Raw genomic sequence first — 118,885 nt, 5'->3', positions numbered from 1 at the left:
TATAGTTATGAAATATTGGCTATATTCCCTGGGTTCTGCAATATAACTTTGTAGCTTATTTCATACATAATCATTTGTACCTTTTACTCCCCACCACTGTATTCCCTCTCTCCTTCCCTCTCCCCACTGTAACAGTTTGTTCTTTGTATCCGTGAGTTTGTTTGTTTCATGTTACATTCACCAGTTTGTTGTAGTTTTTAGATTCCACATATAAATGTTGCATTTTTTAAATTCCATATACAAATATCATACAGTATTTGTATTTCTCTGTCCAATTTATTTTACTTAGCATAATGCTCTCCAAGTCCATTCATGTGGTTGCAGATGGCAAAATTCTATTCTTTTTTATGGCTGAGTAGTTTCCCATTCTGTATATCTACAAACACACACACACCACATCTTCTTAACCCATTCACCTGTTAACGTACACTTAGATTGCTTCCATATCTTGGCAATTATAAGTGATTTTTTTATATATATGTATGTATGTATATCGGAGAAGGCAATGGCAATCCACTCCAGTACTCTTGCCTGGAAAATTCCATGGACAAAGGAGCCTGGTGGGCTGCAGTCCATGGGGTTGCTAGGAGTCAGGCACATATATATATATACGTATTAATTCACTTGTCAGAATCTGTCCTAATTAAACAATCCAAAAGACATTTGCACAAAAATCTTCATTTAACTATTTCCTAACCTAGCAAAACTTTCAAAGTATTCAGCATGTCTAGAAATATAGGAATTACTAAATAATTAATGGTACACTGCTTGATGGAATACTATATAGCTATTAAAATGATGCTTATCCATTCTGTGTAGCAAAATTTTAAATGCCAGTGATATGATAATCAAGCTTTTTATAGTAGTACATATAATTTCACATCAACCACATCTGGCTTTTCTAGGTGACAAGGAACCAAGTAAGACTCTTTGATTGGCAAGGAATTTATTGTAAGGACACACAGGGAAATAGGGAGACAGGAAACAATAACATCTGCAGCAAAGCCAAGCAGTGCACAGAACAGGGGCCTGAAGGTTACTCAGACGGCCGCCTCCCCACGCTGTGGGTTCTCAGTAGTGGGTGGCTGGGCTCCCCTCGTGTACCCTGCCATGCGGTGCCTCGGCCCTGAAGCCACTGCTAGCCTTGACACCCACAGCTTCCCCGCTTCTGTCACCTAATGCCTTCTGCTGATCAATTTCTGCTTGGCCCTGGTTTTCTGTTTGTCTCACATTTGAACTTCCCAAGAAAGGAGATCTAGATGCTTTAGTTCCCTACTGTTCCATTCTTCAGAGCTCTCACACCAGACCACCTCTGTAATTCCAGTGGTCAGCATATAAGCTGTGCTTCCAAAAAGTGCCTAAATCTGATCCCATCAATTCGGTCCAAAATGTGGTCACACAGTATGAATGTGGCAGGTACTTCAAACATATCAGCCACCTATCCAATTCAATCTATATTTTTGAACCATGTTTAAAATAATAAATAAAAGCATATACATATGAAAGGGCTTCCCAAGTGGTGTTAGGGGTAAGGAACTCATCTGCTAATGCAGGAGATGTAAGAGACACTGGTTCGATCCCTGGGTTGGGAAGATCCCCTGAAGGAGGGCATGGCAACCCACTCCAGTATTCTTGCCTGGAGAATCTCATGGACAGAAGAGCCTGGTGGGCTACAGTCCATAGGGTCAAAAAGAGTTGGATATGACTGGAGCGACTTATGAAAACAGATAGGAAAGAGATAAATCCATCATAGTTGGGTTAGGGTGGAAGGATTATAGGTGATTACTTTTCTCCATTTTGCACTTTTCATTTAATGATACTGTAATTGACTTTGAGTTTTCAAATATTTTTTCAAAGTACTCTTCAAACTATAGGAGTCATGCAGCCAAGCTACTAAGTTCAGTCTCTCCCCAAAACTTGCCTTGGAATATAGAGCAAAGTCACAATCATTAAAGTCTGTGGGTGCTCTTGCTCAGCAGGTAGAGTATTACTTCTGTCTTATCTTGCCAGGTGAAGGCCATAATTGTTGTAGGTTGTGAAAGCACCTTGAAGGCAAAAGTACCTGTTATTATTCTGAAAACTTCTTTTAAATTGCTATAATAGCATATGTCACATGAGCAGAACATAAAACCTTATGACTAGCTTGGGCATAGAAAGACGTTCTTTATCCACAAGCCAAGTATTTGAAAATACCACCCACTCAATTGGCAGACACCTTCAGGGCTGGAGAGGAACTACCACCATAGTTTTGTGAAACTGAGCCACCCATGGCTTAACTTTGATCTCCTCTGTGTACATCGTTCTTTCAGCTCCTCTGCCACAAACATACAGTTACTAAGTATTATTGCTTGATAATAACTCTAATTACTATAAGGACTGCCCGAGGTGAAAAAGGAGAAATCGAATTATCAGATGGACTGGTGTCAGAGTTAGACAGTCTGTTTATCCTTTCGTCCCCAGCCTTAACTTGGGGGCGCACAGGCTGCGGGAGGGGACCCCCAAAGCGGGAGGCTGCACCCGTGCAGGGCTCTGGACACGTCCAGCATTGGGGAAACCGAGATGTCGAATCCTCCCGTCCTCCTAGAGAGGACCCGGAAGCGCGGCGCAGTCCCGGAAGGCGAGGTGCTGACACACTTCCGGCCTTTGTGACTCATTGTGTCTGTGTCGAGGCGTCAGGAGGGCCCGGAGCTGAGCGCGGCGCCCTTCGGCCGGCCTGAGGCCCAGAGTCAACTCCCTTTGCTCGCCCAGCGCCCCCAGCCGCTCCCGGGGCTCACGGTGAGATTTGGGGCCGGCCTCTGAGGGAGCGGGCGGGGCCGCAGGGGTGTGTGCGTGGGGGTGGGCTCTGCAGCTGCGAACCCGGGGTCCTCTCCTGGCGGCCGGGGCGCCGCGAGCAGCGAGTCCCTGCCCCTGTCCCCTCCTCAGGCCGGGCAGTAGGCAGCGCCGTCCCCCGGGGCAGCCGACCCCGCCCCATCGGGGGCCCAGGCAGGGAGGGGACCTCTGTCCTTGGCAGGGGGACCTGGGAGACCCGGGGGAACGGCTGTCTGCGGGCCCCTTCCGGGCCCTCAACTGTAATGTCGTCGTCTTCGCTTGACGTTTTTGAAAACCGGGTCGCGAGCGAACCGATCCCTGTTGGGTTTTTTTTCTTCTCTGCCTTAGTCGCCATTTGCTTTGATTCCAGTGAGAGGTTTTTTAAATTTTCGGGGTCCTTGAACTACCTCCAGGTGAAAAATGCGGAAGGCTGAGAAACGGACACGTTTCAAGATGCCGAGTACGTGTTTCCAGATCACCTGCTTCTCCCCACCCTGTTCCTCGAGCGGTGATTAAAGAGCGTCTGAAGCCTAGTCTGAGTGGATGAAGTGATTCTGGTCTAATAGAGATGATACGTACGTCCCACTCTCAGCTTTAGGGCATATTTCGAAGGCTTTTGAAAACGAGCTGTCCGGAAGATTAGGTGCGTTTTTTATTTTTGGGTAGTACTTTGGCCACCTCATGCGAAGAGTTGACTCATTGGAAAAGACTTTGATGCTGGGAGGGATTGGGGGCAGGAGAAGAAGGGGACGACCGAGGATGAGATGGCTGGATGGCATCACGGACTCGATGGACGCGAGTCTGAGTGAACTCCGGGAGTTGGTGATGGACAGGGAGGCCTGGCGTGCTGCGATTCATGGGGTCGCAAAGAGTCGGACACGACTGAGCGACTGAACTGAAGTGAACTGAGTAGTTACTCTGCCTGACTTGGAAGGGTGAAGAGTGAAAGGAATTTGTGGAAATTGCACGGGACCATTAGGAGACTGATTAACTGAGTGACCTTGGATAAGACAGGACACTTCTGCCAACTCTCAGTGCTGTCATCCATCAGATTAGGTTTTCTCCAAAGGCCCCTCCAACTTTGAGATTATTTGCTTTAGTCAGTGTAATTGAAAAATTCAGCTACAGTTAAGCCTGACACTGCCCCCTGCCCTCCCCTTCCTACAGTGCCTCCAGTATACAATAAGATACTTTCACTATAGAGAGTGGCTGTTACATGGCCTGGGACCAAAGAAAGCATTTATTGTACAGGCCATTGCTAGGCGGATTGGAGGTGGTCAATAAATACTTGTTGAATTGAATTGTGGAGGATTCATTGTAACCAGTCAACAAAGCCCTGTTACTGTATTTGCCAGCCACATGTGGAGAAATAGCTTTATTACTTAGGGAACCATGATAATTTGCCCCAGAATGTTTCTCCAAGTTTGTATTGTCTCTGAATTAATATGCACAATTCTTGTTCATTATTTCAGGCTGTTTTCACCAATCTTAAAATACAAACAGGGAGGCTCACTAATTAATACCTTAGGCTTTTGCTGATTCTCTGCTTGATTTAAGCATTTAAATTTTTGCTAACTTTATACTGTATCTAAATACAGATGAGTGTTATGTTAAATCTTTCCTTTTTATTGTGAGTATCAGTATTCTTTTGGAATTCTCAGGATACCTAGTTATCTTTTAAAGGTATCTTTTTCATGTTTTTAAACATTTCATAGCTCTTCTCAAAAATGAGGGGGGGGGGGCCAGTTTGTTTAAAATGTCAAAACTATACCCTGGAAGAGATACTGGCCTGTTTAGAAAATAGCCTCTGAAATAAACTGAGCTTGTAACTCCAGGCCTTTTTTGTAAGAAAATCTTTTGTATTTACCTTCGGTGAGACCCAGTTACTGGGGGTAATCTTATCTATATCAGATAGTGTGCCAGAATGGTTTGCAACTCAAAGGGACCCCAGAGGTAGTTTTCTGCTCCTCTGATCCTACCCTACCCCCCGTTTGACAGATAAAGATACTGGGTGTCAGAGAGGTTAAATAACTCACCCAGGGACACGTAACTTACTCATCGCAGGAGACTAGGGTTCAGGTGTTCCAGCTTGTGCTGCTTTCACTATAACAGGGTTAATCCCATTGCTTAAGTGTTTGGTGTGATTGGTGGAACCTGAACTGAGTCTCACAGAACTCATTTCAAATCCTGACTTAACCATTTAATTGCTCTGTGACCTTGGGTGTTACTTAACATCTGTCAACCTTAGTTTCATTGTTATACATTGTGACCACAATTGTACCTACCTCCTAAAAGTGTTGTGTGAAATGCCTGGTCCATAGACCAGTTAACATTGGTTCTTACTATTATGTCTGCTAGAGGTTTCTTGAACAGATGAGGGGCAAGTGGCATTTCAGCTTAGCTCTAAAGGATAAGGAGGATTTGAAAAGGCAGAGAAGACTGGGAGGGAAATCCCAGACATTATGATGTGAGAAAAGGACGACAGTCAAAATATAAGACAGTTAAGAAATACTGAGTAGAGTCATTTTGCTGGATGGAAAAGGTTCATGCAGGGAAGGGGAAGAACCTGATGGGAAATGAAGCTTGATGGGGAAGCTGGGACCAGGTGCTGGGGGCTATTGGATTGCACGGCTCTATGGAGTTTTAGGAAGAAGAATCTGAGAGCAAGGTGGGAGATGAATTGTGAAGGGGAGGCAGAAAATGAAGGCAGGGCACCAAAGAGAAGCAGCCATTCTTCACAGAACTAGATAGAAAAATAAGTATGAGCAAAGAATTGCATGTCCCTGGGCTTGGAGATGAGTGTACTTACATAAGGGGAGAGGAATCAGAGACGAAAGCTGATGCCTAGTTGCCACTGAAGGCAGTAAGATGACAAGGGGAGCTGGAATAGTTTAAGTTGTTCTTATTTCTTCTCTTCAATTAAACAGAATTAAGGTCTGCCCAATTCTTTAGAAGAAAAGGGAACAAAAGTCCTTGTCCTCGAGGGGCCTTATGTTTAGTTGGGAAGCGGTGATAGAAACTCAGGTAATGGTAAGACAAGGAGAGTAGACATGCCTGACGAAGTCCCAGGAGTATTCAGAGGAGGAAGATATCTTTAATCTGGAATGTCAGGAAACGGTGTACATCTTGAAGGTGAGTGAAAATTTGACCAGTTGAGGTGGATAAAGGTGGGAGATTTGTCCTAGCAAAGGAGTAAAGATGCAAAGTCACACCCCAAGTTAATGGGTATTATGTTAATGGGAACGTTAATGGGCCGAATAGGCTGAAATAGAGGGGATCACTACTACTACGAGAAAAGTAATGGAAGTGGAGAGTCCAGTGGAGTGTGTTGTTTGAATGCTAAGTCAGTAGATTCAAGGATTCCCTGAGAGTAACTGGGGAAGGAGGGAGTGACCAGCAGCAGACTTTGGCAATACTAAGTTGACCTTGGTATGTTGTTCATGTTGGAACAGGGAGAAATGGAAGCAAGACAGACTGGGTGGGGCTGAGGCCCTAGTGTCTGCACGAGATGTGGAGCCTGGATATTGGGATGGTGGGAGGCATGGCTGGAAAAGATACTCTTTTTTTTCCACTTTCCCGAATGAAATGAAGGAGACCCAGCCTTACAGGAGTTATTTAGCCTCCCAGCTGAGAGAAAGCCAGCCAAAAGAGTGGTCTCTTGGAGTCCCTGCCTGCTGCCTCTTCCTGTTCAGGTCCTGGCTCTTCCGATACTCCAGCTCCACGGGGCCGTTTTCCTGGAAGCTGCCTTGTCAGCTGTCAGGTACCCCTCGGGGCTGCCCCAGCACGTGGAACCTGCTTAGAACTGTTGGAACATCTGTTCTGTACTGTAATGATTTGTGTAAAAACTGGCACCCCACTTCTCATCTTTTTATTCCCCTCAGTCTAGGGTGACACCATGTGTATTTGTGTTGTTTTAGCCACTAAGTCGTGTCTGACTCTTTTGCGACCTTGTGGACTGTAGCCCTCCAGGCTCCTCTGTCCATAGGATTTCCCAGGCAAGAATTTTGGAGTGGGTTGCCATTTCTTTTCCGAGGGATCTTCCTGACCCAGGGATCAAACCTGAATCTCCTGCATTGGCAGGCGGATTCTCTACCACAATGCCACCTGGGAAGCCCTTGCGTATGATTAATCTTCAGAAATGCTTAAGAAATTGAATACTTGTAATGAAGGATTTTTCTAGGTAAAGTTGCTCTGAAGTTGAAAAACAAAATATATTTCCCCAGCAAGGGGGTGGAGTGCAAAACAAGTCTGAAGGAATGGATCAGTTCAGTTCAGTCGCTCAGTTGTGTCCGACTTTTGTGACCCCATGGACTGCAGCATGCCAGGCTTCCCTGTCCATCACCAACTCCCGGAGCTTGCCCAGACTCGTGTCCATTGAGTCGGTGATGCCATCCAACCATCTCATCCTCTGTTGTCCCCTTCTCCTCCTGCCTTCAATCTTTCCCAGCATCAGGGTCTTTTCAAATGAGTCAGTTCTTCGCATCAGGTGGCCAGAGTATTGGAGTTTCAGCTTCAGCATCAGTCCTTCCAGTGAATTTTCAGAACTGATTTCCTTTAGATGGACTGGTTGGATCTCCTTGCTGTCCAAGGGACTCTCAAGAATCTTCTCCAACGCCACAGTTCAAAAGCATCAATTCTTCGGCACTCAGCTTTCTTCACAGTCCAACTCTCACATCCATACATGACTACTGGAAAAACTGTATCTTTAACTAGATGGATCTTTGTCAGTAAAGTAATGTCTCTGCTTTTTAATATACTGTCTAAGTTGGTGCTGGCTTTCCTTCCAAGGACTTCCCTTGTCGCTCAGCTGGTAAAGAATCCGCCTGCAATGCAGGAGACCTGGGTTGGATCCCTGGGTTGGGAAGATCCCCTGGAGAAGGGAAAGGCTACCCACACCAGTATTCTAGCCTAGAGAATCCCATGGACTGTACAGTCCATGGGGTCGCAAAGAGTCAGACATGACTGAGCGACTTACACTTCACTTCCTTCCAGGGAGCAAGTGTCTTTTAATTTCATGGCTGCAGTCACCATCTGCAGTGATTTTGGAGCCCAAGAAAATAAAGTTTCTCACGGCTTCCATTGTTTCCAAGTGATGAGACTGGATGCCATGATCTTAGTTTTCTGAATGTTGAGTTTTAAACCAGCTTTTTCACTCTCTTTCACTTTCATCGAGAGGCTCTTTAGTTCCTCTTCACTTTCTGCCATAAGGGTGATGTCATCTGCATATCTGAGGTTGTTGATATTTCTCCCGGCAATCTTGATTCCAGCTTGTGCTTCATCCAGCCCAATGTTTCTCATGATGTACTCTGCATAGAAGTTAAATAAGCAGGGTGACAGTATAAAGCCTTGATGTACTCCTTTCCCAGTTTGGAACCAGTTTGTTGTTCATGTCCAGTTCTAACCGTTGCTTCTTGGCCTGCGTTCAGATTTCTCAGAAGGCAGGTAAGATGGTCTGGTATTCCCATCTCTTTAAAAATTTTCCACAGTTTGTTGTGATCCACACAGTCAAAGGCTTTAGCACAGTCAGTGAAGCAGAAGTAGCTGTTCTTTTGGAATTCTCGTGCTTTTTAGAAGATGGTTTACAACAGGACTTTTACCAGTTTAAAGTATTGGAGAAATGACTTAATTCCCACATTCTTTTAATATTTATGCAGCAGGGCTTTTTGAATGTAATGTTCTTTATTGTAATTATAAGCTGCTATTTTAATAACGATTTCTGTATTTTATTAGGGACCAAAGAAAGAAAAATGAATCCTGTTATAAACCTCAGATTAAAATCATAATCTTTGTTTAGTACAGTCTTCTCCAAACTTTTCCAGTCACACGATCCTGTCAGTAAAAACTGTTTACAAAAGCTACATACATAAATTATTATACCAGCGTTTTATATAATTTAAAAAAATACAGTAAGTTGTGCTTTTCTCAAATAATCTTCTGCTTTAAATGTATGTGATCCGTTTTCCACCAAAATTACTAATAATTTTTTAGTGAAAGTCATGTAATTAAAAATGTTTTGTTAGTTTAAAACTATTGGCTTATCTCATTTTGATACAGTCGGATGCTGTCTCTAAAACTTGAAGTTGGTGCTTTATTTTGATGGCTGTAAGAGGTGAAAACGATGCCTCACAAAGGTTTGTCAATTCAGATGAAAGAAATACATTTTTGCGTCTGCTTAGTAACTCGTGATTGCTCCTGTCCACCAACCCTCTTCAGTTTTTGTTCTTGAAATTCAGCTTCTACATCTCCATTTTTCCATGCTCTTATATCGCTTGTTCTTACAAACTAATCAAAAGATGTTTTATAATTTTAACAAACAGGCTCAAGACCCACTAAAAATCCTCATTTGGAAGTTCTTAAACAAATTAGGGAGTATTTCCAAGTTTTTAAAATGTGTAGACAATAAGGAGTTTCAAGGATGCTGAGTATCAGTTTTAGTGGTTAAAATTATGTAACAACCCACTAATAATTCCTTCCTCATACTTTCTTTTTTTTTACTTTTTCATTTGTCGGTTGGCTTCTTGTTAGATTTAGATCCACATTGGTTCTCACCTTCTGGCCTGGCTGAGTTAGAAATTGCTCTGGATAGAAGCTTCAGCCGCTCCATTTTCTTGTTTGTATGTGTTTGCCTTCGTAGGGTCTCCCCTTCTCGTAGTTTCTCTGCAAGAATCTCTAAAGCTGCTTGTTCTTTTCTAAGATGTAGTTGATATATAGCATAAGGTTAGTTTCAAGATACATAATGATTCAGTGTTTCTGTATATTGCCAAGTGATCCCAATAAGTCCGGATAACATCTGTCACCATAGTTACATTTTTTTCATTTGAAGAACATTTTTAAGAACTTCTTTCAACAGCTTTCAAATATGCAGCACAGTGTTAACTAGAGTCACCACGCTGTGACTCCATCCCCAGGACTGACTTATTTTATAACAGGAAGTTTGGGTCATTTGACCCGTTTTGCCCCTGCACCGCCCCCCATACTGTCCCTTGTGAGCATGTTCAGCATTTAGACTGAGTGAGCTTGTTAGTATCCATTTGTACATTAAATGTAGTCTATTTTCTCTCTCTTTTAAAATATAAATAGACGTTCTGATATTTTCCTTATTCAAAGTGGATCATTTTGTACTGACCTAGGCACCCATAAAAGACATAGAAATATCTGAATGGTGGGTTACAAGTCCAGGCCTTCAGATCTGGCTTGAGTGTTGGCTCCACTAGGTAGGTTGCTCCTGAGCACACGGCGGAAGTCACCCACGCCACAGTCACGTCATCTGTAAGAGGGTGCTCCGCATTGTCCTGGGAGCTTGTACGTGTGCCGCTGCAAGCCACTGCCTGGCACCCCTCTCTCAGCTCTCACCAGGCTGAGTGTGTAAACACATGACGTCATAACCTGCCTTCCCCCTGGAAGGAAAGTGCTTGGACTCCAGCAGACACCCTGAGGGTAGAATTCGCCATTTGGGGGTTTGCTTGCAAAACCTTAATATCTACAAAGTGACAGTGAAAACAGTTGGTACTGGGGGCTTTTTTTTCCTTTACTATTCAGAGGCGTTTTTAATGCTTGGTTGTGTAGCCTTGTATGAAGTATTAACGGCAAAGTATCACTTTCCATAAAGGTACCAGTAATTTTTTTTTAACTCTTCAGAAATAGTACAGAAACAGATACCAGACATCTCACAGGACAGAAAGGAGAGCACAAGAGCACAAACCCTGTTCGGATTAAGTCAGGTCCCTGAGCCTGAATGATGACTGCTGAGTCGAGGGAAGCCACAGGTCTGTCCCCGCAGGCTGCCCAGGAGAAGGACGGTATCGTGATAGTGAAGGTGGAAGAGGAGGATGAGGAGGAGCACATGTGGGGGCAGGACGCCAGCCTGCAGGAGTCTCCCCCGCCCGACCCGGAGGTCTTCCGCCAGCGCTTCAGGCACTTCTGTTACCAGAACACTTTCGGGCCTCGAGAGGCCCTGAGTCGACTGAAGGAACTTTGCCACCAGTGGCTGCGGCCGGAGATCCACACCAAGGAGCAGATCCTGGAGCTGCTGGTGCTCGAGCAGTTCCTCTCCATCCTGCCCCGGGAGCTCCAGGCCTGGCTGCAGGAGTACCGTCCCGACAGCGGGGAGGAGGCCGTGACCCTGCTGGAGGATCTGGAGCTGGATTTGTCAGGACAGCAGGTGAGGCGAGGTGACGCCTGTGATGTGTGAGCAGCACGTGGACTTTGAGACTGGAGCAAAGAGAGAGTTACTGATTTAAAGCTTGTATTTATAGTCTTTGTGGTACTTTGATCCCACTCCCCTTGGCTGTTAAAAAAGTATTCTGGCCCTGGCCCTCTCCCAGCCACTGGCATACTTACTGTCTTTTTGTTTGTCTAAATTCCTGTTTAAAAAGTAATTTACCCACAAGCCCAACCTGTTTGTCCTCAGGTCCCAGGTCAAGTTCATGGGCCTGAGATGCTCGCAAGGGGGATGGTACCTCTGGATCCAGTGCAGGAGTCCTCGAGCTTTGACCTTCCTCATGAGCCCACCCAGTCCCATTTCAAACATTCATCTCGGAAACCCCGTCTGTTACAACCTCGAGGTAAGAAGCCAGGTTTCACGGGGGTGTGAAGCGGGGACACACCAGTCAGATGTGTCTGTGTTGTTGATGCCTGTAGTAGAGAAGCGTGTTTGTTTCTGTTGCCATTACTACTACAATTCAGAGGAAACATAACCTACAGACCAATTTCATGAGTTAAATAATGTTACTGAGGAGTTAAGTGGAATGTGCATAATAAACTTGAGTGGACATTAGATTATTTATTGAATTGTTAGCATTCTGGATATCTAGCAGACTTTTTTTTGACAGGAAAGTCCTCAGAAGAGATGATATATATCCAGCACTCTGGTATGTCATAAATTATCTGTAAAAGTATCATTTTAAAATTGATTTTATTTGGGACTCCCTGGTGGTCCAGGGGTTGAGACTCCGTGTTTCGACCGCAGTGCTTCCACTGTACTGCTCAGTGCGTGCTGAGGGGAGCTGGACCCTCTATGCCGCACAGCACAGCCCAAGAATAAATACACTCATTTTCTTTAAAATGTATGAATACTGTATAACATCACTCTTTTTCTAGGTTATTTTCAGAAATTCCAAAGAATGGGAAAAGGATGGAAAAAATGTTTTGGTTGAGGAACATGAGGCAAAAAAAATCATTTCAGAGTCATATAAATAAAAATTAGTTTTTTTCCCTTGAGGGAAATATTAATGTATTTTATCCACTTTTAAAACCAAAGTAGGTACATAGACTATCAGTAAATAATAATATCATGCTAAAAGAATGATTGTTCAAGAGCTGATAAACGCATAATCCTTACCCAGCGTGTCTGTTTGTGGTGACGTGCAGGGTGGGCGTATAATGCTGAGGGAGCATTCTCATCGGCCTGCTCTGGAGGACAGCCAGCTCATAAGCTGGAGAACCCCCGCGAACCAGCCAGTACGCTGTGATGTTTAGTCCATCACTGTCCACCCCAGCCTATTATTTCCTCCTAGGGGTTGAAATCAGGAAATGGAAAAGGATATTCATGGTTTTAAATGCCAGATTAGGGCTTCAGATCACCAGAGTAACAGCTTTAGAAATCCTGGAATGTGTAGTTGTTACATAGTAAATATGCGTTTATTCTTAGTTTCCTCTCTGTGCTGATCATCTTCGATGGGTGTTTCCTCACTCTTGTAAGGTTGGAGTGCTAGGTACTTGATCTTTTTGCACACTTTGCTGTAGCTTTTAGTAATTTTGTTTCAGAATGGTTTTTCTAATATCTTTGCCATACAGTAACATCATCTGTTTAACAGTAACATTTCCAAATCTAACATTACTTGGCAAGGGAAGGTTTTGATTTTGCAGTCTCCTAAGAATTTTCCAGTTTTTCTTATACATTACAGTTAGTGTGATCCTATATTGAATATGTCTTTTATTAGAAGAGTATCATCAACCCATGCCTTTATACACTTGGAAATATCTCATCAGCATTCAGACCCTGTGTACGTTTTATCCAAACACTGGTCAGGTGAGGGAGAAAAGTAGAGGGACAAAAGTCGGCAGGAACTTGAAACTAAGAAGAGCCCATTCCTTCTCTGTTTCGAGACGTTACTGCTAAAGATTTTTCAGACTTAATTTTTCACAACTGGATGGGAATCTGAAGTCCTAGTACACGTTCCTTAGACTGGAGAAGGTTCAATTATGAGCCAGACCTGACTCAAGAGCTGAGTGTCGCCCGCTTCTGTGGCTGGGAACAAGAGCCTGGCTCTGGTTCTGGTTCTGGCTCTGCCCTCTCAGCAGGGGACGTTAGGCAAGTCACTTACCCTCTTGGGGCCTCTATTTCACTTTCTGTGACTCCTTGTTCCTCCTGCTCAAGAATAGAGGTCTTGGGAAGACACAGCTTATGCTGGCCTTCTTACAGTCCCTGTAATTATCCGTTCTGTAGTTCCTCGTTGAACATCAGGCACAGTAGTGCAGGAAAGAGGGTGCCCTGGGCCCTTCTTCGAGGGGGACCCAGAGCAGAGCTGGCTTCACTCACAGCTCCTTTCTCCTCCTTCAGCTCTCCCTGCCACCCACGTTCCTGCCCCTCATCCCGAGGGGGCTCCCAGAGACCAGGCGATGGCATCTGCATTGTTCTCGGCAGATTCCCAGGTGAGCTGTGGGCCCCTCTGCCCTCCTGAGTCCCTGCCATCTGCCTCTTGCTGGGGCTCTTCTGGCAGTCTTCTCCCAAGACATTGGCTGTTGAAGCCTGGGCCCACAGAATAGCCCCACTCCCCAAGGGTCCACTGGAGCCTGGCGCGGCTGCCTTTTCTTCCCAGCATCCTGTAGGTTTACAGTCACCTCCGTCCCTGACTGCAGGTTCGGGCAGTGGGACTGTCCCTTTGGGGGGACTGAGTGTGGGGATCTCGTGTTATTTCAGGCAATGGTGAAGATCGAGGACATGGCCGTGTCCCTCATCCTGGAGGAATGGGGATGTCAGAACCTGGCTCGGAGGAATCTCAATAGGGACGCCAGGCAGGAGAATTATGGGAACGTGATTTCCCAGGGTAAGACGGGTGCAGGATTACTTGTGATAAGAGTGTACTGCTTCTTTTTCCAGTAGCTGTGGGATCTCTGATGTGTTAGACTACCGAGCTCCTTTGTTCAGACCAGATGGAGAAGGAGAACACTGTTTAGTTCATCGCAAAGCCTGGCGCTGGGACTTCCTGACGCCACGTGGATTCCTTAGGTCTAGGTAGTTTTACCTCTAGGGAGTCTTTTGAAAACAGAAGTAACTCTTGTGTTCTGATTCCCTACCTCTTCAACTACTCAGTCACCAGTGAGGATTCTGCTTCATTTCCTGTGGTTAAAATTGAGGTGCTTTTGTTGGGGTTGGGGAGTGTCTATATTTTTTAGTGTAGAGGGCCAGGTGAACACTGACCGTCAGTTTCATCCTAACCTGGGACCTGTTCCTGAACCCACCAGGCATCCTTCCACGGGTTTTTGGTCTTGCATCCTATGAGCGCTGCTCCACCAAAACTCTGTATGTGTAATTCCATGACCTTATGCCTGTCCCTCCCTCAGGGTCAGGTTTCCTAGGTTCCAAACCTAATGGTGATCTTCTGTGAAGAGCTCTGGCTCCTGAGTGTGTAGTAAGAACAATGAAGTTCTCAGAGGCATCAACCAGATAAGACAAGGTGACGCAGCTGACAATCTCATTTGTCTCTGTTAGGTCTCAACCCCTGGGAGACTTCACTGTAGGAAACTGTCAAATCAGTCCTGTCACAGGGAAAGCCCACTTCCTGAGACTTCTGCCTGGGGAGAGCAAGGGGAGTGTGAATGAAGGGAAACTAGGAAGAGAGGATGTTACTAGAGAAACTTCAAGTTTTGTTTTGAACCATAGGGTTAGCTGGGGTTTATTTCTTAATACTTGCTCTTTGGACAAGGTGAAAATTAAGCCAAAATACTGATCTGTGTTTGTGAGCTGGGTAGTACCCACCTGTTGCTAACTTAAAACATAAGGAACCATCCAGATCATCAAGGACCCAGGCTTGGAATTCAAAAGAATAGACCAGTTTCATTTTCCTTATGATCGGGTCAGTATTTATGGCAGTTTCGTCACTAAAGTCAGGGGCTAGATATTCAGCTCCTTCGGTGGTTGTGTTGAGGTAGTGCACACCCACTTGGAAAGGTTTCTTAATGCCAAATAAATGAAGAAGATTTAGATTAGTTTGGTTTTTTTCCCCACTCAAATATAAACATATAAAATAGTGTTTCTGTGCTGAACAGTTTTTAGTCTCTGCTTAAAAACAGAGTGCCACACAGAATATAGCAGTCCGCAATAAAAATATATTCCAGTTTTTGTAGGTTGCCAAAATCAGAGATCAGCTCTGTATTTGTAAAATCTTGTTTTCTTATATTACATCCTTTGTGAGCCATCTCCAGACATGTTTTCACTTTCTTTGTTCTTAGGGATTCTCAATCATCTGTCAGTGAAAGTTTCAGTTACATTTACTGATGCCCCAACCAGCTTCTCTCCCTCAGCCCTGTTACCTGAGCACATCACCTTTCTTCTCCCTGGTAGAGAAAAACTGTTTCATGTGTCCGAAGTCCACATCACCTGCCAGATTCTTTTTAGTTTCATAAATACCAAGTTAAAACTGAAACTTTTTTTTTAATGGTATTGATTCTTTCAAATTAATTACTGGGTGACCAATTACAGAACGATGCTTTGTGGCCTCTTATGTTCCTTAATGCCTCACCCTTTCCCTTCCTTTCTCGCCTGGCCTGTTCCTTCTGCTTGTTCCCAGCTTCTGCACACTCCCTGCATTGTCCTTCCCACTCTTTGCCTGCCCTCACATTTCCCGCTTCTCCTTGTTGTCCCTATGTTTTTTTCCATTTTTCTACTATTCTGTCTACAATTGGTACTGTGAGGTCATTTTACAGGTATGTAGAGGCTTCCTGGAAAAATGTCACTTGAGTAACCTATATATTCAAGAGAAGAAGGTGCTATTTGTATTTTCTGTCTATTGTGTCAGGTTGTGAAAACAGGAGTGAGAATGAGGAGTCCACCTCAAAGGCTGAAAGTGCAGAAGACTCAGCATCACATGGGGAGACTGCAGGAAAATTCCAGAAAGATGTCGGAGAAAAGCGTGAACAGCAGAGCAGAGTGGTAGAAAGGCAGCAGAGAAACCCTGAGGAGAAAGCTGGAAAAGAAAAGAGAGACTCAGGGCCAGCTACAGTCAAGGAGAAAAAACCCAGCACAGGAGAGCGAGGCCCGAGGGAAAAGGGGAAGGGTCTGGGGAGAAGCTTCAGCCTGAGCTCCAACTTCACCACCACCGAGGAGGTTCCCACAGGAACCAAGTCCCACAGATGTGACGAATGTGGAAAATGCTTCACACGGAGTTCAAGCCTTATTCGCCATAAAATAATCCACACTGGAGAGAAGCCCTATGAATGTAGTGAGTGTGGGAAAGCCTTCAGTCTTAACTCAAACCTCGTCCTGCATCAGCGCATCCACACAGGAGAGAAGCCTCATGAATGTAACGAGTGTGGCAAAGCCTTCAGTCACAGTTCAAATCTCATTCTGCATCAGCGAATCCACTCTGGGGAGAAACCCTATGAATGTAACGAGTGTGGGAAGGCCTTCAGCCAGAGCTCAGACCTCACTAAGCATCAGAGAATCCACACAGGGGAAAAACCCTACGAATGTAGTGAGTGTGGAAAAGCTTTCAACCGAAACTCATACCTTATTTTGCACCGGAGAATTCACACCCGAGAAAAGCCCTATAAGTGCACAAAGTGTGGCAAGGCCTTCACCCGGAGCTCAACCCTCACCCTGCATCACAGAATTCACACCAGGGAGCGAGCCTCTGAGTACAGCCCGGCCTCCCTTGACGCGTTCGGAGCATTCCTGAAAAGCTGTGTGTAAAGCGTTTGTCAAGCCATTTCCCCCTTTCATTTCTAGAATGATTTCAGATATTTGTGCCCATGGAGGGGAAAAAAAAAGCCTAAACAGGTTATAAAGAAAATCACACTCAAGGATCCTTACAGCTACATCAGCAATGTTCTGTCTTTGTCTAGTCTGTGGGCCGGTAGTTCTTCCAAAGCCCCTGTAGGGAAATACTCAACTCGGGATGTAATTCACATGCTACTTCCACACAGGACAGAAGCACACACACAGGAAAACATAGAGGCTTTCAGTAATGAGGGTACCTCTAAGGCACTCTTGGACTCTCCACAACCACACCATATAATTGAAAGACTGAGATCGTGTCTGTGAAAATAACACTGATGTCCAAAACCTGCTTGGCACACGCAAACCCTACTTGGCCAGCATCTTGCTGAACCTTACTTCTCAAAAAAGAGGGACAGTTCGAACAAACTACATGGAGACCTGCTGCTCAAACTAATTACATAGATATGGTAAGTTCTGACCAGGTACTGGTAGCCTACCAAAGCTGTAGAAATCTAGGACTGCGCTCATCCGTATCAAACCAAAGATTCCCGTCTCTTCCTGAAAGGGAGAGTCCACGTGCACCAGGCAGCGGTTCCAAAGGTAGCTGGTTCTGTCCTCCTCACTGAGAGAGAGGCTGCTGAAACGGCAACTGTGATTCAAAACTCTTCTCTCCCTTTGTGAGATCCCTGAATCCCTAAAGCGCTGTCGCGCTCCTCAGTGCATCTCTCCATGAGTTAGCACTTGATTGCATACTGTCTGTAATCCTTCATTGTTCCACGGGTGAAAGTTTTCATCACTCCCCAGAAGAGACGCTTCTCCTGTCGGGTATATTTATATTTGTATCCTGGACAGCCCCGGACCTCGTGCTGAGCATATAAGAAGTACTCCTGAGGCCTGACTTCCAGCAGGACTTTCACATTCACCACAGGGCCCATGAGTCAGGAGTACGTGAAATACGGTAGCCCGGGCCAGCTTGTGAGACCTTCAGGGCCAAGGGCGTTGCTAGAGCTCCAGAGTCTCATGCCTGTTTTTGTCTTGAAGATAAACATGTCAGTCCACCACCGGCATAGACTATCTGGACCCAGATCGGAGAGAGAGTACCAGGGAATGTCAGAAGTGACTTTGTTGTCATCATCTTAAAAAAAAAAGATACTTAGGCTGTTGCTGGACGTCCGTTTATGGCAGAGATGTTCACCAGAATCTGCTGGACGCCGTGATGATTGGAGCACTTTCTGAATCATGTGGAACGTTAAAGAATAAAGTTCAGAAGATGTGATTTCTGTTGCTTTTCAGAAAAAGGAACATTTTTTTCCCCACCCCTTCCAGAAACTTTGAAAAAACATATGACACCATTATTTGGTAGTTCCAAGAAGCTCACCAGTCCACTGAAATGTAGGGGGTTGTGTCGCAGTCATTCTGCACAGGGTCTTTCTTTCCTGCTTCTCGTCGCTAAAGGCTGCGATGAGGCTGTGAAACTTGGATCTTTCCCACCGTCTGTGCAGGAGGTTGCACTCCCTTCTTTTAGAAGCTCGTAATAGACCGTTTTTGGATACACGCGCACACGCAAGCCCCAAGCAGCGTGGGCTGCATAGGAAGACATCAGGGCTTCAGGTAGGGGTGACTGCTCATGCAGGAACTTAGAAACAGACTAAGAACACACCTGAAGACTAGCCTCATGATAGGAGACTCCCCACCCCCCTGCCACGTAGAGTTTGAGATTTTCCGTCAAGAACTAAAACTGTCCTTTGTCACTTGTTCGTCAGCCAACAACCCAGGCTTGTGAAACAATGTCAGCTTCATGGGGAGCCGTAGAGGTGGGGGCAGCTGTACCCTCAACTCCAGGCCAAACAGCACTAATCCTCTGGCCTCTGTAACTTGGACCCGCCCCAGCTTCCCTGCAGCTCCTGAGCAGTTGGGTCCATGTGTTGCCTGGGGGAGTTTTACCGAGGTCAGCTGGTGACCTGAGTAGTCTATCCAACCAGGTGAAGAAAAGGAGCGATACTCCAGAAGGGCAAACCTGACTAACTTTTGATAGAAAAGGGAAGGTAGAAGAAACTGCTTTGAGGAATTTTCTTCAGAGTAATACAAGGATGGTCAAGTAGAAAACTTGGTGCGTTTGATCAAAGACTTCTGCTGCCAGGGAACTACTGAAAGCAGTGAGGTGCTTAACTCCAGACACTGATCAAAGTACCACCTGTTCTGAAGAGGGAAAGAACGTTGGTTGGGTCCACGTTGGCCTTTTTGAGCCACAACTCCATGCCAACATAATGCTGCCATCATTTCTTCTTATGGAAATTATAACTTATTCCCCCATATGTAATTCCCATCTTCCTGGGATATTGTACTGACTGGGACGGCTATGGGGATTGCTCCAGGTCTTCAGCAAATGGACTCCTTAAAATAGCTATTTGAAGACATCTTTTCTGAAGAAAACAGGGGCTACCGCTGTTTATTAAAACTATTCATTGCATTCATTTATCAGCTGCTCAGCACAAAGTATAATTGGGTCATAGTCCAAAAGGCTCACAACATCTAAATTAGTGCTTGGAATCGTCATTTGAAAGTCCTCGACTGGCTGAAATCTGTTAACAGTTCAAGAACTCTAGTTAACTGTTGGCATGCTAGCTGACCCAGTGGAAATTTTTGAGAGGTTTTTAAAAAATATACCTTAACCTTGCCAGGAAGAGAAGTAAAATTCTTCAGGTTGCTGGGCATTTGTTTCTGCTTCATCCTGGCAGGCAAGGCTAAAGCCTAGGGCTGCAGATGTATGAGGCATCTTGATATGTAGGGCACTTAGTATTTTATTAAAGGCATAAAAGTGAAACTGCTAAAGATATACAGACAGGTTGACCCTTTCGATAGGTAAGAATTTGCATCTTACCTGGCATCAGAAAATTCATTCCAGGAAGGAACCTCTTAAATGTGATAAATATGGCAAAGCCTTTAATCACATTTCAGCTTAGCATCAGAAAGCTCACTGTAAATAAACATTGTTATGTGAGGGAAAACTTTCCATGTATAGCACTCATTGCTTTGGACAGAAAAGGAATTCCTTCAGTATGTTCCAGTCATGTAACAAATTTCAGAAACACTGTGGAGAAAGCTCGATCTTCACTGCAGTGGATCCACAGAAGAAGAAGAAAATGTGGGGAAATGCTAAAGAAATAGCAAAATGTACAATTTCTGACAAAAATTGTTGATGTTGGGTACTTCTGTATATTTTGTATGATCATAATGTCAGTGTCTGTTTTGTACCTTCAGCCCCTGTTGTTCTGTATACTCCCTGTACCAGATAATGTATTTTTATTTTAATCTATTTGACAGAACACATCACTCCAAAAGAGCAATGTTTTGGAGTGAGTAGTGAAATTGACATAGACAGGTCAATTCACAGAACTGAGGAGAGGGAAAAATGAGGGAAAAAAAAAAAAAAGACTTCATAGTTTGGTGCTTATCAAGTCAAGAACTTAGGAATGAGTAGATCCGTTAGGAGGGACAGGTGAATAGGGAACTAAAACGGAACAGTTTGCTATAGACGCCTGCAGTTTCCACAGCCAGAAACTCGACGCTTAGCTGCCAGATCACCATTTCAAGCAAGGAGAATGGGTTCTCTGAGCTTGTCGGGAGTGGAAGAAGGTCTGCTCCATGAATTGAGAGAAGGGAGTGGACTGGGAAGGCCAGGGGGACCACTTGACTATCTTGACCTGGACCAATGGTGTAAAGTATCATCCTGCTTCCCCCACTAACTCTTACCTCTGTGTTGAGAAAACGTGGGGTAGGAAAACAACAAGATGGACTTTTCCCTAGAAAATAGACACAGATGCATCTAGGCCCCGGCATTGCAGTGTTCCCTCTGTACCTCCTGTGTGCAGGGGTCTCCTGTATACCTCCCCTGATCCCACTCACCTCCCCTGGCCTGTGATTATTAAAAGAGGGCTTGAGAAGATTCACAGCTGAGAAAGAACTTTTTTCTGTTCTTTATCCTAGAGTTGATCACCTTTTATTGCAGGGTCCAGTTATCCTGACGTACTCATCTAAAGCTAGCTAACCAGGTTCATCCTACCACCCTCACGGAAGAATTGTGTAAATTGGTGTAACAGAATTAACCTGTAGTCAGACAGTGACAGCAATACCTGCCAGAGAAGCCATGTGTTTGTGGTCCCACTCTGTGCAACTGCTCAGAAATAGCGATGAGGGGACCATGGTGCCTGAACTGGGAAACCAGATGCAGGTCTGCAGATTGCAAAGCGAAATGCAGAATCAGAGAAAAGGAAAGTAAGTGGTATAAATAGATGTTTTTGTAGAAGTTAGAGTAGATTTTTATTTCAGCTACTGCTGGAGAATATAATAGCATTGTTTAAAAAATTTCTCTAACATTTGGGTTTCATTCCTGGGATGGACACTACTGTACATTGAAAAGTAGTCACTTATTTTGCTATTCAAATTAATTTTTTATTATATCTAAAACTGAAATTATCTCTTTTACTTTTCAGAGCTTTGTAAAAACAAACTTGAAGTTATAGGGAGGTAAGCCATCTCCGGTTCTGCAGGTCAAACAGAAGTTTGGGAAATATTTTAGACATCACATAATAAGAATGTCTTAACATGAGAACTTAATTTCATATTGTCTGGTTCTGTTTAATAGTGAATACCACAAACCTCGTGTTTTTCTCTTATCCTGAAACCGTGGAAGGTAAAGAGTGAACATTAGATTGACTTCTAAACAATGGTCTGTTATTTAACAGGTTTTTCTTCTAATTGTTGAGTTTTTCACCTCCATTTACTAAAGAATCATGACTCACTTCAAATTGCACAGCAGTCAGCAAAGTTAATTGGTCCTAAATTAAATTTTCTCCCTTCAGCAAGCACTCATTAAACAGTCAGGCTGAGTGTGTTAAGATGCAAAGAGGAAGTTTGTGAGGTATTGAAAGGTGATGCTGAAACTGGGGTTTCATTCCAGCATCAGATGTGGGTTTCAAGTTCCTTTGGTCCAGGGAGGGAACTGGGCAGCCGCAGGTGCCCCCAAGTTGCTTTCGGTTAGTCTCCAACAAGGTCAGATGCACCATGCAGGAGAGTGGGGAGGAGGGTGGTAGAAGACAGACTAGCTGCTTAAGAGTGACAGGGGAGCCTGAGGGAGGGAGAGGAGAGACTGGCCATGAGTTGTGGACCAGTACTCGCCCGCCTTTCCACCTGGCCCCTGCCCCGCCCGAGCAAGGACAGAGCATATTAGAGACGCTTCTGCTGGTTGTAGGGGTTCTTATGTGAAAACAGATATGTGAGGGGGGGTGGGTGGGAGGAAACAGGTGGTGATGATACAGGAAAATCTGTTGAGTTTAGGGGCAAGGGGTGGGATATGCAGGCAAAATCAGCAATTATTTTAAAATGAACATACGTATTTTTATTAGCTTTTAGTTAAATAGAGATTATTACACCCAGGTCAACACGATAAGCCTAAATCTATATAGAGAACTAACTCAGGCATTGTCTTGTTTATCTGTAGACTGGATAAAATAAACCTTTCCTGTTTTGTCAGTTCCTGGTTTCTTCGTTTAGAATAAATTAGACCAAAAGAAGAAACTCACTTGTCTTTGTACACCCCCCAGAGTTAAGTTATTGCAGTTCAAGCCTGGCCTTTTCATTTCACTGGTCTTTGAAGAGTCCAGGTGTTTGATAGATGTTCAGGAAATGATTTTTTAAGTGGACTTGTTTATTTTAAATCCTCATTAACATTTCTGGAAAGACTTCTTCCGGTAAGTAATGCGATCTTAGAGGGAAAATGGTTTTTCTGTTGCTGTTAAAGCTAAGAAACTCCTCCACTGAAAAGGCTTTTGAAACTTGCTTGAGAGCTAAAAGTTTCAATCATGAAACATGGCAGCAAACTGAAACTGATATGCACTTACAGTCAATGGTCCATTTCAGGAGGCCGGTGCTGTCTGACAGAGAAATGTTAGAGTGGTGAGGTCGGAGAAGGAGATGGTGGGGATTTGTAATAAATATTCTCTTTATGTTTTCTTCCAAATCTTGGTAAAACAATAAATTATCATCTCTAGGTGGCAATAGTTGTGATGTTTGTGTTTTGTTGTCCTTGGTTGCATAAAGAAATAGAAGTATAATTTCAAAGTCAAAAACATACTGTGACCCACAAACAACCCTCATCCAAATGACATGTCCTAAGTAATTTCTCAGGAGCTTAGGTAGCTTCTAAGAGGGCAACAGAATCGAAAGCCATGGAATAAAGATGCTTTTTAACGATCTCCTAAAACATAATTTTCTCATAAAATGAAACCATTAAAATAATCTTTGACCACTTTATGAATCTTAGAAAACAGAACATCCTAATGGTAAGAACAGCATGTCAAACTGATAGTTTAGATCTTTATGACTTCTAATAACCTTGTTTATTAGAAACTTTTTTTTGCTTTGTCTCATTTAAATAATTTTTTTCACTCTATTTAGAAACGAGAGTGAAGTGCAGAGTGTTCTGTTTTCCCCTGAGCTTCAGTTTCCATATCCTAAAGGGGTCCTAAAGGAACAGTATTTGCCCGGAATAATGGACATTGCTGATACAGGTTTAAGAGGTCTTTCCAAACTGTTGTGTCCATCAGTAGTTGCCACCACCACCTCCCAAGTCCCAGGTGTCTTCAGCACAGCCTCCACTCCAGATGCCTGAACACGGGAGGTGCTGGTCTGAGTCTTCCTCTACCTGAGTTATCGGTCACTGCACCCTGCATTTGGTTCTGGACTTGCATTTTTAAAGACATCAACCATAGGAGGGAAAAACAAAACCATCTCTGATGTGCAACGAAGGGTTTTGTTTGGTAAGGAAAAAAGGCATAAGAACTTGGTCTCTACCCTCAAGTATCTAAAGGCTTGTCATGTCAGAAGAGAGATTCTGTCTGTTCTGCACAACTCCAGGAAATAGATTTAAATCCCTTTCAGTAAACAGTGTCAGACCATGTCCTGGGTGTCAGGAATAATAGGTTCTGCAATGAGTAAGGCAGATACATAAAACCAGCTCTGCCCAACCTCAGCCTCTAATTGTCCTGGCAGAGGCAAATTAGAAAAAGGCACCTCTTCCTCAAGACACTTGGCTGCCTTGTGCTGGTGAGTTGTGATAACCGCACAACTCCAGGGACTTCCCTGGGGGTCCAGTGGCTGAGACTCCACCCTCCCAATGCAGGGGGCAAGGCTTCCATCCCTGGTCAGGGAACTAGATCCCACATGCTGCAACTGAGAGCCAGCACAGCGAGATAAATATTAAACTGTACAACTCCCTGATGAGATGAATGGTGGCCCCCCAGGGTTTTGTAGGGCCCAAGTTGCACAACCAGGAGGAGTGACCCCAGTGGAAGTCGCTGGGAGAAGGAACCTTGTTGCCAAGTCAGCCAGAGCAGGTTGCTGCATCGAATCAGGTCAGCTGTGACACCTGGGGTCCTGGGCAGGAAGGGATTTTGCAAGTGGGAGGGTTGGGCCACATGCCCCTTGTGATCTCCATCTACTCAGAGAGAATGCAGTTTTTTTCTGGGTTCTTCCACGACAACGGGCAATGAGCTGGCAACCTGCTCTCTTGTAAAAGTCTTGGCAGGAAACTTTATCTTCTGTTGTTAAGAAGACAGGTGGCCTTCTCCAGAGAAGGTAGGATAACAAAGGATCTGCGATGGGCAGAGCCACATCCATGGCGGTGGGGCGTGGGAGGCCGACATTAAAACACAGGAGATGAGAAAAATATTGTAGCCCAGAGTTTTGAAAATTAAAATGTCTTTAGTATTGGTATAGCTAATTACAAAGCTAGCTCACTCTCCTGTGATCCAGGCGCTTTAAAGTTGTCAGAGGAGGTTGTTATTACGCCCCTTTTCCAGGTAATTAAATTGCATCTTCAAGTCTCCCAAGGCTGATTAGTACAGAGTTCCAGGTCTAAGCTATGGGGTTGTCTAACTACATCACCTTGATTCTCTTTTCATTTTCTTTAGCTGAATGATGTCTTTGCAACTTCCCAACAGGCTGTACAGGTGGACTCCTGGGGGTGGGGGGCAGTTTTAGAGCTGTGATAGGCAAAGAGCTTGCCTTGTTTTAAGAGAAATCAAGGTTTGATCACCCTCTACTGGCAAAGCATAGTGATAGCAGCAAAAATAAGTGAGTGAAACTTAGGGGACAAAGATCCTGAAAGCAGCTCTTTTGGAGAGAACCAGAACCACCCTGTCCAAAACAGAGGAGGGAGCCGGGACTAACAGTAACCAGCTTAGCATTTCGCTTTCCAGATTTCTGCTACAAAGGTAAGGGGACCCCCCCCCTTTTATTTTTCAAACCAAATAATCTTCCAAAACAAAAGAAAACGGTAATGTAGAGAGTGAAGGGGGAGAATATGGCAGAGTATGGAGATTTGTTTAAATAAGAAACCGAGGGCCCTCATAGGGTCATGTTACACTTCACATTGCAATATTCAGAAAGAACTTGCAGACAAGATTGTGAAACTGTTGGAGCTGATCTTTGGGACAGTCATGTGGCAATTTCCAAATATTTTGAAGGGGCTGACAAGAAGAATTACTACATGCATTTTGTGAGAGGAAAAGCTCAGGCAAGACTAGGATCAACATGGGAATTCCCTGATGGCTCGGTGGTCAAGATTTGGTGGTTTCACTGCTGAGGGCCTGGGTTCCATCCGTGATTGGGGAACTAAGAGTCCATAAGACTTGTGGCACAGTTTAAAAGAAACAAAAAAGGCAAGGATCAATGAGTTGAAATTACAGGAAAGCAAATGTTTAATTGAACTTTTTGCAAGTAGAACTCTCCATAAGTTTCTTCGTATGAGATTGTTGAATGAATTCATTGGGAAGAGTATGAGGTTCTTGGAAGCCAAAACAATTCTGAAATGCAGATGCCACATCCCAGCAAGCCACCAACCACACTGGTTAACTTTATTTGCTGTGTGGTCTTTTCTCTAGTTGCTGAGAGCAGGGGCTCCTCCCTAGTTGTGCACCGTTTTCTTTGCAGTTGTTTCTCTTATTATGGAGCACAGCCTCAATAGTTGTGCATCGGCTGAGTTGCTCCGCAGTATGCGGGATTGTCCTAATTAGGGACAAAACCTGTGTCTCCTACATTAGCAGGCGGATTCTTTACCACTAAGCCACCAAGGAAGTCCCAACATGTGTGCCTTTTGAGGGATCAATCCCTTATTTACAATTAGTCCCTAACTGCAATTGAGCAAGAGCCGGGGTGGGGGAGGGGGTTGACAAGGTAGGCAAGGACCTCTGTACCAAGTGCTGCAACATCAGGTGCGCCTAGAAGGTGACATCAGAGATCTCTGTCCAGGAAGCTTAGAATCCACAAAGGCCCAAGGGCACAGCTACTGTAGCTGGATGCCGCCGGGAGAGAGATAACTGAATCTCCGGCTTAGAGGGCTAAGTGTGGAACTCCATGTTCATAAACGGGGACCGAGTTCCCACGCGGTGACCAGCCTGAGGATCACAGGAGAACCGGCCTCAAGTCCAGGAGGAGGGACCGAAGTCACCGCGCGGAGCCCACGCCTCTCCCTGGCCCGGCGGGAAGCGGCGGGGTGCGAACACTGCCAAGACTTCGTCTAGTCGGCCCTTTCTTAGTTTTAAAAAAAAAGAGTGCGGAAAAAAAAAAGAAGGTGCGGACTAGGTCCCCGCCTGTTCACGTTGCGGGGGCTTCTCTCCACTAGTCCCTGCCGGGCAGGAACCTCCGGCGCACCCGAGACACCGAGATGCAGAGAGGACCTCCCGAGTTCCTAGAGGGGCCGCTGCGGCCTCTCGCAGCTCTCCGCGGGCGGAGCTATGACGTACTTCCGGCTGCGCCGGCCGCGGTGCGCGTTGAGGTGTCCCAGCGGCCCGAGCGGCTCTGACTCACGGTGAGCCTCCTGGTCCACGGTTCGCGTGGCGGGCGGAAGAGGGAGTTTCCGCCGAAAGGGTGCGGGGAGGGACGAGTGGATTAGGCAGCTGTGGCCTCTGGGGACTCCCCAGACCGGTCCGGGGAGGGACGTGGGAGGAGGCCTCTGTCCCTACCCAGGCCCAGATGGCGGAGGCCTTTGCTCTCCTGAAAGCATTTCCGCCCCTGTCCCCACCCCCGGGTTTAACAATTGAAAGTTGGTCTCTTTCGCGTTACAAAGCAGTTTTTTTCTGCCTTCGGTGAGCCCAGTCGCTGGTCAGCTAGAACAGGGATGTTTTCCGGGCTCTAAGTAGGCGGTCCAAATTCAAGGCTAATTGATTTAAGAACTCGCCCGAGGGTTGGGAGCCTCGTGTGAGAAACTGAGCCTCGGAAGTCTTGTGTATTGTCCGAAATATGGGAGGGACTAGTCCGTTGGGCATTGTTCAGGTTTGAAAGTAGGTAACAGGAATCTGCTCAAGTCTAGAAACCCATTTTAGAGGGCCGTTTACTTACAGTTTGTCTAGAGAAAGGTGATCTTGTGAGTGAGATACTTAGAAACTCCTGTTATTAAAGGAACAGTTGGAAGAGTTTTGAAGAAAAGAGTTAAGCAAGACAACTGTTTTCAGGTGTTGGAAGGCTACTACGGAGAAAGTAAATTTTGGACTAGGAGCGAACTAGGATCAGTGAAGAAAAAAGAGAAAAAGTGATGCAGAATTTGGTGCGGTCTAAAGAAGGAGGAAACGCAGAAAACTATCCAACAGTAGAAATCTGTGCCTCAAAATTACCAGATTTGCCTGGATAGGAGTTTTCAGTTACAAAAGGGTAACATTTTTAAAGTTCTAGGGGAAAAAAAAAAGCATTCTAGCAGCAATAGGTAAATCCCCTTTAATTTTAGAATTTATAATAGTAACTTGGTTCATTTATGCCTGATCTTCTAGAATGGGATTTGGGGCACTTTTGGGGGGCTCTGGGAAATTGGCCTAAAGGAGGAGGAAAAACTCGGAACAGAACAAACACCTCTGCTTGTAGACTATGAACTTTTGCTCTTTGGCCCTTTTGTGCTAAACAGTCTAGATAGCTTAAAGAAGATAGTTCATTGTGGTTGAAGATAATGTGAGTAATGAAACCTCTGTTTTCTATTCACGTGCTTTTTTATTGTATTAACTATTTATTGAGAAAAATTGAGAAGCCAAGATCTGGAGGGTATCTCTAAATGAACCTTTAGACAAACTCAGCATGACCAGATGTTTGGTCAAGACCAAATACTGGCTTTGACAGGGTAGGGGTGGGAATAAACCATTATCAGATTAAAAAAAAAATTATTTACCAGTCTGACAGGTGGAAGAAAGAGGAGAGACAAAGGACAAGGAAATCCAAGAAGCAACAGAGACTGAAACCCTTGAGGCCTTGTTTTTGGTCTTGGGATGATTTTGGCTTTTACTCCGTATGAGACACGAAGCCTTGAAAGGTGTGAACAGAGGAGTCATGTGATCTGACGTATAATATTTTATAGACAACCGAGACTTCCTTGGTGGTCCAGCAGTTAAGACTCCGTGCTTCCACTGCAGGGGGCTTGAGTTTGGTCCCTGGTGAGGGAATTAAGAGCCTGCATGCTGTGTGATGGGGCAGAAAAAAGAAAAAAAGGCAGAGATGATGGACTGGGACAGCAGTGTTGGAGGAAGTGAGATGTGGTTGAATTCTGAATCCCTTGGGTGTAGAGAGAACAAGATTTAGTCCTGAATTGTGTGTAGAATGTGAAGGAGGAGTCAGGAGTGACCAGGGTATTTTGCTCCGGAAAACAGAACAGTAGAATTGCCGTTCACTGAGATGAGTAGCTTTAGAGGAATGATGGGAAGTGCAGTTTTGGACACGTTAAGTTTGGGAAGCCGCTGGACATGCTGGTGGCAAGGTCAAGTGGGTAGTTGGTTGTAAGAGTTTGGCGCTCAGAAGAGAGGTCCAGGCTGGAGAGTGTGAAATCGCGAGTGTGAATAAATAGACGGTAACTAAAGCCATGCCACCGGATGATATCAAGGAGAGTGAGTGCAATTAGGAAGAAGGCTCCAGGCGCCCAGCCTGCCACATGTTGGTGGCCTTACTGAGGCATGAATTTGAATTGCGGGCACTGCAAAACTGGTGTGCTAGAATAAATCACAGCTACTGGGCTCAGTTACTACTGACGGTACTCAGCAGTAACATTTAGGGAAACTTTCTTCCTAAAGTGTTTTGCAAAGGCAATGGTTTGATGTAGTGGCATCTGTGTTTGGATTTGCTAAGTTCTGGGTAACAGATCCCAGGTGAACGTGACGCAGGACACGCCCTGTTTAATGCCTCCTGTGCCGCGTTATAAACCCTAGTGTCTGAATTTCCCAGGCTGAATCCCAGAGGCTGAGCCGCCCAATGGAGAGTCCCCCTGTTCTTGGGGTGCCCTCCTCTGGCCAGAGTAGGGAATCCTGTAATAGTTACAGAGTTGTTCCTGTGTTGGAGACGAGACGGCAGTGGTTCCCTGCTCAGTCTTCAAGCAGCCCTCACCCTGGGGCTTCAGCGGCATGCCCAGAGCAGAGGGCGGCGTAAAGGAGTCCTGTGCTGACTCTGCTCCTGTGCGGGAGCAGTGGTGCCTCGTAGGACGCTTCAGAGTTGGGGTTCCATAGAGGGGAGTTCAGCTATCGTCCCTAGAATTCCGCACGAATTAGCAGCTGATAATTACCAACTTTCTCATAAAAATGAGGTTGCGTATTGAGGTTTCATTCTTAGAACCCCATTTCCTGTATTTTTAATTACCCAAATTGATCACAAAAATAAAGGGGAAGAGTCATATAAAATACATTTTTTAAATACATATTTACCAAATATGTGAAACTAAATACGTGATATAAAAGCTGTAACAGACGAGTACCTTTGTTGGAAGGTTCTGCATGGGCTGGAATTGGTGCTTTTTTGTTTTCCTGTTTTTTTTTTTTTTTGAAGGCCATAGAATTTGGGCATTAGAAGTAAAATCTGTCTTGGTTTGTTAAAAACTGCTTATGAGCCTTTAAAGATTTTATGATTTTTCTAGTTACAAAAGTAATATCCACTAAAGAAAATTTAGAAAATGAAAAAGACTTTAAAAAATTGAAATCATACATCATTCTCTAATGCAGAAGTATCACTGTTAGTGTTTTTCCCTTTTTCCTTCATGGTGATTATGTGTATATTTTGTGTGTGTGCAAGATATTTCAGGTGCAGTCAGACCAGATCCATGGAGGCTGACATGCATGTTAGAAATGAGCATACTTTGCTGTATGGCTCAGGAAACTCAAACAGGGGCTCTGTATCAACCTAGAGGGGTGGGGCGGGGAGGGAGGTTCCAAAGGGAGGGGATATGTGTATACCTATGGCTGATTCATGTTGAGGTTAAAAAAAAAAAGAAATGCCCATACTCGGTTTATTAAATGCCTTAGATCTAGGTTATCGGCAGCTCCTGTTCCCTCATCTTCAGCTTTTGTAAGCCGTCCGTACATTCTTTCTATGGTCTCTGCTGGTGTCAGTGTAATGTCATGTGATGAACACCCACATAGATTTGTATGTCTTTGGCTCCTTATTGAGACTGCTGGAATTTTCCTTACTCAGATCCAGTATAGGAACACCTATGTGACAGGAAAGATGCTGCTTAGAGTTTGAAAACATGCTCATCAGGAAGGCCAGTCATAAGCATGTAAGATTAACTAACTTACGGAGTTTCCTTTGAGAGAATATTTAATAATAGGGTGATTCTGTTGTCGGTTCACTTTCTACTTTTCCATCTCCCTCTTTCTCTGTCCCCTACTGGTAATCACTAGCTTGTTCTATGTATCTCTGAGTCTGTTTCTTTTTTGTTACATTCACTGGTTTTATTGTTTAGAGTTTACATGTAAGTGACAATGTACAGTATTTGTTTTTCTCTCTCTGACTTGTTGCACTAAGCATAATACCCGCCAAGTCCATCCATCCATGTTGTTGCAGATAGTTCCCTTCTTTATGGCTGAATAGTATTTGCACACGTGTGGGTGTGTGTGCATGTGCATGCATGCACACCCCTTTCTAGCTGTTCATCTGTTGATGGTCACTTAGGATGCTTCCATATCTTGGCAGTTGTAAATAATGCTGGTATGAATATTGAGTGGTTTAGTCGCTAAGTCGTGTCCAACTCTTTGTGACTTCATGGACTGTAGCCCACCCACAGGCTTCTCTATCCGTGGGATTTTCCAGACAAGAAGACTGGAGTGGGTTGCCACTTCTCCAGGGGGTCTTCCCCACCCAGGGATTGAACCTGGGTCCCCTGCATTGCAGAGAGATTCTTTACCAACTGAGCCACCAGGGAAGGCCCGTGTATATTTTTGAATGAGTGTTTTCATTTTCTTCAGCCAGCTATGCAAAAGTAGAATTGAGCCACAGAGCACTCTTTCAGAGAATGAAGACAAAATCAGATCAAAACAGGATATCCTGAGCTGATGCTAGCAAGATTTTTGATAGTCATTGTTATATGGTATTTTTATTAGTGGCTGTAAGTTCCACAATTTCTTAAAGACCAAAAGCATACTTTTTCTTTAGATAATTTTATGGTAATCATATTTTCATAGGTTTAACGTGTAGTCCTAAAGAACCAGAAACCCACAGGAACCAATATTCCTGCTCCACGGAATCCTGTCTGTAGTGACAGCTGTTTCTGGAGTACCTCCGAGATGAAAGTGCTGGGCATGACCACAGTTCTGGGCCCTAGGCCTCCACAGGAGCAGGGGCCTGTGATTGTGAAGATTGAGGAGGAGGAAGAGAAAGGGAAGCGCCTTCCCATGGAGATATTCCGCCAGCGCTTCAGGCAGTTTGGGTACCACGACACCCCTGGCCCCCGGGAGGCCCTCAGCCAGCTCCGGGTGCTCTGCTGCGAGTGGCTGCGGCCCGAGATCCACACCAAGGAGCAGATCCTGGAGCTGCTGGTGCTCGAGCAGTTCTTGACCATCCTGCCCCAGGAGCTCCAGGCCTGGGTGCAGGAGCACTGCCCGGAGAGTGCCGAAGAGGCTGTCACTCTCCTGGAGGATCTGGAACGGGAGCTGGATGAGCCAGCGCCACAGGTAGGCCGGGATGCCCTCCTCCTCCGCGAGATTGAGAGCCCAGTGGACCAGGCAGGGGCGGGTGTGTCCACACGCTGAGAGCACCTCACAGGACCTTCCGCCGAGCTAGACTGTCTTTCCTCCTGGTTTTCTTCTGTTATCCTGTGTGGAGTTGAGGGATTACCCTTGGGAGTTGAATGGAATAGAGGGTCTCTTTCCTAGAGGTTCTACATAGCTGTTCTGAGATTTTCTTTCATTCTGGTTCTTAAAGTGAGCTGTGCACAGACCCAGTCTTTCATAATTGTCTCTAGGCATCCCCACCTCCCCGTGAGCAGAAACGGTCGTGGGAGAAGATGTCACCCTCAGGAATGGCGGAGGAGTCCCTGAGCAGCCCGCAGCTAGAGTCTATGGAGACCAGTCACAGATACGAGTCCTGGGGGCCCCTCTACATCCAAGAGACTGGTGAAGAGGAGAAGTTCACCCCCGTGCTGAGGAAGGTTCGAGGTAGGACCATCTCTCCGGCCCCTGCTTGGTGCCCCAGGCCTTTGTGGTGGAAGAAGCGGTCATCCGCATTCCTGATTGTCAGGAGGTCCCCTGGGCGGACGAGACAGAATGAGTTCCTTTCTTCCTTCACGTGTGTCTCAGTCAGTCTTGGCATGGGAACAAATGACACACTCTTGAGGGGAGAGCTGAAGTTCGGTAAGGGGACTGTTCACGGAGGTGAGGGCAGGTTGAATGAACTGATAAGAGATGGTGCTGGTTCATTTGTTCATGACTTAGTGGCCCTGCTATCATCAGTTTTCAGTGTGGATTTCTCTTTTCTCCTTTTTTGTGTGTGGATGGTTAGGTGGACTTTTAAGAAGTATGACTGCCTAGTGAAATGGTCTAAAAAAACTCAACATCTTCAGTCAGATTTCAACAGTTGCTTTATAACTGAGAGGATGACAGGAAACATGTATTGATAGTTTAAATGATGAGAGTTAGACCCTCATAGGAGTTACGTACTGTCATTCAAATTACCAAGGATCTAGGATTAGAATAATTATCAATGGACCAAACATTCTCTTTTATTGCTATTGAATACATTCAACTTCTGTGAGACTCTGGATTTTGTGAGTTTGCCACCAGCCTCTTCGCCCTTAATTATCCTGTTTATATTCTGTTACCAACTTTGACCCTTCCACAATCTTTCTTGTTTCTTCCTGCCTGAACATGACCCAGCTTCTTTGCTGCTGTCTCAGTATGCTTAGTTTTGCCTGAAGTTTGGCCTAATTTCCCTCTATACCTGAAGTTCTCCTGGCAGACAGTGCTGTGTATTCCTCATACCATGATAGCTTCTGGTAGGGGCTTGCGTGAAAGTCTGGCATTGTAAACTAGATCTGATAATGACCTGTTTGTCTTAAACGTGATACTCTGACTTTATAGAGTTGTATTTGGTTACCCCTTACAATCCATCAGTGTCACCTGATGGTTCTGTTTCTCATTTACCAGTTTTTTTCTCATGACAGGAAGCAACTGACATGTCCTTATCCTGCTTACTGTTTCAGATCGTAAGTCGAAGACCCAGAATGAGGAATCAACAGATAAGGAGGGAAGTTCTGAAGAATCTCATGCAGAAGGATTCAGAAGGGATACACTTCCCATGATTATCGCTGATAAATGTGAGGCCAGGTTAGAAAGGCAGTGGGTAAATCCAGAAAAGGAGAGAGGAACAAAAACCCCTCTCCAAGACAAAGGTTCTGCTAAAGGTAGAGAAGTAGTGACTAAACCTGCCCCAGGAGAGAGACGTTACATATGTGCTGAGTGTGGGAAGGCCTTTAGTAATAGCTCCAACCTCACTAAACACCGGAGAACACACACTGGGGAGAAACCATATGTGTGCACCAAATGTGGGAAGGCTTTCAGCCACAGCTCCAACCTGACCCTTCACTACCGAACACACCTGGTCGACCGGCCCTATGACTGTAAGTGCGGGAAAGCCTTCGGTCAGAGCTCAGACCTCCTTAAGCACCAGCGAATGCACACTGAAGAGGCCCCTTACCAGTGTAAAGATTGCGGCAAAGCCTTCAGTGGCAAAGGCAGCCTCATTCGCCACTACCGAATACACACCGGGGAGAAGCCGTATCAGTGTAACGAGTGTGGGAAGAGCTTTAGTCAGCACGCGGGTCTTAGTTCTCACCAGAGACTCCATACTGGAGAGAAGCCGTATAAATGTAAGGAGTGTGGGAAAGCCTTCAACCACAGCTCCAATTTTAATAAGCACCATAGAACCCATACTGGGGAAAAGCCCTATTGGTGTAGCGATTGTGGGAAAACCTTTTGTAGTAAGTCCAATCTTTCCAAACATCAGAAAGTCCACACTGCAGAGGGAGAAGGATCTTAACTGTCAGGAACCATCTTTTGGTGGTTTTTGTTTTTCTTTCTTTAGAACGTGAATGCTAGAGACAGCCCAGTAATTGCAAAGTTAACTATGGAGTAGATTTTGTTTGTTTGACTAAATGTCAAGGGGATGGAGTGAGAGCTCAGGCAGGGACAGGGTGGGTTACTCACCTGCCCACCAACTCACTGGGGCAGGGTCCCCTCACCATACTTCACGTCCCATACACCATGCCGGCATTGCCTTTTGTATAGTTACACTGCTGTGTATCCAGTATAATTAAAGAAGAAGCATTAAAACTGTTTAGCTGTTTTAACATATACTCAAGATTATGACTTGTAAAGAAATGAGCCATGTTGAACGCAGTTTAATCTGATTCAGAATAAACTTAAAAGTTCTTGTAATGCCTCAGGACTGTTACTGTAAAAAAATTGTTAACCCTATTCTAGAAAGAGGAAGCTTCCTATTGGTTTTGCTTTTGGAAAATTTGGATTTGAGGTAACTAGAGCTTTGAGGACTTGGAATGTGTGTTAGGAAGTTGCGGCCAGGTATGTAGAGCAGCTGCAGCTTGGTCTTCGTTGTGCCTTTCCTACATACTGAACACTTTTTTTTTTTTTTTTGTCTTCAGGAACATTCTGTCAGCCTCACATGCTTTTTGGTCTTGTGTACTCTGTCTCTGCCAAAGTCTGAAAATCTTGACTCCTTGAGACACATCCTTCTAAGTTCCAGAAGCCAGTATACAGAGTATGATTTTACCTTAAATCAGTCGACCTTATCTTTTCCCTCTGACCGCAGACTCTGGTTTCAGGTGTGGCTTTTTGCCAGTTGGTCCTCCTGTTACTTGGAAACCCGACTTCACTCTTTGTTCCTGTTGGTTGCTTATCTTTGTGAGTTTTTTTTCCAATCTCTTGCTGGTAGTCACTGAAATATCTCTCTGCTGCTGCAGCTCTAGTGGTCATGCAAACCTGACATGCCAGGATTGAGGACAGCAAGAAAGTGTCATGTCTAGTACCAGTTCTGATCACAGGAAACTGCCTCATGTGCCATCCTGGAGTCAGATTAAACTACAGGTAATGAGTCCCTGCACCAGCCAAATACGTTAGGGTGGGAGGTGAAGGTGAAGGAGTCATCATTGAGAAAGATTGAGCAGTGCTTGGATATGAACAGATCCTCATGGAGGCCCACAGAATTAAGTGATTAGGCGGCAGCTGGGTGTCTTTCTAGCCCCCACTGGAGCTGCTGGCCCAGATCAGGAACTGTAGGAACCTGCTAAGCCCAGAGGCCTGCGTCTCGTCCTCTGGTGAGGAGGGCCTGGACCCCAGGTCTGTCCTGTCCCTTACCGTCCTGACTCTGCAGTGGTACTTTCTGTTGGACGTTGAAGTGAGACAAAGGTCCAAACACTTCTTCAGCTCCCATGAGTCCATCAGCTGAAATCTTCTTTTGATCTCTTTGTCCCAGACTTTCAGCCTTATTCTTCGCAGACCCGTTGTTTAGCCAAGCCACAGCCCAGGAGACCCTTTCTCCTTCCACGAAAAGCTGATGCTCAGTACACGGCTCACAGCTCTGCCCACCAGTTCTCCCTCTCTGGCCTTCAGAGCCACTCCTGAGCAGGGCCTTGTGAATCATCACATTTTTGGTTCACACATCAAAGTACTGAGCTGAACCCTCTGTGAGACAGAAACCCTGCTTGTTTCTTCCACCACATCAAAGGGAAATGAAGCCATAGGTGTGAGCAGAGAGACATCAGTTCAACAAAGGTAAAGGACGGGGGTGTGTGGGTCTCCTGCTTACATGCCTTATGACTTACGGGCCTGCTCAGATTGTCTAGTGACTACACTCATATTTTGTCATAAGTCACAGTATTGCAGTCTGTGTATGGGGAAAGGTGGGGACAGATTTTAAGGAGAACAGGCTTTAATCTTGAGAGGCACCTGAGTCAGGTGGGATCTTTGCATGGTCTTCAGGCAAAATGAGGCTCTTCTGCTCTCTTCTCAAGGGGGAAGAGAGGTGCTTTTGTTAGGCCAGAGGGCTCGGGAATTTAGGATTCCAGGTGATAAAGCATTGCTACTGAAATGTCTCAGATACCAGGACCCCAATCAGGGCCTGGAATCTTGGCCTCAGTAACTAGGTGAGGCTTTTCATTTAGCCACCTTTGCAGCTCTGCCACCCTTACAACTAAATCCTGCACCTGATTTTCAGAGCAGCCTGCCTTCACTGCAGAAGGTGCACCCTTAAACTCTACCTGGAGGACTTTGTGCCCTCAATAAATAGTTGACTGACCCGAGTCTGCTGTTTTCTTTCTTCAAAGCTTGAGAGAAGGAAACTCTGCAGCCCTTATAACTGCTCCTGTCCCAGTAACGTGCAGGTCACAGAACCAACCACCATTGAGTTTATCACCAGTCTCCTTTTTAAAAAAACAAAAAAAAACAAAAACACCTGTTCCAGAATCCCATTCTGAGGACTCACTTTCTAGGGCCACTTCCAGTACCAACTGTCAGAGTTTGGATTTCCCCTAAAACAGAGCCTAGGACAAGAACCTGGGGGCAGAGAGTTTATTTAGGGGATTAGAGGAAGCAGGAGTAAGGAAGCAAGGAGAGAGAGGAAGGAAAGTCAGTACCGGATGCAGTATTGAGCTGATGCTAATGTTGGCAACCAGTGCTCAGGTCTGCTGGGGACCTTCAGAGATGGGGGAAGACCACTGGTTTACCGGAGCTCTGCTCAGCCCCAGAGCAGTGCGGCTGAGGACCCCTGCTGGGCTGGGAAGGTCACTATCCCGGGGACTGTGAAGCCGGCTTGGTTTGAAGATGCTTGTGAGCGTCACCTCGTATGTCACGCAGGCACACATACATATGCACACAGACACAGGACCCCTGGCTGGGCTGCCAGGTTTAGCAAATAAAAGCACATTTGGATTCCAGGTAAACAGTATACTTTGAACATACTTCTTATACTGGAAAAACTGTTCAAAGTCTGAAATTAGGGTTACAGTATCTGGGCATTTTATCTGGCAGTCCTACCCCCATTATGTGTGAGCAGCAAAGCCTCCATTTCTCTGTCCAACCTACTCCAAGAGCATAAGGGAGCAAAGGAGAAAGAGAAACAGGACATCATCAAAGTGCTTTAAAGGACTCTGTCAAGAAAGTGAAAGGACCACCCACAGAATGATAGAACATTTTTGCAAATCATGTATATGTGATAAGGCACCTTTATATTGAATATATTAACATCTGAGTAATAAAAAGACAACCAGTTGAAGACAGGCAAAGGAAAAAGATAAACCTGTGGACAGTAAGTTTATGGAAAGGAAAGGTGCTCAAGATAGCCATGAGAAAAAGGCAAATCAAAACCACAGTGAAACCACATCATACCCACTAGGATGGCTGTAATAAAAAAGATAACCTCAAGTGTTGAGGATGTAGAGAAGTCAGAAGCTCATATCCTGGCAGTGAGAGTGTAAAATGTGACAACCACTTTGGAAGCCAGTCTGGCATTTCCTCATTAAATACAGCATTTGACTGAAATTCCTACCCTATACACGTACCCAAGAGAATTGAAAACACATCCACACAAAAACTTGTACCCAAATGTTCAAAGCAACATTATTCATAATAGCCAAAAAGAAGAAAAATCCCAAATGTTTCCATCAGTGGGTGAAAGAATAAACAAAATGGGATTATCCATAGAATAGAATATTATTTAGCCATAAAAAGATGATGTATAGATTCCACACTGCAACATCCATAGGTGAAATGACGTCATTATACTAAGAAGCTTAGAAAAGAAAAGCCACATATTGTATGACTATGATACCAGTTAACATGAAACGTCTAGAAGAGGCAAATCCATGGAGACAGAAAGTAGACTGGTAGTTGTCTAGGGCTGGGGGAGTTGGGGGAAAGTGAGGAGTGACTGTTAAAGGGTGCGGGGTTTCTTTTTAGGATGATATGTCAAATTGTGATGACTGGTTACACACTCTGGATACTAAAGACTGCTGGATATGGCGATGAATTACATCTCAATAAAGTTGTTTTTAAAACAACACAAGCTCAAGCAAAGGCTTTTGCCAAGTGGCCAGCCTTGGTGGAGCAATGAAGGATTCACGCTGTGGAGACCAGTGGATGCCCTGTAGGCTGCTGCTTGGAAGATGCACTGGGCCAGGGACTCAGATGTGAAAAGGCAAGATTCACACGAGCAGTTAATCCTTGCATGTAGTATCTAGGAAAATTTTCTGTCCATTTCAACTGGAATCGAGGATCAAGAATTCTGTGTGAGAAAACCCCCTCCCATCTGAGGGTCGACTTTCAGAGCACAACCCTTCATAGATGGCAGCGCCCCTCACTAGTCTGAGAATGTAGCAAACACAGCCCTCTGCAAGAGCCCTTTGCATCTGCTGTCCTTGGGCTTGGAGTGCTTTCCCCCAGTTGTGAACATACTGGGAATTCAGCAACCTGGAAAGAAGGGCAGGATTCTGCAAACAGAACGGTACCAGCAAAGACACAGTGGTGGAAGTAAGTGGCAAGCACATGAGGGAGGGGCTGGGGGTCCTGGGGAGACTGGTGAGCGGAGAGTCCTCTGATGGTGGGTTGTGGAGTCAGTGGTGAAATCTGACAGGACAGAGTGACAGTTCCCGAACAGGTGTGAGACGTAAAGAAAAGGGGGTGCGGTTACCCCAGAGGATCATTCAGCTGGTGAAGTTCGGTGTATCTATGGTGTAATTAGAGCAGATATGAATTACTGAGAACTTCTATGTTTAATTCAGGATACAAGACAGGTAACATAAGTAGCTTTATGAGCAATTTTTTTTTTTTTTTTTGGTCACTTGCTACTCCATGAGTCTGCATCAGCCTCTTCCTGCAAAAGAGACCCTCTGAACTTCCTTTTCATTGGAACTTTTCGTCTGGAGTCCACACTGTGATAAGGCAGACCAGGAGGGAAGAGGGTGGCGGTGGTATTTCACAGTTGTGGACGGTTTTGTCTTGATGTCCTCCTGCCCCCAGCCTAAGTGTTGTACCACACAGAACGACACACAGCACAGAAGGTCCTGCACGTGGGCATGATGGTGACGGTGACTGTGATGTCGAGATGGTCTGGGGTGGTATCCAGGAGGACATGATGGAGTCTTGAGGGAAGGAGAAATCACACCCTTGTTTCTAGAAAAGGAACAGTTGCCTGTATTACTGGTCCCTGTTCTCAATTCAGCTTTAATGCCATTTGCTCACTGAAGCTTTTTTGTGTCGACCACATGCCCTGTCTTCGGGCAACACCAGCTGGCCTCCTGTGACTCCCCATTTCATTTGCAGAGTCAACACCGCGGTGTAATTAAGAGCCCAAGCTCCAGAGCCAGACTGCCTGGGTTTGAACCCTTGTTCCACTGCTTACTGTCTCTATTGTGTATCGGGTTCTCATCCATAAAAAGAGGGGTGTTAATATGACTAACAGCACATATGATCGTGTGAAGATAATGCTGACTTTCCTGTTCATGCTGGTGCATAGATGGTCAGTAAAGATACCCTGTCATGATGGTTACCGACCTCTCCTGGGGTCTCTGGCTCCCATTAGGCTGGCGTCCCCTTCGTGCAGTGGGTAGTTCATCACCATATCCCCCACGGCACTCACTGAGCTGCTGAAGAGCTTCAAGGATCAGTGGCAAGAGATCTGGGGAGACTGTGATGAGTGCCTCTGAGTCTCCTTGCTCCGTCCAGTCTATTGTGCCTGGAGAACTCCCCTCCCTCCTCTCCTTCCTTTCTTCTTTCCTGAAGAAAAGGGAATAAAAACAGGGCAATAATAGTACCCACCTCGCAGGCTGGCTACAAAGATTAAATGAGTTATCAGGTAAAGCGCTTAGAACAATTCCTGATACACAGCATGTGCACCACGGCTGGTACTCCCTACTACCTTTATTTTCCCTTTTTCTTGATGTATGTTTTTCTTCTGATTATGAATGCCATACTTATTTGTGGTAGAAATGTGTGAAAATGTAGGGAAACCCCCCCCCCACTCGAGTGAAGGAGACAGAGGTATGAACAAATGAAGAGGAGGAAGAGCAAAATCGAGCGTGGGTACAAGGTGCAGAGGCAGCTGGAGGAAAAGGTGGACCTGGTGGGGCCGGAAGGTGGCGTCCCCCAGGCCCTGGGAAGGCTCCACAGACTAGGGGAAGGCTACGGAGGAGGAGGTTTGCAGAGACGAATTAGGTGGATGGAACGTCCATCTACGCTTGTTAGGTGGATGAAGGGAAGGGCAATTAGCATGTCCAAAGGCACAAGGCATTAAGTGACATCCAGGCGCTGTCACTGCCGTTCTGCATTGCCCCCGTGTGCTGGAGGGGAGGAGGGTCGGGAGAGTGGGTAGGGCCGGGAAGTGAGAAGTCCTGTGTCGACAAGAAGAATTTAGACTCTGACCTGGGGGATGAGAAGGGGGCCCTGGACGGCTTGGAAGTGCCATCATCCAATCAGCGTTTAGGAGAGATGACTCCGGCACAGGCAGGACCAATGGGCTGGAGGAGACTTTGGGAGCAAAGAGACCTGCTGCTAAGGCTGGTGCCAAAGTCCGGAACAAGTGAAAGCCAGCCGCTGCGGAAGCCTCCGGAATGGGCCATATAGGATGGGCTGGAGACGTGGAGGGAGAGGATGTGGGGAGGAAAAGTAGCGCAGCCAGAACGACGCCCAGGTCTGGGGCTTGACAGGGAGGTTGTCGTCAGCAGCCAAAGCAAGGGATCCACGAGGGAAGCCATGTTTGTGGAGGAAGGTGCTGAGAACCCTCTGTCATTCCCAAGAAACCACACTGGTGACCATATTTATCTGTGTGTGTAGATGGTAGTCCATGGGAATTTTTATTCACTAAAAAAACCCTTCAGTTTTTCATTATTGATATATTTTAAATAATGCACCTGACTGCTTTTATTTAAGTGGAAAAACCCTTTAAACTCTATGAACAATTTGTTGTTCAGTCGCTAAATCATGTCTGACTCTTTGTGACCCCGTGGACTGCAGCACACCAGGCTTCCCTGTCCTTCACTGTCACCCAGAGTGTGCTCAAATTCATGTCCATCCAGTCAGTGATACTATCTAACTATCTCATCCTTTGCTGCCCTCTTCTTTTGCTTTCAGTCTTCCCCAGCATCAGAGTCTTTTCCAATGAGTCAGTTCTTCACACTGGGTGGCCAAAGTATTGGAGCTTCAGCTTTAGCATCAGTCCTTGCAGTGAATGTTCAGGGTTGATTTCCTTTAGGATGGACTGGTTTGATTTCCTTGAAGAAGAAAAAAGAAATCTTTGGGGAGATTTTAAAGACAATCTTTAAAAAAATAAATAAAATAAAGACAATCTTTTAATCAAAGAGGAACAGTTTGCTAAGCTGTTCTTTTCCATCACCACCCTGTTGTTCACACTGCTGGCAACTGCCATGTTCGGGTAAAACCAGGCTTTTCCCCTACTTGGAACTGAAGACAGAATATTCTCTCTCAGAGTTATTTCAGTTGGAGCTCAAAGGACAGGTGTAACTTAGAGTGGGCAGGAGGCATCAGGGATAAATTTGCTGTGCTATTTTTATGACTGATAATATCCCTGCGAATCACTCACAGGTGAGAAGGCAGAGCTAAGGGTGGGAGGCAGGAGCGCACGAGGGGGTGGCACTCAGCACAACTTAACGTCCAGCGATTTTGCCTGGGGCAACAACCAGCCTCCCATCCCTGCACACAGCACCGTGGAGAGAGCCATCTGCCGAGGGATACTGCCCCAAGTGTCTGCACTGAGCGGAGGTTGAAGATGCTTTCCAAGGCCCTCCTGGATTCTAATTGTCATTGGCTGGAGGTAGGGACCTGGAGCAGAATGCAGGGGGATCGAACATGGGGTGTGTTTGGGACTCATTCATCCTGCTACTCGATGCGACAGACTTTTTGCTTGAGCAAACCTTTGGCTTCCAAACCTTTTCTTAGGCCCCTCTGTGCTCTTCCTTGTAAAATCTAGTTTTAGTGAGTCCCCTGCCCTTCACGTCTGAACCCCCTTAATATCTAGTCATCCTGCACCAACCCCCTAGGGAGATGTCCAACCACCCTGCCCTTTCTCCAGAAGAATCCTGAGTCAGTTTAGCCAAACCCCTCTGACCCCTAAAGCTTCCCCTTAGAAAGTTCCCATCCACTGACCCCCTCCCTGCTCCTTCACTATAAATCCCCACGTGGCCATACAAAAACCACTTGGGAAAGGGTCGGGAAGAGTATGTGCCATGGGTCTGCTTCTATTATGACCTTCACTTGGAAATCCCCCCGCCTCCATGACCTCAATTCTGAAACCTTCCCCTGTGACAGCAATCCATCTTTCCCCCTCAGGACTTGATGCTGGTCAGATGTAGGAGGATGAGAATAATTAATCTTTTAAATTATTTATTTTTTGGCTGCACTGGGTCTCTGTTGCTGCTCCGAGGCTTTCATTGAGGTGAGCATGGGCTGCTCTCTAGCTTCCTGGCGCACAGGCTTCTCAGGGAGGTGGTTTCTTTTGTTGCAGAGCACGGGCTGTAGGGAGAGGGCTCAGTAATTGGAGAGCAGAGGCCGTTTCCCTGTGGCATGTGGTATCTTAGTTCCCAGGGATTGAACCTGTGTCCCCTGCATTGGCAGACGGATTCTTAACCACTGGACCACCACCTCAGATGTTTTGACCTTGAGCGGTTTATAGAAATTCTGAGAGGGGCCAGTTTATGGGGGGGGTGGGGGGGGGCGGGGAATGTATCTGGTTTGAAAGAAACAATTGGAAACTTTTAAAAGGCCCAAATGTAAATGCCCCCGTTTGATGAGACCAGAGACTGGAGGTTGGGAGAGATCAGGACCACGTGTGCAGATGTAAAAATTAATTGAAGGTAATAATTGAGCTCATCGGAGTAAATGGGTTCCCAGGGTAACAGCATAGGCACAGAAAGAGACCACTGATACCGTGACTGAACAGTGAGGAATGCAGTTAGGGACGGAAAAGAGCAATCAGGAGAGAAAGGGATGCATCATCACAACACTCAGGCGAATCAGATGTTATAGCTATTTCAAAGGGGTTTTTTTTAATGTATTTTTCAGGCAGTGGCCCTGCTGAGTCTCAGGTCCCCCTGAGAAGTTCTGAGGAGTGACGGTCATGGTCTTTTTGGAGTGGAGGCGGTCAGCGCTGGGGCAGAGAAGGGACTGAGCCACCCCCCAACCCCCCCCGCCATGCAGTGATGGGCCATCACCCAGCAGCTCCACGTGCTCAGTCTCTCCCAGAGCTTCACAACTGCAGCTGCACGTGAGGAGCCAGGCACCTCCTGCCTGCCACTTCCTCTCCTTTACCACACAGAGCCTAGTAAGGCCCCGCTCAACGTTTAGCTCCTAGAAATGTTCTCCATTTCACGACCAGTTCTTCTCAATGTAAATGTTTAGGAGCTCTACCCTCAGGAATTATACTTCATGGGTCTGACTCGAACTCCGACACCTGTGTGACTAGCAAGTAGCCTAGTGACCCTGCTGTGATGGTTCACGGTCTGCACTTGGAGAAACAGTTAGCCTCGTCTGTGGCGGGTGTCAAAGAGCCAAAAATGGTGAGTTTAAACAATTTAAAACATATTAGATGGCCAATCACAGTATATGATCCAGAATTTTTCAGAGGCTAGAGTTCCAGACATTTCCTCATCTTCTCCATCTCAGCCTTCTTCATGACTATAACCCCCCACCCCCTGCCAAGAGCCAAACCAAGAAATCTCAATGTGCCTATTGTTTTGTTTTGGGCTGTGTGGTATGGCTTGCAGGATCTTAGTTCCCCAACCAGGGATTGAACCTTGCACCCAGACAGTAAGAGAACCGAGTCCCAACACTGGACCTCCAGGGAACTTCCTCGCTATGTCCATTGTGACCCAGCATCTAATGAGGCTCCTGTCAAGGGCCCCACATTCAGAAGCGCCTTTCCAGTCCTGGTTGCTGGTGCTGAGTACTGCACCACAGAAAAGGACATGCAGCACGTAAAACCCTAAAGGCAGGCGTTGAGCGTGTAAGCGGCCATGTGAATGAGACTGCCCGTGTGTGGCGTGAAGTATGCCGTGTGCAGAGGACAGGCTGGGGTCAAGGGAGGGAGGTTCCAGGTTTGAGATTAGAGGAGAAATAAATGGTCATTTGTAAAAAGTTTTAAAGATTAATTTTTAAAGATTCCATTCATAGTCACTAATGTTTGCTTAAACTGAAATAAATTTGGCCCCTGCACAAAGACACACTCAAGCCATCCTTCTGAAAAACTATTCTGTTTAATAGTGCATTTCATTTATGCTACAGATGAGCAGGACTGGGAAAACAGAAGGAAAGTCATCCCTTCTGCTGGGAAAACTTGGGGAGCTCATCCTAACCCAGCAAGGAGCCCTCCGCTATGCTCAGGCCCGAGCTTCCTCCTTGGGGCTTTGCTCTCTGCATTCACACTTGGCTGCTGATGTCAGAGGTGAGGTCGGGAGAGGTCTAGCGGCTGGGGCCAGAGGTCATAGGTCTCAGAAAGCAGGGCAAGCTGGCTGAGCGAGCTCCTTAAAAGCATCCTTGGTAGCTAGGGGTTTAGCTTAAATCACTTTCCATCACAGGAGTGGCCGGAGGAAGAGGAGGAGAGGAGGGAAGGAAAATGGAGGCCAGTGCTAAGGGCTTTGGATCCTTCCCCTCAGGTTATGCTCAAGGAGGAGCTGGGCTTTGCAACTGGTCCTGTCATAAAAGGGATGAGCGAGTTCTTCACCAAACGCGTGGAGGTTTGGTCTTGCTGCTCCAAGAGCCTTGGAGGATACACGGTCACTACAGAAAACCTCTCTCAGTGTTCCCCCACACCTGCCCAACGAAATAACAAATCCCTCAGCACCAGATTTCCATAACTAATGAAGTCAGGAAACAAAATAGCACATTCCTTATCAAAAGGAAGAAATTCCTCATCAAAATTTAAAGCTGGATTAGAAGCAGTGGCTTTGAAATGCAGCCTCCATTTCCCCTTTCTAGCACGAAACGCAACCCAGAACGTTCTTTCCACTTTCTTCTGTGCTGACTATGCCAACTCCAACTAGAGGAACCCCTGGAATTTTATTCCTACTGTGCTTCCATCCCCACTGTGGAAAGGCTCTTCTGGTGTGAGAAAAATGATCTAGTGCAAACTTCCCCCCCAAATGGAAGGAGACTGGTCCCAGAGATTCCTCTGCTCCCAGCGCTCTGTCCATTGCTGGCAGCCTAATTCTTCAAGGCTGGAATCATTCCTGGGAAAAATGACTAGGTTGCTAATCACTGGGCCAGGATGATTTGCCCAACAGGCCCCGTTCTCTAAGGTGAAAGGCTGGAGTTGGAAGGGACACATCCTAAGTTCATACTCAGGTAGTAAGGCAGGAGCTCTGGAGACTCAGAAAGTGAGGAAAACCGGCGTGTGGCTCTCTTTCACGTAGATTCTCTGATATTTACTTCAGCAGTAACTTGGAGGGAACTTTTACTCACTCCCATTACATTCAAAGGCTTCTCTCCAGTGTGAATTCTCTGGTGGCGAACCAGAGCGGAGCTGTACCTAAAGGCTTTCCCACACTCACTACATTCATAGGGATTCTCCCCAGTGTGGATTCTTTGATGCTGAATAAGGCCTGAGCTATAGGTAAACTTCCCTCCACATTCCATACATTCATAGGGCTTCTCTCCAGTGTGGATCCTCTGGTGCTGATAGAGGTGTGAGCTCTGGCTGAAGGCCTTCCCACACTCGTTACATTCATAGGGCTTCTCTCCAGTGTGGATCCTCTGGTGGTGAATGAGGGTGGAGCTCCTGCTGAAGGCTTTCCCACATTCGTTACAAGCGTATGGTTTCTCTCCAGTGTGGATCCTCTGGTGGTGAGTGAGGGTGGAGCTCCAGCTGAAGGTTTTCCCGCACTCGTTACATTCATAGGGCTTCTCTCCCGTGTGGATCCTCCGGTGGAGAATGAGAGCTGAGCTGCAGCTGAAGGTCTTCCCGCAGTCATTGCACTCGTAAGGTTTCTCCCCAGTGTGGATCCTCTGATGCTGAATAAGGTGTGAGCTCTGGCTGAAGGCCTTCCCACACTCGCTACATTCATAGGGTTTCTCCCCGGTGTGGATTCTCTGATGCTGAATAAGGTCTGAAGTTCGATTAAAGCTCTTGCTACATTCATCACATTTATGGGGCCTGTCCCCCACAGGGAGTCTCTGATGGGAAATGAGGTTGGCGCCCACCGTGAAGCTGTCCCTCAGATCGCCGCACTTCTCACTTCTCCCTCCTGTGGGGGCTCGCTGCTCCTCAGCTGCCACCTGACCAAACTCCTGCATCTTCCTATTCAGTCTCTCTCCAGAGGAGCTCCCCAGCTGCCTCTTCAGACTGACTTCTTGTTCATAGGCTTCTTCAAACTTAAGACCCTGAGAAATATCCTTCTGGAATCTTCCCAACAGCACCCCGTGTGATCCTCCATCTTCAGAAATTTCAGAATCAGGCTCAGTTCTGGTCTCACCATCTGGCACAATATAGAACACAAATATCACTTGTTCCTTGTGGAAAAAAAGGCAAAACCAGAGACAGGCTCATCACATCATGTTCACAGGCTAAAAGCACATGCCACTTATCAATGTGCAAAAAGGCCTGCCCAGGCTATGTGCAGCTGATGCAGAATAAGAGAACTGGGCCAAAGAAACGGAAGGAGAAAAGAAGGAAAATCAAGAAATAAGCTGGAAGTGAAGAGAAAACTGGATCAGGCAGAGGTAGGGAACCAAAAAATAGGAGAGGCAGGACAAACTGTTTAATGAAGAGACAAAGTCCTAGAGGTCAGAGGCTCAAGATAAACTGGGAGATGGTGACAGCCGGGCCAGTGAGAGGATGAAGGGGAGTGGGTACAAGAAACACAACACGGACCAGTCTGTCTCCCACAGGAAGACACAGCCAGGTGTGGAGAAGCAGCAGCAGATCAGGAAGCCACAACAAGGGTGCAGCCCTGCAGCCCCAGGGAAACAGGACACTCTGGTCCGCAGTCGTGTCACCTTCACCAAGTCCATGGGAACAGGCAAGAGACAAAGGTCAGTCCACCTCCAGCCCTGGGCCTAGAACACTGTGCTAACTGAGCGGATTTGTAAACAGTTTCTATGTTTGACTTTGCCATTCTCAGCGCTCTAGGGTTTCTAAGGGAACTTCAGGCATAGAGGACAAGTGGAAGGGGTCCAGATGGTTAGCATGTTTAGTCTGTCAGTAACTGAAGGAGTCAAGGCAGGGCAGTGAGCATTAGGGACAGAAAGAGCTGTTCCTCCCTCACCCGAACAGGTGCCTCTCAGGACCTCTCTGCTCTCAGTTCCCTTCCAATCCAGGCCCCTCAGCAATTCCTCTCACTCCAGCCCAGAGATCACGTCAAAATTCAGAAAAGGGAATCCTGCTCATGGGGAAAGACAGGACAAGGTTTATCCTGTTCATACCAAACGGCCCAGAGCTCAATCCCAGACCCAGGACCTGCAGGGGACAGAGAAGACACACAGGGGGAGGCCTCACGTGGGAGCAGGGAAGACCCTGGCCTTGCCCAGGAAAACGTCCTGACAGTGGGTGAGGGGGAAGGAAGGAACAGTCCACAGGTTTAAAGGTTAAGAAGCTAACTGCTCCCTGACACAAGGTGAAATTTCTACAAGGGCAGCAGTTACCCGAGGTCCATCCACAAAGCAACAGGTCCCTAGAGGAAGTCCAACAGAGAAGGGGAAGAGCCTGACAGAGTTCCAGAATCTTCACTTGGGCACAGAGCAGTGCCTCACATGTTCAGGGATCCCAATGTGTGAATCTTTTGAGAAAATCTCTAGGTTATATATTAATGTTAAGTCCTAAGAATAACATGAGAAAAAGTAACAGATTGAGAGTTTAAAGGCCAGGGCTCGGGTCCAGCCAGTCACTAGCAATATGAATGTATGCAAAGCATTTAAGACTTCTGAGCTCTCTTTCCTCACCTATAAAATGAGGATAATTCTGGCTGCCTCAACAGCTGCAACATTGTGAGGGCTGAAGGAAAGACCATCTGTAAACACTCTTAAGGAGCTACAAACTGCAAATGGGAGTCACTATCATTGTTGTCAGAACTTTCTGAGACGAAGTCAGTCCTTAGATAATGATTTTCAGTGACTCAACTGTTACTAGCAAAGGAGGAAGCCAAGGAAGGCCAAAAGGGAGTCTCACTGAGGAAGCATCATTCCTACCCAGCGAGAACACGTTGCCGTAATTCTCCAGCATCACGTCCCTGTAGAGGTCCCTCTGGGCAGGCTCCAAACGCTTCCACTCCTTCCGGATGAAGTACACAGCCACATCCTCAAAGGTCACCAGCTCCTGAAACGACACATTCTCGTGTGCAATTTCTGGTTCAGGGATGAGGCTGGTAGAGCCAAAAGCTAATTCGGGATGGGGTTGAATAACACTTCCTAATATTTGGGAAGTGGGAATGGCGGTCAGGGTGGAGGAAGACAGAGGAGAGGCTGAGACTAAGTGGAGTCCATGATTCCACAGGGCAGTCCCGCGGTCCTGACAGGGGAAGCACAGAACGGGACGTTGTTGCACAAGAGATTTCCGCACAGCGGGAAGGGAAAGAAGGGTAAAGCACGGCTCACCTGGGCCTTGGCCTTCAGGAGCGCAGCTGCCAGCATCTCATCCCCCAGACCGCCCTTGTCAGAAAACGCGGGGCCTTTTGAGGAAGGAAGAGCTGAGGACGAGAGGGTCCGTGAGAGCCGCTCTGCACTTGAGCCGCTCCACCTGTTATGGAAACTGCTGGGTCCAGGCCCACGTAGTGCCCCCACTCCTACACCTCTAGGTTCACTCCCTCTGCCCCTGGAAGAGGTGCTCACGGCCAGCGTGAGCCTCGCGGCCTGAGCAGAGACGCCCACAGCCCTGCTGACCCTGGCTCTCTGGTCTGTCCCAGGAGGCACCAGCTATCCGGTTAGTGTCTCTTCCATCGTTCTCCACATTTCAACTCAATCTCCTGGACTTCTTACCCAGAGGAAAGCTAGCTTCACTCGAACTCTGAAGCAAATCATAATGCCCACGATTCTTATTTTCTCGATCCCCAGATCAAATCTACACACCGTAAGCGTTTCCCATTTCTGTGCTTGATTATGTATCTTTTCCTGTAATTCTTAAGTTAACATATTGGTCCCTGAAAGACTAACTCTCTGGAGATACTAGATTCTGCAGAATCATGCAGATAAAAATGTTTTTAAATGCGTTTTCCTGATAAGCATGGGAATAATACTTCCTTGGACGCAAACTGGCTCCAAAGTTAGTGGCAGTCTATGAGAACAAAATACAAATACTTTTCACGCCCTTCCTCTTCCTTCTACCCTTTTTGCCTGTGATCTGCAAAATAACTCCCCAGAGCTCCCCTAAGCACATGCTCCAGAAGAGCACAAACCAGGGCTGTTACAAAGCGCCTGGAAAATGGCAGTTTGGTGATTGTCACAGTTTTCTAAATGCTGCATGAGGAACCCACAGCCCTTAAAAATATCTCAGCTATAAAACCTATCAAGCTGTACTTAATGAATGGCTTCAGTCAGCATCCCCCACTAGGATGGGAGTTAGTGAAAGGCTAGGACTATGTTCTCTCCAGTCAGGATTCCAGCAGTTAGCCCAGCCCCTGGTGAATGAGCGATTTCAATGGGCGCCTGCTGAATAAGTGAATCAAAGAATAAATTCCTTACTGCTCTCAAGCAAAGCCTGAGGTTCCTGAGATACTCGATCAGCCTGAGTTTCCATGGGTCGTGCTAGAAGCTCAGATCTCTGGTCTCCTATTTTCAGAGTCAGCAGGAAGCAGGTTTTCTATGAGAAGGTGGAAGCACTGCAGAAGCAAAAGTTCAAGGTTCAAAGATAATTTTTTAAAAACCCTCCTGCATACAGAAAGAGGGGACCTAGCATTTCAGTTAGTACCAAAACAGCAAGAGGAAATGTAGTAACTGGGACCAGTCTTTTGGGTCAAAGGCCCAAGTTCCTGGACAACATCCCACTTTAGGCTCCCCAACTCACACTGGGTGGAATTTCTAACAACAAAAATGGAGAACACAGGTGCCAAATGATGCCATTAACGAAGTTAAATACTAAGCAATTACTCAAATGAAGGACAGTGAAAAAAGAGTGTTACAGCCTGCAAAATGTATAAGTATCAAGTTTTAAGTATACTTGGAATAATGGATAAACTAACATATACAGATTTTTTTTTTAATCCTCATAAACATTTTTCTTCTACCAAAAAGAAAAAAAAATTTTTTTTACTGTGGTACATTTCTAGCTGTTATAGTAAATGTAGATGCTCTCTTTAGAAGAAAAGGGGCCAAGAAATAGCCCCCAAATAACAGATATTACAGTATACTTCCAGAACTTCCAGAAGTTCTCTGTCTCATTTTACAAACCCTGTCTCACAGAACTAGGACAGAGAGCTCAGATCTATTAAGATAAATTCGGGAGTTCCCCAGTGGTCCAGTGGTTAGGATTCAGTGCTTTCACTGCAGTGGCCCAGGTTCAATTCCTAGTCAGGGAACAGAGATCCTGTAAACCATGCAGCATGGCCAGAAAAAAAAAAAAGATAAATTCTTCCTCCATTTCTCCCTGAGACAGTTTTCCGTTTTTAGTCTCAGTCAATGGTGGGATGTTATTGACGGATCTGGGCCTTTCTGTGGTCCTTGTATAGTCTCATCACAGGGTGTGGGTGGGCATATTCGCCAGGTTCTGGGAGACTCGTCCTAGGTGCTGCATCTCCTTGTCCGGAGAAGCAGCAGCCAGCCTGCCTTTTTAATCTCCCTTCTCTCATAACAGATTTCCTTGGATCAGAATGTAAGTCCCTGAAGCAAGAACCAATGCTTTTTAAAAAGCCGAATATCATTTATTGCTGCGTTTTTATCCCTACTAAGTTCCCTGCGCCCTGGTTGCCATGGCAATCAAAAGAGGTCTGTTCTCTGTTGCTCCAGTGAATAACAGTGAATGTCAAATTAGTACCTAGACTAAGATTTGAATCTCAAGTACAAGTCTGTCCTCAAGAATCAACGGGTTGAGAAGAGTGCAGCAGTCCCCAGAGCAGCCTGACACTTAGGCAAGAACCTAAGGGAAAACCCCTGGATTTTGGCCGCCTCCCTCTCTTTATTCATCTACTCATATAACAAACATCTGTTGAGTGCCAAGTACATTGCAGGGTACTCCTGAAAGGAGTGAAAAATCAAGAGTGACTGTCGCATTCACGTAAGATATACAAGGAGCAGGGCCCCCTAGAGTCACTCAGAGTTTAGAGAACTCTAGTCTTTGGGCAGCAAGGGGCTATAGAAGGCCCATCACAGTGCCAGGATATGGTGGAAAGCAATCCATCAGGCATGAGCCAGGCCCACTGACAATCAAGGTGACACACCCTCTTGCTATCATCACCCTCCCAGCTGGGGCCCTCAGCTTTTTCTCAGAGCCAGCCATCTTATTCTTCCTACTGCCCAACTTAACAATCTCCAGGACTGGTTATAAGCAGACACTCCCAATAAATCCACTCTCAGTCTAAACTCTCCTTAGAAAGTCAGAGACTCAGACTCCAGAGAAAGAAGTAGCACTCCCTCCTCGCAGCTGGGTTAACCAAAGCTGGAGCTCAAAGGCATACTGTTGAGAACAAGTCCCCAGTGTCTGGATCACTGAACAATGTTTCTCACAGAAAGAAAAACCTCCATTGTGCCTTAGAGCTTCAGGTCCAGGCAGGGCCCTTCCCCTGCTCCACTGCCCATGTGACCCCCTGCAGTGCTCCTGGGGACTAGGAAAGATGACCGGGCAGTGAGAAGTCTTTACCTGCTGGACTCTTTCCTTCCTTCTCTGGAGTCAGTCTCTAGAAGGCCAGAGTAGCAATTATTGGGAAACTGGCAGCCTCTGTTCAAATCCCTGGGAGTTCAGACTTTAGTTGTTATCAGTGCTGTAGGACTAAGGAAAAGAAAAAGAAAAAGGAATTTCAAATGTTTATGTAAACTTCACTTCTAATCTAGATATTTGGAGTTAAGAGAAAAAGACAAAGGACCTATGCTAATAAATACTGATTAAGACCACAGCTGGTATTTGTGTTGCACCTTTAGAACTGGAAGGAAATCACGGTTCTCCAGGTCAACCTCCCACCCAAGACAAGAAACACCTTCTCAAGTTCCTAAGGTTCTGGCCGCTAACTTGCTACTAGACACTCTCAGCTACTTCAGGGAGTCTCTCCCACTGCCATACAGGTAAGCCATTAGAAAGGGCTTTGGATGCTTAACTGAAAAAAAAATCTACCCCTTGGACTTTCACCTCTCAGAGTCCTAGTGTCCGGTGTGATAGAACCTTCTCCTTCCGCAGGGCTTTCCACAAACAGGTGAGACCAGATGATGCCCACTCTCCACAACTTCTCTTCTTGGGGATAATAAATAGGTTTAGTTCCTCTAAGTGCCCCACAGATTTCAAGTTCAGGGTCCTGCTTCTCCTCTCCATGAGTTTCAGAAAGGAAACACCCGGTCTGTGTTCAATCCCAGCTGAAAAGCGAATCAAATCAGGGACCTAATACAGCTGAAATGGGACCCAGTTGTACACCTCTCCGAAAAAGACTCGATTTACTGGGCGCCAGGGGGATTCTTCTGTCATCTGAATGGTTCTAACTGCGCTTCCTGCTGCTGCTGCTAAGTCGCTTCAGTCGTGTCCGACTCTGTGCGACCCCAGAGACGGCAGCCCACCAGGCTCTCCCGTCCCTGGGCTTCTCCACGCAAGAACTGCGCTTCCTAGAACCCCTCATTCTCTGGTCCGGTCCCAGCTGATTAAACCCTCCCTCCCGCCGGGAGCGCGGATAACTGTTAACATCATATGAAAACGTCTCCGGGAAGGACCAAGTTAGGGTCGCTGTCATCGGCCGTTTAAAGAGAGGGATGCCTCTCCAGCCATACTGGAACTTTGAAAGGCTGGAGCCGGGCGCTGTCGCAGAACCAGAACCACAGCCCCTTTCCTCCCCCGACGCAGGGCCGGCAGTGAGGGGCGGGGTGCCGGGGTGCCGGGGTGCGCAGAGTTGGCACCGGCGCCCCCCCGGCACCCTGCTCCAGGTGGTCCTGGGGACCCCGCGGGCCGCGGCGGCAGGGACACCACCCCTTCTCCGGCGATCACTGCCTCCGTCCCACCTCGAGCCCTGGGGGCGGCCGGACTCACCCTGGGGGCAGGGACGGTAGATTTAGGGGACCGGACACCAAACAGGCCCTGTTGGACACTGTCACGGACCCACACACCGGGGACAGAACAAAGAACGGAAGTTCCCTCCGTTTCGCTTCCGGGTCGGCCTTAGTCACCCCCTCCACCATCCTGGATGTCCCCCCTCCATGTCCACGTGTTCCCTCTAGGAAAATGGGAGGTCTTCGCCTCTCGGTGGTTTGCTGACTGGGCGCGGGGCCCCAGCGCTGAAGCGACACGGCGGGCCTGCCGTCTCCGCCCTTCGCGCCCCCTGCTGGCCAGGCAGGGAGGGCGCCACCGCGCACCTGGTCTGCGGCGCGCCTGCCCGGCTGGGGAGCGGAAGGCCGGGCGCAGGGAGCCCAGTGGGTGCCGGCTGTGTGCCCGTGTGGTCTCCCCTGGGGCTGCCGAGGGCCAAGCCAAACGCCCTGGGTCCAAGCGACCCGAGTCCCCAGCTGACCCGCGGCCAACAGGAGGACGCCTGAAGGATTCGATATAGAAAACACCCATATTTGAAGTTTATGCTTATGCTTCCAAACAGACCACGCTTATGCTTCCAAACAGACCAAGTTCGTGTAAAAGTGCCTCCTTTAAATGACTAAAATCTGAAGAAAACCTTCTGGCCCATCAGAGTTCATGTGAGGACAAAAACCTGTACAAGTGATGCGAGCAGAAAAGACTTGAGAAAGTTACCGATCCAGGTCCACCCAGATCCGAAGAAAACTGGTGAAGCGAGAAGAAAGTGTGAAATACGTGAAACGCTTGAGGGAAGGAGGGGCAACGCTTCGTGGTTCACTCATGTTTATTCCCTTCCAGGAGGAATCCTGGAAGTGTCGGAATCAGATCCTTCAGATTATAAACAAAATGAAATCTTGTGATCTTCTTGATTCCCCTATGGCCCTGCCTCGCATTTGATCTCAATTTTCACTGCCTTCAATATTTGTAGCGCACCCATTCAGCTCTGCAGCACAACCGAACTTACTCTCTGGCAACTTCAGTCTAAGGACAGTAATCTAACCAATTCCAGTAAAATACGGTGGTGGTGCTCAGTTGCTAAGTGACATCTGACTCTTTGCAATTGTAGCCTGCCAGGCTCCTCTATCCATGTGATTCTCCACGCAAGAATACTGAAGTAGGTTGATCTTCCCAACCCAGGGATTGAACCAGCGTCTCTGATGTCTCCTGCATCGACAGGCAGGTTCTTTACCACTAGGGCCACCTGGGAAGCCCTCACCTACTGACAGTCCTCAGGAAACAGCTCTTAGATTCCCAGTACCCTCGACACAATCAAACCTATTACTGTGGAGCCTAGAAGTCAATTTGCAGTTCACTTTTTTGGTGTTTGCCCCAGAATCCAGCCATCTGGTTAATTCCCAGCAAATTCTCAAAAGCCCTACTATTAATTTTTCTTGAGTCTGTGGACTCTGAAATGCCTTGAATCACAGAGAGGATTCCCAAGGTAGTCCATCAAGGTGGAGAAGAAAACATTTAAACTTCTATATAACTTTTATCTAAAAGAAAAGAAAAAAAAATAGAGTAAAAAAATGTAGGCCTTGGTAAGCACAGTTGCCAGAGGCTCTTTTGCCTGCCTCGGCTCTGGCTCTGAGTAGGGGGCTCCTGATCTGGCTGGAGCTCAGGCCCCTCTCCCCTCTCCAGCCCTCCCCTGTCCCCTCCTGTCACCCGGGGCCAAGAGAATGACCGTTAAGAGTGGATGCCAGATGCAAACGTGATGAAACAGTCAATTTGTCCTAAAGATGCAGCTGTGGCTTTTCAAACAGATTAGAGCAGAATTGTAACTGTTTTGTTCTCTATCTCAGAAGAGACTTTCATAAGAATTCATCTTTGAAGTCATCTGGGCCTAAAATTTCTTTATGGAAAGACTTTTCAAATTCTTGATTGAATTTTTTAAGATTGTAAGACTATTTTCCCCCCCCTTTTCTTTCTTTCTTTTTTGGCCACAGCAGGTGGCATGTAAGATCTTAGTTCCTCAACCAGGGATTGAACCGGTGCCCCTTGCCGTGGAAGCTCAGAGTCCTAACCATTGGGCTGCCAGGGAAGTCCCTGTAAGACTATTCATATTTTTATTTCTTCTTGAATCATATTGGGTTTGTTAAGTTCTTTCTATGAATTTATCTGTTTCACCTAAAATCTCTAATCTTCTTGTGTGATGTTGGTACTATTATCTTATTATTGAAATAGCTGATTTTGAGCAGTTTTCAAACAATGTTCTGTGAACCTGTGTGGATCCCTGAGACCAGGTGGTCTGGGAGGTCAAAACTGTTTTCATAAGACAGGTTGTTGTTGTTGTTGTTGTTTTCACGGTATTGACATTTGAAATGATATGAAAGTGTGAAACTGCTAACGCCTTAGCATAAATTCAGGTAGTGGCCCCAAAACTGAACTGTTGTATTCTTCATTGCTATATGCTCATAGCTTTTTTAAAAATCCAGTTTCAAAAAAAATCTGGTTTCACTTAAGAATGTCCTTGATGAAGCAGTAAAAATATTAATTTCATTTTTAAAATAGTAAGCCTTATCAGAGGTCAATAGAAGGAAGGGTACTGGTGGCCTTATGTGGGTCTCACGTCAGACAATAGCCGTCTTCAGAGAAGGATGTCAGGACTTGGTTTAGCGTGGAAGGGTGGGGGTGGGGGGTAAAAACAGAAATCTTCTCAAAAAGTGTGTAAAGAGAGCCAGTTCTCTCTTTTTTTTATATATTTTATTTTTATTTATTTACTTACTTGGCTGTGCCAGGTCTTAGATGGGGCATATGGGATCTTTAGTTGTGGCATGTGGAATCTAGTTTCTTGACCAGGGGTTGAACCTGGGCCCCCTGTGTTGACAGTGTTCAGTCTTAACCACTGGACCACTAGGGAAGTCCCTGCTAAGGAACAATTAACAAGGAAGCTGCCCCATCTTTACTGCTCCAGGGCATCTTGTCTCCCAGAATGCAGAAAAAATTCTTAGCTTATTTGTCTGGGAGCTGCCTTTATGAAGTGACACACTGTGGAAAGAGCTGGCCTGCAAAAGCTGCTGCTTTGAGGGCAAGACCTTTCGCCAGCCCCAACGCCAGCCCAGGAGTAAGGACCACCACTCCACCCTGGTTCTGGATGACCATCGCCACCAGGCCAGTTTCTTCCCATCACTTGGCCCCTCTTATCCAACATCTCAATATAGGACCCCAGAGGACTGAGACAGGCCTCTAAGTACTTGGGAATTCTGGACAGCGGGAGGAAGCAGGCTTGGAGCTATGGAGAGGGACAGACAGGACATCTGGATGTCCTCTATTCCAGCTCTCTGGGTGTGAGCATTCTTAGGGGATCCACTTGAACCTCAGGCTGAATGCGAAGGGCATCCCAGTTAGTTTTTAGCAGTTATTGGAAATTGATGTGTAATTCTGTGGTTCTTTATTCACCTTTCTACCCAATGCCCTAAGATTTTTGCAGGGTGATCGCATTCTCTGCACCCCTGAAATCAGAGAGGCCCCTTACTCCTTGTCTTTTGGTCGATACCTCAGTGCTGATCCCTCTGGGTCACCCCTTTAGACCACATAGCCCGCAACAGCAGCGGCTCTGGGGCATCCCAGCTGTGAGCGCCTCCTGCTCAGTGATTGGAAGTTCCTGGCCTTAGGGAGGTGTCAGTGCTAAGATCCAGTGCTTCATCACACAAGTGACTTAGCCTCTTCAGACTCACTCGCAGGTGGCTCAGTGGTGAAAGAATCCTCCTGCAATGCAGGAGACACAGGAGATGAGGGTTCAATTCCTGGGTTGGGTTGACCCCCTGGAGGAGGGGATGGCAACCCACTCCAGTGTTCTTGCCTTGGGAAATCCCATGGACAGAGGAGCCTGGTGAGTTAACCATCCTATGGGGTCACAAAGAGTCAGACACGACTGAGCACTCTTGCTCACTCAGACTAACTCGTGTGAAGTAGGGGAAGGAGAGTGATGAAGGGCCCCAGACCGTGCGCAGACTCGGAAGGCGGGATCCAGCTCAGAGCCAGGACCGTGAGGGAAGCAGCCACTCCCTGCAACAGCGCCACCTGCTGAAACCCCCATGCTGGGGTAATGCAACTCGAACCTGAGTTAACTAGACAGGAAGAGCCTAAACGGCCTCACTAGTCAAATAGAAATGATATATTTAAAAGTGTAGTCAGCCTGGCTCAAGAACGGTTTTACATGAAAAAGTGGCAGCTACCGCCTTGGGGGAAACCACCTGAAGCAAAGTCATGGATCGATGAGACCCTCAGGGTCAGAGTGCACCCTAAATGCCTGGCTTCGGTTCATCTCCTGCTGGTCCACACAGCTTAGCTTAGTAAGCAGCCTGGCCACTGACTGTGGCCATCGCCCCTTGGTCAGCCTTCTCTTGGGTAATGATCAGGATGGAAGGGATGGAGAGCTCTCTAGACTTATTTTGAAAAATTAAAGTTTCTGCCCTGAGCATCTGTTGGCCTGACACTTCTTTTCTTTCCCTTAATCACTACCCCAGGCTAGCCTGGCCAGTAGACTCTCTGAGTGCAGCCCAGTCAAAAGGAAGCCTAGGGAATTCCAGCTTCATTCTGGCCCAGCCGTCAAGATCTCTTGTTGGGTTGATGTGGTTCCTGGTCACTTGATTGAGGATGCCGCTCTCTCCAGCTCCCCTCCAGTGGCTCATACATGCTGTGGCAGGCTGAACAGTGGCCCCCAAGATTTCTGGGTCCTAATGCTTAGCACCTGTGAATATGGCAAAAGGGGTTTCGCAGATATGATTAAGAATCTTCAGATGGGGAGATTATCCCAGTGGGCCCTGAAGGTCATCCCAAGTGTCCTTATAAGAGGGAGGCAGAGAGAGTACTGTAGAGGGCAAAGCGGTAACGAGACAAAGAGAGACGTTTGAAGACACCGCTAAAATACTGGATTTGAAGCTGAGGAAGAGGCTGTGAAACAAGAAATGCAAGGAATGCAGTTCTAGAACCTGGAAAAGACATCAAAAGGGATTCTCCCCTAAAGGAATGTGGCCCTACAGACACTTTGGTATCAGATCAGTGGAAACTATTTCAGACCTCTGACCGCCAGAATCAGTGTGTGATGTTTTAAGTCATGAAGTCTGTTGTCATTTATTATAGCAAGAATAGGGAACAAAGACATGTGCCAAGGTGGAGGGCGTTATGGGTCTTTGTAAGTTTTTAAAAATGCCTCATTGCTCACACCTGACTCTTCTGAACAGAAGGTCTGGAAATAAGGGATAATTGGAGAAAAGGAGTAGTCACAGTTACTGAAGTGTGACATCCATCAGCATCTGTACTTTTTCTTGTGATGAGAACTTTTAAGATGTACTCTTAGTAGCTTTCATATATGCAATACAATATTAACTGTGGTCCCCAAGCTGTCCTTCAGAATCTCTTCTTTGCAGGCTCTCTGAGCAGACCCTCTGCTGTCTTTCCAGCCAGCCCAGTCACCTCCACTCTGTGGAAGGAAAAGTTAACAAAACAACTAAATAATACATTATGTTTAGTTTTGTTGGGAGAAAAAAGAACCATGGGATGTTTGCTTTACCCTCAGGTTTTGAGGTGTTTTATTTTTTTTCTCTAATACAATGCACTTAAAAAAAATTTTTTTTAACAAAGATTTATTTATGTAATTTTTTGGTCATGGTGGATATTTGTTGCTGCACTTGGGCTTTCTCTAGTGATTGCAGCCATGAAATTAAAAGACACTTACTCCTTGGAAGGAAAGTTATGACCAACCTAGATAGCATATTAAAAAGCAGAGACATTACTTTGCCAACAAAGGTCTGTCTAGTCAAGGCTATGGTTGTTCCAGTAGTCATGTATAGATGTGAGAGTTGGACTGTGAAGAAAGCTGAGCACCAAAGAACTGATGCTTTTGAACTGTGGTGTTGGAGAAGACTCTTGAGAGTCCCTTGGACTGCAAGGAGATCCAACCAGTCCATTCTAAAGGAGATCAGCCCTGGGTGTTCTTTGGAAGGAATGATGCTAAAGCTGAAGCTCCAGTACTTTGGCCACCTCACGCGAAGAGCTGACTCATTGGAAAAGACTCTGATGCTGGGAGGGATTGGGGGCAGGAGGAGAAGGGGATGATCGAGGATGAGATGGCTGGATGGCATCACTGACTTGAGGGACGTGAGTCTGAGTGAATTCCGGGAGTTGGTGATGGACAGGGAGGCCTGGTGTGCTGCGATTCATGGGGTCGCAAAGAGTCGGACACGACTGAGCGACTGAACTGAACTGAACCAAGTTGCTGCCAGTAGGGGCTACTCTCCACTGCAGTGTGCAGCTTCTCACTGCAGTGGGCTCTCTTACACAGGCTCTAGGTGCGCGAGTGTCAGTGGTTGCAGCACACTGACTCAGTAGCCATGGCTTAGTTGCTCCGCAGCATGTGAGATCTTCCTGGATCAGGGACCGAACCAATGTCCCTTGCATTGCAAGGCAGATTCTTAACCACTGGACCATCAGGGAGGCTCTTTAAAAAAAAAAAAAAAGGCAAGCTGGTGATAAGCTGCTCTCTTGGGGAGGCTGCTTGCCTCTTTTTGTTTATTTCGCTGCTGTGGGTCTTAGTTGTGGCATGCGGGATCTAGTTCCCTGACCAGGGATCAAACCCAGGCGCCCTGCATTGGGAGTGCAGAGACACAACCAATGGATCACAAGGGGAGTCCCTACTCCTCACCCTACTTTGTTAGCATACACTTTCCCAAAGCATGTATAAGCAACTGATTCAATTTCAAAGTCATCTTTAGTTTCACAATAACCACTGTTTTTAGTTTTATAGTTATCTGAAAAATGTTTCTAAAGCATTTGAAACAACAAAAAGACAGGAATTCTGTAAAGATTGAAATAGCAATGCAAACTAGCAACTTTAACATCAGTATGATCTTTTTTTTTTTCCGGCCTTCAGTCCATCTGAGAAGCCTTATACTCCTGAGTAGCTTCCTACTATTTAAAAGAGATACATATTTCTGACCTCATTTTTCCTAAATGAGGCATGTGTAGAGAAGTGAAGTTCTTCCATAACCCTCTCACTTGACTGGGAGATTTGTCACTCACTGGGGATCAGAATGAGAGAGACTCTTTCTTATCTTCCCTTTGGCCAGAAGACCTCTCTCCCTGCAGGATTTCTCAGGTCCCTTCCTCTGAGGGCTGCTGGCCTTTTAACTTCTCTTCATCCAGGCTCCATTTAGGAGCGATTGCTTAATTCACAGAAGTCACCCTTATCACAAAAAATCTCCTGGGATCTGCTGGTTCTGGGCACCAGTAGGCTCCGCGAGGTCAAGACACAGGTCTCTACCTGTTCTCTGGGCTTTCCTTGTGGCTCAGATGGTAAAGACTCTGCCTGCAATGCGGGAGACCCAGGTTTGATCCCTGGGTTGGGAATATCCCTTGGAGAAAGAAATGGCAATCCACTCCAGTATTCTTGCCCAAAGAATTACATGAACAGAGGAGCCTGGCAGGCTACAGTCCATGGTGTCTCAAAGAGTTGGACACGATTGATTGACTCTTAGGAAAAATGAGGTCAGAAATATATACCTCTTTTAAATAGTAGGCAGTTGCTCTGGAGTATAAGGCTTCTTAGCTGGACTGAAGGCTGGGGGGGGAAAAAAAAGGTTATTCTGCTGTTAAATTTGCTAGTTTGCATTGCTATTTCAATCTTTACAGAATTCCTGTCTTTTTGTTGTTTCAAATGCTTTCAAAACATTGCTCAGATAACTATAAAACTAAAAACAGTGGTTAGGAGCGCTTTAAGAGGGATTGCTTAATTAACAGAAGTCACCCTTATCATCAAAAAACATCTCCGGGGATCTGCTGGTTCTGGGCACCAGTACGCTTCATATGGTCAAGATTGAGGTCTCTACCTGTTCTCTGGATTTCACTTGTGCTTCAGATGGTAAAGAATCTGCCTGCAATGCAGAAGACCCAGGTTCAATCCCTGGGTCGGGAAGATGACTTGGAGAAGGAAATGACAACCCACTCCAGTATTCTTGCCTGGGAAATCCCATGGACAGAGAAGCCTGGTTGGCTATAATCCATGGGGTCACAAAGAGTAGGACACGACTGAAGCAAATTCACACCTGCCCTGTGTGAGGTAACACTTTGGGTACGGTGCAGACACACAGTGAAAGAGCCAGCTAGGTTGTAGGGGCAATGAGATGGGAGATGGGGTAAAGGCAGTGTACCCAACTTGCTTGGGTGCAGGGGTGGGGAGAGGGCTGGAGTTGGCCAGGTTTGCCAAAGTTAAGTTTGGTAAGATTGATGGAGATGGAAGGTAGAGGGAAGTTGGGAGGGGTTAGAAAACGCTGGGGGTGTTAACAGAAAGAGGAAAGATAACCCGTGTAGACAGAGTCACTCAAGACCAGGCTCCACTGCAAAGCATTCACTCAAACGTCACTTAGGTGTCCCTGTGTCAGGCACGGATTTGGTCATCGGTGTTACAGTGATGAAGGTGACAGAGGGCCCTCAGGTGGGCGTGAGTGAGGCGTGTGAAAGGAGTAGACGTGAGGGCCAGTGTGGCTGAAGCAGGGGAACCAAGGAGCAGCAAAGTAGAGCCCATGGCCAGCTGGTCAGGCAGGGCCCGAATCTTCCAGGGCCCTGCAGGCTGTGATTAGGGATTTCGGTTTTATTCCGAGCGCGGCAAAATGACGTTTCATTCATTCTGCAACAGTCTTAGGAACCAGGCGGCCTTATCCCGGTTTTACTGACGAGGACGATCAGGGTGGGGTTAGGTAATTTGTTCACGGTCAGTTGCAGGCGAAAAGGGGCTACAAACACCTGCCGGATCTCCCTGCCCCGGGACTTCCCCGCAAGGCCCGAGCCTTCCCTGCAAGGCCAAGTAGGAACGGCCCGGCGTGGCCCAGGGTCCGGGCAGGCGTGCGCCTCGGCGACAACGCGCATGCGCCGCCGCCTACGGAAGCCGGGAGGGAGGGGGCGGGGCCGACGCTGGCGGGCGCGGGGGAAATGGCGGCGACGGCGGCAGCGGCGAACGGGACTGGAGGGAGCAGCGGGATGGAGGTGGATGCTGCAGGTAACGGGCCGTGCGGGGGCGGCTTCTGGAGACTTCCTGGCGGGCCTGTCGAGGCCTTCCTAGAGTCCCGGGAGCAGTCGGGATGGCGAGCCGGCAGCGAGCTCCCTGGGTTAACTTGCGGGAGGGATGGATGGCCCGACTTTGCCGTCTCCCGTTCCCGACTCCCGGGAGGAACGTGGGGCCTGGACTCTCACCCCCTCTTTCCCCTCCTTAGTCGTCCCCAGCGTGATGGCCTCCGGAGTGACTGGCAGCGTTTCAGTCGCTCTTCATCCCCTCGTCATTCTCAACATCTCAGACCATTGGATTCGCATGCGCTCGCAGGAGGGGCGGCCTATGCAGGGTGAGTGTTCGGCGTCATTCTCCAGCCTCCTCCCCTCAAATAGTGGTCCTTTCTCCTTCCTTTGCTGAAGCCAGTTCCTCCTCCGCAAATCATCATTTCTCTAGTACTTGGTTCATGTGACCTCAGACCCTCAGGCTATTATTAGAGAAGTTTGAGGATTCCTTTAGTGTTAGTCGCTCAGTCTTGCCCTACTCTTTGTGACTCCATGGACTGTAGCCCACCAGGCTCCTCTGTCCTTGGAATTCTCCAGGCAAGAATGCTGGAGTGGGTTGCCATTCCCTTCTCCAGGGGAATCTTCCTTACCCAGGGATTGAACCCAGGTCTCCTGCATTGCAGGCGGATTCTGTACCATCTGAGCCACCAGGGAAGTCCTGGAGGAGTCCTCACCCTCACCTCTTCTGTGTCCTTTTCTCCTCCAGTGATTGGGGCTCTGATCGGGAAGCAGGAGGGCCGAAATATTGAGGTGATGAACTCCTTTGAACTGCTGTCCCACACCGTGGAAGAGAAGATTATCATTGACAAGGAATATTATTACACCAAGGAGGAGCAGTGTGAGAGGGGAATAGACTTGGGGGAGAAGAGTGGGAGTGGGGGAGAAAGAATGGGGAAGATGGAGAGGGCTGGGGAAAAAATAAACAGAGAAATGGGACCAGAGTAGAGGAATAATGAAGAGAGAGTAGCTGAAGAGACCTTAGAAAAAGAACACATATGGGTTATTCCCCGCAAAGAAAGCAAGGAGTGAGAAAAGACAGAATAGATTAGTTGTTCTACGTGGAGCCAGAATGGGAAGGGGAGAAGCTGGTAAAAACACACCAGGAGTTTCAAATTAAAGGATGATTTAAAGATATACTGTGTGTCCTGGCCCCTTTCTCTCCAGTTAAACAGGTATTCAAGGAGCTGGAGTTTCTGGGTTGGTACACCACAGGTGGACCACCTGACCCCTCCGACATCCACGTCCATAAGCAGGTATACACGTTCACACAGGTACATATTGGGGTGGAGACAAGAGAATGAAGGGAAGGAAGATGGACCCTGACACACATGTGCATCCTCCCTTCTTCCAGGTGTGCGAGATAATTGAGAGCCCTCTGTTTCTTAAGTTGAACCCTATGACCAAGCACACAGATGTGAGTACAGTGACCCCGTGCCCACTTTGTCCTGCCTGCCTGTCGCTCTGCCCCTGCTTTTATTGTATGGCATCTCTTGAATCTTTTTGCAGTTTACCATCTGTGAGACTTTAGTCATTTAACCTTTAAACTGCATTTTCCCCGCATGTGAAAATGGGAATGAGTTCCACTTCAGTAGGTCCTTGGGAAGATTAGCTGAGGAAATGTAATGTGAAAGGGCCCAGTCCAGTTTTGGTGCTTAGTATAGGTTCAGGTGTCTGATGTTTAGTTAAGAGCTGTGCTCTCTCTTCTTCACAGCTTCCGGTCAGCGTTTTTGAGTCAGTCATAGATATAATCAATGGAGAGGTAGGTAATGCCCTACCCTTCAACCCACGCAGCCTGCCCCTGGGGTTTGCTGCTTTTGACTCTGTGCACCCCATAGGCCACCATGCTGTTTGCTGAGCTGACCTACACTCTGGCCACAGAGGAAGCAGAACGCATTGGGGTGGACCACGTGGCCCGAATGACAGCAACAGGCAGTGGAGAGAACTCCACTGGTAAGGGTGGCTGCAGGGGCTCCCTTAGAAGTGGGGGGAAGGTGTGGCCACACACCTTCTCAACCTCAGCCTGACCACCCCCCCAGTGGCTGAACACCTCATCGCACAGCACAGCGCCATCAAGATGCTGCACAGCCGCGTCAAGCTCATCTTGGAGTACGTCAAGGCCTCTGAGGCAGGTAGGATAGTTATCTCCCTGGTCCCTGAAGCACGTTTCCTCTCCCTCCTGGGGAAGTGACAGCATCCGCATTGATGCAGCTTCTTGTGCCTTCAGGCGAGGTCCCCTTTAACCATGAGATCCTGCGGGAGGCCTACGCTCTGTGTCACTGCCTCCCGGTACTCAGCACAGACAAGTTCAAGACAGACTTCTACGATGTGAGTGCAAGGCCCAGGATGGGGAGGTGGGGTTCCCGCTGTCTTCTGCATGCAGGATATGACCGGCTCCTGTTCCCTGGTCACGTGGTGGGGGACCCAGAGCTCCTGGGAAACTTTTTTTTCTGTCCCCTCACAGCAATGCAATGATGTGGGGCTCATGGCCTACCTTGGCACTATCACCAAGACGTGCAACACCATGAACCAGTTCGTGAACAAGTTCAACGTCCTCTATGACCGACAAGGCATTGGCAGGCGGATGCGGGGGCTCTTTTTCTGACGAAAGGGTACTTGAAGGGCTGACGTACAGGGGTCAGACAGCTGTCAAGGGGAGGGGTGCTACACTCCCTTGGGAGAAACCTGTCACTAATAAAAGGGGAGCAGCCCCCAGCACCCCTTCTAGTGGCTCTGTTCTCTCCTGTGGGCACCGTGGATGGCTGAGGGGGAGGGGTTTGTTACTGCAGCATTCAGCACTCACAAAGATGAAATACCTGCCCGAAGCTCAGGAGGCAGTAGTACTGGTGTCCATATTTTTGAGACCAACTGGAGGGGGGTGGGAGAGGAGACCAGTGCGGTCGGGTATGGGTGTCTAGGCAGGCAGAGCAGGAAGTCCCCTCAGATTTACTGAATGCCTGGAATAAGGTAAGCATAAAGGGAAAAGACAAGAATCCAGAAAACTCAAAATCCTGTTTTAACGGAAGCAGCAAATGGACACACACTTTATTAGGAAAAAAGAATAAGTAAAACAAGTGCAGCTTGGGCAAAAAAGGGGACCTTCCTCTCCCCTCAATAGCACTGCCAAACCATCACAGGAAGCGGGGTAGGACAGTATGCAGAGCAGAGCCAGTGTCCAAGCGACTGGACTCACACAAAAGTGATCCGTGTCCGGGCAGTGTTGACCTGCCAGACGTTGAGCTCCTCATACTCGTCCAGGGCCTCCTGGAACTGAGCAGGCGTGAAGCCACGAGAGATGCAGCGCTGCTCCGCCTCGGAAAACCGGACGCTTTGGCCCTCAGAGACCAACTCACGGATGGTGGCAAATATCACATCTGCTGGTCTCTGGGTCCTGGACAGACGAGCATGGTGTGTGGTCAGGGTTAGAACTTTGAGGTCAGCACCACAGACCCAGGGGTGCAGAAGCCACAGGATGAGTTTCCTGCTCAAGACGGTCAAGGTGCCTCCTGCCACCCTCTGCTAAGCCACTCACCTAGCTGTCTGCCCCTTGTCACCCAGCAGCGAGTCCTTGGACATCTCCATCAGCCGTATGGCTTCATTCACATCTTCCTTCTCCACGGTGTCCACCATTCGCAGACGTGCCTAAGGGGAAGGTAGGGAGAGATGGGCACAGAAGGAGGGGGTGGAACAAAGTCAGAGAGGCCCCCCCCACCCTGCTCCAGCTTTAAGGCTGGGCACCTGAGTGTTCCTACTCACAAAGGAGTAGCGGCCCCCTCCCCACCCACCAGGCATCCGCAGTGTGGGGCCGGCACTGTCAGACCGAGACAAGTGCAATGCCCGGGGCAGCGTCCAGCAATTGCCCAAGTCTCCGCCTCTCAACACTGGCCAGTCCCGGTGTGCAGCTGTCCTGTGAGGGAGACCAGGCCCTTCTGAATCCCACTGAGCTCCCCACCACCAGAGATGGAGCCTGGGGCACTCGGCCGAGAAGGCGACTGGCGGGGGGTAGTGTCCCTAGGGCTCGGGAAGTGCTGGCTCAGCAGTAGGTCAGGTGATCACACTACCTGCACGAACAGCACTTTGGAGCCCCCAGGACGATGGTCCAAGGCGTAGGACAGAAATGAATGTTCCCGACACCGGAGCGAGGTTAACCCACCCACCCCTCAGCAAGATCTGAGAAACGGAGAAGCCTCTCTCCTGGGACGCTGGTATGCCCTGCTGGAGCAGCAAGTACCCACAGTGCGGTAGCACACAGGACCACTATCTGCACTGTCAGCACTTTAGCCCCGGCAGGGCCGGAGCAGCAGGCAGGCGGCAGCGCGCGGGCAGGCGGGCAGGCCGCCCAGCAGAGCCCCAACGGACCGGCCTCCAGCACACAGAGTGGCACTCACCAGGGCGGTGGACAGTCGCAGGATAGCCAGCAGAGTCCGGGCCGAAGTGTAGGTGGCGTCCTTACTGGCCCAAGCCTCTCGCCTCATCTCCACATACGCCGCTGTGATGTAGTCGGCCAGAGACTCTGGCACCGTGGGCTGCTTCTCCCGGCACATAGCTATGTACCGCCTGTGGGAAAGCAGAAGAGGTTGGAGAGCGTGTGCTCTGCATTAAAAGTTGGAAAACTGGGAGTAAAGAAACTGGAGGGGAGGGCGCTTTAAAGTAGGAAACAGCAATTGGTGGATGATTAGGCTTAAATATGCTGCATTTAGAAAGTCCATCAACATTTCAAGTTATCCCCAACTTTTTTTGTAAACGAAAATGGCCTTTGCATGATTGAGACAAATCCACCTGCCTTAAGAGATGATTTTGTTAATTCACGAGAACAGCTAAAAGGGAAAAACTACATTAGGAGTCCCTGGACAGACTCCTCAGAGAGCAGTGCTGTCAGGCACCCAGGCAGCAAAAGCCAGCTTTGCCAAAATCTGCACCTGGGTTAGTAACCCTGAGACTGCAGGTAGAGGTGTGTGAAGGTAGGTTCTCCGCCGTGGTCGTCTACGGCCAGCCCGGGGGAACCAAGACTCCCTGTTCTCAGACCCAGGACACCAGGAGGAGGGGAAGGGGGGAAAGCTTTTCAAGAGAGAGACACAGAGGCCAAGACGCCAGGGAGTGGACCAGCCCTGTCCGGCTCTCCTACCTCATCAGTTTCATGTCCAAAGGCTCAAACTGGGCAGGGGGCTGCCGGCTGTGCTGGTGCACGTAGGTGATGTGCTGGGCCAACCTGGGAGGAGGGGAGGCAACAGTAGCGCTCTGTCTTGGTGCCCCCTCAGCGCTCCACCCCACAGCCTGGTCAGCCAAGGATTGTCAGCGCTTCAACCCTGACCCCCTCTGAGAACTGTGGAGCAACCCCTGCTGTTTAAGGGGAAGGTTCCTGCTGTTTCCCTAAGACAGTAACAGGTTTTCCAGTTTCTCCTCCCTGCAGAGATGGCTACAGGGTGTGTCTCCCAAGTGCAGAACTGCAGTCACCTCAGGTCATTGTCTCGGTCGGGCCGGTCCTGGATCAGCCAGAGAAGGTCAAATCGGGAAAGCAATGCTGCAGGAAGCTGTATATTTTGTTCCAGGCTGCGGCGAGGGTTGTAGCGTCCGTAGGCAGGGTTGGCGGCAGCCAGGATGGAGCAGCGGGCGTTGAGCGTCGTGAGAATGCCCGCCTTGGCAATGGAGATGGTCTGCTGCTCCATGACCTCGTGGATGGCTGTGCGGTCGGCCTCCGCCATTTTGTCGAACTCGTCAATGCAGCACACTCCCTGGTCGGCCAGCACCAGGGCCCCGCCCTCCAAGGTCAGCTCGCCACTCACCGAGTCTCTCAGCACAGCCGCCGTGAGGCCCACCCCGGAGGAGCCACGGCCTGTCGTGTACTGGCCTGCACAGAAGGGTCAGGAAGGCAGACACGCACAGGCCTGTTTAGGAAAATGGAGGAGAGTAAGGGAGCAACGGCAGGGCAGAGAGAACGGGGCCGTGAGGCGAGGCGAGGCCTGGGCTGAACTGCTCTACTGACCCAGCCGGGCCGTCCCGAGGCAGTGGCAGGTCTGGGGGTGATGACACCAACACCCATCTCCATCCCCTGGCCCGCCCACGACGGAAGCCTGGTGGTCCTCCTCCTAAGCTTGCCTCTCCCAGGGTCTGATACTCACTGCGGGGGGCGAGGCGGTCAATGTAAGACAGGAGCTGTGACTTTGCCACACCAGGGTCCCCCATCAGGCAGATGTTGATGTTGCCTGGAGGAAGGGAAGGAAGCCCCTGAGTGACTGTTCCCTCGATGCAGGTTGTCTGCACACAGAGGAAAGGATATTGAGGTCTGCCTGCCCTGTTTCTAATCCCACCTTGAGCCCATGAAATCAAGATGCTGGCTTTTGTTCTGTGACCGATGTGACCCTGGTCTGGCACCCTTCCCTGATGTCTCCACTCACCCCTGATTTTCATGCCTCGAGGAGACTGGTCCACGCCTCCCACCAGCAGGAGCAGCAGCGCCTTCTTCACGTCTTCGTGCCCATATATCTCTGGGGCAATGGAGGCCGCCAGCTTCTCATAGAAATCCTCCTCTATGGGAAAGCCAAGACTCAAGAGTTTTTCCAGGGGAAAGAAGCGCTTGGGATAAACTCACATTTATCTTCCTGCCGACCCCTCACCTGCGATTTGCCTCAGCTCCTCCCTGCTCAGCTCTCCGGCCCCAGACTCATCCTCCTCACTCTTACTCATCTTCACAATCCGATGAGCTTCCAGATAAGTTTCCGAGAGTAAACCCTTGGGCAGGAAAACGCCAGGGCATGAATGAAGTTCTCTGCTTGCCCACCACACGATGCCCTCTGGAGTTCCTGACAAACCCTTTTGTTCCATTCTGCCTGGTGTTCTGCTATTGAAACTTTCTTCTGTGGGGCTGGTAAAAGGGAGGGGATAAGGAGGAAGGGGACCACCACTTCCTCCCCTTAAACTCCCTTCCTCACCTGGAACATCTGTCGGAACCCAGTGCGCAGGATTGGCAGGAAGATGCCGGTAACGCTGACGTGGTCCCCGGGCTGGGCAATCCTTGTGTTCTCCCCTTCTACCAGCACCGTGATACTGCGAGGGATATTTCCCACGGGCACTTGGTCGCTCTGGGGAAGAAGGGTGCTTGAGGCCGGAGGACTAACCTCCCCTCCTGCGCACACCCATCTGCCACTCCCTGGCCTATCTGGCCCCACACAAACCAACAGAGGGAAGCTGAGCTCTCCTTTACCACATCCCAGCTCAGTCAGAAAGTCCCAGAGAAGCCTGCCTCCTACTCTCTGCAACTTCTCTGCCTCAGCTCCTCTCTCTGTTCTACTTTCTTCCCTCTACTTCACGAGTTTCTACTGGAGTTGAGTGAACTCCCAACCTCAAACTTCCCTGGGCCCTGGACCTCATACTCTAAACTCACGTGTTCCTGCATCTTCATCTCCTGGAATTTGATGAATTTGGAGCCACGAGTCTGGAGGTACAGTCGGCCTCCTGAGCGGTTGGTCTGGCACTCCTGGCTCGGGCACATGATCAGAGGCATGAAGGTAGGAGATTGGATCTAGAGTGGAAAGGGAAGCACCAGAGAAAGTCACGAGGAAGGAGCCCTCAGTCACAGGAGCCACACCCCTCCTTCGGCAGAGACGATGAAACCTTTGGGACTGTCTTAAGCCGTGCAAGGTACACATCGACAGACACAAAGAAAACAGACTGGGTGGAAAGACCACTCCACCGTAGCAAGAAAGCGAAAAGTGGCCACACAGGAAACAGAAAAAGCACCAGACAAACACCAGGAGGCAAAACTCATCCTCACAGAATTAAGCGTGTTCCCATTCTCTGCTCCATACATACCGGCTGGTAGGTTTCCGCCCCGCACTGGTCGCAAGTGTAAGTGGCCACCACCATTCTTGGTTTGACCTCAGAGACACGAGTGACAATTCCACGCACTGTTACTAGCTTCCCCACAGAGTCAGCCCGTACTTCCCGGATCACACGAGGCTTGTTACTGCTGGGGCCTTGAAAATACAGCTCACTAATGGAGAAAGTGGTCATTAGCAAGGGTCTGGGGACCTGAACCCCACGCCCGTCCCTACCGTGGTCACTCACAATCTGCGCATGAGCTCAGGAGGGTACTGGTTTTGAGGGCTTCGGGCTGCCCCCGGGTCGCGGCTCCGCTGCTCCATCATTAGCCGGTGCTCAATGTAAACATCCAGGACGTCTTTATTTACTACCTAAACGAAAAGAAAAGGAAACAGGAAAAGTGAGCGGTAGGATGGTGAAAGGAAAGAACGTAAGAGTGCCAGGCAGAAACCACTGACTCCTTTGGGTCAGCTCGGACAGCATCAGTACCCAGGAAGTTTCTCAACACAAACCCAAGTTGTGTGCCCTGCATTTTTCTCACCTCCCTCTCCTTGTATTGAGGCAGCAGCTCTTGAACAGCATCAGCAAAGAGCCTGGCATAGCGCTTGGTGTTCTCACAAATTGAGTCCACCAACTCAGGGTCATCCTCAGCAATGTCATCTAGATCTACGTACATGGCCACTTGCTCCCGATGAGCCAGTTGAACCTGGGGTGGGGAAGAGAAAGCAGCGGAGCCAAGTTTATCTTACCAGTGTTCACAAGCAAAAATTGGTCATTACGAGCTCAGCACACAGGATCCAGGCTCCACAAGGGAGAAAAGTGTGTATCACTACGTTTGCAATAATTAAGGTGTTTTCAGGGATTGAGGGAGCTGAAACTGAGTCCCGTTGAGTCTCACTTCACTTTCTCCCAGGTGGCACAGTGGCCAACAATTTGCCCACCAGCGCAGGAGACACAAGAGACATGGGTTTAATCCCTGGGTCGGGAAGATTCCCTGGGGAAGCATATGGCAACCCACTCCAGTATTCTTGCCTGGAAAATTCCATGGACAGAGGAGCCTGGTAGGCTAGTCATAAGGTCGCCAAGAATTAGACTGAGCACAGACGCAGCACAGTGATACACAAGTATCACGTATGGTGCTAAACTCACCACTTCCAGAAAGACATACCTGCTAAAATAAGCCAGGCCTTATAGCTCAAGTCACCACCCCTTCCCTCTACCTAACCTTAGACTCACCAACTGGTTCCCATACTTGAACTGCTTCTTGCCAGATTCGTCATCCTGGTAAAACTCTTGTAGGAACTTCTTCACTTTTTCTGTAAAGAAAAATAAAGTCAGGACGGGCTTTTTTTCATATACCTTACTGCAAACCCTTGATAGAGATCTAAAAAACTTACTTTTGTTTAAAGTGGAATCTTTAAACAAATTAAATGAACATTCAAATAGACCTACGTAATTCTCCCCAACAGAGCGAAACTCCTTTTCGCAAGTCTGTGTTGGCTTAAGGAAGAATAAGTGGCCCCTAGCAGTTTAGAGTATTACCCAATACGCTCCCCCCAGGGGAATTCCACTCTCTGCCTTAATTAGAAATCTCAGTACCCTTTTCTAAGGGCCTTCCACACCCGGCAACACACTCAAGTCTCACGGTTCTCAGCTTTCCTTCTACGTGCTTTATTCCCCCTTTCTTTCGGTCCCTTAAATTGTTGCTCTCCCGGGAATCTCCGCCACCAGGCCCGTCCTCCGCCCCACCCCCTCTCCCGCCACTGCTTCCGCTCTTAGTAAACAAAGAAGCACATGGGCCCAGATGCCGCCGCCTCACAGCCCGGGATTCCTCCGCCCGAGGCGGGAGCCCGTCCGGCGATTGGCCGGCTCGTCGAGGGCCACCCTGCCCCATCCCACCACTTCATCCCTCGGCCTCCGCAGAAACCCCTCCAATTCCAGGCACGCCCCTACCCTCGGTCGCTCTCTCCGAGGCCACCGCGCGGAAGGACACTGTTTACACACGACACTCCCTCCAGTAGCGTCGCGCAACTTCCGCCCGCCTCCACTTCCGCTAGGAGGTGGACCTAATGCGGCCCAATCCCCGCGCGCAGCGGCCCGGGACCGCCCGCCCCACCCTACCCCGGGCTTCGGCGCGTCGTGGGCGCTGGGAGCGCCTAAGCGCGCGGAGAAAAGCGGGACCGAGGGGTGCTGGTTAGATAGGCCCCTGAGGGCCTGCTCTTTCCTAAACGCGACCCTTCCCTCTGGAGCTTCCAGCTCGGGTGTCCGCATCCCCTCCCCACGACTCTCACTCTTTTCCTCGACACGATCACCAGCTCTCCCCCGGCCTTGGCGGCCCGTGCGCACCCCAGGCACCATGCGCCTCTACTCTGCCACCTCCCTACCCTGCCTCCGGCCTCGCGCGCCGAGAGCCCGGCCCCCCGGGACTCCAGCCCACACCAACAGGTGTCGCCCAGGAAGCTTCCCGCGCAGAACGCCCCTCCTACACTCGCAGACTCTCACCTTTCTCGAGCACGTAGTCCTTAAGTGCCATTGCTGCCGAGGACCGTAAGGCAGCAATTGGCGGGCTCTGAGCTCTCACTCCCCGGCCAGCAAAAAAACGCCCGCGCGGCGGGCTGCGGCCGACCAACCGAAATTGGCGCGAAACGTCGCCCCCCACGTGACCAGCGCCGCCGCTTGCGGGCCAATCGGAGAGGATGCCCTTCGTCCCTCCCGCTTGCCGCGGGCCCCAGCCTGGGCCAATCAACGGGCGAACCTGGGCTGAGTGACGGGGAAGAGGCGCGGGTGTTTGGAGGGAAGGCCTGGGCGAGGCGGGGCGCGCGCCGGGTTTCCCGCGGTCGGAGGAGAATCGCTCTTAAAGGGCCAGGCTACTCGCGTCCTTTTGTTCCGGGGCCGCAGGGCGGGGCAGGCCCAACGTTTGCTGTCTCCTAGTCTATTCTCCAGAACGGCCATGATTTCCCAGTTCTTCATTCTGTCCTCCAAGGGGGACCCGCTCATCTACAAGGACTGTATCCTTGGCCAGCGGGGCGGGGGGAGAAGGGCTGCGTGGGACTAGGGCCCCAGTGCTAGCGAGTGTCGCCAGCTCCTTAGCTTTCCTTCCACTCGGTCAGTCCGCGGAGACAGCGGCGGCCGGGATGTGGCCGAGCTCTTCTACCGGAAGCTGACGGGACTGCCTGGAGACGAGTCTCCGGTTGTCATGGTAACCACTGGCGGGAGTGGGGGTGGGGTGGTGGGTATGCGGTTGGTGGTCTGGGGTTGGGAGGCGCCTCCTCCAGGAACGTTCTCTAAGAGCTCATACGCGGGGTGGAAGGGGGTACATTCTTCTAAATAACATTACTGGCGGTTTACTGATCGCTAACCGCACCAGGCACAGCTCTTCACACGTTTCAATCCTCAGCCACTTTGGAGTAGGTACTATTACTAACTTCATTTACACATTAGGAAACTGGGCCTTGGGGAGGTTTCGTATGTGGCCTAAAGTCACGCTGCTAGTAAGTAGGGAAATCAGGATACCAGCCTCAGTCTCATGGCCAGGAATCACTGCAGCTTTCTTCCTAACGTTTTTCTCCGTGCCTATGCCTCAGCACCACGATGATCGTCACTTTATTCACATCAGACACAGCGGTCTCTATTTGGTGGCCACTACTTCAGAAAACATTTCTCCCTTCAGCCTCCTGGAGCTGCTCTCCCGGTGAGGAGGGCAGGGCTGGGCACCCGGGTGCAGGGGTCAGGGAGTCAGAGAGGAGGAGTTATGCACCCTCTGTCTGGGTTTTCGCAGGCTGGCCACTCTTCTGGGTGATTACTGTGGCTCCCTAGGGGAGGCGACCATCTCTCGCAACGTGGCTCTGGTCTACGAACTCCTGGATGAAGTGCTGGTGAGGTTCCTCCCTGTCCCCGGTTCCCTGAAGATAAGTATTCGTTTTCACCCCTTCCCCCACCGACTACCCAAAAAGTGTCTTTCCGCTGCCCCCTAGGACTATGGCTACGTACAGACCACATCCACGGAGGTGCTGAGGAACTTCATCCAGACAGAGGCTGTGGTCAGCAAACCCTTCAGCCTCTTTGATCTCAGCAGCGTTGGCTTGGTCAGTCCGGGGACAGAGGAGGCCAGGATTGAGGAGGGTTAGTGGGAAGCATCAGCCATGAGGACTGATTGATTTGGGTGCTTTCAGTTTGGGGCCGAGACACAACAGAGCAAAGTGGCCCCCAGCAGTGCAGCCAGCCGGCCAGTCCTGTCCAGCCGCTCTGACCAGGTGAGGGAGGGACCGTTGGGTTCACATCCTCTGGTTTTTGAGTCCCCAGAGTGCAAGATCCTGGCATATCTTTCCCCCTTCTCTAGACATGGAGGATCCCTTTCCTTAGCCCTGTGCCCCCATCCTGGGGCCCCAGCCTCCACTGTTCTCTCCTTTCTGCCTGTCCACATTAGAAGACAGACCGACCAACCTCCAACCACCAGACCCCCTTTCTTTCCTTAGAGCCAAAAGAACGAAGTGTTTTTGGACGTTGTCGAGAGATTATCTGTACTGATAGCCTCTAACGTAAGTTTGGGCCCCCAGCCCTGCGGCTGAGGATGGTGGCACCTGGGAATCGCTGGGCACTGACCTCCCGCTGCTCTCAGGGCTCGCTGCTCAAGGTGGATGTGCAGGGAGAGATCCGGCTCAAGAGCTTTCTGCCCAGCGGCTCAGGTGAGCAGCACGCGAGCTGGACCAGGTTGAGGTGTGGGATTGGCTCCTTGGTGGTGGGCATGGTGGTACCATGGCTTCTTCTGATACTCTTTTGTCTGACAGAGATGCGCATCGGCTTGACCGAGGAGTTTTGTGTGGGGAAGTCCGAACTGAGAGGTGAGGAGAAAGCGGGTCTTTTTCTTCTAAGTAGAGGTCACTGTCCTAGGTTTCACCTGGGGAAGTTAGATGGATCCCCACCCCCTCCCAAAACACAGGTCGGCAGAGGGGGTCTTTCTGTCTTTCCAGGCTATGGGCCGGGAATTCGGGTGGATGAGGTCTCCTTTCACAGTTCGGTATTCCTGGATGAGTTTGAATCTCATCGGATCCTCCGTCTGCAGCCCCCTCAGGGTGAGGTCAGGACCGGGCTGGCCTAGCACATTCCATCTACTGAGGGGGAGGGAGGCCGTTCAGGTGTAAGGAGACCAAGCTCACCTCTGTTCCTCTCTGGTCTCAGCTGACTGTGATGAGGTACCAACTCTCAGATGACCTCCCTTCCCCGCTCCCCTTCCGGCTCTTTCCCTCTGTGCAGTGGGACCGAGGCTCAGGCAGGTGAGACCATTTCCCCGTTCTAGAACTTCTCTGGAGCCCAAGCCAATGTATGTATGTACGTGTGTGTGTACATGTATATTTGTATGTATCTATATAACTCCCAGGTTGATTTTGGAGGAGTGTGGTGGTGGTGGTGACATTGGCTCCAAGTTAGAATGTGCACCCTCCCCGACAAGCGGACCCAGCTCCGTGCATGTAATGGCTCGTGGAGCTGGGTGGATCTCAGCTCTTCTCTTTCCTTCTTGGGGCAAAAGCCACAGCCACACATGGGGGCCCTGCCAGTGGGATAGGGCCTGAGTAACAGTTTGTACCCCCTCACACAGGCTCCAGGTTTATCTGAAGTTACGCTGTGACCTGCCCCCAAAGAGGTGAGTGGGGGTAGTCCAGCCCAGTCCAGCTATGGAGGGCAGGAGGCAAGGCCCATATAGCTGCTCCTTCCACCCCTAGGTGTGGCCGGCAGCTTCAGAATCCAGGGGAGAGCCTGGAGTTTGGGAAGGGGGTGGGGGGCGCTTGTGCGCAAGTCCAGTGGTGACATTAATGAAGATGGGATGTGGCTTTCCTGGGACTGACTGCTCCCTTCTCCCTTGCAGCCAGGCTCTGAACGTCAGGCTGCATCTTCCCCTGCCTCGAGGGGTGGTCAGGTAAGCGCATGTGCACTGCGGGGCCCATGGGCAGTCGAACTAGCTTCTCGGGAAAACAGATAGCGCTGGGGTGGGAGCTGTGGGGCAGGGGTTGAGCCCAGCCCTTTCCTCTCCCGATTCCAGCCTGTCTCAGGAGCTGAGCAGCCCAGAGCAGAAGGCAGAACTGGGGGAGGGAGCCCTTCGCTGGGACCTGCCTCGAGTGCAAGGAGGCTCTCAGCTTTCAGGCCTTTTCCAGGTACCAGCTGCTGATTCTCGAAGGCCCTGCTCCCACCTCCACCTCCAGCCCTGACCCATGCCTTCTCACGAAGGTGGTCAGCTTCCTGGCCCCTTGGCTCTCTTGCCCTCCCTCCTCTCGGGGCCTTCAGCACCCCTCCCTGCCTCTCCCCATCACAGATGGACGTCCCGGGCCTCCCTGGGCCTCCTGGCCAAGGCCCCTCTGCCTCGGCTCCTCTGGGGCTGGGCCCTGCCAGCCTCTCCTTTGAACTGCCCCGGCACACGTGCTCCGGCCTCCAGGTCCGCTTCCTCAGGCTGACATTCAGACCCTGCGGCAACGCCAACCCCCACAAATGGGTGCGACACCTAAGCCACAGCGACGCCTACGTCATTCGGATCTGAGGCTCCCAAACAAGGACCCGGGAGGCAGAGGTGGCGGTCAGGGCATCGGAGAAGGACGATGTTTTCTCTCCTAGTGTCCTGGCCTGGGGCTGGGGCTGGAAGAGTCCTGAGTCCTCGAGACCAGGGAGCTCGACAAGTTAGACTCTCCTGTGGGACCTGACCCAGGGGCGACTGAAGTAGATCACAATTTAAAAATCAAACTTTTATTCTGAGCAACTGGCTGTACAATATCTAAAGAGAAAGTCACATGGAGGGAAGCTGGCTACTACCTCCTTCCACCCAGCATGTGTGTGTCTGTGTGTGGGAGAGAGAATCCAGGGAGAAGGTCAGCATCAGGGTGCGGGAGGAGGGGAGCCGGTCCCTGGGGGCTGCGAGCCATTAGCCTTTGGAGTCCCTGGAGCAGGAGGGGGGCTCTCCCCAGCTTCCAGTTTCCCCCCACAGAGGGCGCTGCCCCCAAGTGGGGAGGGGGCTGAGGATGGGGTAGGGACGGGAGAAGGATGGGAGGCGGGGCCTCCTTTGCCCTCCCCCGTGGGCGGCAGAGACACCACGATGTACTTCTGGACACTGCCAGGACCAGCGGGGGCAGTGCTGGGGGGCGCGGTGGTGGCGGTGGAGACCAGCTTGACGATGGGCTGCACGCTGGGGACGGTGGTGGTGACGGGAGAGGTCGTGGTGGAACCAGAGCCCGGGGCTGAGGTGCTGAGGGACAGGACCTGGGCCAGAAGGAAGGCAGTGCCGCTGGCCTGCACCCACCCCACACCCCAGGCCAGGGGACGCCTCCCGTGCTCCAACCCGGGCCCCAGCATCCCTGGTCCCACACGGGGTACCTGCTGGGTGGATGAGGCGCTGGAGGATGAGGACATGACGATGAACTTGGTTGGCGGCGGGGACGGCTGTGGGGGGGCAGCAGCTCGCGCAGACACCAGCGTTTGGACAGGCAATGCGATGGAGCCAGGGACCTTCAGCAAGCCGGGGGTCCGAGGGCCAGGCTGGGGGGCCTGTGAGAGGGTCAGCGTGGGCCGGGGCTGTAGAAAGAAGCAGGAAGAAAACATCACCATCTGTGTTCACCAGCTCCCCCAAGATGGCTGACTTAGGGGGCCCCATGTTTCACAGAAGTCAGGGTGCACACCCCAGCGTGTAGTGTCTGAGCCTCACTGGGATGGGAACCACCCCCCGAGCTTTCCTTCCTTTCACCCTCCCCTCCTTCTTCACTTGCTCCCCCTTCCTCCAAGCCTGCACTGACCTGAGTGATGGTCAGGGTGGTCCTGTTGACCTGCTGAGCCTGCAGTGCAGCCTGAGCCCGGGCCTTGACCACGTGCGAGCAGAGGAGGGGCCCAAGGGACCCAAATTCTGCCCGATAGGCGTCCTGATTGTCGGGCGGCGGGCGCAGCTTTGCCAGGACAGGGGCACAGTGTTTCTGTAGAGAGAAGGCAAAGATGAGATCCGGACCGGGAAGGGGTGACAAAGGTGGTCATCAATTATTTCAGTGCGTGCCTGCCGAAGGCCAGGCTGCACTTGCTGGCTTATCGGTGTGTAAGGAATGCGGAGGTTTTTCCTCGTAGAGAACACAGGCAGCAGTTGGCTGAGTGGACAGCTTGCTGAGTGATTACATGGTCACATCTAAGGGCCAGCCAGTCCACAGGGCGTGTGCCTTGCAGAAGCATCGGGGCGGGTCAGGCTTGAAAGTCACAGGCTGAGTTCAGACTCCTTACTCAGTGTCTTACACAGTGCCAGCTGTTAACAGTATTGGACTCAGGTGTGCTCTGCATATGAGATGAAGAGGGGATAAGTGAATGGAAAACGCTCTGCTTGCTAAACACTGTCCTCTGTGTGTGTGTGTGTGTGTGTGTGCGCGCGCGCGCGCGTGCGTGTGTATGTGTGTGTGTGTGGCGGGGGCAGAGGGGGCATCAGTGGGAAGAAGGGGGAGGGTGGGGCTCTGTCACCAGGAGGAGGCTCTGCACATGGTCAGCCCCGATGCGGTCAATGTTGCTCAGCACCGGGCCATCTAGAACCCCGCGGATCCGCTCCCCCTCCTGCTGCAGCCGTGGCAGAATCAGTGTCTTAATCACCTGTTAGAAAAGGAAGGGAAAAGCTGGGGTCTGGGGGTCACCACAGGGTCTCCCAGGTCGGGAGGCTGTTGCCCACTCTGACCTCCCAATCCCTCCCCTCCCCAGGGCTCCCCCGCCAGGGCCTAACATCGTGTCCCAGCTCCGCCAGGCCTGCGATGGAGCCGTAGCGCGTTGTCCATGGGGTCTTCTCATCCACCCAACTCTGTAAGGGGACGGAAAATAAACCCAAATGAAGGGGTGTGAAAAGCTAACTGGTAAGGACTCAAGTCTCATATACTCGCTTCCTTATAAGTCATTTAAGACAACAGCTCCTTCTCGACCACTCCCTCCTCCCCAAAGTAGCTGCTATTCTGACCTCTACTGTCAGAGATTAGTTTGTTTTAATTTTTGGCAGCACTGTGGAGCATGTGGGATCTTAGTTCCCTGACCAGGGATTGAACCCTCGCCCTCTGCATTGGAAGCACAGAGTCTTAACCACTGGGCCACCAGGGAAGTCCCGCAGAAATTAGTTTTTGTTTCTGAACTTTAAAGTGGAATCCTACAATTAGAAAAAAAAGACACTGCGGATCTGGCCCAAGTCCAGCCCACACCTCTCTGCTGCTGGTTTTCAGCGTCACTTCCTGAAGCCACACTGGCGTGGGCGTGGCACTCACTGTTTGGGTGACAAGCCAGCCAGTGACGGAAAGGGCTCACCTTGGTGAAGGTCTTGGTGATGCGGGACTGGATGTTGTTCGTGGTCGTGCTGAAGTGCTTGCAGATCTGGGCCACCAGGCGGGCGGCGAAGTCCCGCAGCGCCCAGTGGTTGTCCACATCTGGCCGCAGGCACAGCTGCCGGCTCACGATGCAGGTCATCACAGCCGGGATCAACTCGTGCACCTGGGGAGAAGCCCCGCATCAGCCTGCTGTGACAGCCGGTCCCCGAGCCCGGATGCGAAGCGGGCCGGCGGTCCACTCACATATTTCTCGAGGTACAGGGTAGGGTTGTCCATCAGCGCCTTGACCATGCGCATCAGGTAGATGAGCAGGGCCAGGTTGTTCTGCACCACATTCACACGCACCTGGGGTGGGGAGGGAGCAGGGATGGGGCAGTGGGGGCCCCTCCGTGAGCCTCCTCTCCTGCCCGCCCACCCCTGGAACCCCATTCCAGCCTCCCGTGGCCTCTCACCCCCTCCGAGATGAAGGTGCTGAAGCGTGGCAGCATTTGGTAGAGACCTGGGTCCGTGGCGATGCTCTGCAGAGCCTCCTGTGGGGGGAGGGGGGCGAGTGAAGCGGGGCGCCCCCCCGGGGGCCGAGGAGGGGCGAAGGCAGGACACGGGGCGGGGCCTCACCGCTCTCTTGGCCTCACAGGAGCCCACACAGGCCTCGGTGATCTCCTTGTAGTACAGCTGCTGCTCCACTGACAACTCGTGGATGCTTCGGGGCTTCAGTCGCAGAGGTGCCCCCTCCAGCAGGGGTGGCGCCTTCTTCTCTTTCCCTGTGTGAGTCAGGAAGCCAGGTTTAGGCAGGAAAGCTCCTGAGGAGGCCTGGATACCAGGCAAACCTCTAGCCTCACCTCCCACACCCAGGGAAACCGGCTGCTTGGCCGTTTCTAGGGCTCACTGGCCAGAGCTCACAGCCTCTGCCCTGACCTCACCCATCTCACACACATGACCATCTGGCTTTGGGGCAAGAGGCCTGGCCCAGCAGTACTGACCTTTGCCGTCAGCCGGAGCGGCCCCCTGACCTTTGCCTTTCAAGGGGCCATCTTCCTCCTGGCCTGGCTTGGCTGACTTCAGGGGTTCTGTGGCCTCGGCCTTCTGCTGCTCCTTGGGAGCTGGCGGGAAGGGAAAGCAGTCGGGAGGAGACGTAGAGGGAGGAGGGAAAGGGGTGGATGCTGGGCGTGGAGGTTACCTGGGGGTGGGTTCTCTGGAATCGCGGGCTGGCAGCCTTCGATGCTCAACCAGTGAGCTGCGAGGAAGAAAGGTGTCCAGGTGAACCATCGGGCAGGGACATCAGGAAGTCAGTCCACACGAAGGGATGTGTTTTCCTTCGTGTTCCCCACTAGGGGTCTCACGGGGAGGACTCCTTCACCAGTGCCCTTCCTCACACCCACACACGGCCCTTCCCCGCCTCCCTGGCCCCCGTTCTCCCCTCCCCCGACCTTTGAGGCAGACGTCCAGGGGCACCCGGGGCAGAGGGGTGTTGATGATGTCGCTCAGGTCAACCTCCTTCTCCTCGTAGAAGTAAAGCTCCCGGCCACCACCAGAGGCGAAACGGAAAGGAATGAATTCCTGAGCATGGAAGCCATACAGTGGCTACAACAGGAGGGAGAGAGACCCTGGATGAGAAGGGAGCCTGAGTTGGCTGGGCTGAGGTCAATGCAATGACTGGGAGGTCTCGGCACCCTGCCCCTTCGTCCTGTGCGTCCCCATCACCTCAACGTTCTTTAGCTTCAGTGCGTAGTCAATGTCACTGGTGGTGAGTTTCTGCCGCTTCCCCATGTGCATGAACTTCAAGGCATCCTGGGTGGGGGGTAGGAGGACAGACGTCAGCCGCAGACCCTGGGGAAGAAGGCGGCCTGGGCAGCAGTCTCTGTGCAGTGCAGGAAGACCAAGGTACCTGTGCGATCTCTTTGATGCGGTAGCTGACCTCATCCGTCAGCAGCTGGCAGGTCTCCTCCTGAATCTGAGCGATGCCCATGGACTCGGCCACCACCTTCATGGACTCCGAGGGCAGCACAGTGTTGCTCAACTTCAGCTTCTTCTCCTCGGCCATTCTGGAGCCCCTCCTCCCCTCCCCGGAAGGATGATGCCCCAGGGCAGAGAGATGGAGACCCTGGGAGGGGTTGAGAGGAAACTTGAGAGTGAGACCTAAAGAGGGGCTGTCCAGTCAGGAGAGGCCGCCACAAGGGGAGAGCAGTGGAGCATGAGGGGGGGATGGAGTTGGGGGATGTCTTCTGTCCATCCTCATATGAGCAGCACTCACTGAACAGGAGATAGGACTTGGACCCAACTGGACGCAATTTATTGAGCTCTGGTTCTGTGCCAGGCACAGTACAAGTCAGGTATAGCAGAACGATCTCAGTTCTTAGTTTCAATCCCAGCCCCAGCACTACCTAGCAGTGTTGTCTAGGCAAGCTACTTAAATGCTCCCGGCTTTGGGTTTCTTCTCTGTAAAATGTGCAAAGTATCCTTTTTTCTCAGGTGGTTGACATGCCTACCTTCATGTCTCTTGCCCCTTCTTGCATCATTATTCATGCTTGACAAATATAAAATGTTGGTTAAATACAACTTGCCCTGTCTGAGCCTATGTGCCCCTACCATTGAATGTGATGAGAAAATACACAGCCATGTTGACCAATCTGCACTTTAAATTCATGGCCACAAACTTCAGATGGGCTGTTGATGCTGCGCTGATGGTCACAGAGCTCAGTGCACTCAGGTTCTGTCCCACCTGTCATCTCCTCCTCCCTGATTTTTGGCCATCAGAAGAGACTTCCCCAGGCTCCCATCGCTATGTCCACCCGCTGAGCATCTCTGGCACCCACGTGCTCTGTCTTACCTGTTACTATAGAGGTTCTTGCCACGCCCCTCCCCAACTCCTCTCCTTCTCTTGAACCTACCCCAGTTAGGATTTTGATTCCTGCTCTTGGTTTTCCTCCTCCTTCACTAGCCCCTTTACATTGCCTTTGCTGGTTCTTCCTCTTCTCCTCATCTGCCTGATGCTGGAATGCCCTGCGTTTGGTCCTCGTATAGCTATGAGGTATACATATTCTCTTGATGACCTCAACCATTCTCACAGCTTTCAGTATTGCTTATAGGCTAAGGATGGTAAATTTATATCCCCCACCCAGAACTTTCTTCCCAACTCCAGACTTGTATATTTAACTGGCTACTTAAAATTTCTTCTGAATTCAACTCCTGACATCCCCCTCCCCACCTGCTCCAGCCTCAGCTTTCCTCATCTTCATAGCAATGCCATTAACCCAGATGCTTATTCATCATGTAAGCCCTCACCGCAGACCCATCAGGTGATCCGACTTGATCCCTCTGCTCCCACTGCGTGGCCAGCTCACCATTACCCACCTGCTGGGGAACCTTAAGAGCCTCCTGACAAGGTCTTCCTGCTTCCATCCTTGCTCCCTACATCTATTCCCAACCTAGCAGCCAGAATGATTCTGTCAAAATATATGTCAGATTGGGTCATTTCTCTGCTCGAAACCCTGTACTGGCTCCCAGTGTGCCACAGCGTGAATACAAAATCCTTATTTCAGTCTTCGGGGTCCTGTATGATTTGCTATCTCCCCATCAAGTCTCTGACCTTTCCTTTCCTTCTTCCACTATGATCCAGCCCCATGGTCCTCCTTGCTGTTCCAAGATGCCAGGCATGTTCTTGCTTTGTGGTCTTGCTCTGTTCCCTCTGCCTGGAATGCCCTTCCCTAGATGTCCCCAGGCTGCCTATTCCCATTACTCTGTTTAATACTGCACCCCACCCCTGCTCTGCTTTTTTTTTTTTTAATTCCCATGGAATTTAACGTCTGCTGATACATACTGTATTACTTCTTATGCTTCTCACTACATCGCCCCTTCCCTTCTATGTGTGGACAGAGAGCTTTGTTATGTTCACTGATGTATGCAGAGTCCCCAGACAGATACTCAACAAATACCTGCTGAATATATGAGTTGTAAGTCTTAGAGATTAGGAACTCACTAAGGACTCGGTACCATTATTATCGAACAAGACATAGGCCCAAGCTTGGCCATAATGCTCACTAGAACCTGGCATTAGGAAGTCTAATGTCAAAAGTGTTTAGGAGCGACTGCAAGGTGGTGAGGGGCAGGTGTGGGCCTGATGGAGGGGCGAGAAGAGGGGAGGGAAAAACAATTTCGTTCTTCTCAACCCATCCCAGGTCTCCTCCCCCACTTTTATAAATCTTATCTGCAGAGGACACATTTATTCAACACATACTCTAGACCTCGAGCCGAGTAAAGAGGAGGCGGTCGTGTCCCAGTACCCTGATGAGCTCCTACTAATCCTTCGATAGCCCGCGGTACCCTCTGCCAGTGTAAAGGCTCACAAAACACGCCACGGCCTCAGGAAACCTCAGGTCAGTGGAGCGGCAAGGAGACGTCACAGAAGATTAACTTCATCTAGATCCGTGGAGCATTCCCCAGCAGGGAAGCGGGTCGAAGGTTCTCCAGGCAATGGGTACAGCGCGAAAGAAAGCGTAGAGAGCCCACCTCATCCCCCAACATCCCTCCAGTGCAAACACACAGAGCCCCCACGCACACGGACACTCAACCAACCGTCCCCCTCTGGGTCCCCACACGGGCCCTTCAAAGAGTCTAGACCCGGGTACCACTCAGACCCGCCCCCGCCAGCCGAACGCCCAGCGCAGGAAAAGCCTCTCACCGCCGCCACAGCGCCGCTCACCCGGCGCTCGGCGCCATATTGGCCCCGCCCCCTCCGGGAGCAGGTCCTGGCAGAGACCGAGAGCGGGTCCCTCGCCCCTTCCCCGAGCCGGAATGAGCTCCCTAGTCTCAGAGCCTGAAATGATATAAAAATGGTGTCTCTATGCTTGCGTGTAAGGAGCACACTCTCTTGCTGTAATTACTTCAGTTTATTCTTTCACTACGCGGCGGCCAGGACCTGCGGGAGGCGCCACAAAACCAGGTGGGGAAGCCCAGAGCGCAGCCAGGCCCCGCCCTCTTTCGAGGCGGCACTGCGCGTGCGCCTCCCGTGCCAGGCTGGATTAAAGTTGCCGCCGACCGCCTGGCGATTTAAAGGGCCCGCTGCCTGCTCGAAGTTGGTTTGAAAGCAAGGGGTGGTTAGCTGTGGACGGCACTTGGTCATGGGACCTGTGCGGTTGGGAACGTTGCTTTTCATTTTGACTGTGTACGGTGCTTGGGCTGGGACGCCGAAGGAGGAGGACGATGACACAGAACGCTTGCCCAGCAAATGCGAAGGTATCTAAAGGGAGTAGCCCCTATTCGCATCCTTCTGCCCTACCTCCTTCGTCTGGGCCAGACCAAATGGAACGTGATGGGTGGGTCACTCGACCTCCTTGAGGACCTGAGGGAGGTTCTGATGGAGCCTGGTGGAATTCGAATGGGGCCAACAGAGGGAACGCATAGCGCTACCCCCAAACTATGGCACTCCAATTCCCATGAGACATCCAGAAGTGGGGTGGGGGGGTGCCTGCTTTTTCTTGCTGGTTTGGGCCCCAGTGGCTTGTGGGAATTGTAGTTCAGAGACTATCGGCCCGATCGCCCACTCCAGTCAGCATCTTCTCGTGTGTGTGCGTGTGTTTCCCCCAAAGGACCAGAGCTAAATCTGAAGATCCTGCAGGAGTGAGCTGTCAGGCTCATTACCTTGTAGATATCCTCTGCTCCACCCCAGCAGAGACGCTCCCAAATTATAGGCCCTACGCCCTCCTGCGGGGGTTTGAGAGTGAATAAATCAGGCTTTGAAGCTCATAAAAGACAGAGGTGGCCAAACAACTGGGAGAGGTTCCCCATAACTGTGAGGCTTTGCAGAGCGTGTGCACCGTGTGGATTTTTCATCGAGCAGCATCTTCTGTAGCTGCATCTGTGGGACCAGCTGGGAGGGGGCACTTCAGAGCTGAGCCGTCGAGTGCCCTGGTTCCCTAGTTGGTTGCCTTCTTGACTTTAATTTCTTCCTGAATTCTATTCCCCTTTGCCTTACTCCACCCTGCATTTCAGTATCAGTGTTCTTCATGACATGGTCCTAACCGCTCCTTTCCTTTCATTTGTGTTCTCACTCTTAACCTGCTACACCTGTCAAGTCTTTCTAAGCACAGGCTCAGTTGAGTCCCTCCTTGCTTTAACACCTCTTCAGGCCTCCTGCTGTGATTAGACTCCACGTTTTTGGCACATCATTCAAGTCTCTTTCTTTCTTACAAGCCTCCATCTTTCTTACATTTCCATACCCTATTTCCCATCCCCAAAGTGCCCATGCTTCAGCCACACTGAACTTCTCAGTGGTCACTGAACCTGCCTGGTCCTCTTGCTCCTCTGTGCCATTGCACTTTGTTTTTGTCCTTTGCCTGGAATGATCCACACTCTTCTGTACTTGGTTCTTCAACATCCAATTTAAGTCACCACCTTTGGAAGCCTCCTTTCTTATCTGTCACCTCTCACTGTATTGGAGCGAAGGAGAGTACCTATATCTCCCTGGTCCTAGCATAGTGCCATAGGCATATGTGAGATACTTTTGTTACTTGCTCCTGTGGTGAGTTTGCTTGGCACTTCTGTGTAGGCCACTCCTTTTCTTGGGACCCACTGGTACTGGAAAGACAGTGGTAGAAGAGACACAGTGCTCATCCTTGAGGAAATCACAGGCTAGTAGGAAGTCAGTGAATGACCATTGAGGGAATTTTGCATTTCCTAGTGAGATTAAGTCTCTTGGTTTTATCTCCATCCCCTCCCCACCCCAGTGTAGGGTCCATTACAAAATATTGTCATCGTCTTTTTATCTGTCCCCAGTGACACTGGCACTGTCCTGTAGATAGGGATCACGGGTCTGTTGCTCTCTGTATTGCTATTGTGTATCCAGAAGGAGCTCAATAAATAACTGCAGGAAACAGCAAACAGTTATGCAGTGCTCACCATCTTTCAGGCACTATTCTAGGGGCTTTACATAGATTGATTTAATCCTCACCACAGCCCTGTGATGGAGGCACTTCATTTTAGAAGTGAAGAAACAAGACCCAGCAGGATTGTCACCCAGCTACTAAGTGGCTGAGTCAGGATTCCAGCCTTACCAGTCTGGCCCCAGGGCCTGCACCCATAACCACTGTGGCTCTGCTGCCATCTACAGAATGAGGTGCTGGTATGTTTGTTTATTTTTCACATCCCCTTGGACATCTAGTATGTAAACTCCTGAGCCTGGAGCTACAGGAAGAGCTGAGTCGTACTGGCCGATCTCGAGAGGTGCTGGAGCTGGGGCAGGTGCTGGACACAGGCAAGAGGAAGAGACACATCCCTTACAGCGTTTCGTGAGTCCTTCTCGATGTTCCTCCACCTTCCAGTCCTCTGAGGAGCCGTGGGAGCACCCACAGCATCCAGGGAGTCTTTGTTTCCCCTCTTCCCACAGAGAGACAAGGCTGGAAGAGGCCTTGGAGAATTTATGTGAGCGGATCCTGGATTACAGTGTTCACGCTGAGCGCAAGGGTTCATTGAGATACGCCAAGGTCAGACTCTTCTCTAGGGCAGAATCCCACCTTTCAGAAGCTACAACCTGTCTCCCCTGAGGTCCTCATGAAGTCTGCCCATCTTCTCCCAGCTCTGGAGTGTCCCCTCCCCATGGTAGACTCTCTTCATCCCTGTGGCTCTCACTAGAGTCTCCAGTAGATGACAAAGTGGATCTGGCAAAAAGGGGAGGAGGTGGAGCAGGGGACCAGACTGAGCTCAAATTCCCATCTTTCAGGGGCAGAGTCAGACCATGGCGACACTGAAAGGCCTGGTGCAGAAGGGGGTGAAGGTGGATCTGGGGATCCCTCTAGAGCTGTGGGACGAGCCCAGCGTGGAGGTCACATTCCTCAAGAAGCAGGTAGGACTGGATACTGCATTGCCCAGGGAGGTGAGAAGGGAACCTGAGAGGGGAGCTCAATCCTAGGGAGGTCCACATTTGAGCAAAGCAGGGATTCTGCCAGTGACTGACGTGGGCCCAGGAGCACATCAAGAAGTAATAATGGAGGCTAAGAATATATACTGCCATTTATTGAGTACCTACTGTGTGCCTGGTTTTGGGCCACATACTTTCCAGCTGCTGCCTCATTTTACTCTCACAGCAACCTGATGTGGTAGATATTATTACCACTTCCCATTTTACAGGCAAGGAACTGAGACTCGGAGTTTAATAACTTACTTGGCAGGGTAGGTGCCAATAAATGTCTGTTGAATGAAAGAGGACCACAAATCTAATAACCCAAGTTTAACTGCCTGGCTCCCTGCCTCTCCAAAGTGGGGTGGGGAGACCGGGAATGAAGAGCAGGGAGGAGGGTCTGCACAGAACAGCAGAGCAGATACCCTTCTGACCCTTCCACTTGACCAGTGTGAGACCATGCTGGAGGAGTTTGAAGACGTCGTGGGAGATTGGTACTTCCACCATCAGGAGCAGCCCCTACAGCATTTTCTCTGTGAAGGTCATGTGCTTCCAGCTTCTGAAACTGGTAAGTGTGGGAGCTGGCCGGTTTCTTGCCAGGCTACAACCTCTCTGTCCCCCAGGACTAATATCTAAATTATTTTTTATTACCCAACCTAGCATGTCTACAGGAAACTTGGACTGGAAAGGAGAAGATCACAGATGGGCAAGAGAAGACTGAAGAGGAGGATCAGGAGGAGGAGGAGGAGGAGGTGACTAACACACTGGTCCACTCCCAGCGTGACCCAGAGGATCTTTGACCCTTGCCTTTGAGCCCCCAGGAGGGACAGGGGTCATGGAGAGTCTGAGCTCTCCTTGCCCCACAGCTTTAAGAGTGTGTGTATGTGTGAGTGACCCCTACAGCTTGTAGCTCTTCTCTCCCATCTGGTCTCAGGCAGGATCCTGGTGGTGTAGCATGGCCTGGCTATGGAGAGAAAGGTGGAAGCAGTAGATAGACGCCTGGCCCCAGCAGATGAGTCCTCTAAATGCCATTCAGCCCCTTCTCAGGTGTGTGTAGTGACAGTATTGAGTTATCTGAATATCTCCACTATTCCCCACTGGACCCAGAGGTTAGCTGGGCATAGGAGCAGTGGACCTTGGCAGAGTCACTTTGCCCCTCGAAGGTCTGTTTTAGATTCTTAAAAGAGAAGCCAGAATGGACATTGTGAACAACCTATACACACTGCTGGCATCTAGGAGGCTACATGCCAACAATCTGTGAACGGGAAGGGGGCACTGGATGGGGACAGGGCAATACTCACAAGTTAGATGAAGTTAGATGGGGTAGACACTTTGCTCTACTTCGTAGTAATTTCACCGAGAGACGACCATGTAACATCAAAGGTGCCAAATTTTCTATAACGCTAGTAAACTTTTTTTTTTTAATATTAGTTGGATCCCAAATTCCAAACAACTGCCGTGCACGCATCATAGCTGCCCGATAAACAGCAGCGTCCCGTGAAGAGGGCCGTCTGCCTCCGGCCTGTTAGAAGTTAATGGTGCTTTGTAATTTTGCAGCCTAGGAGGTTGGCAGGGATCGGCGGGCTGAGACCGGTTTCGGGCTGGCAGCTGTGTAGAGCTGGTCTGCGCATGCCTGAAAACGCGCAGGAATAAAATTCCGCGCGCGGCGCCGCCCGCGCCGCCATATTTGGGTTACGGGAGCTCGCAAAAGACAAACTCCCTCTCGCTTTTCCACTGTCACTTCTTCCCTCGAAGTGAGGCAAGTCCTAAGAGAGGCGCTAAAGCTTGGTCCAAGATGGAGAGCGGCTCAGGTTAGAGAGAAGGAAATAACTACGACACCCCCGGGGTTGCGGTTGAGAACCTCACACGCGAGCGGGGCGGTGGCCGAAGTCGCTGAGGGACTGGCGGGTTCGCGCCGAAGTTCAATTGGGCGATGCCAATTTAAGCGTGTGAGGGGGGTAGGAACTGACACGTGGAAGGTACCACTCGGCGGAGGCCGGGCGAGTGTGGGAACCTCAAGGGAGTCGCCCACAGCCCCACTTCTCAGCTGATCCGTCTCGGGCCATGAGCGGTCTAGTGCGCAGCGAGCCGCTGCCCGGGGAGACCCCTCTGCTGGTGCCCGGCGACCCCTACTCTGTGGTGGTGCTGCTGCAAGGCTACGCGGAGCCCGAGGGGGTCGGTGACGCCGTGCGAGCCGACGGCTCCGTGACCCTTGTCCTTCCCCGGGCCTGGGGCCCGGCCTCCAGCCACCGAGAGCCCCAGCCTTACGAGGCGAAGACCGCCCTAGAGGAGGCGGCCCGGGGCCCCATCCTCGTGGACACCGCGGGCCCCTGGGCTCGCGAGGCGCTCCTGGGGGCCCTGGCGGGGCAGGGCGTGGCTCCCGGAGACGTGACTCTGGTGGTGGGGACCCACGGACACTCCGACCACATCGGGAACCTGGGGCTGTTTCCCGGGGCGGCCCTGCTGGTCTCGCACGACTTCTGCCTCCCCGGGGGCCGTTACCTCCCCCACGGACTGTGTGAGGAGCGGCCTTTGCGGTTGGGGCCGGGACTCGAGGTGTGGGCCACACCCGGCCACGGTGGCCAGCGGGACGTGAGCGTGCTGGTTGCTGGCACGGCCCTGGGAACCGTCATGGTAGTGGGCGATGTGTTTGAACGTGATGGGGACGAGGGCTCGTGGCAGGCGCTGAGCGAAGACCCAGTGGCTCAGAAGCACAGCCGAAAGCGGGTCCTGGGCACCGCCGATGTGATCGTGCCTGGTCACGGAGCCCCCTTTAGGCTGATAAAGGAAGCCTCGGCGCCAGAGGCAGAGCCAGCCAGATCTCGTGACGGAGAGGAGCCCACGGTGCACGGATAAAATCCAGTCTTGACTGGATCCTTTTCAGTGATCCCATCTTCCACCCCTCAACCAAGGAACTGAACGTCCAAGAGACAAGATGACATGTCAGAGTAGTCATGGGTAGCCTCTTCTAGGAGGCCAGTTCTCCAGTGAGGACAGAGTGCTTTTGCCTCAGCTGGCACCAGTATCGTTGTTTCTCTGACCAAACTAGGACCAAGGACGCCTCAGCTCTGTGTCATCTCTAAGCCGTCATTAGTAAAATAGGAGAATGTTCTTGGGAGTCTTCCAAAATAAAGGTAGAAACTGCATTGAAAACCATACTGCCCTTCAAATATATTCCAATTAAAAGATTTTTTTAAGGGAAAGAAAATCATACTGCTCTAATGTAAATGTGAGTGCCTCAGGCGGCACAATGGTAAAGAATCCACCTGCCAGTGCAGGGGATGCAGGAGACTTGGATTGGATCCCTGGGTCAGGAAGATCCCCTGGAGTAGGAAATGGCGGCCCACTCCAGTATTGCCTGGAAAATTCTGTGGACAGCAGACTGGCAGGCTAGAGTCCATGGGTCTCAACAAGTTGGGCACAACTGAACACACACACATAACATAAAAGTGAAGCATCCATAGTGATTATTATGCAGATACAATCAAACAACTGCAACAAGGGGACACTTTGGCAATACATTGCCTGTTTCTCAGAGGAGGCAGTTTGCTGTGAGAAGGTGCAGGGCAGAGAGAGATCACTGGAGTCATGTGACTTTAAGTTGTCATTCATTTGATCAACAAATGCTTATTAACACACCTGCAATATCTCAAGCATGGCTCCAGCTCTCGGGGATATAGCAGTGAGCAAGCAGACAAACTCAAGGAGACAGGTAAACAATAAGAGTAGTAAGCCAAATAATTCCAGGTTCTGGTTAGTGATATGAACAAATGGCGGGGTGAGAAGGGGATAGAGTGCTGGGGTGGGAGAATGGTCAGGAAAAGCCTCTGGGAGGTGGTGCCTAATGAGAGAACTGAATGAGAAAAAGCTGGCCATGTGGGAGAGGGGCATTCCAGGCACAGATGACATTGCCAGGCACAGGCAAGCTTGACTTACTTGAGCAGTAAGAAGACCCTGGGGTTGGGTTACAGAGCATGGAGGAAGAGCAGTAAAAAATTAGGCTGCAGAGTTGGCCAGCACCATCTTGCAGGGCCTTGGTGACCATGGTGAGAGGTTTTGATTTTGTACCGAGATTGAAAGCTTTGGCTTTATACTGACACACAAGACCAGGTTGTTGACCTAGTGTCATTTATGTTTTAAAATAATCACTCTTGTTCTGAGTGGAGAAGGGGTTGGAATGGGGCAACAACTAGGTTGAAAGCCATTGTGGTTGAACCTGATGGTACCTGCCCTTATTCTAGAAGCCCTGTTGTGGCTGTGGTCCTCCTCATAACTGTGTCCCAGTCAGTACCAGGGCCCTCTGTCCACACAGCCCCAACATGGACAGAAGTGTTTAGACTGGGGAGAGGAAGGAAAGGACAAAGTCCACCTCATTGTGGATGATGACCCTCCCTGGGTGGATGCTGTTGGGGAGGGCTAGGCTGGAGGTCATTTCTTAGGTGTCCACAAAGGCCACATGGTCCACAAAGGCAGCTCAGAAGGACCAGTTCACCTGGAGGGCTTTCCAGTCGCTGCCGTACACCGACTCATGTTCTGTGTTGGCCAGTCTGATGACCACCAGAGTGCGGGGCTCCTGGGCCAGCAGTGCAGCCACAGCAGCCCGAATCCCCAGTCTCACGGGCCACCAGTTGTGCTGGTATGTGGAGGGAACTCAGGGGCCAGCTGTGTGCACACCAGTGCAGCACTATACCCTGAGTGGTGTCCATGGCTATTGGAGGACCCATCTGATGCACGGTATGTAATTCCACTAGCTTCAGGGCTGCATGGGAGAATGAGAAAGGAGGGGATGGGTTTTTTTTAGAGCTGTGTGCTCAAGTTTTACAGGTAAAAGTTCCAGTCTTGAATTATTTTCTAGAGCATAGGTATCCTGCCCTTGATTCAGGGCTGGTCACCCAGAGCAACACATCCCTTTGGCCACGTCGATTGTCTCCAGGATGGACGGGTCACCTACTAAATCTTAGTAATCTTAGTGGTTTTGCTGGATCTAGGAGGGAAAAGTCCCGTTCTTTCCTGCAAGACTAACATGGGAGGATGAGTCGTCTTGCCTCCTTGTTGGAGGAGCCCACTGCTGCTGGGGCCACCAAAGAGGGATTGAAAATGAAGCTGAACGGTAGGGGGCAGAAGTGGGCAGTGAAGAGAAACAGACTAGGTGAACAGAGAGCAGTGGAAGCCAGATCTGCTTAACTCATCAGTCACCTGGGCTAATCAACTCCTTTCCTGCCTAAGCTGTCCTGTGTTTTCAGTTGTTTACAAGATGAGTCTTGATACAAACACTGATGGAAACGAACCCTTAGAGACAGGCAGTGAGGACGGTGTGGGGAGGGGGCTGAGGGTAGAGGGAAAAAGTGCTAAAGATATTAGGGGGTTGGGCCCAGAGTGACTGTTCTTTTCAAACTTTTTTTGTGAAAACTTAGGAAAACTTGACCTATATGCTTAACTGCCTCTGCTCACAAATCAGTGGCAGACATTGGCTGCAGAATAATCCAAACTTTCTTGCCTGGTTCTCTCCAAGAACAACTCTCCGCTCCAGTTTGGCTGACTGCCTGCTGCCTTCCAGACACCCACATCCACCTCTCCTAGGCCTTTGATTCTCTTCCCACCCACCGCCCCCCACCCCAGTCCTCTTGCTCTTTTGCGCCAATCTCAAACACCCACCAATCGCAGACACCCAGGCTCAGCTTTTTCATCTCCTGCAGAAAACCTCCCCTGAATTTGCCAACCTTATCTTAAACTCTAGCAATGCTTTCTCTGTATTGTTCACTTCAGTTCAGTTCAGTTTAGTCGCACAGTCATGTCTGACTCTTTGCGACCCCATGAATTGCAGCATGCTAGGCCTCCCTTTCCATCACCAACTCCCGAAGTTCACTCAAACTCATGTCCATCGAGTCAGTGATGCCATCCAGCCATCTCATTCTCTGTCATCTCCTTCTCATTAGGTAATACCTGGTGTTGGTCATTATTTCTGGAAATGTCCTCTTCTTGTTGTGTCCCTTGGGAGCAGAAGCTGCAAGGCCACATGAGGTCTAGGCTGAGAAACTGTACATCACTTACATCACATTCTGTTGACCAAAGCATGTCATAAGGCCAGTCCAGATTCAGGCATGAGGAAATAGTCTCTCCATCTTGATAGAAGCAGCTGTAAGGAATTTGTGGCCCTTTTTTCTGTTACAACGTATCACAATAAGTTAGTTGGTGATAGCAAGTTCCCCTTTTGAGGGTGTGTGTGTGTGTGGTTATTCTAGTTCTATTTTTATTTTTTAAGTTTTAAAATTGAATAGTTAATTTATAATATATTAGTTTCAGGTATACAACATAATGATTCAATATTTTTATAAGTTGTACTCCATTTAAGGTTATTAGAATGGCTATATTCATCTGTGCTGTGCAGTATATCCTTGTTGCTTATTTATTTTATATTTAGTAGTTTGGTTCTCTTAACCCCATACCCCTATTTTTCCCTTCCCCCTTCACCTCCCTCACTGATAACCACTACTTTGGTCTCTATATCTGTGAGTCTGTTTCTATTTGTTTGTTTCCCACCCACCCCCCTTTGGCTGTGTCATGTGGCTTGTGAGATCTTAATTCCCCAACCAGGGATCAAACCTGAGCTCCAACAATGAAATTGCCATCTTAATCACTGGACCGCCAGAGAATCCCTGTGTTTTGTTATACACATTCTTCTTATTAATAAAGGCAATCCTTTATGCCTTCTCCCAGGACTGATGCTGAAGCTGAAACTCCAATACTCTGGGCACCTGATAGGAGGAACTGACTCATTTGAAAAGATCCTGATGCTGGGAAAGATTGAAGGTGGGAGGAGAAGGGGACAACAGAGGATGAGATGGTTGGATGGCATCACGGACTCAATGGACATGAGCTTGAGTAAACTCCGGGAGTTGGTGATGGACAGGGAGGCCTGGCGTGCTGCGGTTCATGGGGTCGCAAAGAGTTGGACACGACTGCGCCACAGTTGAACTGAACTGATTGTGCAAAGCAGCTGTCAGTCACACTACATCATTCTGTCCTCACTTCCAGAAGGGGGCAGCACTTGCTTCACAGACAAGGCAAAGACCATTGTCCCTGCTGTCTCTGCTTCAAGCCACCTTATCAGAAAACTGCATCTGCACCCAGGCTCACCTCCAGAAGAGGAGTGATCCCTCCCTACCCCACCAGATACTTCATATCCTTGCTGATTCCTCTTCATCAGTTTTTGCTTATTGCCCTGCTCAGACTGGCTCCTACCCTGAGCGCACCACTGAAAGGGCTCTGGATAGTGCTACTTATGAACATCATAATTACCAAATCCAGAGTTCACTTAGTGCTTGTTTTACTTGACCACTGGCAGCACTTGACATTCCTTCTTGAAACTTGCGTGCACCCTTGGCTTCCTGGACCCCACGGTGTTCTCCACTTCCCTCTCTGCCCACTCTTTGTCAGCCTCCTTTGTGGGCTCCTCTTTCTCCTCATGTACCTAAATAGTCTAGAAAAGGTTTTTCTTGGTTAAAAAGTAATTACAAGAATATCTCAAAAGTTAACAGAGAACAATAATGCAACAAACCTGTCTTCACCACCCAGTTTAAGAAAAATACATTATAATTAAAGTCTTCTTTATGTTTTTCTCTAATTCCATCCTTTTCCGGGCCCCTCAGAGGAAATCACTACCTTGAAATGAGTGTTTATCATTTAGACGATATTTTTTTGTAATATTACCATATATATTTGCATTTACACGGGTGGTTTTTGCATGTTTTTAAACTTTATATAAAATGAAATCATATTCACTCATTATTATCCTGAGAATTATTATTTATTGTGGATAGCTATTATTCACTCATTTTCACATGTGTAGTATTCAATTTTGTGAATTACCATATAGTGTTAGGAAAATTGGATATCCACGTGTGAAAAAATTAGACCCCTATACCAGCGGTCCCCAACCTTTTTTGGTACCAGGGACTAGTTTTGTGGAAGACAATTTTTCTGTGGCTGGTGGTGGTGTGGAGTAGGGGATGGTCTGGGGATGATTCAAGTGCATTACATTTATTGTGCATTTTACTTCTATTATTATTAGATCGGTTCTACCTCAGGTCATCAGGCATTAGATACCAGAGGCTGAGGACGCCTGCCTTATAGCATACAGAAAAGTTAACTTGGAACAGATTGCAGACTTAAATGTAAGATCTGAAACAATAGACTCATAGAAGAAAACAGGGAAAACTCCTTTGACATTGGTCTTGGTTGTGATTTTCTGGGTATTTCACCATAAGCCAAGGCAAGAAAAGCAAAAACAAATGGGACTACCTCAAGCTAAAAGCGTCTTCACAGCAAAGGAAACAAAATGAAAAGGTAACCTACAGAATGGGAGAAAATATTTATAAACTATATACTGATAATCGGTTAATACCCAAAATATATAAGGAATTCATATGACTCAATGACAAAGAAACACCTCAATTTAAATATTGGCAAAGGACATGAATAGATGTTTTCCCAGAGAAGACATGCAAATGGCCAACAGGAATATGAAAATGTGTTTAATATTCCTAATCATCAGGGAAATGCAAATCAGGACCACAATGATACATCACTTTATACCTGTTAGGATGGCCGTAATCAAAATGATAAGAGATAACAGGTGATGGTGAGATTGTGGAGAAAAGAGAGTCGGTGTGTACTGATATTGGGAAAGGGTGACTATGAGAGGTGATGAATGTGTTAATTAGCTTAACTGTGGTAATCATTTCACAATGGCACCCCACTCCAGTACTCTTGCCTGGAAAATCCCATGGATGGAGGAGCCTGGTAGGCTGCAGTCCATGGGATCGCTGAGTTGGACTTGACTGAGCGACTTCACTTTCACCTTTCACTTTTCATGCATTGGAGAAGGAAATGGCAACCCACTCCAGTGTTCTTGCCTGGAGAATCCCAGGAACAGGGGAGCCTGATGGGCTGCTGTCTCTTGGGTTGCACAGAGTCGGACACGACTGAAGTGACTTAGCAGCAGCAACCTATATTAAACCATTGTGTTGTGCACCTTAAAAAAATCACACTGTACAACCTAAATATTTACAATTTTTGTCAGTTATACCTCAGTAAACCTGGGGAAAAAAATTTTTTAAAGCAGTTAATGTTAGAGTGGCAAATTCAAATCAAAGCTGCTAACAAGAGCGAAAAATGAAAAGACAAAACTGGAAAGCAGCCAAAAGTAACAAAAGGGAAAGCGGGCTGGAAGGCCGCAAAGAATAGGAAGAACAGATAATAGATCTAAGTCATAAGCATGTGTGGCTCTGGGTTTTACCCCTATTACTAGCAGCATCTTATGGTTGACTTAAATATGACTCAGATAAGATCCCTTGCTCATTAATCTGGTATTGGAATTTCTATTAGTTTAGTGTTGAATTCAGAGGTTACCAAATTAGTGTAGACGAATCTCACCCAATCATGGGTTTCTCCAAAGAAAATTCTTGCTTTTGCCAAAAATTTAGGCTAATATCCTAGAGCATGTTAAATTAACACAGCTTGAGATTTTTCAGCCCACTCTGGTTTTGTGAGTTTTGGCTGCACATCTCCCTGAGGGCTATCTTGAGGGTGTAAGTTATCCAGAATTTTCTCTATTCGCTCTGGATCATGGTCCAAGACAGTCAAATTCTTTAAATCCTCTGTTTGACTGTGGGGTGGTGGTCTCCAGTTCACACAGTATGAGGATGTGGAACTTTGAGACTCTGGCTTTATGCCAAGTGGACAATTGCCTGTTAGATTCACCCCATTGTCAAAGACCTTGGGGGTTTGTTGCCTGCTTTTAGTTTTCTGAACACCGACTCTCAGACTCCTTGAGCTTGGCAAATACTCTCAAAGGGAAAGCGGTCTCCAGTGTATCACTCTCCGAGTTTCTAGTTTCATTTAGTTTTGCTCTCTGAGAATTCCTTTAATAATAATCAGTGCATTTAAAGATATTAATTTTTTTGTCTTAATATGTGGACTTATTGAGGCATAATTTACATACAATCAAATTTACTCTTTAGTATCATAACTGTACATTTTGATAGACATGTAGTTGCATAACCACAAATGCACTCAAGATATAAAACATTTACATGATCCCCAGAACTTGCCTCATGATCCTTTGTACTCCCCTCCCCCTGATAATCATTGATGTATTTCTGTTTAAAATAGCTTTTTAAAAAAATATTTATTTGGCTGTGCCAAGTCTTAGTTGTGGCACTCGGGATCTTTGATCTCTAGTTTTGACATGCGGAATCTTAGTTGCAGCATGTGGAATCTAGTTCCCTCACCAGGGATTGAGCCTGGGCCTCCTGCATTGGGTGCATGGAGTCTTAGCCACTGGACCCCCAGGGAAGTCACTTAAATGCATTCTCATTTAGAATTTTAATATATCTTCAGTAAGTTAATCTTTACTGTTACACAGTAAACTCACGATTCCTAGAAATTTCCTTTTCCTTAAAGTCTGTTGTGTTTTTTTTTTCCTTATACTTTTTTTCTATAGTTAAGCCAGATTTCTTTGGTTACAATTTGCCTGACGTATTTTTTCTTTCTTTCACTCCAGGCATTCTGTATTCTTATGCTTCATGTGGGTCTCTTGTAAACCAAACATTATTGTGTTACTTTCAGGTGTGCAGCAAAGTGATCAGTTATGCATATATCTATGTCTGTTCTTTTTTGCTGGAGTCCAGCTCCAGCCACCAGGGATTCAACCTGAAGAGATGAATGGTGTCAGCGAGAAAAATGAGGCAGCCTCTCAGTTTTCTTGGAGTGCCTACTTATTTCAAGTTTAAGATTCTCTTTTATACGTTTACAAAAACATTAGATCAGAGGTTTGACATTTTCAGTCCCAACTCACCCAGATTTATTATCCCCATAAATCACTGTTGCTCTTCAGAGTTCCTGCTTCAGCGATTCTCTTGGAATCAGCTTTACCATCTATTATCTACTTCCTCTTAGTATCCTATAGTTAACTTGTGATTACATTGTAACTCATGCTACATTCCTCAGTTTATTTCTTATCTTTCTAAATCCTGTTTGCCCCTAACATCCTGCGCTCACTATCTCTTAAAAAGGCTTCTAGCTCTATCTCTAAAATTCCTAACATCTATAAGCTATAGTAAAATGTGCTAACATTACAACATTCTTTAAATCTTCAACTTCTAACTATTTTAATTATTTCTAAGCCCTAAATTCAGTAAACTCCTTTGCCATAAACATTTTCCTCACAAATAGGCTTCAGATAGCAATCCCTCCTGTGGCCTCAAGCTACGGCCTATGTGCTCATCCTGGAACATTCTTTGGTAAAAGTCTTTGAACAAATGTCAATGATCAACTTTATGAATTATTCTCTGAGCACAGCTGCAGAAGGCTTTGTGCCTTCTCATGCTCCTCTCAAGAACAATAAGCACCTTAATATTCCTTTGACTGTGTGGATCACAATAAACTGTGGAAAATTCTGAAAGAGATGGGAATACCAGACCACCTGACCTGCCTCTTGAGAAATCTGTATGCAGGTCAGGAAGCAACAGTTAGAACTGAACATGGAACAACAGACTGGTTCCAAATAGGGAAAGGAGTACGTCAAGGCTGTATATTGTCACCCTGCTTAGTTAACTTATATGCAGAGCACATCATGAGAAACTCTGGACTGGAAGAAACACAAGCTGGAATCAAGATTGCCAGGAGAAATATCAATAATCTCAGATATGTAGATGACACCATCCTTATGGCAGAAAGTGAAGAGGAACTAAAAAGCCTCTTGATGAAAGTGAAAGAGGAGAGTGAAAAAGTTGGCTGAAAGCTCAACATTCAGAAAACTAAGATCATGGCATCTAGTCCCATCACTTCATGGGAAATAGATGGGGAAACAGTGGAAACAGTGTCAGACTTTATTTTTTGGGGCTCCAAAATCACTGCAGATGGTGACTGCAGCCATGAAATTAAAAGACACTTACTCCTTGGAAGGAAAGTTATGACCAACCTAGATAGCATATTCAAAAGCAGAGACATTACTTTGCTGACTAAGGTCCATCCAGTCAAGGCTATGGTTTTTCCAGCGGTCATGTGAGAGTTGGACTGTGAAGAAGGCTGAGCGCCAAAGAATTGATGCTTTTGAACTGTGGTGTTGGAGAAGACTCTTGTGAGTCCCTTGGACTGCAAGGAGATCCAACCAGTCCATTCTGAAGATCAGCCCTGGGATTTCTTTGGAAGGAATGATGCTGAAGCTGAAACTCCAGTACTTTGGCCACCTCATGGGAAGAGTTGACTCATTGGAAAAGACTCTGATGCTGGGAGGGATTGGGGGCAGGAGGAGAAGGGGACAACAGAGGATGAGATGGCTGGATGGCATCACAGACTCGATGGACATAAGTCTGAGTGAACTCTGGGAGTTGGTGATGGACAGGGAGGCCTGGTGTGCTGTGATTCATGGGGTCGCAAAGAGTTGAACACGACTGAGTGACTGAACTGAACTGAATTGAATATTCTTTTTCAGTCAACTCAGCGGAGGAGAGGAAAAAACAAGTAGAATTATAAGGCCTAACTCCTTCATCCCAGCTCCGTGCCATGGAATGAGGAGAAGGGGCTGGGGCCATGCCTCCATTTTGTCAGTAATGCCTAACACACCTCCCAACACTTTTTCAGATTCTTTTTCCGTATAAGTTATTATAAAATATTGAGTATAGTTTCCTGTGCTATACAGGAAGTCCTTGATGGTCATCTGTTTTATACATAGTAGTATGTATATGTTAATCCCAAATTCCTGATTTATACCTCCCCCTCATAATATTTTAAAGCAAATTCCAGACATCAGATTTTATTGAGAAGCATAGATTTTGTCTGGAAGCATTTGTTATTTTGAAGAAAATTCCAAACATTTTATTAATCTGGACATGTTTCAGTACATATATACTGCATGTACTTACATATATACCACAACGTTGTGTGTTTAGAGTACTATGCCTTTGTAGTGTATACTTCAATACACAGTAAGAATATCTTTTAAAAAAACAGTGCTATTTATCAGACTTAAAAATTTTACCAATCTTATCTTTTTTTTTGGCCACACTCTGTGGCTTCAGGGCTCTGAGTTCCTCAATCCATGTCCCCTGGGGTGAAAGCTCAGAATTCTAACCACTGGACCACAAAGAAATTCCCTTACTGATCTTTTATTTTTAATATATGTTTATTTATTTGGCTGTGCTGGGTCTTAGTTGCAGCATGCAGGACCTTTAATCTTCATTGCTGGTTGTGGGATCTTTAGTTGTTGCTGGAGTCCAGCTCCAGCAGCCAGGGAATCAGCCTGAAGGGGTGAGCGGTGTCGGCGGGGGTGATGTAACCTCTGACTCAAAGTATGGGACTACATGTTTATTTCAAGCTTCAGGTTTTCCTTTATACTGTGACAAAAGCATTAGGTCAGATGTTTGACATTTTTAGTTTCCCCTACCCAGATTTATTGTCTCCAGAAATCATTGTTGCCCTACAAACAGAGTTCCTGCTTCAGCAGTTCTCTCAGAATCGGCTTTACTATCTTATGTGTCCTATACTTAACTTGTGATTACATTGTAACTCATGCTACATTCCTCAGTTTATTTCTTATCTTTCTAAAATCCTGTTTGCCCCTAACATCTTAAGATCACTATCTCCTAAAAAGGCTTCTAGCTATTCTTAATTATTCCTAAACCCTAAGCTCAGCAAACTTGTTTTGCCATAAACATTCCCCTCACAAACAGATCTTAGATAACAATCCTTCCCATGGCCTCAAGCTGCAGCCTACATGCTCATCCTGGAACATTCTTTGTAAAGATCCTTGAACAAATGTCAGTGGTTAACTTTTATGGATTATTTTCTGGGCACAACTACAGAAGGCTTTGTGCTTTCTCATGCTCCTCTCAAAAACAATAAGCACCTTAACATTCTTTCCAGCCAACTCAACCGAACAAAGGAAGAAACAAGTCAGAATCACAAGAGCTAACTCCTTCATCCCAGGTCTGTGCCTGCGGGACAAGGAGAGGGAGTTGGGGGCCGTGCCTCCATTTTGTCAGTAATGCCTAACGTGGCTCCTGACAAGTTGTGGCATGTGAAGTCTCAGTTGCTTCATGGGGGATCTAGTTCCTTAATCAGGGATCAAACCCAGGCCCTCAGCATTGGGAGAATCTTAGCCACTGTACCACCAGGGAAGTCCTCCCTTACTGATCTTTTTAAAGAAAACTTTATATCATCAAATATTACTCTTTAATAACATTTCTATGATAGTTTTTTAAAAGAACAGTTTTCGGTTGACAATAATGTTGAGAGAGAGGTACAGTGATTTCCCATATACCCCCTGCACCCACACAGGCATAGCAGTGCCCTTTAACAATGTTGCTCACCAGGATGGTACATTTTTCATCAAACCAGTATTGACCATCATAATCATCCAGACTGTTATTTACCCTAAGGTTCAACCTTGGTGGTGTGCATTCTATGAATTTGGACAAATGTATAAAGATACACATCCATCATTATAACACCATATGGAGTTGATGATGGACAGGGATGCCTGTCCATCACCTGGCGTGCTGCAATTCATGGGGTCGCAAAGAGCTGGATATGACTGAGCGACTGAATTGAACTGAACTGAGAGTATTTGAACTGCCCTAAAAATCCTCTTTGGAAGGAATGATGCTAAAGCTGAAACTCCAGTACTTTGGCCACCTCATGCGAAGAGTTGACTCATTGGAAAAGACTCTGATGCTGCAAGGGATTGGAGGCAGGAGGAGAAGGGGATGACAGAGGATGACATGGCTGGATGGCATCACTGACTCGATGGACGTGAATCTGAGTGAACTCCAGGAGTTGGTGATGGACAGGGAGGCCTGGTGTGCTGCAATTCGTGGGGTCACAAAGAGTCGGACACGACTGAGTGAACTGAACTGAACTGAAAAATCCTCTGTGCTCTGTCTATTCGTCTCTGCCCACCACCACCCCTGTCCCAAGCAGCCTGTGATCTTTTTATTATTCCATAGTTTTTGCCCCTTCCAGAATGTCATAAAGTTGAAATCAATAGTATACAGCTGCCTCGGATTGGCTTCTTTCACTTTGCAATATACCTTTAAGCTTCTCTCATCGTTTTTCATGGCTTGATAACTTTTTTAAGCAGTGGAATAATATTCCATGGTCTGGATGTACCACAGCTAATTTACCCATTTACTTTCTGAAAGACTTCTTGTTTACTTCCCAAGTTTGAGCAGTTATGAATAAAGCTACTATAAATATCAGTGTGCAGGTTTTTGTGTCATCCTAAGTTTTCAACTCCTTTGAATAAATACCAAGGAGTGCAATAATTGGATCTTATGATAAGAGTATATTTAGATTTGTAAGACCCACCAAACTGTCTTCCCAAGTGGCTGTATATTTTTATTCCCACCAGCAATGTGAGAAAAAGTTTCTGTTGCTTCACATCCTTGCCAGCATTTGGTACTGTCAGTGTTTGGAATTTTGGCCATTCTAATAGATGTGTGAAGTTGCTCAGTCGTGTCCAACTCTTTGCGACCCCATGGACTGTAGCCTACCAGGCTTTTCTGTCCATGAGATTTCCCAGGCAATAGTACTGGAGTGGATTGCCATTTCCTTATCCAGGGGATCTTCCCAACCCAGGGATCGAACCCAGGTCTCCTGCATTGTAGACAGACGCTTTACCATCTAAGCCACCAGGGAAGTCCCTAATAGATGTGTAGCGGTGTCAAATGTTGTTTGAATTTTCATTTCCCTGGTAACATAGGATGTGGAACATCATTTCATATACTTATTTGCCATCTATATATCTTCTTTGGTGAGGTGTCTATTTAGGTATTTGGCCCATTTTAAAAACGATTGCTTTTGTGTGGCATGTGGGGTGTTAGTTCCCTGACCAGGGATTGAATCTATACCCTCTGCAGTGGAAGCATGGAGTCTTAACCACTGGACCACCAGGAAAATCTGGATTGTTTTCTTATTGTTGAATTATGAGTTCTTCATATACTTTGGATAAAAGTTGCTTTGTCGGGATATGTCTTTTGCAAATATTTACCCCAGTCTGTGACTTATTTTCTGTTAATAATTTCCTTATCATTATGTTGTGCAGAACAGAAGTTTTTAATTTTTTTAAAATAATTTTTATTTCTTTTTTATTGTGCTGAGTTTTCATTCCTGTGCAGGCATTTTCTCTAGTTACAGCAAGCAGGGGCTATGCTCTACTTGCAGGGCATGGGCTTCTCATTGAGGTGGCTTCTCTTGTGCAGAGCGTGAGCTCTAGAGTGTGTGGGTTGCAGTAATTGTGGCAGTATTAGTAGTAGTTGAGCTCAGTAGTTTCAACTCTAGAACACAGGCTCAGTAGTTGTGCACAGGCTTAGTTGCTCTGAAACCTGTAGGATCTTCCCAGACCAGGGATCGAACCTGTGTCTCCTGCATTGGCAGGCAGATTCTTTACCACTGAACTACTCAGAAGTTTTTAATTTTAATGAACTCCAGCTTATGAATTATTTCTTTCACAGATCATGTCTTTGATAGTGTTTAAAAACAATTCACCGTACTTGAAGTGGGCTTCCCTGGTAGCTCAGACAGTAAAGAGAGACCTGGGTTTGATCCCTGGGTCAGGAAGATCCCCTGGAGAAGGGAACGGCTACCCACCCCCAAATTTCTGCCTGGAAAATTCCAAGGACAGAGGAGCCTGATGGGCTACAGTCCATGGGGCTGCAAAGAGTCAGACATGACTGAGTGACTAACTCTTTCACTTTTCATACCCAAAATAGTCAGATTTTTTCCTAGTTATCTTCTAGGAATTTTACATTTATGTGTAATCCATTCTGAGTTAATTTTTGTGGAAAGTGTAAGATCTGTGTCTAGAGGCTTTTTTTTGTTTTTTTTTTTTTTCCTGAGACTGTCCAGTTGTTCCAGTGCTATTTGTTGACGAAACTATCTTTGATCCATTGTATTTCCTTTGCTTCTTTGTTAAAGATCAGACTGTATTTATGGGGATCTATTTCTGGGTTCTCCTTTCTGTTCTATTGACCTATTTGTCAGTTCTCTCACCAATGCTACACCATCTTCATTATACATCTTGAAGATGGGTAGGGTCAGTCCTCCAGCTTTGTTCTTCTCCTTCAGTATTGTTGGTTATTCTGGGTCTTTTGCCTCTCCATATAAGCTTTGTTTATTTTTTAAATTTTTAACTGGAGGATAATTGCTTTACAATGTATGTTGGTTTCTACCATACAACATGAATCAGCCATAAGTGTACATATGTCTCTTCCCTCTGGAACCTCCCTCCTACCCCCACCCCATCCTATCACTCTAGGTTGTCACAGAGCATTGGATTGAAATCCCTGCGTTACATAGCAACTTCCTACTAGTTACCTGATTTACAGATGGTAATGTGTATGTTTCAATGCTACTCTCTCAATTTGTCCCACCCTCTTTTTCCCTCACTGTGTCCACAAGTCTGTTCTCTGTGTCACATAAACTTTAGAGTAAGTTTGTCAATGTCTATAAAGTAACTTTCTTGGATTTTGATTGGTTGCATTGAATATGTAGAACAAGTTGGGAAGAACTGACATATTGGCAACATTGATTCTTCCTGTCCATGAACACGAAATATTTCTCCATTTATTTATTTATTTGACTTCATCAGAGTTTTGTAGTTTTTCTCATAAAGCTCTTGTATATATGCTGTTAGATTTATACCTAAGTATTTCATTTGGGGGATTGCTAGTGTCAGTGATAATGTTTTTTTTTTTTTTCTAAATTCTATTTTTTCATTGTTAGTATATAAGAAAGCAATTGACTTTATGTTAAATGTATAACTTGTAACCTTGCTACAGTCATTTATTAGTTTTAGGATTTTTATGTTTGTTTTGTCTAGTCTTCAGATTTTCTACATAGATAATCATCTCATGTGCAAGCAAAGACAGTTTTGTCATCCTTCCCAGTCTGAAAACCTTTGTTTCCTTCTCTTACCGTATTGCCTTATCAAGGACTTCTATTTCACAGTGTGGAAACAGAGGGGGCATCCTTGCCTTGTACCTGATCTTGGTGAGAAAGATTCAAGTTTCTCTCCATTAAGTATGATGCTGTTGTTGTTGTTTGGTTGCTGAGTCATGTCCAACTCTTTTGTGATGGCGTGGACTGTAGCCCACCAGGTTTCTCTGTCCATGGGATGTCCCAGGCAAGAATACTGGAGTAGGTTGTCATTTCCTTCTCCAGGATATTTTCTTGACCCAGGGATCAAACTCACATCTCCTGTGAATTCTTTACTGCTGAGCCATCAGGGAAGTCCAAGTATAATGTTAGGTTTCTCTAATGCTTGAGAACCCCATGAACAGTATGAAAAGGCAAAATGATAGGATACTGAAAGAGGAACTCCCCAGGTTGGTAGGTGCCCAATATGCTACTGGAGATCAGTGGAGAAATAACTCCAGAAAGAATGAAGGGATACAGCCAAAGCAAAAACAATACCCAGCTGTGGATGTGACTGGTGATAGAAGCAAGGTCCGATGCTATAAAGAGCAATATTGCATAGGAACCTGGAATGTCAGGTCCATGAATCCAGGCAAATAGGAAGTGGTCAAACAAGAGATGGCAAGAGTGAACGTCGACATTCTAGGAATCAGCAAACTAAAATGGACCGGAATGGGTGAATTTAACTCAGATGACCATTATATCTACTACTGCGGGCAGGAATCCCTCAGAAGAAATGGAGTAGCCATCATGGTCAACAAAAGAGTCCGAAATGCAGTACTTGGATGCAATCTCAAAAACGACAGAATGATCTCTGTTCGTTTCCAAGCCAAACCATTCAATATCACGGTAATCCAAGCCTATGCCCCAACCAGTAATGCTGAAGAAGCTGAAGTTGAACAGTTCTATGAAGACCTACAAGACCTTTTAGAACTAACACCCAAAAAAGATGTCCTTTTCATTATAGGGGACTGGAATGCAAAAGTAGGAAGTCAAGAAACACCTGGAGTAACAGGCAAATTTGGCCTTGGAATACGGAATGAAGCAAAGGCTAATAGAGTTTTGCCAAGAGAATGCACTGTTCATAGCAAACACTCTCTTCCAACAACACATCACCAGATGGTCAACACTGAAATCAGATTGATTATATTCTTTGCAGCCAAAGATGGAGACGCTCTATACAGTCAGCAAAAATAAGACCGGGAGCTGACTGTGGCTTGGATCATGAACTCCTTATTGCCAAATTCAGACTTAAATTGAAGAAAGTAGGCAAACCACTAGACCATTCAGGTAGGACCTAAATCAAATCCCTTATGATTATACAGTAGAAGTGAGAAATAGATTTAAGGGTCTAGATCTGATAGAGTGCCTGATGAACTATGGACGGAGGTTCGTGATATTGTACAGGAGACAGGGATCAAGACCATCCCTGTGGAAAAGAAATGAAAAAAAGCAAAATGGCTGTTTGAGGAGGCCTTACAAATAGCTGTGAAAAGAAGAGAAGCAAAAAAAAAAGGAGAAAAGGAAAGATACAAGCATCTGAATGCAGAGTTCCAAAGAATAGCAAGGAGAGATAAAAAAGCCTTCCTCAGCGATCAATGCAAAGAAATAGAGGGAAACAACAGAATGGGAAAGACTAGAGATCTCTTCAAGAAAATTAGAGATACCAAGGGAACATTTCATGCAAAGATGGGCTCAATAAAGGACAGAAATGATATGGACCTAACAGAAGCAGAAGATACTAAGAAGACGTGGCAAGAATACACAGAAGAACTGTACAAAAAAGATCTTCACGACCGAGATAATCACGATGGTGTGATCACTCACCTAGTGCCAGACATCTTGGAATGTGAAGTCAAGTGGACCTTAGAAAGCATCACTACGAACAAAGCTAGTGGAGGTGATGGAATTCCAGTTGAGCTATCTATCATGGTTCATTTTATCAACTTCTGGAAGGACAGAAGTTGAAGGTGACATCAGCTTTCTCCTTAGGTGTGTTCAGGCAAATTGTACAGGTCCTTTTATTTTTGTGGTGAAAGGCTGGGGGGTTGAAGAGGGAATTGGGGCAGGGCCTGTGTGACTCTCAGGTCGTGGATGACTTTCAGCACCTGCAGGCCTCTGAGTTGTCTGTGTCTGGCCGGGGTGATTATGAGGAACTGAGATCCCTGTGCGCAGCTGACTCAAAGGAGGTCCTCACTCAGCCCCACTCCTTAAGGTCTTTAAGACAGAGTAAGGGTCTCTTCCTGGGGTTCCCAGTGTGGAGGGGGGAGAGGAGGCACTGCTCAGTTGGTGAGGTCAAGCTGGAGAGGGTGAGGGAGGCATGGAGAACTTCACCATCATCCTGGGGGAGAAAGAAATGGGAGGGGTGAGACAGCAGAGGGAAAGGGGTCCCATCTCAGAGCCACGATCCCACAACTGATGCCCCACTGACACCACAGTCCCTCTGTCCATCCATCCCACCTCCTCCAAACTTCCCTCTCATCCTTTCAGGCCCTAACTGGAGCTGCTTATGTTATTGTTGTGTTCTGGTTTTATAATGTTGTCTTAGAAAAAAACTCAAGATGTACTGGAACCAGGTGATCAGGCAGCCAGGGTAGAGAAATGGTCAGGGGCTCCAGCAGTGAGGTCATCTCTAGGTCAGGACCAGGGTCTCAGGGGAGGGTGGGTGAGGCAGGGGACAGGGGAGGATGCTGAGGGCACCTGTGTGGGGAGGGGGTGTGGGGAGGAGAAGGAAGGCCCAGGTGAGAGTGGGGACGGTGGCGGCAGGACTTACCTTCATTCCCGGTGTTCTCGTAATTCTCTTCCGTGTTTCTGAAGGACTCCCTGAGCGGGAACAGGAGGGCAGTGATGTGTCAGAGTCTAGGCAGAAAAGAGCTACCACCTGCCTCGGGCTGCTCCTCTCACTGGAGGCTCTGTGACCTGCCCGGTCACACTCGGAGACGAAGGCAGAGGTTTGAGGCTCTCAGACGGAGGCTGTCTGGACGGGGATGAGGGGCTGTTTGCAGTGTAGCCCCGTCCCTGAGAGCTGACTGGGGTGGACTCTTGCAGAGAAGCGGCTTTACTGAGGGGAGCAGGGAGGAGAAGCAGGAGGGGGTGCCCGCCCTCTGTGGCAGCGCCTGGGTCCAAACCGGAGCGTGAGAACCAGGGAGCTTCTCTCTGGTCCCCTGGGTGGTGCTCAGGCCTTGGTCCCTGAGGAAACGCCATCTGGGGAGGGTCCAGGGAGGACACTGTCAAGAGTCAGGAAGGCAAGAAAGGAGGGAGGGGCTGTGAGAAGGAAAAGCCTGGATGTGGCAGAGAGGATGAGAAAGGAAAGCGGTGGGCGGTGAGGAGAGGGAGCCAGGCTGGGGGCCGCGAGGGAAGCCGCTCTGAGGAGAGACAGGGCGGAGCAGCCAGAGGCCCCGTGTCACAGGGCAAAGGACAGACTGGATGAGGAGCAAGAAAGGGGACAGAACGTGGAGCAGGCGGGTGTGTTCTGGAGGGACGGTGTTCAAGGGGGAGACAAACCTGGATGAACAGAGGGAGAGGCTGAGACCTGGGGATGGAAAGAGGAAAGGCGGGTGCCAGAGACAAAGGGAGACGTTCTGGGAGAGAGAGAAAGTGCTGGGCCATGGCTCTGACTGTTTAAGGATCGGGAGCCTCAGGAAGTGAAGAGCCTGGCCTGTGGGGACTTGGGAGGATGTGGATGGAGGCCCAGGAGGGGAGGCCCGTGAAAGGCTCCCTGGTGCTGCGCTCCGGAGGAAACTCCTTGCTCATAAAATAGCACCGCCCCCCACCCCCCCATACTGGAGGACAAGCGCTCACCTGGCTGGGGTCCTGCCTTCAGTCTGCACACCTGCAGGAGGACCAACAGCGAGTCACTGTGCCATCCACGGAGGCCTGCCTCCTCCCTGCTTCTCTGCCGGTCCCCTCCCTGGGAAGGGCCTGGGACTCAGAGCTGACCGCCCCTGCCCCCGTGGCACCCCGAGGCTGCCCGCACCTGTCCTGCCTTGTCTTCCACACCAGTCAGGAGAGCAGCTCTTCCCACACCCAGAGCACTGTCACTCTCTGACACGGTGGTTTTGACCTCCCCCGACTCATGCGACCTCAGGTCCACTCAGCCAAACCCTGGACTCATTTTCTTTCCTCTTCCTTTTCAATCACTGGGACTGAGAACTCTGACAGAGCAAACACTAGCATTTTTATGCTCAGCTATCTCTCCTTCCGGCTCTCTTCGGTCATCATCCCTCGGTACCTGTTCGTGACCTCGCTGCACTCCTGCCCTGATGATCCACTCTCTCTCAGGTTACCCAAGGCCCCCGCTGAGCCGTCTCCTCTCCACCTGCGCCTTCTCATGGGCTCCCTGACCCCCTGGGTCCCCCTGTGCTTCTGCCACACTTGCTGACACGTCTCCAATCGTGGATGCTCCCTGAGGCAGGGGATACCGTTTATTGCCCCATATCCACTCCTCCTTGTTCGGTTACAGAAACTTTTTATCTGGAGTGGCTGGGTGCGCCCCAACAGACAGATGTAGGATCTATAACTAAATCTAACCTATAAGGGACTTCCCGAATAGTCCAGTGGTTAAGAATCTGTCTTCCAATGCAAGGGACACAGGTTCAATCCCTGGGTGGCGGGGGTGGGGTGGGGTGGGGTGGGGTGGGGTGGGGTGGGGTGCAGGTAACCAAATTCCACAAGCTGCACAGGGCAACTAAGCCCGAGTGCCATGAGGAGAAAGCCTGTGGGCCACCACGAAGAACCTCCTCCCCCCACCCCCCAAAAAATGATAGCAACCATCATTTAAGTAAAAAAAGTTTTTAAATCTCACCAATAAGACATAAGGGGACGTTGTGGGTAGGACTTGACAAAGCCTCTTAAAAGGAGGACAGACAGCTGGGGAATAGTCTTTTTGTTCTTTCATCCTGATTGGATTCAGAAATAATGGCTGGAATTCTAGCAGCCATAATGAACAATGAGGCGGCCTTCGGGAGAGAAGCCAAAATGCAGAAAAGTGAACAGAAAGGTCGGAACCTCAGTGCTTATGGATGGCAGCTTCTGCCCCTGGCTCCACATTCTTTTATACAAGGGGAAAAAAGTAAACTCTGTGTTATTTAACTTAACCATTCCTTCTGGATTTTGGTGCTAACAGCTGTACGCAAATTCTAACCAGTAATTCCCAAACGTTTCTAAACCTGTATGCTGTAATGCTGCTGGGGGAAGACATAACTATGTGCAATGATGTTTTTACCCATTTGTGGATTCTCATCTGAGCTGATCCTCAAATATCATCTTGCATTTCCACAGTGACTATGTCACATTTTCTCTTCATCTCTGACCCTCATCCTCACTCTCAGGAGACAACCACTGTGGTTTTCACTCTGCAGAATTAAAAAACCAATTGGTATGTAGTTGAATTTATAAATATTTTTATTTATACCTTTGGATATTTTGTCATACTTAGGCCAGTCATCTTCAACTCATGGTTGTAAAAGTTTCACCTGCTTTCTACTAGCACTAGGGTTATTTTTTCCTCATTTATATCTTCAATTTTTGTGCAAATTATAAGGCGGGGAGCTAATATTATTCTTTCTCAGCTGTGACTCCATTATTCCAGAAATACTCATTCTTCCCCCTGGATTAGAAATGCTTCCTTTTAACCTGCTAAATTCCTGCATGTATTTCGATCTCTTTTTACCCTGCTTGTATCTGATTTTTCACTTTTATTCCGTTTGTTTACCTATATAATCCAGAATTACATAATTTTAATTGTTGTAGCTTAATTATTAAGTGCTCATGCTCATATAGTGCTTACTCTATAAGCAGAATCTCTTCTAAATGCCTTTTGTTTGTCATGACAACACCAGGGAAGTACTGTTGTCATTCCCATTTTACCGATCAGTATAGTTCAGGCTCACAGCAGTAGTATTAGTGTGCCAGAGCTTACCAGGCCAGAGTGTGAAGCAGGATTTGGCTGCAGGAATGCCCAATTCTGTGCTTTTCAAGCTCTGAGCTTTACAATCTGACAGGGCTCATCACTCTCTACAAATTTTAAAAATTATTCATGTATTTATTTTGCTGTGCCATGTCTTGTTGCAACAAATGGGATCTTTGTTTGTCATGCATGATCTTCCTTGTGATGCACTCACTGTCTAGCGGTGCGTGGGCCTCAGTAATTTTGGCCTGCAGGCTTAGTTGCTCTGTGGCATATGGGATCTTAGTTCTGCCACCAGGGATCAAACCTGCATCCCCGGCATTGCAAGGCAGATTCTTAACCACTGGACCACTAGGGAAGTTCCCATATTGCAAATTTAAAAATAATATTTCCAATCAGTTTTGGAGTTTGTTGTGGCATAAATAGTTAATGCCTCTCACCCTGTGGTCTCTTTCAGCTGTAAATGCACACATCCAAATTTCTGATGGGCATCTCTACTCAGATGCCACACAAACATAAACCATCCCAAACTCAAGAGTCATCTTCTCTCCCAATTATGGTCCTTGACCTCCTCTGCCCCCTAATTTACTTCGTGGCCTCACCATGGCCTCATTTGCCCAAGTTGGAAACATGGGACTTATTCCCACTCCTTCACCCTCACACCAATGCAATCACCAAGTCATGCTGGTTTTCTCTCTTAAACTTTTCCAGGATCTGGCCTCTCCCTCCACGCACACAGACACAGTAGGTCCACGAATGCCACCTGAGGAGGTCACTAAAAATGCAGATTCCCAAGCCCAGACCTCAGGTATGTCAGGAACTTGTATTTTAACTGAGCACCGCTGGTCATCTGGTGCAGTAGGTTCTGAGAAACACTGAGCTGGGAATCTTGGCGAGAGGTTAGGGGTCCCGGACCACTTACCTTTGCTTCTCTTCCACCAGAGGTACACAGTCAGTCCTACGATTGGAATCTTGAGCAACACAATATTGGCCAGTGCCAACCCAACTATAGCTTCCATGGTTGGGGCCCACAGCTTGGAACTCTTTTTGCCCTCTGAGCCCCCGAGACCAGCTGTGGAGGTGGTGGTAGGATCCCAGGTGGTTGTCTTGCTGCCTGAAAAATAGGCAAATTCTTCACTAAATGGCTGGAGGTATCTGGGTGAAGCTGTCACATCTTGTTCCCTAGTTTGGGGAAAGTGGGGGTGGGGAGCAGGTCTCTGAAGCTCTCCCACAGGGAGTGGAGTAACAAGAGGTGACGCTGGAAGCTCTGAATCCTCTTCACTTCTTTTAAATCCTGACTCTACCACTGATCAGTGCTATGACCTCAGAACCTCATTTTACCACCTACCCATAGGTGAACTAAATCACAGGATAAAAAATTATTTTAACACATAACATGAAAATTACTATTTTAACCATATTTAACTGTATAGTTCAGTGGCATTAAGTACATTCACACTATTGCATAAGTCTCACCTCCATCCATCTCCTGAATTTTTCAAATTCAGGAAACTGAAGCTCTGTCCCCCTATTCCCCTTCCCCCCAGCCCCTGCCTCAGCAGTCTGCTTTCTGACTCTGTGAATATAACTGTTCTAGGGACCTCCTGTAAGTGGAATCAAACAGTATTTGTCTGTACCTAATGTATACTGGAATCCATTTCTAAGGTTAACTTAATTTCTAAGTCCTACCAATAGATTGTACCTCTTTTAATAGACAATTAAAAAATTACTCAATACCCCACTAAAGGGAAGAAAATCCCAAATTCCAATGAAGTCTTCTGGTTAGTGTGGACCAAATTCATGTCCACTCTTATTAGAAATTAATAATAAAAGTGTAAATACCATCCCTCAACTAAGACTTTCAAATTTAAAAATTATTTAGTTTTACTAACATATCAGATAAAAATGATAGGAATGCACGTTAAAAACCCTACAAAACTGAAGCTTCTATAAACTTTCATTATTTTAAATGTGAAGATGTTTTAAATGAATGAAAGATTAGCATCCAAGAAACAAGTAACAAAAACAGTGAGAAGGCAGCTCGAAGGACACTTGTAGTTTGAATGAAAACCTAGACTGGACACATATTTAAGGAAATAGGACAGCAGAAGGAATAAAAAATGCAGAGAAAAACAAACCAGAAAGCAGACAAGACTCATAAATCTAACAGTGTCAAAAGGGTATTGAACTCATACATGCATTGAGAAAATCATTGAGAAACCTACAAAGCTCTGTGAAATGGCAGATTTTCTGAGACAAACACAAATTGAAAAAAATTAAAAAGTAGTAAACTTTAATGGGCAGACAAAGAAGAAATTGAGGACAGTTTTAAAGAACAACCTTTTGTAGGGATTTCAAGCTCAGAAGGTGTAATGGCTAAATTCTTGTGAAAATTCAAGGAGTGGATAATTCCCAGACAGAAGGTTCCAGAATATAGAAATACAGAAAATGATGCAATTCTAATTCCAAAACTTCCAGATGTACAGGCTGGGTTTTGAGGAGGCAGATCATGGAAAAAGCAAGGGAGTCCCAGAAAGACAGCTTCTTCAGGTTCATTGACTACACTAAAGCCTTTGACTGTGTGGATCACAACTAACTGTGGAAAATTCTTAAAGAGATGGGAGTTCCAGACCACCTTGCTTGTCTCTCAGAAACCTGTGTGCGGGTCAAGAAGCAACAGTTAGAACCTGACATGGAACAAATGGACTGGTTTGGAAAAACTGGAAAGGAGCACGACAAGGTTATGTAGTGTTATCCTCCTTATTTAACTTCTATGCAGAGTACATCATACGAAATGCTGGGCTGGATGAAGCACAAGCTGGAATCAAGATTTCTGGGAGAAATATCAACAACCTCAGATGTGCAGATACTATCACTCTAATGGCATTAAGTGCAGAGGAATTAAAGAGACTCTTAATGAGGACGAACGAAAGACAAGAAGGAAAAAGCTGGCTTGAAACTCAATATTAAAAAATCTAAGATCATGGCATCTGGTCCCATCACTTCATGGCAAACAAAAGGAGAAAAAATGCAGGATACAGCATGCTTGGGGCTGGTGCAGGGGGATGACCGAGAGAGATGTTATGGGGAGGGAGGAGGGACGGGGGTTCATGTTTGGGAATGCATGTACACCCGTGGTGGATTCATGTCAATGTATGGCAAAACCAATACAGTATTGTAAAGTAAAATAGAGTAAAAATAAAAATTAAAAAAAAAATGAAAAACTGAAAGCAGTGATAGATTTTATTTTCCTGGGCTCCAAAATCACTGTGGATGGTGACTGCAGCCATGAAATGAAGTTTCCTTCCTTGCTCCTTGGAAGGATAGTTATGACAAACCTAGACAGCATATTAAAAAGCAGAGATGTCACTTTGCTGACAAAGGTCCATATGGTCAAAGCTATGATTTTTCCAGTAGTCATGTACAGATATGAGAGCTGGATAATAAAGTAGGCTGAACAATGAACAATTGACACTTTTGAACTGTGGTGTTGGAGAAGACTCTTGAGAGTCCCTTGGACTGCAAGGAGATCAAACCAGTCAGTCCTAAAGGAAATGAAGCCTGAATATTTGTTGTAAGGACTGATGCTTAAGTTGAAGCTCCAATACTTTGGGCACCTCACCTGATGTGAAGACCCAACTCACTGGAAAAGACCCTGGCGCTGGGAAAGATTGAAGGCAGAAGGAGATAGGGGTGGCAGAGGATAAAATGGCTAGATAGCATGAGTGACTCAATGGACAGGAATCTGAGCAAACTCTGGGAGATAGTGGAGGATGGGGGAATCTGGCTTGCTACAGTCCATGAGGTTGAAAAGAGTCAGACCTGACTTAGTTACTGGACAGCAACAAAAACATAAACCTTATGCTAATCTGCAATCATAATCTGGACTGCTTCATACCCTCCTTCAGGGATATTCCGTTCAGCTCAGTTGCTCAGTCTTGTCTGACTCGGCGACCCCATGGACTGCAGCACACCAGGCTTCCCTGTCCATCAGCAACTCCCGGAGCTTACTCAAACTCATGTCCATCGAGTCGGTGATGCCATCAAACCATCTCATCCTCTGTCATCCCCTTCTCCTCCTGCTTTCAATCTTTCCCAGCAGGGATATTAGGAGTTCACATTTATGACCCTTTAAGGGGGTTTGTAGCGTGAACTGCTTTCCTCCTGGTTGTCCCCATTGCTGGCTTAGGGTTTAAATCCTGTGATCTCCTGAGTGAGTTACATACATCTATTTCCAGCTTCCCCAATTTTGTTTTTGTCCTCCTAGATCACAAATTTTTTTGTTGTTGCTGGTTTTTGTCTTAAAAACTCCCTTCACTGTCATTCACTAAATTTTGAGAGGGAGTGGAGATAAACATGTGCATATAACTCTCCATCTTTGTCAAAACTCATGCTTTACTTTTACAACTTAAATTATAAAAAGTAAACATTCAAAAGATAATGTTACACACTAATAATAAAAGCAAAGAATGGAGAGGAAGTTAGGGAATTAGAAAAGGAAGAAGAGAGATCTAAGGAGGCCAAAAACCTCTCAGAAAAGGTCATTTAAGGAAATATGGAGGAGACACAGGAAATATTAATCCAAAGCTGTCTCGGTGAATTCAGATTCTGAGTCACTATCTGTCTGCTTCCAAATCAGCATAGTGGTCAAGAAGGGGCAGTCGTGTTCCAAGGGAGGAATCAGAGAGAGTGCCCTTCCCAGCCCAGAGCCATCATCCCTTGTGGACACTGTTTAGAATTTCCAGCACAAGTGATTATATAAAGCAAACTATCTTTGTCAATCACTAGTTTTCTAAAAAGTTATAGACAACAACCCCCTTACTGCCTGTGACTGTCAGAGAGAACCCACCCCCGTTGCTCTGGAGACAAATAAATTGAGGTTCAAGTTCCGATGGCCCATTGAGTGACAGAGGGAGATCTGTTAATGCAACTCGTCCACTGTTAGGTTAAAAATACTCAAGACAACGAGATGACAGGTCAGTAGGTGAGGTTGAGAGGCTCACGGTTTAGAGAATAGGTTCTGGGATTAAACTGGGGTCAAACCCCACCCGCACCAGGAGTGACTTGGGGCAGGTGTTTGCTGTGCGAGCCTCGGTTCCCCTTCCTGTGATGGGAGGACAGCAGCAGGACCGCTGTACTGGGGGTCGTGGGGAAGGTCAGCTGGGGCGATGCTGCCAAGGTGCCCCCCCCGGGATGCAGGGCACAGTCAGGGGAGCTGCTGGGCCTGCTGCCTCATCATGACCAGGACAGAGGGGCACGGTCAGGGTGGACACAGGGACAGGGTGACTGGAACCACATGGGGGGATGCTGGTGGGGAGAGAGGGAAGGAGGTAAAGGGGATGGAAGGAGGGAAAAGGAGATGGAAAGCGAGGCGAGATGAACTGAGGGAAGGATGGTTGAACTGATGTCCTGGGGTTCAGAGCAGAGAAGGAAGGGGAGATGGGAAAACAGGTGATGGGGACACAGGGCCTCTCAGCACCTGCTGTGTGTGGGCTGAGCTCATGGCTGTGGGGGGACAGACATGGGGTAGCTGTGGCTCCACACAGGACTCAGGACAAAGGGGAAGAGCCACACCCCGAGGATGTCAAGTCACCTGGAGGACGTGGGATGAGGGCAGGGGGCCAGGTGCAGCCCAGCTTGGAGCAGGAAGGGAGGACAGCTGGGAGCACAGAGGGTGTGGGGGCCTGGGGTGGGGGAGGGGCTGGATCTGGAGAGATGGGGTTTTGGGGAAGATTAAGGTGAAAAGGGTAAAGTTGGCAGAGCCCTAGGGAGGAGTAGGGGGTGGGCAGGGAGAAGAGTTTGAGAGAGGAGAGTCAGGAAGAGAGTGCCTGAGTCAGGCCTGGGGCCCAAGGCATCAGTGGCCTCCAAGAGCCTCAGGCAGGACAGCTGGACTCACGGGGGGTGATGGTGAGTTTGGTCCCCTCGATGGACTGCCACATCTGCTTGCCGTATTTCAGTGTGACCAACTGCACCCGGCAGAAGTACACAGACTGGTCCTCCCTCCGCAGGTTTGAGATCCGGAGGGAGCCGTTCTTCTCAGGTTCTGTCCAGTTCAGGGAGAGCCGGTTCTTAAAATTATTATGGATGAACTTAGGGGTCGTGTTGTAGATGAACTCCCCAAGGAAGTGTTCCCATCTCCAGGATATTTTCATGTTGGGAACCTTGGCTAATTCCCAGGAGTGAGAGAAGGAGAAGGGGATGAGGATGGAGCCACCCTCGGGGGCTGAGAGATCCGCTGGTTGCTTCATCTCAGGGTGAGGCTCTGAATTTCTTTGTGCCCAGTGACCTAGAGGAGGGAGGGAGAGACTCTGAAGCCACGAGGAGAGACACAGAAGGTGACCCCAGACCACTGGGCACCCTCACCTGCAGGGGCACATGTGACGGGGTAGGACTGGCCCTCTGGCCTGCGTGATCCCCTCTCCAGGCTTGGGGCAGGCAGGAGGGTGAAGGGTTGGGGACCCAGCACTGTGGGAGCCGCCCTTTGTTTGTTGGGGGTGGGAGGCCAGGCCGGCTACCCCAGGGGACCCTTCTACACACACCCAGCCACAGCCCCTCCCTGGGGTCCCTGGCAGAGCAGGACAGTTCCGGCCACTCACCAGCCCACAGAGACGCCAGCAGCAGCAGCAGGGGCAGCAGCAGGGGCAGCAGCAGGGGCAGCCCCATGGCCTTGCCCTCCTCCCGGGTGAAAAGACAGGCAGCGCCCTCAAGGCCAGACGGGAGGCCTTGGGGGGCCCCTGGGGGAGTCTCAGCACCGGGAGTGAGGACCAGGCTCCTTCAGAGGACGGAGGAGGGTGGGGGCCTTCCCCAAACCTGCCCACCCCGACAGTGACGGGCACTTCCTTTATCAGCCTGGCTTCTTCTTTTCCTTTATTGCAAAAGGGCCTCCCTGTGGTCAGTGCACAGGGAGCCATGATCTGGGGCTCCCCGCCCCCGTCTTCACGCTGAGGGGCTGGTCCTGACCTGCGCCCGCTGGGCCTCCTCCCCCTCAGCTCCTGCCTCCCCGCCCTCACAGCTCCCTGGCAGTCGGTCTCTGTGTCTCTCCTTGTCTCTGCTTCTCTGAGTGTCTCTCCTCCCAGGGGAAGGGGCGGCAGCAGGACCAGCTGAGGCTCCTTCAGGGAGAGGTGGGGGCCGAGTCCCTGCCCAGCTTCAGCCCCTCGGGTAGGAGCAGGGGGGAGGCGCTGGTGGTCAAGCTCAGCCCGCCTCAGACACGGGGCGCCAGCCCGCTCTGGGCCCCTCTCCCTCCAGGCAGGGGCTCCCCTGCAGTGTCTCCCCGCTCAGTCTTCAGGCAGAACCAAGGCCCACCAGGCCCCTCCCACCCTGGTGTTCCCTGTGTGCCGTCTCACACTGCCCCTGAGGGGAGAAGTCATGGGTCATCCTGGTAACAGTCCCTGGGATCATCTCTGAGGGAGACACTGCCAGCTGTGACTGGTGGTGGGTGGGGTGAGAGACTGGGGGCTGGTGATCTTGGTGACCCCAGGGCTGCCTGTGAAGGAGGCTCCGCTCATCACCTCCATGATGAGCTTGGCATTGCGTACTGAACGGACCATGGTGGTGGGAAGACACAGTTTTGACTTCCTTTCTCCTTTTCTCAGTTCCCCCCATGCCGTCCTAGTAGATTTTTCCACGCTTCTCTCGTGGCCAGCCAGGTAGCAGTGCTATCTCTATGTACCTGTGTTTCCAGGCGCAAGAGGACAGATTCTGCG

At 48.4% G+C, this 118,885-nt stretch overlaps 9 protein-coding genes, 1 long non-coding RNA gene and 3 other non-coding genes across 30 annotated transcripts; 6 read left to right on the top strand and 7 right to left on the bottom strand.

Annotated features, from left to right (window-relative positions):
- ZSCAN21 (zinc finger and SCAN domain containing 21) lies at positions 2,639–34,483 on the top strand. 4 transcript variants are annotated; one of them, XM_018039895.1, is made up of 7 exons: positions 2,639–2,775; positions 10,447–10,969; positions 11,219–11,372; positions 13,370–13,461; positions 13,730–13,856; positions 15,828–16,646; positions 33,471–34,483. In XM_018039895.1, the coding sequence occupies exons 2-7, from the start codon at positions 10,544–10,546 to the stop codon at positions 34,076–34,078; spliced, it is 2,226 nt and encodes a 741-aa protein (XP_017895384.1). In that variant the 5' UTR covers positions 2,639–2,775; positions 10,447–10,543; the 3' UTR covers positions 34,079–34,483. The 4 variants fall into 4 exon arrangements, with proteins under 4 accessions (XP_017895384.1, XP_017895383.1, XP_017895381.1 ...); XM_018039894.1 differs by lacking the exons at positions 2,639–2,775; positions 10,447–10,969; positions 11,219–11,372; ... (1 more) ...; positions 13,730–13,856; positions 15,828–16,646 and adding exons at positions 24,997–25,020; positions 31,228–31,716; positions 32,007–32,199 and having other exon boundaries at positions 33,243–34,483; XM_018039892.1 differs by lacking the exons at positions 2,639–2,775; positions 10,447–10,969; positions 11,219–11,372; ... (1 more) ...; positions 13,730–13,856; positions 15,828–16,646 and adding exons at positions 26,525–26,615; positions 31,228–31,716; positions 32,007–32,199 and having other exon boundaries at positions 33,243–34,483.
- LOC108633848 lies at positions 42,464–44,358 on the top strand. The gene is made up of 2 exons (XR_001917198.1): positions 42,464–42,499; positions 43,126–44,358. It is a non-coding gene; the product is annotated as an uncharacterized LOC108633848 (long non-coding RNA).
- Positions 44,297–53,316, bottom strand: ZNF3 (zinc finger protein 3). 7 transcript variants are annotated; one of them, XM_018039896.1, is made up of 7 exons: positions 53,204–53,316; positions 52,322–52,542; positions 51,839–51,967; positions 49,729–49,865; positions 48,646–48,737; positions 48,241–48,367; positions 44,297–46,532 (listed from the first exon to the last, which is right to left on the bottom strand). In XM_018039896.1, the coding sequence occupies exons 4-7, from the start codon at positions 49,781–49,783 to the stop codon at positions 45,463–45,465; spliced, it is 1,344 nt and encodes a 447-aa protein (XP_017895385.1). In that variant the 5' UTR covers positions 49,784–49,865; positions 51,839–51,967; positions 52,322–52,542; positions 53,204–53,316; the 3' UTR covers positions 44,297–45,462. The 7 variants fall into 7 exon arrangements, with proteins under 7 accessions (XP_017895385.1, XP_013830141.2, XP_013830142.2 ...); XM_013974687.2 differs by having other exon boundaries at positions 52,322–52,423; XM_013974688.2 differs by having other exon boundaries at positions 52,322–52,420.
- Positions 62,130–65,003, top strand: COPS6 (COP9 signalosome subunit 6). Its single transcript, XM_013974680.2, has 10 exons — positions 62,130–62,228; positions 62,443–62,568; positions 62,988–63,119; positions 63,446–63,534; positions 63,633–63,695; positions 63,993–64,040; positions 64,117–64,231; positions 64,318–64,410; positions 64,506–64,606; positions 64,743–65,003. The coding sequence occupies exons 1-10, from the start codon at positions 62,162–62,164 to the stop codon at positions 64,881–64,883; spliced, it is 975 nt and encodes a 324-aa protein (XP_013830134.2). The 5' UTR covers positions 62,130–62,161; the 3' UTR covers positions 64,884–65,003.
- On the bottom strand, positions 65,288–73,267 carry MCM7 (minichromosome maintenance complex component 7). 3 transcript variants are annotated; one of them, XM_018039868.1, is made up of 15 exons: positions 72,050–72,121; positions 71,333–71,412; positions 70,638–70,802; positions 70,343–70,467; positions 70,088–70,268; positions 69,660–69,797; positions 69,208–69,357; positions 68,893–69,007; positions 68,674–68,805; positions 68,398–68,481; positions 67,733–68,126; positions 67,404–67,487; positions 66,667–66,835; positions 65,811–65,920; positions 65,288–65,669 (listed from the first exon to the last, which is right to left on the bottom strand). In XM_018039868.1, the coding sequence occupies exons 3-15, from the start codon at positions 70,770–70,772 to the stop codon at positions 65,468–65,470; spliced, it is 2,019 nt and encodes a 672-aa protein (XP_017895357.1). In that variant the 5' UTR covers positions 70,773–70,802; positions 71,333–71,412; positions 72,050–72,121; the 3' UTR covers positions 65,288–65,467. The 3 variants fall into 3 exon arrangements, with proteins under 3 accessions (XP_017895357.1, XP_005697898.1, XP_005697897.1); XM_005697841.3 differs by lacking the exon at positions 72,050–72,121 and adding an exon at positions 71,696–71,838; XM_005697840.3 differs by lacking the exon at positions 72,050–72,121 and adding an exon at positions 72,599–73,267 and having other exon boundaries at positions 65,293–65,669.
- Positions 66,074–66,172, bottom strand: MIR25 (microRNA 25). Its single transcript, NR_129679.1, has one exon. It is a non-coding gene; the product is annotated as a microRNA 25 (primary transcript).
- On the bottom strand, positions 66,293–66,368 carry MIR93 (microRNA 93). The gene has a single exon (NR_129801.1). It is a non-coding gene; the product is annotated as a microRNA 93 (primary transcript).
- MIR106B (microRNA 106b) lies at positions 66,490–66,569 on the bottom strand. The gene has a single exon (NR_129555.1). It is a non-coding gene; the product is annotated as a microRNA 106b (primary transcript).
- Positions 72,863–81,963, top strand: AP4M1 (adaptor related protein complex 4 mu 1 subunit). Of its 5 annotated transcripts, XR_001917195.1 has the most exons (19): positions 72,993–73,104; positions 73,207–73,295; positions 73,681–73,787; positions 73,875–73,971; positions 74,071–74,181; positions 74,269–74,349; positions 74,572–74,634; positions 74,715–74,781; positions 74,884–74,937; positions 75,067–75,173; positions 75,275–75,369; positions 75,693–75,737; positions 75,960–76,010; positions 76,134–76,245; positions 76,404–76,580; positions 78,800–78,948; positions 80,042–80,172; positions 80,915–81,151; positions 81,318–81,963. XR_001917195.1 is itself a non-coding variant. In XM_005697836.3 (15 exons), exons 1-15 carry the CDS (start codon positions 73,047–73,049, stop codon positions 76,623–76,625), a joined length of 1,359 nt encoding a protein of 452 aa, XP_005697893.1. In that variant the 5' UTR covers positions 72,863–73,046; the 3' UTR covers positions 76,626–76,912. The 5 variants fall into 5 exon arrangements, 1 of the variants encoding a protein (XP_005697893.1); XR_001297291.2 differs by having other exon boundaries at positions 80,915–81,963; XR_001297293.2 differs by lacking the exon at positions 76,404–76,580 and having other exon boundaries at positions 80,915–81,963.
- On the bottom strand, positions 76,807–84,149 carry TAF6 (TATA-box binding protein associated factor 6). Of its 3 annotated transcripts, none has more exons than XM_018039870.1 (15): positions 83,642–84,149; positions 81,293–81,508; positions 81,109–81,195; positions 80,835–80,988; positions 80,585–80,641; positions 80,388–80,507; positions 80,023–80,168; positions 79,860–79,937; positions 79,651–79,752; positions 79,388–79,570; positions 78,822–78,896; positions 78,569–78,694; positions 77,869–78,042; positions 77,453–77,650; positions 76,807–77,338 (listed from the first exon to the last, which is right to left on the bottom strand). In XM_018039870.1, the coding sequence occupies exons 2-15, from the start codon at positions 81,446–81,448 to the stop codon at positions 76,958–76,960; spliced, it is 2,037 nt and encodes a 678-aa protein (XP_017895359.1). In that variant the 5' UTR covers positions 81,449–81,508; positions 83,642–84,149; the 3' UTR covers positions 76,807–76,957. The 3 variants fall into 3 exon arrangements, with proteins under 3 accessions (XP_017895359.1, XP_017895358.1, XP_017895360.1); XM_018039869.1 differs by having other exon boundaries at positions 84,107–84,143; XM_018039871.1 differs by having other exon boundaries at positions 84,086–84,136.
- CNPY4 (canopy FGF signaling regulator 4) lies at positions 84,386–88,728 on the top strand. Its single transcript, XM_005697835.3, has 6 exons — positions 84,386–84,639; positions 86,564–86,690; positions 86,789–86,885; positions 87,122–87,244; positions 87,749–87,866; positions 87,959–88,728. Exons 1-6 carry the CDS (start codon positions 84,525–84,527, stop codon positions 88,096–88,098), a joined length of 720 nt encoding a protein of 239 aa, XP_005697892.1. The 5' UTR covers positions 84,386–84,524; the 3' UTR covers positions 88,099–88,728.
- On the top strand, positions 89,077–90,506 carry MBLAC1 (metallo-beta-lactamase domain containing 1). Its single transcript, XM_013974948.2, has one exon. It carries the CDS (start codon positions 89,363–89,365, stop codon positions 90,152–90,154), a length of 792 nt encoding a protein of 263 aa, XP_013830402.2. The 5' UTR covers positions 89,077–89,362; the 3' UTR covers positions 90,155–90,506.
- On the bottom strand, positions 107,132–117,991 carry LOC102184304 (paired immunoglobulin-like type 2 receptor beta). The gene is given in 7 exon segments (XM_018041081.1): positions 107,132–107,508; positions 107,511–107,558; positions 107,561–107,615; positions 108,048–108,097; positions 112,105–112,296; positions 117,079–117,468; positions 117,779–117,991. Coding segments are annotated over 7 exon segments (843 nt in total). The 5' UTR covers positions 117,846–117,991; the 3' UTR covers positions 107,132–107,467.

This window comes from Capra hircus, chromosome 25 (assembly GCF_001704415.2).
Source record: "Capra hircus breed San Clemente chromosome 25, ASM170441v1, whole genome shotgun sequence".
NCBI classification, from domain to species: domain Eukaryota; kingdom Metazoa; phylum Chordata; class Mammalia; order Artiodactyla; family Bovidae; genus Capra; species Capra hircus.
The sequence above is the reverse complement of the archived record's forward strand: the minus strand, read 5'-3'. Positions and strand labels throughout refer to the sequence as shown.

What these genes read in the sequence shown, in the direction of transcription:
- MBLAC1 (XM_013974948.2), top strand. Translation starts at nt 89,363, where the DNA reads ATGAGCGGTCTAGTGCGCAGCGAGCCGCTGCCCGGGGAGACCCCTCTG.
- MCM7 (XM_005697840.3), bottom strand. Translation starts at nt 72,629, where the DNA reads ATGGCACTTAAGGACTACGTGCTCGAGAAAG. An exon ending in CCTGAGCTCATGCGCAGATT is followed by an intron (nt 70,269 to 70,342) that starts GTGAGTGACCAC and finishes TTTCTCCATTAG; the next exon opens with TGAGCTGTATTTTCAAGGCC. An exon ending in TTGGACATGAAACTGATGAG is followed by an intron (nt 66,836 to 67,403) that starts GTAGGAGAGCCG and finishes GCTTTCCCACAG; the next exon opens with GCGGTACATAGCTATGTGCC.
- AP4M1 (XM_005697836.3), top strand. Translation starts at nt 73,047, where the DNA reads ATGATTTCCCAGTTCTTCATTCTGTCCTCCAAGGGGGACCCGCTCATC. An exon ending in CTCCTGGAGCTGCTCTCCCG is followed by an intron (nt 73,788 to 73,874) that starts GTGAGGAGGGCA and finishes GGGTTTTCGCAG; the next exon opens with GCTGGCCACTCTTCTGGGTG. An exon ending in ATCTCAGCAGCGTTGGCTTG is followed by an intron (nt 74,182 to 74,268) that starts GTCAGTCCGGGG and finishes GGGTGCTTTCAG; the next exon opens with TTTGGGGCCGAGACACAACA.
- ZSCAN21 (XM_018039895.1), top strand. Translation starts at nt 10,544, where the DNA reads ATGATGACTGCTGAGTCGAGGGAAGCCACAGGTCTGTCCCCGCAGGCT. An exon ending in TGTTCTCGGCAGATTCCCAG is followed by an intron (nt 13,462 to 13,729) that starts GTGAGCTGTGGG and finishes GTGTTATTTCAG; the next exon opens with GCAATGGTGAAGATCGAGGA. An exon ending in TGGGAACGTGATTTCCCAGG is followed by an intron (nt 13,857 to 15,827) that starts GTAAGACGGGTG and finishes CTATTGTGTCAG; the next exon opens with GTTGTGAAAACAGGAGTGAG.
- ZNF3 (XM_018039896.1), bottom strand. Translation starts at nt 49,783, where the DNA reads ATGGAAACTCAGGCTGATCGAGTATCTCAGGAACCTCAGGCTTTGCTT. An exon ending in TCAGGCTTTGCTTGAGAGCA is followed by an intron (nt 48,738 to 49,728) that starts GTAAGGAATTTA and finishes TCTCGTCCTCAG; the next exon opens with CTCTTCCTTCCTCAAAAGGC. An exon ending in TCCTGAAGGCCAAGGCCCAG is followed by an intron (nt 48,368 to 48,645) that starts GTGAGCCGTGCT and finishes GTGTCGTTTCAG; the next exon opens with GAGCTGGTGACCTTTGAGGA.
- TAF6 (XM_018039870.1), bottom strand. Translation starts at nt 81,448, where the DNA reads ATGGCCGAGGAGAAGAAGCTGAAGTTGAGCAACACTGTGCTGCCCTCG. An exon ending in CCTGGACGTCTGCCTCAAAG is followed by an intron (nt 80,642 to 80,834) that starts GTCGGGGGAGGG and finishes TCTTCCTCGCAG; the next exon opens with CTCACTGGTTGAGCATCGAA. An exon ending in CCTGTGAGGCCAAGAGAGCG is followed by an intron (nt 79,938 to 80,022) that starts GTGAGGCCCCGC and finishes CTCCCCCCACAG; the next exon opens with GAGGCTCTGCAGAGCATCGC.
- CNPY4 (XM_005697835.3), top strand. Translation starts at nt 84,525, where the DNA reads ATGGGACCTGTGCGGTTGGGAACGTTGCTTTTCATTTTGACTGTGTAC. An exon ending in CACATCCCTTACAGCGTTTC is followed by an intron (nt 86,691 to 86,788) that starts GTGAGTCCTTCT and finishes CTCTTCCCACAG; the next exon opens with AGAGACAAGGCTGGAAGAGG. An exon ending in TCACATTCCTCAAGAAGCAG is followed by an intron (nt 87,245 to 87,748) that starts GTAGGACTGGAT and finishes CCACTTGACCAG; the next exon opens with TGTGAGACCATGCTGGAGGA.
- COPS6 (XM_013974680.2), top strand. Translation starts at nt 62,162, where the DNA reads ATGGCGGCGACGGCGGCAGCGGCGAACGGGACTGGAGGGAGCAGCGGG. An exon ending in GATGGAGGTGGATGCTGCAG is followed by an intron (nt 62,229 to 62,442) that starts GTAACGGGCCGT and finishes TCCCCTCCTTAG; the next exon opens with TCGTCCCCAGCGTGATGGCC. An exon ending in TAGATATAATCAATGGAGAG is followed by an intron (nt 64,041 to 64,116) that starts GTAGGTAATGCC and finishes TGCACCCCATAG; the next exon opens with GCCACCATGCTGTTTGCTGA.